This window comes from Myotis daubentonii, chromosome 3, assembly GCF_963259705.1.
Source record: "Myotis daubentonii chromosome 3, mMyoDau2.1, whole genome shotgun sequence".
Taxonomy (NCBI): Eukaryota; Metazoa; Chordata; class Mammalia; order Chiroptera; family Vespertilionidae; genus Myotis; species Myotis daubentonii.
This window is the reverse complement of record NC_081842.1, coordinates 31,121,938-31,265,339: the sequence shown is the minus strand read 5'-3', so window position 1 is coordinate 31,265,339 and position 143,402 is coordinate 31,121,938. Positions and strand designations below refer to the sequence as shown.

Genomic DNA, 143,402 nt, shown 5'->3' with positions numbered 1-143,402 from the left:
GGAAAATGTTGAGAGCATCTAACTCATTTGCTGACTTTTTGAGCTCAAATGGATATGTTCCTCATGTTACAACTTCTCGTTAAGGAGAAAGTTCACTGCAGGAAACAACTGAGGCCCAGCATACGAAAACAGGATTGAGGATCCCGTGGGCAGGTTTGTCATTATGTCCTCCCTGGTAACTCACTGCATAATAAGGGATGCATGACTGTATGAAGATGTGGGGACTAAGTGGTAGGGGTTGTGGGGAAGCCAGGAGGGCATTGCCTGCACCTATGATCCTGCACTGAACACTGGTCTCTGTGCTCTTCCTGTTACCTTGGGATCCCAGACAGACCTTCACGCATATATAGAATTTGGCATGATATTGGGAGCTCTGTGGGTATATATGCAGGACTTCATTAGTTGAGGGACTCTCAACAGTTATTATCTGTCGGTCTTTTCTCTTAGGCTGCTCAGTTTCCCTCGTAATGTCCTCCCACAAACCTTTATTGGGTGGTGGAAGAGGGTGGTTAAGCTTAGTGGCCATTGTGTTCTGAGAGGAATCAAAAGGGGAATGAGAAAGGGTCTCATGGTTCAATATGTAGACTTTACCTAACCTCTCTTCCCAATAAGGTACTCAAAACGTAACCAGATCCTCTATGTTTCAACCTGCCCTGAAAAGAAACTTTCTGTCTTTTGCCAGGATGGGGAAAAGGCAGTCTCCTCTGGCTGCCCTGGCTTGAGGAACGGAATTTAATAGTTTAACTTCTTACAAGTTTTTAACTAATCGTCCTGTTTCCAGCTCCACCCATACTCACCTTCTCCTTCAGAGCTGCCTGGTATAATCATTGGTTCAATTACTGAGCCTTTTGGGGTTCTGAAGTTTGAAAAATTTTCCCCCCAACCTTTGCAGGCATTTTAGTGTAGAGTCCATTTAACTTACCCTCATCCTATAGATTGCAAAATTATGCTGGCACTTATCTAGTTCTTTTTATCCTTACAAATTAACAAAGTGATTTTTAATCCCTTATGTTAGGTTAGGTGGCTCAGGAGGCGGCGCAAGAAATAGAGAGCCCAGTGAATCAGAAAAGAAAGGAAAGGAAAAGGTTTATTTCTGCGTCCCCGGGAGACCCACGTACCCCAAGGACAGGGCACGTGGATTCACGCCAACAGGGAGGGGGGTGCTTTTTTTTATACTGCAGTTGGGTGAGGGGCGGGGACATGAGCTGAGGTATTCAGTTGAGGAAGTTTCAGCTGCAGGGGTCAGCCAGGTATTCAGGAATGAGTCAGTATCTGTGTGGGGGTCATTGTGGATTCAGGGAGAAGCCTGTATCTGTGTCTGGCACGCTGATCTGCCAGAAATGCCAGGGGAAGTCCATTGTCTCATCACATGTATCCGATCCTGGGCTCTCTCCGACCTAACATCCCGGCCTTTTGGTGATAAAGGACGGTGACTCGTTCTAACTGCTTCCAGCTGGCTAAGGGCCACGAGGGGGGCGTTTAAAGGCCAGGGTTAGGCAGAGGCAGATCAGAGGGCAGCCGAGCGTAGGGATGGAGCAGGAGCTGATTCACAGTCACCCGTGACATCTCCGTGATCCGGGAGTGGATGAACTTGAGGAGGCAGGGGGCTAGAAGAAAAAAGACACAGATGAGAATCAGGGGCCCTATCATGGGTAGGACCCAGGTAGCTAAGGGCTTTGGAACCAGCCGGAAGGAGAGTTGTCCTGGAAGTGTCCTGCATGTAGTTCTTCACTCAGCTTAGTCAGGGTCTGTACGTTTACGTTTTGCTCCACTACTCCGGACTCACTGTAGTAACAGCATTCTTCCTGAAGGAATATGCAGGTTCCTCCTTTTTCTGCATCCAGAAGTCTGAGGAGCGCTGGTTCTGTAGGGCTACTTGGGCTACTGATGTCACTTGCTGCTGTAGGGAGGCTAAAAGAGGCAGTAGTAGACTCCAGGGCTAACTGGAGCTTGTCATTAAAGTACTGAGCAGTGACCAGACTGTTCCCGAGGGCCCCCCAGTGAGGCCTACTGAGGCAGCGATACTCACCCCTAACATGACAGGGAGGAAGGCAGCCCGGCGGGTCCAGGGATGGGATGGAGGGAGCAACCAGTGAGCTCCGACTCTCCATACAAGGTTAGTTGGGGAACTACTGTGACCACGAAGCAAGGCCCGGGGTCAGAGGAGTTCATGCAGTTCCTTAAGGTGCCGTTGCACCAAAAGAAGGTACCTGGGCTGGCCTTGGTGAGACTGGCTGCGGTGTGGTATGCAGTCTCTCCCGTGGCAACCCCATAGGTGTTGACATCTTGATTACATCTGTCTGGGTTCTGCTGGTTGTAAGCAAAACAGACATAGGGTCAGCCAGTATTGGACACTGACTGGATGTCGACAGCCATCTGGATCTTTGTCTGACATCCGAACAGAGGGCAGTCCTGATATCCTACCTGCCAGGTGACTTGTTTGCCGTTCTGGTAGTAGGTTTCACGGACCTTGAACCTCCACACATAAGCGGGTGGGGGTGGGTGTAGGTTGCTCAGGGCCGGGAGAAGGAAGGAGAAGGGTAGGGCGGTTAAGGCGGACCTTAGTGGGGCCCAACACCTCACATTTATAGATGTCATGTTGCTCCGGGGTCCTCTTGAGCCTGGAGAGGCGGTGCCAGGACAGGTCATCAAGCTGGGGTCGCCAAGCAGCTTGGCCGCAGTGGGGGCTGTGAGGATTACAGCGTGAAGTCCCGTCCACCTAGGCTCCAAGGCTTGTGGTTGTAGGTTCTTAAGGAGGACCGAGTTACCAGGGTGAAGGGCTGGTCTTGGGAGTCCTGGTCGGTCGGCTCTGGCTTGGGCAGAAACCTGTTCTCGTGTTCTCGGAGCAGCTGCCTGGGTAAAGACAGATATGGGAGATATGTAACCAGGGGAGGGGGATAAGTAAGAAGACGGTGGTTGAGCAAGAAGAGTCAAAAAGGTTCAAGAAAATGGGGCTCCTTGGTGTAGCCGGAGTTTGGTCGGGGCCCTGGTCAGGAGGTCCGGCCAGGAGCTGCGAATTTCTAGAGAGAGTTTACTTAGATGGTTCAATAGGTTGGAATTGAGTGGCTATGATGAGGGTTCGAGCCAGTGACAGAAATCCAGCAGGATGTAGAGGAGGAGGGACTGATGTTTGAGAGTAGAGGGAAAGTTGTGTTGATGAGAGTGGGCATAGGAGTAGGTCCAGGGTTCGTAAATAGAGAGTGACACTAGAGGATTTCCCATCCAGACAGTAGACTTGATGATTCCCTCATCATTCCATGTCCGTTTCACCTGAAAATATGAAAAACCTGAGCAAAATTGGAGGGTCCCTTGCCAGGTAAGAGCCTGTGAGGAATGATGGGTCATCCGGTCCTGGATGGTGCCGCCGAATCTTCTTCGGGGACGGTGGGAGGCCCTCGGTGAGCCTGAGAGAGGTAGGTATTGCAGCAAAAGTGGGAGGAAATGTTAGAATGCGCTGATATCCAAGGGAAAATGGAAGGAGCAGTGGAAGCCAGGGACCTGGAGGCTGGAGAAAAGGTGGGGAGAGGGAAGGAGCAGGTCGCACAGCCTGTTCCCAGGCCTCTAGCCGCTTGGATTTTAAAGTTGCCGCATTTTTTCCTTTGGGAAGGGAGGAGGGGGATGGGGCGAGGTCAGAGCAGTTTTCAGTTCAGAGGAGGGGACAGTCGTGGAGGAGATAAGGAGAAAAGGCATTCACAGTGAAGACTAAGGTAGGCGACGACTGAGCTAGGCAAAGACTGAGCTAGGCTACTGTGGTCTGGGACAACAGGGCCCCATGACGGGACGCATGGCAGTGGAGGATCGGTGTCCCTGTAAAGGGAGGGGGCCAGGAGTGGGAGGAGCAGGGAAGCTGAAGGGCTCAGAGTGAGCTGCAGAGTGGCCACTAGGATGGTGAGGATGTCTCGTCCTAACAGGGGGCATGGGGCATGCTGTCATCAAGGAGGCAGGGAAGGGGTCCGGTGGCCAGAGGGCAGGTGGATTTGCCGTCAATACCCATGTCCGAGATCTTGGAAGGATAAAGGGGCCCTAAAAAGGAGGGCAGGACAGAGAAGGCAGCCCCCGTGTCAACCGGGAAGGTGACCTACTACCTTCATTGTGACCTGAGGCTCAGCGAGGGTGATTGGAGTCATCGAGGCTGGGCTTCTTCAGTCTTCAGCCAGTTCCAACATGGCCAGCGGGTGGGTCCTGGCCTGGAAGGGGGGCCCCCCTATGCTGAGGCGTAGAAGGCCCACCACTTTTCCAGGGCAGTCACTCTTCCAGTGACCATTTTGACCGCATGCCGGGCAGGGCTTGGTCGGAGCTTGGGGCTAGGGGCACTGCATTGCCCAGTGGCCTTCATTTCCACATTTGAAGCATTCTCCGGTGGCGTTCCTTTTGTTGCACCCCCACTGCTCACAGCCCCCTTAGGGCCATGGCGGCTGCCGTCAACCTCAGGGCCACAACTAAGGTGTGTCGGCAGGTCTACCTCCTGTGGAAGGCAGGCCTCCCATTCTGACTGTGCCTGCTCCTCCAGGGCATTAAGAACCTTCAAGGCCATTTTTCACTCGATCTCGGACCTGGGTTTGAGAACTAATAAAGACCTTAAAGGTCGGGTTATAGAGTGGGGGGCATAGATTCAGACTATGCCCTCAGTTCTTGGACGGGGCTATGGCAGGGGTAGAATGGGTGCAGAAATGGAAGAGGCTGTTTTGGAGCTGACGTTCTTAGCATTTGGGAGAAGGAAGCTTCTTGTTAAGAGGGTCTGAAGAGAGCACAGCCTCAACCTCTCGCAAAGGGAACTGGCCGACCACCTGTGAATTAAAGTGCTGGCAGTCATGGGGGCGGAGTTTTGGCAGAGCGCACAGAGGAAGGCGGGCAGTTAGATCTTACAGAGGGCACTGTGTTACTAAGGCAGGCCTGTAAGGGAAGGGGAGAGAGCGGGAGAGGTGGCCTGGGTGGGCCTGGGAGAGGTATCGGCAGTTGAGTTTAAAAGCCGCAACCTCCCAGGGGCAGAACGGAGGAGGAAGGACAGAAGGAAGGTAGAGCATACGGATGCGTGTGTGTATCGCCTGGGAAAGCAGGCAGGGGCGGGGGCGGCAGGGGACTTGAGTTTCCAGCTCCCGCAGTGGCTACAGCGTTAGCGGCTGTGGCAGTGCGCGGACTGACTGACTGCGCTGTGGCAAAATGGGGCACAGTGCGCGCGGCGGCAGCGTGCAGGGGCATGGGGTTGTAAAAGGCAGTTTGAGTTTCCTGCTGCCGTGGGGCTGGCGGGAGAGGGGAGGCGGGGTCAGTGGGAGGTGGAAGAAGGCGTGGCTGGAGGAGGGTCTGGCAGGGAGGAGGAGGAGAGAGGGGAGAGCGGGCGGCTTTCGCCAGGGGAATTTGTGGTGGCCTCTGGTGGAGGGGGTGGGGGAACGCGGAGACGATGGCGGTGCCATCGCCGCGTCCCACACACAACACATGAACCCACCCCCACACTCACGGCACACACCTCGGGCTAAGCTGTGCGTGGCGGCGTGGAAGCGCAGGGACAGCCCGGAGGGAGGAGGACGGGTGGAGCGAGGAGAGATGGCGGAAGGAACTTTGGGGGAGGGACGAGGAACGCAGAGAGATGGATAGAGACTGAGAGAGAGAGACTTGGGAAAATTTCCCAGTTCGCTGGCAGAAATTACTGAGATCTGTGCGACGGTAAAGTCAGGGTCCCGTTTTCATACTGAGGCCATGCTACGTTACAGAAAAAGGACATAGGTCTGGGACAGGCCCAACGTTTAGCCAGATCGGTGAGCCGGCACCCTAGAGGTGTGCTCAGGTCAGGTTTGGAATCTGGGTTCCCCGTGCTCGATACCCGAGGCCTGTAGCGGGGCTAAAGGCTGGCGTCTCAGCAGTTTAACCCATGCTACGGACAGACGGATGGAGGGACTGTGGGCGGGGTAGAGGCGTCCCTGCTACACCCCCCCAGGTCCGGAGGAGCCTTCCTGGAAGGGTCCGGAGAGGCAATCTCTGACGTGGCCACGTTTTACGGACAGAGATGCCAGCGGGCGGGTGGCCACCTGGGACCTGCACGGGGGCGGGGAGGGACTCACCGCTGATGCTGCCAAACTGGGAAAAGTTGCTGAGCTGAAGAGATGAGGTCCTGATGGGTCCAGAGCCATGAGGAGGGAGAGGCGGGCACCCAGAGCCATGGAGGGACGGCCGAATGGAGTGCTCGCGCCACCCGGGTTTCAAGGCACCAAATGTTAGGTTAGGTGGCTCAGGAGGCGGCGCAAGAAATAGAGAGTCCAGTGAATCAGAAAAGAAAGGAAAGACCCCGGGAGACCCATGTATCTGATCCTGAGCTCTCTCTGACCTAACAAGGACCAGCTTCAAGTCCTCTTGAAATGGGGTCCAGCCCCAGCAGGTCTAGGAGTTCCCAAAGGCGTGGACAGAGTCGGCGAAGAAGGAATGACACGGAGACAGCAGCCTTCAGTTGATCAGCAGCCTAGCCAGGTTCTCCTATAGATTATATTATATTATACTAGTGCCCCAGTGCATGGATTTGTGCACATTAAAAGGAAATTAATTAGAAGAAATATTTTAATATCACTATTCATCCTTTCTCTATAATAGAAATGTCAACCAAATTCACGATCGACAATGACAGATTGAAACATACATGTGCTATTGGTGCCAGCGAGAGCTTTATATGTATTGTGCATGTGCGAGTCAACTTAGCCTTTTATACATATAGAATAAACTTGCTTAATTAGACCTGCTTTCTGATTTAGCTAAACTTTTTCCAGCCGGCTGAAGCACCCAAACTTCTCTTTCAGGTAATTGTCAGCAACACAACAGTAAATATCAACACGGAGCAGATTATTATTGTAGATCACACAGGGAGAACAAGGGGTAAAATATTTAACTGCAGCAGAGTTTGACTATATTCTGCGCAGTGAGAAAACCTGAAGTCATTTTCAAGTTTCACCATTTCTTTTTTTTTTTTTTTTGCGCTTCAGTACCACTCTCTAGCTCTTCATTTATGACTAGAGGCCTGGTGCACAAAAATTTGTGCACTCCGGGGGGGAGGGGGTCCCTCAGCCCGGCCTGTGCCCTCTCGCAGTCTGGGGCCCCTTGGGAGATAACGACCTGCTGGCTTAGGCCTGCTCCCGGGTGGCAGAGGGCAGGCCCAATCCCTAGGTGCAGCCCCTGGTTGGGCTCAGAGCAGGGCTGATTGGGGAGTTGGGGCGCCACCCCGTCATGCACAGAGCAGGGCGGATCGGGAGGTTGCGATGCCACCCTCAGTCACGCTCAAGGTAGGGCCGATTGGGGGGTTGGGGCACCGCCCCCTGTCACACTCAAGGCAGGGTCGATGGGGAGGTTGCGGCGCCACCCCCTGTCACGCACAGAGCAGGGCCAATCAGGGGGTTGGGGTGCTGTCCCCTGTCACGCACAGAGCAGGGCCCATCAGGGGGGTTGGGGCTCCGTACCCTGTCACACACACAGCAGGGTCAATCAGGGGATTGGGGAGCTCCCCCCTGTCACACACAGAGTAGGGCCGTTAGGGGAGTTGGGGCGCTGCACCCTGTCACACTCAGGGCAGGGCCGATGGGGAGGTTATGGCTCTACCCCGTCACACACAGAGCAGGGCCCGTGGGGGGGGAGTTGGGGCGCCGCACCCTGTCACACACAGAGCAGGGCTGATCAGGGGGTTGGGGCACTGCACTCTGTCACACACAGAGCCGCAGGGCTATCAGGGGGTTGGAAAGCTCCCCCCTATCAGGCACAGAGCAGGGCTGATAAGGGGGTTGGGGCACCTTCCCCTGTCCCGAACAGAGCAGGGCATATAGGGAGGATATGGCCCCGCCCCGTCACACACAGAGCTGCAGGGTGATCAGGGGGTTTGGGCACTGCCCCCTGTGATGCTGATCCAGGTGCCGGGAGGCCTCGTGGCTCTGCTGATCCGCGAGGCATATTACCCTTTTACTATATAGGATAGAGGCCTGGTGCACGGGTGGGGGCCAGCTGGTTTGCCCTGAAGGGTGTCCTGGATCAGGGTGGGGGTCCCCACCTGGGTGCCTGGCCAGCCTGGGTGAGGGAATGATGGCTGTTTGCAGCTGGTCACACACCTTTCAGGGTGGGGGTCCCTACTGGGGTGCCTGGCCAGTCTGGGTGAGGGGCTGAGGGCTGTTTTCAGGCTGGCGGGTGACTGAAGCTCCCAACTGCTCCTTTTTTTCTTTTTTTAAAATTCTGGGCCAGGATGCGGCCCAGAACATCCCTTTGTGTTCAACATGTCTCTGTGACAGGATGCAGCGCCCCAATCCCCTGATGGGCCCTGCTCTGTAGGTGACAGGGGGTGGCGCCGCAACCCCTCAATTGGCCCTTTAGCTCTGGCTCCAGCTCTGAGGCCTCTGCTGAAAGCATGTATCTGGTTTGTTTGGGTTCTATAATCGAAACACTGTATCAACTCCAGCTCTGAGATCGCGGCTGGCTGAAAGCAGGTTTCTGGGGTTTTGTTTAGCTTCTATATTTGTAAGAATGTTTCAAACTGCAAGCTCAGAGGCTGGCAGCGGCAGGCGGGGAACGTTGGAGTCCTCCGTCACTGAAGCAAGCAAGCCTCATGTTAACTTCAAGCTGCCTGGCTGCCGGCTGCCATCTTGGTTGGCAGTTAATTTGCATATCACCCTGATTAGCCAATGGGAAGGGTAGTGGATGTACAGCTAATTACCATGTTTCTCTTTTATTAGATAGGATTACTGGAAAGATGAAAAGCTCTCCTTCCCTAGCATGACAAACAAAAGCATGACTTTTGATCATAGATTGATCAAAAAGATTTGGGTGCCTGATACCTTTTTTGTCTATTCTAAAAGATCCTTCATCCACGAAATGACTGTGGAGAACACCATGCTGTGCACATACCCTGATGGCAATGCCCTCTTCAGTCTCAGGAGGGGAGAGCTGTCTGTGCCTTGGACTCCCTGTCCCACGACTGTCTACATGATGCCTGTCAAACTCAAAGGCTAACATGGGGCAAATAAACAAGGTTTATGTTTATGTGGGCCACAAAAAAGCAAAAGCTTCAATTTTCATAGAAATGTATGTTTATTTCGATAGAGACATGTTGAACACAAAGGGCTGAAATAAATGAGTAATCATTAACATAAAATAATAGAATATTTTAATAAAAATTAATATTTTTTCTTGAACATTAACTTACCAGATACTGAATAACTGCACAAATTAATAAGCATAACGCAAATGAACCTGTTTTTCTTGTTCTCCGAAAACGAAATATTTCCTGTTGCGCACACCAAACAAGTCAGTACAAGACTAATGACATGGCAATTGGCTGCTAAAATATTCACTGCTAGTATTAGTGGAGAGAAATGGTGCACCTGTGCATAAGGAGCATAAGGGAAATGAACGCAACACGATTATAGTAATTAGTTATTAGCAAAAGTTGTAGTTCAAGATTAATAATTATGTATAACAGGATATTGTAAAAATTAAGTTATAAAATTTTTATTAAAATGTTTCTAATATACCGTTATATTGGCTGGGCTGCAAAAATATTCATTGTGGGCCACATGCGGCCCACGGGCCATGAGTTTGACATGCTTGGTCTACACCAAAGCTGGTCTTACTTTACACTAAACTCAACACTGCTGTCTGTTTAGTGATGCTGGAAATTAGGACACAAGTGAAAGATGTGATTTTTTTCCCCTGGTTTAACTTCCAGATTTTTTGTTTTTGTTGTTTATCCTCACCCAAGGATATTTTTTCCATTGATATTTAGAGAGAGTAGAAGGGAGGGGGGGGGAGAGAGAGAGAGAGAGGAGAGACAGAGAGACAGACAGAGAGAGAGACAAAGAGACAGAGACAGAGAGAAACATAAACACGAGAATGACAGAGACACACGGATTGGTTGCCTCTCCCATGTCCCCCAAGTGGGGCTGGAGATTGAACCTGCAACCCAAGTATGTGCCTTTGATTGGGAATCGAACCCTCAATGCTATGGTGTGAGGGCCATTGCTCTAACCACTGAGAACGCCGGTCAGGGCTAACTTCTAGATTTTAAAGAACGGTTTCCTAGTCTAACTATATCCACTCTGCGCATATGCTGGAGAATGATAGGAAATAAGGTTGGACAAAATAGAGTGGAGATGAATTATGGAAACCCTTAAAGGTCTGGCACACAATTATTTTATTTTATATTTATTATTATTATTTAAATATATTTTATTGATTTTTTTACAGAGAGGGAGGAAGAGGGATAGAGAGTCAGAAACATAGATGAGAGAGAAACATAGATCAGCCGCCTCCTGCACACCCCCCACTGGAGATGTGCCCACAGCCCAGGTACATGCCCTTGACTGGAACTGAACCCGGGACCCCTCAGTCCGCAGGCCGACGTTCTATCCACTGAGCCAAACCGGCTCTGGCTGGCACACAATTTTATAGGTTTGTAAAATTGTTTTTCCTCCTCACCAACTTCACCCCATCTCTGCACCCCACCAAGCAGTCTTGGATTAGCTGAATACTTTTCTTAACTATCTCCTTCATTTTTCATGGGAAGGTCTAGTCATCATTTAAGTTCCTGCTTATTTCCTCACTTCCTTTTCATGTGTTTTTATTCAAAACATTAGTTCTGACACTGTGCTACCACAGTTCTCCATTTTTAATGTTCCATATTTCATTTTAGCCTAATGAATCCTAAGTAGCTTATCATAAGCAATTCTAAAAAATGTTTGGTACTAAATCTAAGCAATTTAATTTTTTCCCTGTCTTAGAAATCTCAGAAAGATCATGAAGGACGCTGAAAAAAATGGCTCTTCCAAAGATACCCATATCCTAGTCCCTGGAATCTATCAAGATTACTGTATATGGCAGAAAAGGGTCTTCGCAGATGTGATTAAGTTAAGCATCTTGAGATAGGGAAATTTTCCTGGATTATCTGGTTGGGACCCTATTGAAATGATAAAGCAAAAGTAGAGGTGATGTGGCCATTAAGACAGAGATTGAGTGATGCAGCCACCAGCCCAGGAATGCTGGCAAGGAATGAATTTTCCCCCTAGAGCAGGGGTGGGCAATGTCCGGCCCCAGGCACATAAGGCCCTGGAAATCATTTGGTCTGGCCCTGCCAAGGCATTAGGGGTGAGTTAATGAAACGTTTGACCAAATATAGCAGACTAATTTGTTTTTTATTTGCAGATTTTTTTTCTTTATTGATTAAGGTATGTCCTTATCCCCCCATTGCCCTCCCACCCCTCCGCTCGTGTTCTCACTCCCCTAATGTCTGTGTCCATTGGTTATGCTTATATGCATGCATACAAGTCCTTTGGTTGATCTTGCCCCCTTACCGCCGCCCCCCACCCCCCACCTCAGGCTAATTATTAAGTTTGTAATTTTGTTTGGCCCATGAATGATGTTATAAATATTCAAATGGCCCTTGGCCGAAAAAAGGTCCCCTCCCTCCCCCCCTGCCCCAGAGCCTCTGACACCTTGCTTTTAGATTTCTGGTCACCAGAACTGTGAGATAATGGTTTCCGTTGTTTTAAGCCACCAAGTTTATGGTAATTTGTTTCAGTGGCCAAAGGAAACTAATATAGATTCTCTTTGTTTATTAAAAATACCTTGTTCACTGAAGTACAAAGGTGCTATTGCCAGACATTTCATGAAGGCTGTCAATGTTTTAAAAAATGCAATGAAAGGAAAGTACTACTTTCAATAGTGCTTTAAATTAGGAGTAAAGTAGGTCTGATAAGTACTGGAGTCAAGCTTCACTAGGACTCAACCGTATTAAGTTAATTATTTCAATGAAAGGATGTTCCTTAAAGAAGTAACTTACTTGATTGTCCACAGCCTGCACATTCCAAAGACTGGGCCCCGCCCTAACCGGTTTGGCTCAGTGGATAGAGCTTCGGTCTGCGGACTGAAAGGTCCCAGGTTCCATTCTGGTCAAGGGCATGTACCTTGGTTGCGGGCACATCTCCATTAGGGAGTGTGCAGGAGGCAGCTGTTGTGCCCAGATTTCAAGATTCCCAAGAACCCACAGGGAGCCAGCGAGTCCGATGCAAAAGCAGAGTCCTTCATTTAGAACTAGTTCGGCTCCCCGACCACACTCACCGATGCAACGGTAGCCCAGTGGCCGAGAGAGAGAAAACTCTGTGTGGAGAGAGATTTTATAGGGGGTTGGGGTAAGGGGAGGAGAAAGGACTGTGGGCCCTGCCGATTGGCCAGGCGTGAGTCGGTGTCTCATTACACAGGATGTGGTCATAGTGATGGCGTGCACTTCCCTTGACTATCATTGGCCAGTCCAGAGAAATCCTGGGCGTGGCCAGCAGCGGCTTGGCTTCCGGGAAGAAGCCTTGCTGAGCACATGGCCAAGGTAAGATGGAGGGCATAGCCCTTACCCTGGGGCAAGGTGGAGGGTGTAGTCCTCGCCCTTTCAGCAGCTGATCAATGTTTCTAACCCTCTATCCCTCTCCCTTCCTCTCTGTAAAAAAATCAATAAAATATATTTTAAAAAAAAAGACTGGGCCCTGGCTCAACACCTGGGAGGTAACCTCTAAGCCCTTGGAACATCCTGTCTGATTAGAGTGTCTTTGTTTAGCGAGGCCTTGGGCTACAGCAGACTGTCTATATCATTTAAGATGGGGCCGGGGGGGGGGGGGGGGGGGTGGTCCTTGACCACGTGTGATGGTACCTCTGGAGGAGCAGGAGACTGGTCCGCCATACCGATACGATGTGCCCAGCCCTCACGGGATTCTTTCGACCCTAAGGTTTGGAACCCTCCCTGGTTGGCAATACTCCCTGGGTGCTGTCGCTCACCACTGCTGGGAGAATGCAGCACTGTCCACATAACTCCACTAGAACAGGACAAGTGAAAACTCCTCCTGGTCTCTCCTAGACCCTGCCCCAGGCCCCTCTTCCATTGTTGATGTTAATCTGTATCCTTTCACTACAGTAAACTGTCGAGTGTTTCCTTCCACATCCCGCGTAGAGTAGGGTTCGGTATCTGAAAGAGGAGCCGCACAACAAATGAGAGAAAAAGACACGAGATAATTTGGAAATGTCGGGGAGCCAGGCGGGCAAGTCCAACTCAAGGAGAGAGAGTCTTCCCCCAATGCTCTGGCCGCTCCAACCTTTTATTTGGTCTGGGGTAGCCCTAGGGTAAGGAGGTTTGTCTGGAGTAGCCCTAGGGTAAGGAGGTTTGTTTGGGGTAGCCCTAGGGTAAGGAGGTTTCAGTGACACACAGATTAGGTCATAACATCACCCTTAGGCAATTTACATGATTAAAGGTGGGGAGGTTGCTTCAGCTATCATTATCTAGATTAACTGGGTGGTACACAGCCCTGACCTTTGCTAGGGCTTTCAAATGTTACTAGCTTTTGGGGGTCTCTGTCTATACTCAGCTAGTGAAGACAGTAAATGGTTTCCGGCAGTAAACGTAACTGTTGAGATAACAGCTTTGAGGAGTTCTTGTGACTCCTTTTTAGCTAATCACTGAACTCGAGAGTGATCTTGGGGAGTCCCAGAACGCAGGAGAACTCAACATTATTGTCTGCACAGCTATTCCAGCCACCAGCAGAGCCAGTCCAAGCCCAGAGCCAGGTCACCTGGTTCCATCTATTGACAAAACTCTATTCTTGACCAAACTCTACTCAGGCTCCTCTGATCTCTCTCCTCCCCCAGACCCTGCCTTTGAGCTTTTTGTGTTTGTATCTGACAAGTCAATTTAGCCAGAATCCCCCATCCTCAGTATCTGATCACCCTGCGTATCCAACCAGGGTCCTCATCCTCGCCCAAGGTGATGTCTGGTCACCCAGGCCTGCCTTCAGCAACAATCCTGTTAGATCCATTCAGCCATGATCTCCCCTGACCCCTGAGGTTTCTTCTGAGTAATTTTTTTTTCTTTTTTTCTTTCTTTCTTTCTTTCTTTCTTTCTTTCTTTCTTTCTTTCTTTCTTTCTTTCTTTCTTTCTTTCTTTCTTTCTTTCTTCCTTCCTTCCTTCCTTCCTTCCTTCTCTTTCTTTCTTTCTTTCTTTCTTTCTTTCTTTCTTTCTTTCTTTCTTTCTTTCTTTCTTTCTTTCTTTCTTTCTTCTTCTTTCTTTCTTTCAGATTATCTTTTGGTTTTTATTTACTTAAAGCTATTTGTCTTTTTTTTTCCTTATTCACAAAAGACTTTATTATCTAGTGATGCATACTGAGAACATACAGAAATCTGCATGCCCACTTCACATACAGTAGAACAATCTTCACTTTACAATAAGCGAGTCTCAACTGTTTTGTGCAATAGACAACACTTTAAAGTCACATTCTTAAAGAAACGCTTCATTTACAGAAGAAATAAAGGTAAAGAAGCAATTACTGCTTTTAAAAAGCAGCTGCTTTGTTCAAGAGTGGAAGGCTTATGCCTGTATTGAAAGACAACATATCACAAATAATGAAACCAATGAACAAATGAAAAGCACTTTTACCATAAAGCAGTACACTTTCAAAATGACATACAAATGGTTAAAAATTTCATTAGGTTGTCTATGTAACTTTTAAATATGAGGACTTTCAGAATTATGCCTCAACATTTGTAATTTAGCAAATGAAAACTATGCATTGTTTCTATCTCACTAGGAACTGCAATTAACAAAATGTATATAAAGTCTATAGCAAGTTGATTTTTAAAAATTAAAGTTAATAAGAAACAGTACACTGAAGGCACTCTCTTCATCAAGCGCATACTCTTCTAATTTTAAATGTGATGACCAGAACAGAAATTGTAACTGTGCCACAGTTGCAATGCCAAAAAATAAAACAAGATCAGGTATCACACATGCAGGGAATTCTGCCACAAAGCTAATATCCCTCATTTGTCAATTGTTCTGCCGGGGTCCAGTCCTAGCAGTCCAGAGGTTCCCAAAGGTGTGGACGGAGTCGGCGAAGAATGTAGGACACGGAGACAGCGTTCAGATGATCAGCATAGTCAGGTTCTCTCTTTATTGTCCTGTTACATCTGTATTTATACCATTTGATCCTATAAGCATGCCTCTATAGTCACATCATGGTATGTTTTGGGTCCTCCTTTGACCTTCTACAGTTCCTTGTTTCATGTCCATAGTTACTTATCTGACCTTTGCCAAAAACCCCATCTCCATCTAGTTCTGTTGATTTTAATACTATCCATTCTATTCCAAAGGTTAGGGCTAGTTATCTCCATTCCAAGGTCACTACTCTACTGTTCTGTTAAGCTACAAGGAAGTAACTAAAGGAGATTATCCTAGTAAAGATTATGTAGCTTAAGTGTGATAGTTCGTAGTTAAGGTGATTAACTGACCGCCTGGCACTTAATTAAGGGGTTTTACTGATTTATTCCCTTCTTAGTCCTGTTAATCCCTAACTCCAGGGAAAAATCCCCACCTGGGGAAACAACCTTTCTCGGGGAGGTGGCCCTGGTTAGAATACATAATACCAAGAAGGGGAGCAAACATATTAAGAACAGTATGCCAGGTCCCTTGAAACATATGCTGTGCAGATGTTTCTTCCCTGCAGCGACTGTGTCAAGCAGCAAGGATGGACCGGCTTCCGGCATTGTTCCAATAAAATAACATCTTAAAACACCAGTGATGTTGATGGTTTAGCTTACCTTCAGTGTACTGAATGTTGTACACAACCTGCTTTAAAAGAGGAGACCATCCCTGCAGGCAGGCTCAAGAAGGAACAGACCCCTTTCGGCAATGACTACACCAAGGGCATGCTGCTGTGGCCTGCACACACACACCTAGGAAAATGTAAATATAAACAGCATTTATTCTGGCCATTTTACCTGAAGACCAAAAATGAAGCCAAGTCTGCTAAAAATAAATCAACCACCCAGCATTACTACTTACTTGATAACAAGATGCTTTTGTCTTTTATGTGAACTGCAACCATATACATTAGCACTATAATTTTGTGCAGTCTTGGCAGTTAAAACAGTTCTACAGTGAAATTTCACATAAGACACAAAACAGATTAACTATCATTTCTAAAAGAAACATCACCCTTGGTGTTAATTCAAATATATCATGCTTCCTCAAATTTGATGGAGAGATATTTATAAGTTTACTTACATTAAAAAACTGCTGTGAAATTTCTTCAGTCTGTATTTAATTACTCAAACCATTGGCGCTTCTTCATCTCATTTAAATTTTTTCCTGGATAAAGACATGCTGCAGGGCCTGGTTGATGCTAATCCGTTCAGCTGGGTCCAACATTAGGATCTGGTCCAACAAGGCCTTTAGCGGGTGTACTTTTCTACGCTGGTCTTCAGGAAGTCGCTGGCATCCAATCAAGTCAGCCAACAGGTCCTTAGTTGGATTAATGGTGCTCATGACGGTAACTTTCTCCTTCTCTGTTACTTTATCAACTTCTATGTACATGAAATTGAGGTTTTGATCAAAATGCTGGTCTTTGAATACACCTTTCCGAATCATCTTATTTGGCATCTTTCCTTTGAGATCCATGGTGAGTTTCAACATATGGTTGTTAGTTTTGCCAGGAAATAAAATGTTTCCAGTATAGAGTTCATATAAGGTACAACCTACAGACCACATATCTATGCTATAGTCATAGCTTTTACCTATAATGATTTCAGGAGCACGATAAAATCGACTGACAAGATAAGGAGTTATGTCATTATCCGCAACATGTGAAGCCGACCCAAAATCACAGAGCTTTAAAATAGTTTTTGATTCGTTAACCAGGATATTGTCTGGCTTGATATCAGCATGTAGGATATTGCATCTTTTAAGGAGTTTCAATGCCAAGAACAACTGCTGACTATAGGACCTTACAGCTGTAATATGAAGACCAACTTCCTTACCATATTTTTTTAACACCTCTCGTAAATTCATGCTGAGAGGCTCAAATACGAGACAGAGATGCTGTTTGTGATAAAAGTGTCTGAAGAGCTGCAAACAATGAAATTTGTCATCAGGATCAGCATCATTAAGTTTTTTTCAAGAATTCGAGTTCTTTTAAACCAGTTTTCTGCATGAGTTCATTGTTTCTGATGATCTTTACAGCCACTTCTTGGTTGGCTCTTGCAATATCTCTGGCTCGTACGACATTACTGAATACACCTCGACCAGTGTAGCCATACACATTATAGCGCTCATCTAACACTTCACCTATGTTCACACGATAATAGCCTTCTGCATCAGTCCAGTTATCCCTGAGGTTAGGATTCTCTTTAAAGTCTTTTCCAATGCCAGCAGCTTGAAGACGAGCACTATCAAAATATGCAGCAAACATATCATCAGATTCTGTAAACATACCAAGTGCCAACAGCTTTTTCTGAGCTGACCCATTATTTGGTTCAACTGTCATTAGATTATGCTTGGCTTTTACTGAGGCCTCAAATGTGTCAACATTTTCCCGTTCATACTCTTTAACATCAGCAGCTACCCTTTCCAAAATGTCATCTGGAGAAGGTGACCGTGTACGAGTACTACTCTGGGGGCTGCTGGGTTCAGATGGCACAGACCTATTGCTATTGTCAGCAAGATATTTATATTTCTGAACAATTGCTTGCCTTTGTATTCTTCTCTGCTCTATTAGGGCCTCTTCTTCTTCTTCTACATCAAAGTCTTCGAGGTTATCTTCAGATGTAGACTCTTGCTCAACTTTCATTCCTTCAGAAAGACTTCCTTTAAATTTATCCTCCTTTACTTTGCTTCTGCTCCTACTTCTACGACCACCATCTGAAGGTGATCGAGACTGCCTTCTCAAACGTGATCTGCTTCTCCGACCTCTGTCCCTTCTCCGAGGGGACCTGCTTCTTCCTCTGGGAGACCTGCTCCGCCTGAGTGGGGAGCGAGACCTCCTTCTAATGGGAGATCTACTTGCTCTTCTTCGGGTTGGAGACCACTTACTTATCGGGGTGGCATCTTTTGGTCTCTCGCGTCTCCTGAGGATATTGTCACGCGGTCGTGTTCTTGGGGAAGACAGTCGTCTCCTTTCTGGTTCTCTTAGTTTTCTTTCCAAGGATCGGCTCTCAGCTCTTCTACTGGGAGACGGATTTTGAGAAGGTGACTTGCTCTGCTTAGACCTTCTATCATTTAAAAGTGGAGATCTACTTCTTCTGGATTTATCCCATTGTTTTGGAGAGAAACTTCTTCTTTTAGGACTACGACCAGGTCTTCTACTGGGTGATCTAGCATCTTTAGAGGGAGATTTAATTGGCTTCTTTTCTTTATCAGTTTCAGACCGTTTTGACTTTCTCTCTTTGGACCGTGACCTTCTGTCTTTGGATTTACCTCTTAAGTCAACTGGCGATCTGGATTTTTTGCCTCGATCACGACTTCTTTCATTTATAACTGGGGATTTTTTTCTATCTTTTGACTTACTTTCATCTTGAATCTTAACCTTGTCATCAGGAGGACATCTGGCCTTCCCAATTTTCTCTTGAGATCGCCTTCTAAGGGTAGGAGATTTTGATTTTCTTGCTTGATCTTGAGACTTACTTCTTTTGGATGGACTTTTAGACTTTTTCCTCTCCTTTGATTTGCTCCTAGTTGTCTTCTCTTTAACACCTCCCTTACTTTTCTTTTTATCAGACCTATGTCTAGTCTGTTCTTTGGATCTGCTTTTACTTCGCCTTTTTGTACTATTTTTATTGTCCATAAGTTCAAGTTTCCCCTTGGTAGTGGAAGATCTAGTACTAGACCTATTTCCATTTCTTGCCTTTTCATGAATTTCCCCCTCTTCTTCAGAGCCAGATTCATAACCTTGTAATATGAGCCCCATCCCTGACCAGACGTTTCCTTCCATGAACTCATTATCAAGTTCAGCTTTAATCAAGGCTCTCTGTTTTTCCAAGTCTTCCAACATCGCTAAATCATCAAGTTTAGTTCTTTTTGCCGGAGGCAAACCTTCTTTGTGAGAAGCATCTACAACCTCTTTTCTTTTGCGTTTCTTATGTTTACGTTTTTTATCCTTGTCTTCTTCTAAGGAATGTTTATGTTTCTTATGTTTACTTTTGTGTTTATGGTTCTTTTTCTTGTGACGACTGTGCTGATTTTGAGATTGGTCTTCTGATACTTCTCCATTTTCTTCGTGTACACTCTTTCCAGAATTATCAGCATCTTCCATCTCCGACTGTTCCTGCAGATGGGGAGGCTTGGTGGAGGCGGCCATCTGGAACTGCCTGACTCCTCGGAGGCGGAGGCGGGAGTGGGGTGGGGTGGGGCGGGGGGGGGGGGGCGGTGGAGGCGAGTGTCAGGGGAGGAAGAGGGAGCAGAGCCGGCGCGCGTGCTAAGCGCGCAGAGCACTGTGGAGCTCTGAGTCCGCGCTAAGAATCCAGATATGTAAGTGCATGGGGAAAGGGCGGGCTAGTGAGCTTGATGATCCAACTTCCCCAGACCTGATGACCCAACTTCCCCGGAGGGGGTGGGGTGCGAGGAGCGGCGGGCGGCTCCTGCTGAGGGTTCGAGGTCGAGTGACAGGCATGCGCTCTCTTGTCTTTCTTTTTTTAAAAAGAAAACAAACAAATATATTTTTATTGATTTCAGAGAGGAAGGGAGAGGGAGAGAGAGAGAAACATCAATGATGAGAGAGAAGCGTTGATCGCCTGCCTCCCGCACGACCCCTACTGGGGATTGAGCTCCCAGCTCAGACCGGGAATGGAATTGTGACCCCCTGGTTCATAGATCAACACTCAACCACGGAGCCAGCGGGGCCGCTGAGTCATTTTCTATCCACTGACTCCCATCCTGCTCCTTGGCTATAAATGGTCACTTTCCTTTGTTATATTGGAGCCGTGCCCCATCCTCTCCCTTATTCAAAAGCCCCATTATTGTAGTCCCCCTCCATAGTCTTCCTCACTGCTCTTTAACAAATGTTGTGAATAATGCTTTCTTTACTACTACCCACCCAGCCTTCTCGGTTGTAAATTTATTCTTGGAGAACCAAGATGGCGGCATAGGTTGACGCCGGAGTTTGCTGCCTTGAACAACTACTTCAGGAGTGAAGCTGAGAGACAGAATGGACATCACCCAGAACCACAGGAACACTGGCTGAGTGGAAGTCCTACAACTAGGAGGAAAGAGAAACGCATACGGACACTCAGAGGAGTCGCAGTACTGAAGTCAAATTCTGAGGTGCGGAGTGCGAGGAGCGGGCTGGCAGCGGAGGGCACGGTTGGCGTTTTCAATCGGGAGGGAGTCCCAGACTCTGAGCTCCAGATAGGGGCGAGTCTTTAGGGACCCAGACTCAAACGGGAGAAGCGGGACTGTCTGGCTTTGGTCAGAGCCAGTGCAGCTTTCTCTCCGAGGTTTGCAGCGGTTGCTGGGACTCAGAGAGGCAGAGCCCCTGGGGACAGGGCTGAGAGCAGCCATAACTGCTCTCTCCGGCCAGCCCTGTTGATCCTGTGAGACCCACCCGCGCCGCCCAAGCCCTGCACAAAGGCATTTGCCGGATAGCCTCAAGTAAAGGCTAGATTAGCACCTCCCTAGAGGACAGAAGTTCTCTCACTGCAGACACAGCTAATTTTCACAGCCACTTGGCCTGGAGGTCAAACCCTCCCTGGTATTAGCTACAACAATCAAGGCTTAACTACAAGACTGCGCACAAAGACCACTAGGGGGTGCACCAAGAAAGCATAACAAAATGCGGAGACAAAGAAACAGGACAAAATTGTCAATGGAAGATATAGAGTTCAGAACCACACTTTTAAGGTCTCTCAAGAACTGTTTAGAAGCCGCCGATAAACTTAATGAGATCTACAAGAAAGCTAATGAGACCCTCGATGTTATGTTGGGGAACCAACTAGAAATTAAGCATACACGGACTGAAATAACGAATATTATACAGACTCCCGACAGCAGACCAGAGGAGCGCAAGAATCAAGTCAATGATTTGAAATGTGAGGAAGCAAAAAACACCCAACCTGAGGGGCGGAATGAAAAACGAATCCAAAAATGGGAGGATACAACTAGGAGGAAAGAGAAACGCATACGGACACTCAGAGGAGGCGCAGTGCTGAAGTCAAATTCTGAGGTGCGGAGTGCGAGGAGCGGGCTGGCGGTGGAGGGCGCGGTTGGCGTTTTCAATCGGGAGGGAGTCCCAGACTCTGAGCTCCAGATAGGGGCGAGTCTTTAGGGACCCAGACTCAAACGGGAGAAGCGGGACTGTCTGGCTTTGGTCAGAGCCAGTGCAGCTTTCTCTCCGAGCTTTGCAGCGGGTGCTGGGACTCAGAGAGGCAGAGCCCCTGGGGACAGGGCTGAGAGCCGCCATAACTCCTCTCTCCGGCCCACCCTGTTGATCCTGTGCGACCCGCCCTGCCCAAGCCCTGCCCAGAGGCATTTGCCAGATAGCCTCAGGCAAAGGCTAGATTAGCACCTCCCTAGAGGACAGAAGTTCTCTCACTGCTGACACAGCTGATTCTCATAGCCACTTGGCCTGGAGGTCAAACCCTCCCTGGAATTAGCTACAACAATCAAGATTTATCTATAAGACTGTGAACAAAGACCACTAGGGGGTGCACCAAGGAAGCATAACAAAATGCAGAGACAAAGAAACAGGACAAAATTGTCAATGGAAGAAATAGAGTTCAGAACCACACTTTTAAGGTCTCTCAAGAACTGTTTAGAAGCTGCCGATAAACTTAATGAGATCTACACGAAAACTAATAAGACCCTCGATCTTATATTGGGGAACCAACTAGAAATTAAGCATACACGGACTGAAATAACGAATATTATACAGACGCCCGACAGCAGACCAGAGGAGCGCAAGAATCAAGTCAATGATTTGAAATGCGAGGAAGCAAAAAACATCCAACCGGAAAAGCAAAATGAAAAAAGAATCCAAAAATGCGAGGATAGTGTAAGGAGCCTCTGGGACAGCTTCAAGCGTACCAACATCAGAATTATAGGGGTGCCAGAAGATGAGAGAGAGCAAGATATTGAAAACCTATTTGAAGAAATAATGACAGAAAACTTCCCCCACCTGGTGAAAGAAATGGACTTACAGGTCCAAGAAGCGCGGAGAACCCCAAACAAAAGGAATCCAAAGAGGACCACACCAAGACACATCATAATTAAAATGCCAAGAGCAAAAGATAAAGAGAGAATCTTAAAAACAGCAAGAGAAAGAAACTCAGTTACCTACAAGGGAATACCCATACGACTGTCAGCTGATTTCTCAACAGAAACTTTGCAGGCCAGAAGGGAGTGGCAAGAAATATTCAAAGTGATGAATACCAAGAACCTACAACCAAGATTACTTTATCCAGCAAAGCTATCATTCAGAATTGAAGGTCAGATAAAGAGCTTCACAGATAAGGAAAAGCTAAAGGAGTTCATCACCACCAAACCAGGATTATATGAAATGCTGAAAGGTATCCTTTAAGAAGAGGAAGAGGAAGAAAAAGGTAAAGATACAAATTATTAACAACAAATATGCATCTATCAACAAGTGAATCTAAGAATCAAGTGAATAAATAATCTGATGAACTGTTGATTATAATAGAATCAGGGACATAGAAAGGGAATGGACTGACTATTCTTGGGGGGGAAAGGGGTGTGGGAGATGTGGGAAGAGACTGGACAAAAATCGTGCACCTATGGATGAGGACAGTGGGTGGGGAGTGAGGGTGGAGGGTGGGGCGGGAACTGGGAGGAGGGGAGTTATGGGGGGGGGAAAAAAAAGGGAACAAATGTAATAATCTGAACAATAAAGATTTAATTTAAAAAAAAAAAACAAAAAAAAACAAAAATGGGAGGATAGTGTAAGGAGCCTCTGGGACAGCTTCAAGCGTACCAACATCAGAATTATAGGGGTGCCAGAAGATGAGAGAGACCAAGATATTGAAAACCTATTTGAAGAAATAATGACAGAAAACTTCCCCCACCTGGTGAAAGAAATGGACTTACAGGTCCAAGAAGCGCGGAGAACCCCAAACAAAAGGAATCCAAAGAGGACCACACCAAGACACATCATAATTAAAATGCCAAGAGCAAAAGACAAAGAGAGAATCTTAAAAGCAGCAAGAGAAAGAAACTCAGTTACCTACAAGGGAATACCCATACGACTGTCAGCTGATTTCTCAACAGAAACTTTGCAGGCCAGAAGGGAGTGGCAAGAAATATTCAAAGTGATGAATACCAAGAACCTACAACCAAGATTACTTTATCCAGCAAAGCTATCATTCAGAATTGAAGGTCAGATAAAGAGCTTCACAGATAAGGAAAAGCTAAAGGAGTTCATCACCACCAAACCAGGATTATATGAAATGCTGAAAGGTATCCTTTAAGAAGAGGAAGAGGAAGAAAAAGGTAAAGATACAAATTATGAACAACAAATATGTATATATCAACAAGTGAATCTAAGAATCAAGTGAATAAATAATCTGATGAACTGTTGATTATAATAGAATCAGGGACATATACAGGGAATGGACTGACTATTCTTGGGGGGGAAAGGGGTGTGGGAGATGCGGGAAGAGACTGGACAAAAATAGTGCACCTATGGATGAGGACAGTAGGTGGGGAGTGAGGGCGGAGGGTGGGGCGGGAACTGGGAGGAGGGGAGTTATGGGGGGGGGGGGAAGAGGAACAAATGTAATAATCTGAACAATAAAGATTTAATTAAAAAAAATTTATTCTTGTGTGCCATGAAGGAGGTAGACTCAAAGACTCCGAGGTCCTTCCCACTTTAAAGTACTAGGGATATGGCAAAACGAGTACGTTTTGTGCCACGGAGTCACTCAGACACTGCCGGGCATGGCATTTTGCTAACTGACTAATAAAAGTAGAAGTCAACCCACTGGAGATAAAATAGTTCCCCTTCTCGGATTAACTGAAGGGCACCGTGGTGGGAGCAGCTGTTGGCTTTGTTTTTTGCAGACTCGTAGGGGGCCTTTTATGCACCTCTGATCTGATGTTGTGGGTACAAAGTTTCTACTTTGAGGTAGGATCGTAGCACCGCAGCCTCTGCCTGATGCCAGGAAAATCTAGCAGAATATAAAATGTGGAAAAACATTCCTCATCAGTATGCAAGCCTTTTGAATTAATAGCACCTGAATTATGCATTGTGCTCATAAATGTATAACTGGAAATGCTCTGGGCTTTCTCCTCTCTTCTGGAAAGAGAATTTCCTCAGGTAAACCTGGTTTGTGAGCAAGACCTTCACCCATAGGTTTTGATTACCACCACCCAGCCTTTGTCACTAGAAACTATTTAAGTTTGGGTCTTCCAAAAGGCAGACCATATTTAAATCTATTTGAAAGTATTCTCACTTTGAAGTGTGTTTCTCTGAAGACTTGGAAGCCAGAACACACAGAGGGAGCTGACCGGGAAATGGTGAGACCAGCAGCAATTAGTCGAGGAGGAATTCACCTGTGAACTCCGTGTCTCAGGCCAATCATCCGCCTTCCTGGGTTTGTTTCCGGCAGCATCATTTGGATAGAAAATGACAATGCCTATTCTGCATCATTCCTGAAATGCACAGGAAACAGCAAGCAGTGAGGGAGATTCAGAGTTGCATGTTGGCCATATGGTTCAATGATCTACAGTTTCCCTTTCCTTCTTCTTTTTCTAGGATGACTGTTTCAGCCATGTGCTTTATGGATTCCAGCAGGGTTCCTCTGGACAGGCAGAATTGTTCCCTTGAATTGGAAAGCTGTAAGTCTTACTTCCTGTCACAGTACACGCCCACGACCTGAGCACACCGTCGCAAACTTGAATGGAAATAGGCATGCTCTTAAGGGTTTAATAAATGTATTTATTCAAAATATGTAGTTGCTTTCTTTTTCCTTTACAAGGATGATGGCAAATTGTCACTTGAAAAGATCCAGGGGAAAAAAAAGTTATGCTTTCATAATAATATATTTTTCGGTTTCCACAATGGTTATAAAGAAACAGCTCCCTATATAGGGGCATTCTTGTGAATGTTATTTGCCAGAAGCTGGTCCATCCTTGCTGCTTGACATAGTCACTGCAGGGAAGAAACATCTGCACAGCATATGTTTCAAGGGACCTGGCGTAAATGGCATGCTGTTCTTAAAATGTTTGCTCCCCTTCTTAGCGCTATGTGTTTTAACCAAGGTCACCTCTCCAAGAAAGGTTGTTTCCCCAGGTGGGGATTTTCCCCTGGAGTTAGGGAGGGAATAAAACCCCTTAACTAAGTGCCAGGCGGGTAATAATTAATCACTTTAACTACGACCAATCACGCTTAAACTACATAATCTTTACTTAAGATAATCTCCTTCAGTTACTTCCTTGTAGCTTAATAGAACAATAGAGTAACACTTGGAATGGAGATAAGAAACGCCCTAACCTTTGGAATAGAATGGATAGGATTAAAATCAACTGGTATATAACACCAGAACTTGGCTGGAGATCCTGGCTAGAGATACTGTCTAGGCTGCTGATCAACTGAACGCTGTCTCCGTGTCATTCCTTCTTCACCGACTCCGTCCACACCTTTGGGGACCCCTGGACCTGCTGGGGTTGGACCTCAACACCCAAGTACCCATCAGTAGACCCTGAACCACACGGAACGTGGAGGGGAAATACATCAACAACAATAGGGGAAGTTTTCCGTCTTTGGATAAGGATTGCTGCACTGGACAACTTCAGAATATTACTCAAAATGTCATCGAAGAGGAGTAAGAATCCCCATGGACTGAAGCAGATTGGCCTTGACCAGATCTGGGATGACCTCAGAGCCGGAATCCAGCAGGTGTACACCAGACAGAGTATGGCAAAATCCAGATACATGGAGCTCTACACTCATGTTTATAGCTATTGCATGAATGTTCACCAGTCAAACCAAACGGGAGGGGCTGGCGTCCCTCCTTCTAAATCGAAAAAGGGGCAAGTGCAATTTGTTGGCTTGGAATTATACAAACGACTTAAAGAATTTTTGAAGAATTACTTGACAAATATTCTTAAGGATGGAGAAGACTTGATGGATGAGAGTGTACTGAAGTTCTACACTCAGCAGTGGGAAGATTACCGGTTTTCCAGCAAAGTTCTGAATGGAATTTGTGCCTACCTCAATAGATATTGGGTTCGCCGTGAATGTGATGAAGGACGAAGAGGAATATATGAAATCTATTCTCTCACATTGGTGACATGGAGAGATTGTCTATTAAGGCCCTTGAACAAACAGGTAACCAATGCTGTTTTAAAACTGATTGAAAAGGAAAGAAATGGTGAAACCATCGATACAAGACTGATTAGTGGAGTTGTACAGTCTTATGTGGAATTGGGGCTGAATGAAGATGATGCATTTGCGAAGGGTCCTACATTAACAGTGTATAAAGAATTCTTTGAGTCTCAGTTCTTGGCTGATACAGAGAAATTTTATGACAGAGAGAGTACTGAATTCTTGCAGCAGAGCCCAGTTACTGAATACATGAAAAAGGCGGAGGCCCGTCTGCTCGAGGAGCAACGGAGAGTGCAGGTCTACCTCCATGGAAGCACTCAGGAGGAGTTAGCGAGGAAGTGCGAGCAGGTGCTTATCGAGAAGCACCTGGAGATTTTTCACACAGAGTTTCAGAACTTGCTGGATGCTGATAAAAACGAAGATTTGGGTCGCATGTATAATCTTGTATCTCGAATCCAGGATGGCCTAGGAGAACTGAAAAAACTTTTGGAGACACATATTCATAATCAGGGTCTTGCAGCAATTGAAAAGTGTGGAGAAGCTGCTTTAAATGATCCCAAAATGTACGTGCAGACAGTGCTGGATGTTCATAAAAAGTACAACGCCCTGGTCATGTCAGCATTCAATAACAACACGGGCTTCGTGGCCGCCCTGGACAAGGCTTGTGGGCGCTTCATAAACAACAATGCTGTCACCAAGATGGCTCAGTCGTCCAGTAAGTCCCCCGAATTGCTGGCTCGATACTGTGACTCCTTGTTGAAGAAGAGTTCCAAGAACCCAGAAGAAGCAAAACTAGAAGATGCACTCAATCAAGTGATGGTTGTCTTCAAGTACATAGAGGACAAGGATGTGTTCCAGAAGTTCTATGCGAAGATGCTGGCCAAAAGACTCGTGCACCAGAGCAGTGCGAGTGATGATGCCGAAGCAAGCATGATCTCCAAACTAAAGCAAGACTGTGGGTTTGAGTACACCTCTAAACTTCAGCGGATGTTTCAGGACATTGGCGTGAGCAAAGATTTAAACGAACAGTTCAAAGAGCACCTGACAAATTCAGAGCCACTGGACTTGGACTTCAGTCTCCAGGTGCTGAGCTCCGTCTCGTGGCCCTTCCAGCAGTCCTGCACGTTCACCTTGCCGTCAGAGCTGGAGCGTAGCTACCAGCGATTCACTGCTTTCTACGCTAGTCGTCATAGCGGCAGGAAGCTGATGTGGTTGTACCAACTCTCCAAAGGAGAGCTGGTCACAAACTGCTTCAAGAACAGACACACTTTGCAGGCATCTACACTCCAGATGGCAATCCTGCTTCAATACAACACAGAAGATGCTTACACGGTGCAGCAGCTGACGGACAGCACTCAAATCAAAATGTCCATTTTGGCACAAGTCCTACAGATTTTATTGAAGTTGAAGTTATTGGTCTTGGAAGATGAAAATGCAAATGTTGATGAGGTGGAATTGAAGCCAGATACCTTAATAAAATTATATCTTGGTTATAAAAATAAGAAATTAAGGGTTAACATCAATGTGCCAATGAAAACCGAACAGAAGCAGGAACAAGAAACTACACACAAAAATATTGAAGGGGACCGGAAACTGCTGATCCAGGCGGCGCTTGTGAGGATCATGAAGATGCGGAAGGTGCTGAAGCACCAGCAGCTGCTTGGGGAGGTGCTCACTCAGCTGTCCTCACGGTTCAAGCCACGGGTCCCGGTCATCAAGAAATGCATTGATATTCTGATCGAGAAAGAATATTTGGAGCGAGTTGATGGTGAAAAGGACACCTACAGTTACTTGGCTTAACCCCTGTAGAGGGTCTGACTGTGCCACCGCGGCCAATGTTCCTGGTGGGCAGGATGACGACCAGTTCCTAGCAGCTACCTGCACCACTGGCCTCCCTTTTTAAGCTGAGACCAAGACTCCCAGCAGCCGGTCTCAGATGTACATCAGAACTGCTCAGGATCGATACATTTCAAGTCTGTAAATATGGACACCGGCGCCATTTAACCTAATTTAAGAACAGAGGGGAATGAACCGTCATGCTGAGGGCTGCATGCTACTGCATCTAGATCAATACATCGGCTACGTGCTAACAGCTGCCTCCGTCTCGGCAGCACTGAGTGTCGGCCACACTTTGAGAGGAGTCTGAATGGACCCGCATGTAATCTGCTCTGAAAACCATTTGTATAGTGTGTTTCATTTTTTAATGTGTGAAATAAAGAAAATTAAAGGATTTCTGTAAAAAAATAAATAAATAAAATCAACTGGTATAGACCTAGCCGGTTTGGCTCAGTGGATAGAGCATCAGCCTGCAGACTGAAGGGTCCCAGGTTCGATTCCAGTCAAGGGCATATACCTTGGTTGTGGGTATATCCCCAGTAGGGGGTGTGCAGGAGGCAGCTGATTGATGTTTCTCTCCCATCAATGTTTCTAACTCTCTCTCCCTCTCCCTTCCTCTCTGTAAAAAATCAATAAAACATTTTTTTAAAAAAAATCAGCTGGTATAAATACAGTTAACATGACAATAAGCACAGAACTTGGCTGGAGATCCTGGCTAGAGAACCTGGCTAGGTTGCTGATCAACTGAACGCCGTCTCCCTGTCATTCCTTCTTCGCCAACTCCGTCCACACCATTGGGAACCCCTGGACCTGCTGGGGTTGGACCCCAACAGTTAGTAATGGAAACTGACAAAAGACAAAGACTTTCCGAATTTGGAAAACTCTGTGCCCTCTCACAGTCTGGGACCCCTCGGGAGATAACGACCTGCTGGCTTAGGCCCGCTCCTGGGTGGCAGAGGGCAGGCCCAATCCTTAGTTGCAGCCCCTGGTCGGGCTCAGAGCAGGGCCGATTGGGGAGTTGGGGCACCATCCCGTCATGCACAGAGCAGGGCGGATCAGGAGGTTGTGGTGCCACCCCTGTCACGCACAGAGCTTGGCCAATTAGGGGGTTGGGGCACTGCCTGCTGTCACTCACAGAGCAGGGCCCATCAGGGGGGTTGGGGCTCCGTACCCTGTCACACACAGAGCAGGGCCGATCAGGGTGTTGGGGACCTCCCCCCTATCAGGCATAGAGCAGGGCCAATCAGGGGGTTGGGGTACCTTCCGCTCTCACGAACAGAGCAGGGTGGATAGCGAGGTTGTGGCCCCGCCCCCTGTCACAGGCAGAGCTGCAGGGTGATCAGGGGGTTTGGGCTGTGCCCCTGGTCACGCTGCTCCAGGGGCCAGGAGGCCTCGAGGCTCCGCTGATCCCGGTGCTGGGAGGCCTTGCTGCTCTGCTGATCCCGGTGCCGGGAGGCATATTACCCTTTTACTATATAGGATAGAGGCCTGGTGCATGGGTGGGAGCTGGCTGGTTTGCCCTGAAGGGTGTCCTGGTTCAGGGTGGGGGTTCCACTTGGGTGCCTGGCCAGCCTGGATGAGGGGATGATGGCTGTTTGCAGCTGGTCACACCCCCTTCAGGGTTGGTGTAGAGGGCTGCCTGGGAGGCACCTAGGCATTTTCTTATAATTATTGTCAGCTGAACTCAGAGCATAGGCAGAGCCACGCCCTGGGAACATGCTTCCCCAATAAGGCTGGACATGTTAATCAGGCAGGGGCAGAACTAGTTATGTAAATCTAGGCCTTTAAAATAAACCTGCTGTGTGGCTCAGGCTGCCTTTGCCACCTCTCCATCAGAGAGGATGGCACCCACCTGGCCCCAGCTTAAAATCCATTTCTGCGTCTTGGTCTTTCTTTAATTTCTTAATCCCCAGCTCCTCCACTCAGCAAATGGACTGTTTCCATGCGGGACATGGAAAAGAGAGAAACAGCCCCCCACAGGTGGGGGTCCCCACTGGGGTGCCTGGCCACCCTGGATGAGGGGATGATGCCTGTTTCCAGCTGGTCACACCCCCTTCAGGGTGGGGGTCCCCACTTGGGGTGCCTGGCCAGTCTGGGTGAGGGGCTGAGGGCCATTTTCAGGCTGGCAGTGACTGAAGCTCCCAACCTCTTCTTTCTTTCTTTCTTTCTTTCTTTCTTTCTTTCTTTCTTTCTTTCTTTCTTTCTTTCTTTCTTTCTTTTTTTATTCTGGGATTTATTTACCTTCTATGGCAGTCACTGGAACTGAGAGCCAGCTTTAGCTCTGAGGCTCGGCTCCAGCTCTGAGACCTCGGCTGCTGAAAGCAGGTCTGGGTTTGTTTGGCTTCTATAATTGAAACACTGTTGCAGCTGCCGGCCGACTGAAAGCAAGTTTCTGGAGCTTGTTTAGATTCTATAATTGCAACATTGTTTCTTAGAGTGCAAGCTCAGAGGCCAGCAGTGGAAGGCGGGGAACCTTGGCTTCCTCCATCACTGGAGCAAGCAAGCCTCCTGTTCGCTTCAGCTGCCTGGCTGCTGGCCACCATCTTGGTTGGCAGTTAATTTGCATATCGCCCTGATTAGCCAATGGGAAGGGTAGTGAAGTTATGGTTAATTACCATGTTTCTCTATTATTAGATAGGACTAGAGGCCTGGTGCATGAAATTTATGCACAGGCACATTTCCTAGGCCTGACCTGAGACGGAAGCATGAGCGTCTGGTGAGGAAAGGCAGATTCCAGCTGACCTCTGCGCCCTGGGCTGCATCTGGGGCCCTGCGTGCCCCCCTCTGCCTGAGTCACGGCACCCGAGTCCCCACGAGAAGATGTGGTGTGCGTGGCTAGACGCTGCGGGTTGGGGCACAGTGTGGGCCTCCGGGCTGCCCAGCAGCTTTGCACAGAAGCCAGAGGGGCAGCACTCTCTCCCAGCCAGCCTCACAGACCGGCTCTTGCACAAATCCATGGGGAGCCCAACTGGCCCGGAAGAGGCTGTGTGGGAGTGGGGCAGGCTCCTCATGGGCACCTGGTACCTGAGTGCGGGGGCTTTCCCGGCACGTGAGCCTGGTGTTCCAGGGGAAGGTTCCAGGAGGAGTGAGAATGAGCTCTGTGGACACCACACATTCTCACTGCACCTCTGTTCTGTCACCTCTGCCCCCAGGTAGCCACCGGGAGGTCGCAGCCCCCTGCCTGGGTGCCATGGGAGGGTTGGTCGCCACCACTCACCCCCAGTTCCCTGTCCCAGCCCAGGGCCCAACCTGGATCTGGTGATCAGAGCCTGCCAGCCACCGGTCGCCTTCTGCAGGGCAATTGGCCCCCGCTTGCACCCGCCTTAGCCTGGCACCATCTGCTTGCCTGCTCCACCATCCTGTCACAGCCCCACTCTCATCGGGGTTTGTCGGGGCCGGCAGCGCCTCCACTGTTCCCTATTGCCAGCGCTGTGTCACCGACGCCTGCCATATTTCACGCTGCCCCCTGGTGGTCATCACACATTATAGCGCGTGGTCAAACTCCCAATAGAGGGGGAAATTTGCATATTAGGCTTTTATCATATAGGATAAAACTAAAGAGGTCTAGAGACCGGGGTCAGGTCAGTGGACTGTGAAGCACTGCTGTGATGTCACTCGGTGCACACAGCCATGGTGGCATTCTAAGTCATCATGTGGGCATAAGAAAAACCTCCACACTATGGTAGCCATGAGGGCCTAATTTTTGGAGATTTTTTATATTTGTAGCTGTGGGTATTGGCAACCATGTTTTGGTGCCTAACATATACATGGCATTGGGCCAGGCACTGAGGACACAGAGACCTCATAAGAGCTTATTCTAAGAATATTATATTCTTGTTTCAGATGCCTACAATGAAGGGGATCTCATGCTTTACCGGAGAAGTGGAAACAGGTGCTTAAATACTGATGAGCATATTTCCCTTTCTTGTTCTTCACTGAGGAGTTCAGTGCATCCAGTGGATTTGCCTTCTACAGCAGCACAGGTAAAGTCTTTTATGTGGACAATTCATAAACACTAGTGAGTTACAGTGCACCCACTGTCCACAGAGCAACATGTGAAGAGACCTGAATCCAAACAAGGGTCCCATTTGGCCAATAATATCTTTTTACAGGTGGCCAGCTCCACCTCTGGTACATCATACCTTTCTTCATGTAGCCACTTCTAACAGAAGCCTTGCTTCCATTCTTGGCCCCTGCAGAATGCTCTCAATGCAGCAGAGTGATCTTTTGAAAACATAAAGCTCACAATTCTTGCCCTAGCTGGTTTGGCTCAGTGGATAGCGCATCGGCCTGCTGACTGAAGGGTCCTGAGTTCAATTCCAGTCAAGAGCACATGCCTGGGTTGTGGGCTTGATCCCCAGTAGGGGGAGTGCAGGAGGCAGCCTATCAATGATTCTCTCTCATCATTGATGTTTCTATCTCTCTCTCCCTCTCTCTTCCTCTCTGAAATCAATAAAAATATATTTAGAAAAGAAATCACAATTCTTTCCTAGCTCAAAACCACCCTGTGCTTTTCCATCACACATCAAAATTCAGGCTTCTCAGCAGGACCAGCTGTCTCTGACCTTGCCCACTACCCCTAACCCTTCACCACATCCTACTCTCCCCATACTGGCCTTCTTGGACAGAGGTTATCAAGTTGTTATCTAAAAACCTGCCTCATTAAGAGAGAAACAAAAATTTACATCACAGAGGAGCTCAAGGACTTTCTGGGATCAACAGCTATTCAGTTATTTAGGTCCTGAAGAAGTGCTCTGCTTTACTCCAGTACTAGTTTCCCGGTGCATGAAATTTGTGAAGGACTTGTATGCATGCATATAAGCATAACCAATGGACATAAGACACTGGGGGATAGGGGAGGCCAGGGGATTGTCAAGGGCGGGGGGGAAAAAAGGAGACACATGTAATACTTATTGTAATACTTTAAGCAATAAAAAAAGAAAAGAAAAAGAAATGATGGAAAAACCAAGGCACATTTAGTCCTAAAGGAAGAAAATTTGAGGGGACCTGACGGTTGTCCAACACTGCAGGGCTAACACAAGGAAGGAGCTGGAGTTTCAGGCCGGCCAAGACAGGCAATGGAGGAATCCCCAGGAGGTAGATCAGGGTCTCAAAGGAAGGGCATCCTTCTGCTGAGAGCTGCTTCACCCTCTTGGGGCGACCTGTAAGGGCGCTGCAGGCAGACCCGGGCTGCTCACCATGGAGAAGCTGTGAAAGGGAGCCTTCGCTGATCATTGATCTGGAGGTTGAATCCTCAAGGAGACCTCCAGGTCCCTTGTAACTCTGAGATTTTACACCACTCATCTCATCTCTATAATCCATTTCAACTTTGGACTAAAAAGAAAAGCATGTACTATTAGCCTTGGGTGTCTCCCCTACCTTTTCTTTCTCCTATTTTTTTTTATAAAATATATTTTATTGATTGTTTTACAGACAGGAAGGGAGAGGGATAGAGAGTTAGAAACATTGATAAGAGAGAAACATTGATCAGCTGCCTCCTGCACACCCCCTCCTGGGGATGTGCCTGCAACCAAGGTACATGCCCTTGACCGGAATCGAACCTGGGACCCTTGAGTCCATAGGCCGATGCTCTATCCACTGAGCCAAACCGGTTAGGGCTCCCCTACCTCTTCTTACAGAAGTCATTATCTTCTCTTAGCTTCATCATAATTATGTATTAAGTGCCCTTGTAGGTAGTACTGTGACATGTGCTATTCAAAGACAAAAGTGTTCTGTGATTAAACATCTCTCAGTTGGATTAGAAATTATCCAGGTATATTTTGCACATGGAAAGTGCTCAGTTAAATCATTGTTGACTGCAGAATGAATGAGAAATGAACAACTAAATAGTATTAAACAGCAAGAAGATTATTCACTAATAGTCTTCTGTTCAAGCCAATGATCCATCGTTCCTCACATTTAATTAGAGAAAGTCTGCAGGAAGAGCTGGGACCCCCGTGAAGTAAAGAGCAGGAATTTGACCAAAAAATATATTTTTTGGGGTAGGAATGTGGAAAGAGAAAAAAAAATCCATTTTCAAGTTGTACTTGGGATGCACAGAGAGGAAATTTGTTACTAAAGTAATTTCAGATGCCCTAAATAAAATAGCTAGCTAGCAACAAAGCATTACTAATGATCAATCTTGTCATTACCGGTCTGGAACTACCGCCTTGTGTTACTGGAAGTGGGAAACAGCCATGACAGAAAGTATTCTTGTATTTTGGCAATTAGAGTGATTTTGTTTTTCAGAAGCGGTAATACACACAGGTCATCTGGCCAGGCTGCGGAAGCTCGACCTGAGCTATAATGACAGCATCTGCGATGCAGGATGGGCCATCTCCTGCCAAAACGTGTGGCTCCTCAGAGAGTTAACGGAGCTGGATATTAGCCTTCGGCCATCAACTTTTCGGGATTGTGGACCATGGTTTAGACACTTGTTATGTGCCGTGACCAGACTTCCGGCGATCACTGAAATAGGAATGAAGAGATGGATCCTCCCACCTTCACTGGAGGAAGAGCTACAACGCTTGGACCAAGATTGCAGCAGCAGCATTCACTTTGACCATGGCGGGTGTCAGTAAGCTGGTTTCCCAAGGTCATGTATATGATTCCATGTATATAACATTCTTGAAATAACAAAATTATAGAGACAGAGAACAGCTCAGGGATTGAGAAAGGGGTAGGTGGTAGATGTGACTAAAAGGAATAACGCAGTAAAGACCTGTGGTGATGGAACAATTTTGTATCTTGATTGTGGTGGTGGCTACATGAAGCTACATGAGACAAAACTGCATTGAAAAAAAAACCTGCATTGACCCCCCCCTCCCCACACACACACACACACAAATGAGTGTATGTGTAACTGATGGAGTCTGAATAAGTTCTCCTGATGGTACCAATGTAGATTTTCTGGTTTTGTTATTGTACTCTAGCTTTGCAAGATGTCAACACTAAGGGAGGGTAAAGGGTACATGGGCCTCTCTGTACATTTCTTTGGAACTTCCTATCCTATATAATAAAAGCCTAACATGCTAAGTGTCCAGTCGTCTGGTCGTCCATTCAACCAATCAAAGTGTAATATGCTAATGATATGCTAAGGCCGCTCAACTGCTCGCTATGACGTGCACTGACCACCAGGGGGTAGACATTCCAACCGGTAAGTTAGCTTGCTGCTGGGGTCCAGCCGATCGGAACTGAGTGAGATAGGCTAGACACACCCTGGAGCTCTCCTGTGGTCCCTCCCTGGCTGGCCAACCTCCCATGTCTCTCCCTGGCACCGATCGGGCACCAGTGGGGTCCCTTGGCCTGTCCTGTGCCCTCTCACAATCCGGACTGAGGGACTTCTCCATCTCCCCCCCCCCCCCCAGTGCATGAATTTCGTGCACCGGGCCTCTAGTGAATATATAATTATTTCAAAACTAAAAGTTTGTTACAGAATACTATAACGAACCTCCATGTAACTATCAGATATTTCTGCAGTTATCAGCTTACGTCCAATCTTGTTTCATTTGGACCCCCCACACTTGCCTGATATTATTCTGAAGTAATTCACGGGCTTCATATCATTTTCTCATAAATATTTCAGTAAAAGTAAGAATATTTACTTTAACACATAACCATAATTTAATGAATAATTTTAGTGTGGTGGGCATCTAATTCCTATATATTTTTGCCTTCTTAATCCATCAGGGTTCATTACCTCAAGTCATTAATATACAAAATTATTTCTTCTTTTCCTTTGCAGGTTTTTCTTTTCCACCCTTCTTCCCTGACTTAGATTTTAGAGAATTCTTTCCTTTCTTTCGCACTTTTAACATTTCACTAAATTTCCCAAGTCCTTTCCGTACCATCATTCCACGCCACCAGGACTGAATCTGAAAACAGATAAACCCAAACAGTATTAGCTGGTATCACTGGGAATGGTTACAACTCTTTGTTCTGACATGTGGTTTTAAAAATGTGGAGAATGCAATGTGATGAGAACTCTAAACCTTATTTTCTCTCTTTCTCAATTGGCCAGTAGTCATCCAGGTATTTTTTTAAAGTATTGAGTGCTTTTATGCACCAAGCCCTGTTCCAAACCTTCGGGAAACAGCAGTTAACAATGCCTGGCACATAGTAGAAGCTCAATAAATACTATTATCCCTGACTTTGTGGAGCTCACATTCCAGTGAAGGGAAGAGACAATAAACAATAAACACATAAATGTATAATTAGATGGTGTTCAGTGCCCTGGAGATGGCAGTGCACAGTAAGGGGAAGAGGGCGTGCCTTTACCCTGCCTTCCTTCTTATTACTAGTCTTCCTATGCCCCTGCCCACCTACAGCCAGCCCACCCTTGTTGCCTCACTCAATCCTATTCCCTCGCACCTACTCAGAAACATCCCACCTCTAGAACTAAGTAGACTCTTTGAACCTTTAGCAGCCAGAGCCAGAACTGTGAGAAAACACATTTCTATTATCTAAGCGTCCTAGTCTATGGTCTGTTGTTATGGTAACCTGAGGCAGTCATTTTTCCAATGAAGCCTACCTGTTGAGTTCAAGTTCTGACCATCTCATTTAAATTGAAATTCCACAGCGCACACACACACACACACACACACACACAACTTCTGGTCATCTCAGTTCCCCTTAGCTTGAACTTTTTTTCCAATACCACTTATCACTTTCTAACACAGTATATAATTTTACGTTACCTATTCATGTTTTTATTCCCATCACACTAGACTTTAAGCAATATGAGGACATATTGTGTTTTGTTCAAACGGGTGTATTTCCAGTGCCTAGAACAATGCCTGGCACAGAGTAGAAGCTCAATAAATATTTGCTGGAGGAATGAAGAAGTTAGGTGGGGGTATGCTGTTTTATATAAGGTAGACTAAGGGCAGGTATGACGAAATTTGAGCAGCGACTCAACTAAGTGGAGGCAGAGTTTTGCCCATACCAGGGGAATGATCTCTGGGCAGAAAGAGCCAGTGTGAAGATCCTGAGGCAGGAGCACGCCTGGGCCTTAGAAACCTACCGAGGATCCCGTTTGTGACTCAAGTGAAGCAGAAAAGGGAAAGATGAGATGGGGAGGGAAAGCAGCAGATCGGTTAGGGTGGTGATTTTCCAGGGGACAGTACTGCCCTCTAGAGGCATTCTGAAAATGTGCAGGGCTTTTTGTTGTCAAGGTCTTCACTTGTGTGACATGCACCCTGGTCCACAAAGACTTTCCAAGGGTGAGCAAGCTTGGACAGTTTGGAAGCAATCCAGCTCCAAACTTCCACGCGTACCCTTTTCTAAAATGTGTCTGCCTAGGAACACAGCTGCCCCTCTGGCACACCTCTCACCCACCTGAGTCTGACTAGGGTGTGTTGCCCTGGACTTCAAAAACCTCTGGGACACCAAAATAAAAGGGGGGGGGGGGAGGACAATTCAAAGTAATATCACTGATGTTGGCTCTAAGGACAGGTAACCAATCCTTTTGCCTTCCAACTCTTCGCCTTCAAGAAAATTGAAGGTAGAACAGTTGATTTGTCTGCTAAGAGCCTGCTATCTGATTTGGGGTATAAACCTGGGAGAAGTTTCAGAGATGTTTAAGGCATTGCCATTTAAAACAAAATGTGGCAAAGAAGAAAACTTCTTATCACCTAATTTATGGGGACAGTGTTTCTCGGCACTTCATTTGTAAAATGAAAAATAGGCATAGAACTGATGCCAAGCCCCATCTCATTCTAGCCATAAGTACTATTGATGCAAGGATACATAAACCATGTGGAAAAGTTTCTCTCATTTGTGTATGTATTTACCCAAAATCTTATAGGTCAAATAATTAAACACCAAAATTCATAATAGATGCTATGTTGTTATGGTCAATTTTATACTACCAATAATTATAATATGACTAATAAAATGTAATAATTCTAGAACATTATAAAACCCTATAGTTACAGAAAAAAATAATTTTAATTTGCATAAATATTTTTGTTACCCATAAGTATGAAAGGTGATCTATAAATGACTTTAAATTATATATATATAAAATATATAACTAAATAAAACTAAAAAAATGATATGTACAGGGTGTTCCCCCAAAATGTATACACACTTTAATAGCTGATAATGCAATTTTGAAAATGAAATGTATTTTAATAAACACTGCCTTTATAATTATTCAAAGTATGTGGATACATTTTTTGGGACACACTATATATATCACATAAAATATTAAGATCAATTCTACAGGGAAAATGGTATGAAAATAGATGTTCAAGAAGAAAAGGATATAACAAAATGTCTGCCTGTAAAATAAGAACTTGTTCAAGTATCTTGTAAATTGATGTTGACTGACATATCAAATCAAAATAATATTTAGATTCCATTGGGTACATTTAAAATATTGATCTAAGAGCTCTATTTTAAAATGTTTGATATTTAAAATTCACTGTAAAGTAAAAGCTTTGCAATGATTTAAACCTAGTGACAAAAAAGTTTAAATACCAATTTTGAAAATGTGCAAGAGGGTATATGGTTTTTCAAAATGCTCTTAGGAAGACTCCAAAAAGTATTTTTATTCTTCCAAAGTAGTCATTTCTGAATACATACATATTAAAACAAATATTTTAACATAAATAACTGTCCTTATCTTTCCTTTTATGTTGTAGCTCAGGCATTACTTTGATTTATTAAAAGTATGTAGTTTTGGTAGGTAATATTATCTATGAGTTTAATTTCAGGGAAATGAAAATGGTCGATTTCAGCAGAGGAGAGCTGATCAACCTATATTTTGACAGCGTCAGTGTGACTGCTGAATGAAAGGTATATTTTCGGGGAGCAGGTTGGAAGTAGGAGTGTGAGAAGATGGGGGCTTGGAACAGTTGAATGGAGAACACTGAATACTGACTGAAGTGAACACATTCCTGCTCTGTCTGGGGTATCCTTATGTCTGTCTCCATGAGCTTCATGGGCAAGACAGGCCTCTTAGTTCTTTGATCTTAGTTCAGTGATGGCAAACCTATGACACATGTGTCAGAGGTGGCATGCGAACTCATTTTTTTTGGTTGATTTTTCTTTGTTAAATTGCATTTAAATATATAAAATAAATATAAAAAATATAAGTCTTTGTTTAACTATGGTTGTAAATATCAAAAAATTTCTATACGTGACACGGCACCAGAGTTAAGTTAGGGTTTTTCAAAATGCTGACATGCCAAGCTCAAAAGGTTCGCCATCACTGTCTAGTTCTAGTTAGTGGCAGAGAAGAACTCTGGTCACTAGACCTCTGCACCATAAATGCTTTCATTTCTAATTTTTCAGCCTTATCTTACTGACTTTGTTACTATCAGCTTTCCATACCAGTGAATGCTCTAAGAATTTTAGATTGTTTTAAGAGTTGAAATTTTGGTTTCTTTTGCCTGATTGTTGGCTTCTTACCTGACAAGGAGACGAGGAACAAAAATGCTAGGATGATGTTCAAAATTCTCTCGCTTGGCCCTGGGTAAGTAAATAAGAGTCTCTACTCTCAAGGACAAGGTACCGATGTGTAAAGAGCAGCCCCATTGGATAATCTAATGTGTTTAACACTAACCCCTCTCCAAAGCAACTAGGAGTCTATTACCCAGAAACTTTGCTGATTTACCTTTGTCGCTATTATTTTCATATGTCTTTTATTCATAAGGTATGTGAAGATAGCCTCTTTGCCTTCAGTGTACACTTCTTTTGGGGGATCTTCCATAGGATTGTCCATCAGCGTCAGAACATCGAGATTCACTAGACTATCTAAATTCTCTGGAAGTTGGGTGAGCAAGTTTTTCTCAAGCAGTAATTCTCTCAAAGCTGAAACAATATTTTAAAATGATGAATTTATCTTAAAAACAGGCAAGAATTAAAACGTGAATTCTTTAGTCCAGTCATTTTGAAAGGTTTGTTTTCTACTGTGCCATGTCACAAAAAACATCAGATTTGATGAGGCAACCTGAAGTTCTCTTCTTTAAAACAACTCAGAGTTGTTGGACTTTGTGTAAATAAGTATTGGAGACAAGAAACATTAATAAACACTAAAAGATTTTGAGAATATTTCATTCCTCCAGAGACCAAGGACCGAATAAAAATGTACAGTCAGGAGCATTACTAAAGAGTACTGGATCCAGGGGTGGGCACACTTTTTGACTCGAGGGCCACAATGGGTTCTTAAACTGGACCGGAGGGCCGGAACAAAAGCATGGATGGAGTGTTTGTGTGAACTAATATAAATTCAAAGTAAACATCATTACATAAAAGGGTACAGTCTTTTTTTTTTTTAGTTTTATTCATTTCAAACGGGCCGGATCCGGCCCGCGGGCCGTAGTTTGCCCACGGCTGGGATAGCCTCTAACCTTTGAATGTCTTGTGGTTAGGTAACAGCTTGCACTCATATTTCTTCATCCTCCTTTCACTAAAGAATAGGCATAGTTTGAAAACATATCTATAAACCTGAAGATTCAGTACACTATGGGGAAATTTTTTTTTAATCTGGCCCCAGTAGGACCTCAGCAAAAAGCTTAAGTAAATGGATATGTTTGAGCGTTTAAATATGAATCATATATGACTTTTCATGTCAATCATGTAGCTTCAAAAGCCTCCCTCCCCCTGCCCCTTGCTGATTTCACCATTGTGAGTCAGTATTTTCTTTTTCTTCAAGTGACTTAGTGACCTAATATGAATTTACTACAGGGCCCCCAACTCCCAATTCCAACATGTAGTAGGGATTCAGTACATTTTTGTTGATGGTGTAATGACTAATTATCTTAGTAGTTGCTACTTGCTTTTCAAATTCCCAATAAATAATCTGCCTTTGGGAGGCTCTGAGCTGTACTAGTCAGAGACCTGACCTTCCCAGGGAACCCTGCAAGGAGGTAATGAGGTAGGGCCAAGCTCTCTAAACACGGAGGTTGGTCTTTAGAAAAGCAAAGAAGCTTTTATCAAGGGAAATGCTGGTCTCAAATTCTACTAGGCCAGCGGCTCTCAACCTGTGGGTCACAACCCCTTTAAAGGGGTCAAACGACCCTTTCACAGGGGTTGCCTAAGACCATTGGAAAACACATATATAATTACATATTTTTTTGTGATTAATCACTATGCTTTAACTATATTCAATCTGTAACAATGAAAATACATCCTGCATATCAGATATTTACATTACGATTCATAACAGTAGCAAAATTACAGTTATGAAGTAGCAATGAAAATAATTTTATGGTTGGGGTCACCACAACTTGAGGAACTGCATTAAAGGGTCGCGGCATTAGGAAGGTTGAGAACCACTGTACTAGGCTATGGGCCTACTAAGATTCCCCACCTTGTGCTTGGCAGATGGCATCTGGAAGCTGCTTAAGCAGATTGTGGCGGCAATCAAGAACTTCCAGGTTAGGCATTGATCCCAAGGCCACTGGCAAGTACTCCAGATGGTTGTTTTCTATATGCAGCTCCTTAAGACTCTGAAATAAGATCATAGTATACCACAATGATCCTTACACTGAAAAATGAGTTACAGCAACTAGAATCATCTGCGAGTTCCCATGCTACTTCAGTGAGGGTTATTATGCATTGGCATAAAGGGGGAAACATTTAAAGGGCCATCATCAAGAAGTTATTTTTCAGTTAAACTATTAGAAACGGTTCGCATTTATGTAGGGAAAATAGAACATGGGAATCTAGTATTTCTGTTTTACAAGAACTTTATGAAAAAGTAATTTGGATCATTTAACTACACACATCATTTGCTCCCTTTCAATAGCTAATTATCGGTGGCAGTTGCCTCAGAAGTATAATTTCCCCAAATATCAACCCAACATTGCCCAAGTGGAATTAGCCAAGTATACAGATAATAAGTTAACTACGTTCAAATTCACTGGGCAAACACTTGTTTGTATCTCACCCTAAGATTTTGAAGAGTGTGACATGATGTACAAGGAGCAAAATGATAGAGTTCTATGAACACAGCATAAAAGAATGGAGAATTCGGAATAGAAGCCCTGTGTCATAGGTGAGTATCTGCTATACATACCATTGACCATTGCTCAGTGCCATGACCAGGGATAATGTAGTGGCCCACACCTACTTTATCAGTATTAAAAAAGTGCAGGACCAGGAGCATGAAAATATAACAGTTCCTTAAAGTCTGCATATAGATAAAGACACACTGGTATGGCTACCAGTTAGTGAAGTGAACGTGTTGCTCTGCTAGGATTTATCACAGTGCCGTGGACCCATCCTCAGTGAACCTGGTGCAACAGTAAAATAGACCACGATTTACATTCCACCATGGAGAGTGGGAGGTCTATTGCCCCACCCAAACGGCAGCTCCCAGCATTCACCTGTATGATACTTTAACTTCAAAATAGTACAACTTTCAAGGGTAAGTTATGAAAAGTAGAAACAAAATGTAGAGCAGCATGGCTCAATTTTTGCAAATAAAACTTTCCAAAACACATAGTGGAAAGGAGTATGGCATGACATACCCACTAGCAATCACAATAACTTGTTTTGGGTATAAATCTGTGGGTTGATCAGGAAGACAGTGGAAGGCTCAAAGCATAATGATGACTGTTGTTAGGCGCTGGAAATCTGGTGTGGTTGATTCCACACGCAGCCTGTGGGAACAGGGCATGTTTCCCCAATATCAGCCAACTTAAGGAATTGGTAAGTGCGTACCTCTTTGCCTGCTCATTGGGGGTCTTACCTGTAGTTTCCCAATGTCCTCTGGCACAAAGGTGAGCTTGGCTCCCTGATCTTGCCCAATGTATAATTTCTCTAAGGACTCTAAAGAAAAGATTTCTTCTGGAAATGACATGAACTGATTCCCACTTAGTCCAAGTATCTTCAGTTTTGAAAGTGCACCGAAGTCTGAAGGTAACTAGAAGTATTCCAAAAAGATGTTTCAAGTCAATATTTTCTTTTAAATCCTCACATGAGGATATGTTTATTGATTTTAGAGAGGGGGGAGAGAGAGAGAAAGAGAGAGAGAGAGAGAGAAAGAGAGAGAGAAATTGATGTGAGAAACAACATCGGTCAGGTGCCTCCCCCCATGCCCCAATCAGGATGGAACCCACAACCTAGGTATGTACCCTGACCAGGAATCAAACCTGCAAACTTAATTGAGATTAAATCCTAGATTCTCTTCCTAAATCTTAAAGTTACTATCAAAACACTTACTTGCTGACAGGCAGTTTTAAAAGTCTATGGCAATTAGGAAAACAAAAGACCTACCCAAGGTTTTGAAAATTGAATAAAATATATATTTTTTAATAAACTCACACCTTGCCTGGCCCATGTACCACAATGGTTGAGCCTCGACCTATGAACCAGGAAGTCTACGATAGATTCCCTGTCAGGGCAGATGCCCTGATTGTAGGCTCAATCTCCAATAGGGGGCGTGTAGGAGGCAGCCAATCAATGATTCTCTCTCATCATTGCTGTATCTATGACTCTCTCCCTCTCCCTTCCTTTCTGAAATCAATAAAAATATATATTTTTTCAAAACCCACACCTTTTAGGCCTAGGATTTTTATAATGTCTGGGGAACACATGAGACTGGTGTCGACGGCCAAGAAAGACAGACCTATTATTTGGTTAGGTGTTGAATTCCAAGTATCCCTTTTTCTCCCTCTAGAGTTGTCTTTTGCTTTTCAAATAAATCTTTTTTATTTTAAATATTAAACAAAAGAAACAAATACAAGTATACCCAAATCTTTTGTTAATAAACACAATAAAATACTGCAATTAAAGTTGAGTTTCTCTACAATACCTTCATTTGCTTGACTACCTCCCTCTTCCCAGAAACAACCATTGTTAGGAATGTAGTTTTTTCCAGTCCATATTTTTTATACTCTTATGACATATATAAATATCCATAAAATTTGTTGTGTGTATATGTATTTTTGTGTGATTAAAAATTTTTATAAGTGGCATCATTGGGTTCTGCAATTCGGTGCTTTACTTTTTAACAAACATTAACATTTTGGGATTTCTCCACATTGGTACCTATAGCTCCCATTCACTTAAATTATTGCATAGCATTCCATTTTACAAATACACCACAATTTACTTGCTCATTCCTCTATTAGCTGACATTTAGATTGTCTTCCATTACTTCATGATTACCAACAATGCTATGATGAACATTTCTGAACAGGCCACCCTGTACACATGGGAAAGTTTCTCTAAAGCTGTTTTTGCAGTTTCCCATGAATGGAATATTAAGATCTAAGGTTGTATGTGTCAGAAAAATCTGTTTAAGGAAATCCTGTTAGGAGGTGGTCTTTATTAAGAATACTAGAGGCCCGGTGCATGAAATTTGTGTGTGTGTGGGGGGGTGTCCCTTAGCCCAGCCTACGCCCTCTCACAGTCCAGGAGCCCTTGGGGGATGTCCGCCTGCCGGCTTAGGCCAGCCTAAGCTGGCAGGCGGACATCCCTCTCGCAATCCGGGACCCCCTTTCTCCTTACTGCCCACCTGATTGCTGCTCCTTACTGCTCAGCTTGCCGCACCTTAGCACTGCTGTAGAGGTGGGAGAGGCTCCTGCTACCGCCACTGCATTCACCAGCTGTGAGCCTGGCTTCTGGCTCCCCACAGGGGGAGCACACTGACCACCAGGGGGCAGCTCCTGCATCGAGCATCTGCCTCTGCCGTAATGGTGGCGTAGGCTTTTATTATATAGATAGACCCCGGAGTCCAGCAGCTCTGGGTGGGAATCCTGCCTTCATCACTTATAGTAGGCATGTGGCCTTGACAAGTTAGTTATGCACCCTGCACCTCATTTTCCTCATATGCCATTGAGGATAATATTACCTACATCAAAAATACTTGTCAGTCCCTAGCCGGTTTGGCTCAGTGGATAGAGCATGGGCCTGTGGACTGAAGGATCCCGGGTTTTATTCTGGTCAAGGGCACATGCCCTGGTTTCGGGCTCTATCCCCAGTTGTGGACATGCAGGAGGCAGCCAATCGATTATTCTCTCTTATCATTGATGTTTCTGTCTCTCCCTCTCCTTTCCTCTCTGAAATCAATAAAAATGTATTTTTAAAAAGATACTTGAGAGGATTAAATGAGATAATCCTTGCAAAAAACAAACAAACACTTTGCCCAGTGCCTAACATACATATTGTAAATAAACGGTAGCTACTAATTGTGATCAATGTTGTTCTTGGAGGGGAAGGGAGGGGAGGGGAGGGGAGGGGAGGGGAGGGGAGGGGAGGGGAGGGGAGGGGAAGGGAGGGGAGGGGAGGGGAAGGGAGGGGAGGGGAGGGGAAGGGAGGGGAGGGGAGGGGAGGGGGGGGGAGTCATAAAAGTGATCGCCGTGTTGGCTATATTTGTTAACCCTGGATGTTTGCCCATAAAGTCAGTTAGAATGTGCTGATGTTTAGACACAGAACCGCACCAACTTCGGGCAGGGAGGGCCCGGGGTGAGGGCTTAGGCCCTAGTGCCAGCCGGGAAAGGGATCCGTACCTTCCCTATCTTATTATCATCCAGCGCCAGGATCTCCAGGTTCTTCAGCGAACAGATCTGCACGGGGAAGCCTTGCATGTGGTTCTGACTGAGGTCCAGGAAGCGCAGGTTGACCAGGCGCCGGAAGGAGCGGCGCAGCGAGCGCAGGCCGGTGTTGCACAGGTAGAGCAGGTGCAGCGAGGTCCACTTGCAGACCAGGCGCGGCACCTTCTCCAGCGGGTTCCCGCTCAGCCCCACCTCCGCCATCTCCGAGAGGCTCCCCAGGCTGCGCGGGAGGGAGTGGAGGCGGTTGTAGGAAAGATCCAGCACCGACAGCTGGTCGCACTGGCACAGGGACTCGGGCAGCCCCTGCAGGCTGTTGTGAGCCACGTAGAACTTCTGCAGCCTGATGAGCTTCCCGATCTCCTCCGGGAGCGCCGTCAGCCTGTTCTCATCCAGGTCAATGATCACCAGGTTGCGGAGGACGCAGAGCTCCGGCGGGAAAACCTCAAATTGGTTTTGCTTCAGGTAGAGCTCCCTCAGTTTGGTCTGGTTCACAATTTCCTTGGGCAGAGACTTCAGGCGGTTTCCCGACAGGCCGAGCAGCTCGAGGTGGTGGAGGTGTTTGCAGATTTCGGTGGGGATCTCCCCGACCTGGGTGCGGTAGAGGCGGAGCTGGCGCAGGGAGCGGATGCTGCTGAGGACCCGGATCCAGGAGGGGAGGATGGGGTTGTCGCTCAGGTCCAGGCCCTCCAGGCGGCTCAGCTTTCCCAGCTGCAGGCACAGCTTGCTCAGCCTGTTATTGTTCAGGTAGAGGACTTTGATGTTCGTTAGGTACTGAATATCCTGGGGGATCTCCTCGATGTGGTTATTTTCCAGGTGCACCTCTTCTAATTCTCTTAGTTCTAGGATCCCCGGCGGGATCGTAGCCAAGTTCTGATTAGCGGCATCGAGGAAAAATGTTCTCCCGGATGTGCCGTGGGTCATGTTTTGATGTGCGTTAGAGGAACGTTCTACTGCTGGTGTGATGCCATTTGGTATTATTTCGACGGGCCATTCAAATATTCAAAATCTGAGATATTGTGAAAAGGAGAAAAAAAAATCAGAGTTTACCTGCCACCAGGGTTGGTATCCTGAAAGAGAGATAAAATCAAAATTTTAGTTGATTGAATTTAGCGCTTGACATTGCGCCACAACATAAAATAAAGGTTTTTGTGATTTGTGTTGGGAGAAGAATTAAAGTGTAGACTCCTCTTACTCCTAACAGATTAACTAATATTTTTAAAAATAGTCTAAATTCAGTTTTTTGAAAAAAATGCTCATCTTGATTCTATTTCCAGGTAGGCTGAAGAAAGTTGCAAAAGATCATTGGTCCTACAATAAACACTGAGAGAACACTAGAAAAAATTTAATATTTTAAAACATTTTATTTTTCCTTAAAACTACTAGAGAGTTGTGGGTGCACAGGTCAAGAGAATTAAATTTGAGAGATGGACTAGTCCTCCCTGAATAAGTAGAGCCAGTGGGCGCTTTTATGCCTGTGGCATTTTCAAGTTTGGAGACTGACAAGGGGAGAACAAGCCACCCACTAGGCCAGCCCTAGGCAAACTACGGCCCCTGGGCCGGATCCGGCCCGTTTGAAATGAATAAAACTATTGAAAAAAAAGACCGTACCTTTTTATGTAATGATGTTTACTTTGACAGGCGGGGATACTAACGAGGAACTGCACATAATGATGTTTACTTTGAATTTATATTAGTTCACACAAACACTCCATCCATGCTTTTGTTCAGGCCCTCCGGTCCAGTTTAAGAACCCATTGAGTCAAAAAGTTTGCCCACCCCTGCACTAGGCAAAGGGCCTCCTGGGGTAAAGGGAAACCAGCCAAACTTTTTGTTGTTGTTACTCTTCACCCAAGGACATTTTCCCATTGATTTTTAAAGAGTGGAACGGAGAGGGAGAGACAGAGAAAGAGAAACATCGATGTGAGAAAGACACATCTATTTTTCTTTTTAAATATTTTTTATTTTTTATTGATTTCAGAGAGGAAGCTATAGAAGCATCAATGATGAGAAAGAATTACTGATTGGCTGCCTCCTGCACGCCCCCTACTGAGGATCAAGCCCATAACCTGGGCATGTGCCCTTGATGAGAATCGAACCCAGGACCTTTCAGTTCACAGGCTGACACTTTATCCACTGAGCCAAACCAGTTAGGGCGACATCTATTGGTTGCCTCCTGCACACACCCCCACCAGGGTCAGGGATGGAGCCTGCAACGGAGGTACGTGCTCTTGACTGGAATCGAAACCGGGACCCTTCAGCCTGAGGACCCATGCTCTTATCCAGTGAGCCAAACCAGCTAGGGCTTGACTGAAAACTCTTATCTGCATTTTAATGGGCTTTGATGTGCACAGGCAAATGGACCCCATAGTGCAGTAATACCAGGACACTTATGTGCTCTAGGATTTACTTAAATTAACCTATTTAATCCTCACTAGAACCCTAACAAGGAGGCACCATTATAGTTCCTGTTTTACAGATAAACTAAGTAACTAAAAGAGCTCTTCTCAGGATAGAATAGGACGTGGGAGCAGAACCAGAGAAGTTGACTCAACCTCACATAGGTTTTTAGCATCATTTATTCACAGGTTGCCTGGTTTTTATAAGAATAATTCTTGGGCGTGAGGTTTCAGGCTTGATTTTTCTTTCTCAGCCTTCCAAGTCCTCTGGGGGAAATGTGTGTGGACTAGCCATCCTGATTAGAGTGAACACAGTGTGTCTGGGCTTCCAGACACATAAAAGAACTTATTTCTCCTAACCTTCATCTTGCTCCATGATGAATCCTGACTAGAATGTCTGAATGTGTGTGTATAAATATTATCTCACCTTAAGCAGATATCACATATGTGTCTGGAACCAATTTGATGGCCCTCTGAAAGCTATATATATTATCATTAGTGGATTTAATAAAAGAAGTTTGTGGGGAACACTTTGTAAAGTATTGTCTAACCATTATGCTATACCCTAAAACTAATACAAAATAATATTTAAAATAAATAAGTAAATAAATAAATACTGGTTGTAAAGCCTGGGTTTGCAACAGCTTTGTTAGCAATTCAGCCACAGTAAATGAGAATGGGGGAAGATTGATTCCTTATTGGCTATTTTTCCCCCTAGAAATTGCTACCTGAACATGGTCAAATTAACTTATTACAATCCAATGTTACTGTGGTGTTTCTAAGTGGAATAACTTGTTGCATCGTCATTTTAAAGAGCCAAGGTTGGACAATTTAATAATTAGCCCTTCTTGATGTAACTTTAATGTCCAAGAAAACCATTTAGGAAAATGACCAGCCCTCTCAAATTTACATCAAGTGTTGAGTCTTATGTTTCATGTGTAATTACACACAAACTGGATGGATAAAATTAGGGCCCTGAGGTTAATATGGTCAGTGACTAACTGTCTCTGATTACATTTCTAGTTAAAATCATTTCAAGATTTTGCTTATAACTTCACCTGGGAGCTCTTTTTCCTTTAATACAGACAAGCTAAAAGTAGCCTTAATTACCTAGGACTAGAAAATCATGTAACAGTAACACTACCCTTTGCTTTGATGAAAATTTCTTGGAAGCTATAAAATCCCTTGAAAAAATTTTGTCTCCTTTCAGCTAATACTGAACTGAAAGTTCCATATAGATTTCAGACGTCAGTGGAAAACTTTTTACAAGCAAGCAACTTGAAGGTGTGCTTCCATCCCCACTGTCATCAAATTATTTATCTGACATAGCTTCTCACACTTGCTTTCTTTAAAGACTCAAAAGTTGCATCTTACCCATTTTACAAAAGTGTTTCACCCTCAGTCCCTTCCCGCTACCATCAAACTATCGATCTAGTAACTCATTGAGCAAGCCTTTCTTTTTCTTCTGGTTTTAAATTTGGGTTTTTCAAAATGTTATTTGTATCATGAGCAGGAAAGTTTGGGGCACTATTTCACTATGAATCACTGACATATTTTCTCATCGCATCAGAAAATAAGAATGTACACTTTTCATGCAACATACTCTTTTATCCATGGGCCAAAATCATTTTAAAATAACAAAACACTCATTTTCCATCTGCATATTCAGTACCTAAACATTCATGCATGAACAACACCGGGAGTCAGTATTTCAGATACTTGTCAGAAAATCAAACCAAGCATTTATTCTGTTCCAGCGCTTGCTGGCACCTTGGTTAGGCCATCTGTTAGCTGTGAAAATAGCTAATGAATATGTTAAAGATTCCCCCAGATCCTTTGAGTTCAATCTCCATATTATCAGGAAACACCGTGCCTAGACCCTATTACCATAATTAAATACCATGCCATTGGCTTTCTAAGTAGAATTACAATAAAAGAAACAATCATTTGAAAAAATATTTCTGAATCGTCTACAAAATTATAGTCCAAGACATGTGCATTAAATTACTTATATAAAGATATACCTACTAAATTTTCCTACTATAGGGTACCAGAGACACGTAAATGCTGCCTTTTACTGAAGCCAGGGGACTCCATACCCTCATATATTCTCTTTGGTTCTGCCGTCTAGAAATCTCAGATTCGAGTTAGACTTATACTCTGGGTTCTTAACGCAGAAGTACCCAATGAATCCACTTAGGTTTCCTTCAAACTAGCTCAGCAACATCTCCCCCACCTCCCTACCCCTCAGTGCTTCTCAAGGGGAGGACTTCATCTCCCCCTCCCACCCAACTACATCCCTCCTTTATCTGGAAATCATTTCATGAGGAGTCATGAGAAATATACTGATGGAACTAGGTTGTATATGTGATCAGTGTCTTTTCGACCATCTGTTTAGTATGCATTTTGACACTGCAAGCTGTATTTTTGTGTAAATACTGTTTTTGTTTTGCTGAGGCAGCTAGCTAAGGAGAATAGTGCTGTAAGTTGTTTAGTTAAAACAGCTCTTTTCTGTTTATTCTGTTCTGACCCTGTTTATCAGTTACTCTCTAAAACAAGAATCTGATTCTGCATTTCTTGCTTCCTTGGAAGACCATCCCTCTCTCCCCAATGGAGCAGCAATTAATTAATCCTCCACCTCTCTTTCCGTTCCTGTATCTTCTTAGCTCAAAACACTTTAAGGGAGGCATAGGGGAAGGCAGGTGCTGAACCTGCACTCATACTTTGGTATTTCAAGCCACCTGTCAACTTTGTTGGTAGCACATAGGGTAAGTGAACACATAATTGTCTGTTTTCTATCATCATCATGGTTAACCTGAAGAAATGGTATTTCAGGTGATGTTTCAATTCTGTGGGCAACAGGGTTTCAAGAGACCCCTGCCTTGTCCGGCACAACAATTTCTTGGCAGCAGAGCACTGTTTGGACTTGCCTGGTGGGACAGCATGGGGGAGAGAGGATTCAGGCATTTTGTTTTTCACCTTTGAACTGTGCTTATAAACAGCCTGGTTTCACTTGGAGGGTCTCTGTCTGGCTCCAGGGTCTTGGTCAGGGCCTTGGACTTCCTTCTGAGTCCATAGCAACCCCAAACAGAAGGCCACCCCTTCTCTCCTTCCTCTTCTCCCTCGATATTCAAGTACTAAATTCTGATTATGTCACCCTGTAACTATTTCTGGGTTTTGTCCCTTTCTCCTCATCCCCCCAAGTCCAGTCTCAGCTGAGGCCTTATTATTTCTCCTGGGTCACTGCAGCTGCTTCAGACCTCATTTTTCCTGCCATGTGTCAAATCCATTCGCCAACAGCTGTGCTTCTGAGGGTGCACAGGACTCCACCCGGATCAGTTCTGCCTGCCCCCTTACTCTCGGTGCTCTTCTAGGCAACCCCATGTACCTGCGCTCCTCCAGCACACACCAAGCAGTTCCGCCCTCTAGCAGGTTCACTCCACCAGGCAGGACATCACCTCCTCCAGGAAGCCCTCCCTGATTCTCCCCAACTCTCAAAGATGGATCTGCAATGCCCCTTTATGCTCGCTTAGCTTCGCGCCCTCTCCGTGCTGCTGCTACCAGCTCCTTCTGCACGTGGCCTCCGCAGGTGTGTGCACACTTCAGGGAGGCGACTGTGTCATAATCATCTTTGTAGTCCCGGCCCAGCCCAGCAGCAGTGCCTCCTAAACCTGGAAAACTGGTCCCTGCAAAGTTGCTGGGAACCCAGCCTCGGTGTGACATTAACCCCTGGGAGGAGAAGGGCGTGATCTGGACCCAGATATGGTGACCATGGAGCCTGCACAGCATGGGCAGCCACTGCCTGTGCAGCCAGGCCTCCCGGCCCACGTGAGTAATGGTGGGGGATCCCAGGCGCGGGGCGCTCGGGGTCCTGCGGCTTCTCCCTGCACGCGCTCCCGATCCCGGCACCACGCAGCACGCCGTGACCAGGGCGCATGCGTGCGGTCGTCATGACAACGTCGCGGCTACAGCCCGCCGCGAGAGAGGAGCATGGAGCCGGGCTCGCAGAAGGCCCCCTGGCCCAGGAACCCCTACCCAGCTCCGCCCCCCACTCAGATCGCTAATCCTACTTGGGACCGGGCCCAGGCCTTCGGTAGCAATAAGAAATAGGGTGTCCTTTGTCGCCCGAAACGCGCAAAAAGCGTGGGAGCCCGGACTGCGGGGTGGCACCCCTGATTACACCGAGCAGGCTCCGCGGTGGGGGTGGGGAAGGGGGGTGAGGGGGTATGGAAGGGGAGTGTGGAAGGGGGTTGAGGGGGGGAAGGGGGTGTGGGGGTGTGGAAGGGGTATGGGGGGTGTGGAAGGGCGCGGGGGGGGGGGCGGCGTAGCGGGAGCGTGCCCCGGTAGCCCCAGCGGTGGCGGGAGCTTTGGGGCACCACCAAACGCGGGCGGGAGGGGACCCCAAGTCCTGCGGCCGGTCTGCCCTTTGCACGATAGGTTGTCCTGAAGGCAGGTGTTCCTGTCGGTCTGAGGCTTTGCTTTTACGGTCTCTGGGAGGGTGACTGGGTGCTCTTCTCGGGCCCCTTTTTGTGGGAGCTCCAAGGCAGGGAGCGTGAAGAGCTTCATTCTATGATTGTGGCCTCAACGCAGTGTTAGGAAGAAGCAATAGAGCTGTGTTCCAAGATGCCATCAACTCCCACGGAGTATGGTGAGGGTATCCCTTGCAGCTTAAGGGACTTGGTGATAAATCAGATCCCTTTTGAATGTAGATTCTCGGTTAAAACTGTCTTTATATGAAGCCATTATAAGAAACCTAGGGTTGCCTTAACCCACTGTCGCAGGGTGGAAAAGAAACTTTGGAATCAGTTTGATTCTGTACTCTGCCCTTATTAACTGCATGAGTTTTGGACAAAATATTTAATTTCTCTGGCATTATTTCCTCAGCTACCAGGCCAGCTACATATGGAGGTAAATTCTCCTTTTATGTCACTTCCAAGTTAGTGTCTGCCCACCCTCAGTGGGTGCTTCTGTGGACCTTGTTCTCCAAACAGCATTTTTATTCTCTCTGGTTCCTAACTTCGGTTTCTCTCCTCTTTTTCTGTTAATTCTGTCTCCTTTTCTTCCCCACCTGACTCTGTACATACACATTCATATCTTTGGAAGAAGTGCAATTTGCGGAGAAGGAGGGACTCGGGGGTAATTAACATGTGATGAAGGGTAATGATAATGCATTTATTTCTCAAAAGCTCCAGGACCTATTGACAGCCTCTGGCAACTTTATACTTATCTATGTATGGAAAATTCACAGAAAGTTAATGATTTTATATTGCAAAAACTCAAAGGAGTGGATGAAGAAATCAAAAAGGGGTAAGGAAGAAAAATACTTGATTATATCAATAATATTCTGTGATATTCATCTGTGTGAAAATCCTGGAATACTGAGTGATTTCAAAGCCATTTGCAAGTGCTTGGTAAAATGGGCATGTCTTTTGATTCAGAGTAGCTGATTATCACTGTTAGTAGATCTTGAGGTAGAGAAGTAGTTGATGGTCACTGTGAGTAGGTCTTGAGGTAGAGAAGTAGTTGATTGTCACTGTTAGTAGGTCTTGAGGTAGAGAAGTAGCTGATGGTCACTGTGAGTAGGTCTTGAGGTAGAGAAGTAGTTGATTGTCACTGTGAGTAGGTCTTGAGGTAGAGAAGTAGTTGATTGTCACTGTTAGTGGTCTTGGAGACAGTGGAGTATACTGGGAAGAGCACTAGACCAGCAATCTCCAACTCTGGGTTTCCAGGTTTGTCCTTAACTCCTATTTGCTGGTCGTTATACAAATCATTGAGTCTTCAATGTCATTACATACCAAGTGGGGATACTTTTGTGTGTGAGAGAGAGAAAAATTAGGTTATATAGTATTTGTTAATGTGCTTAGCAAAATCTGTGGAATATTTAGTAGTTTTAAGTGACTTGATGTAAATCTATATTGCTGTACATATTTGGTTCTGATAAATGCTATCCATGAAGTTACTATTTACACATGAAGACTAAAATCCTTTTATTTCGTTACTGACTTTATTTGTATTTTAACAGATCGGGAGGAATCACATTAAACCTCGCTGGTAACAATCACTCAATGCCAGTGGAAAGACTAACAAATGAAGATTTTTTAATTCTTTCTAAAATTTTAGAGAAGAATCCATATATTAATGGTATGGTCCATACCTATACTAATACAAGGGTAATATGCTAATTAGACCGGGTGGACGGCCATCTTCCGGACATCTGACTTTCTTCTGGACAAAGCCATGGTGGTAGGGGCCAAGGCAGAGGCAGTTAGGGGCAATCAGGCCAGCAGGGGAGAGCAGTTAAGGGTGAGATCAGGCTGGCAGGGGGGTAGGGGTGATCAGGCCGGCAGGGGAGGGCAGTTGGGGGCATTAGGCAGGCAGGCAGGTGAGTGATGAGGAGCCAGTGGTCCTGGATTGCAAGGGGGATGTCTGACTGCCGGTTTAGGCCCAATTCCTCAGGGCCTAAACCAGCAGTTGGACATCCCCCAAGGGGTCCCAGATTGGAGAGGGTGCAGGCTGGGCTGAGGGACACCCCCGCCCCGTGCACAAATTTTGTGCACCGGGCCTCTGGTATTAATATAATTATGGCCTCCTTAAGAATCTTTGCCCCTGCTTTTTAAAAATTTTTAAACAAAAACAAAAATTTTTAAGCAAATTTTCAAGACAGAGCTTTATTTTTTAAAATATATTTTTATTGATTTAAGAGAGAAAGGGATAAGGAAACAGAGAAACATCAGTGATAAGGGAGAATCATTGATTGGCTGCCTCCTGTACTCTCCCTACTGGGGATCGAGCCAGCAACCGAGGACATGTGCTTGACCAGAATTGAACCTCGGACCCTTCTGTCCACAAGCCAACTCTCTATCCACTGAGCCAAACCAGTTAGGTTGCCCGTGCTTTTATTTTCCTGCTTTTAAGAATCCATTATAAGGAACATCAGCTTCTATTCCTCTGTGTTCTTCAGGTTTGGATGTTAGATATAACCTCATAAGTGATGCTGGTTTATACTATGCTGCAAAACTGCTTCAGGTATTATTCTACTACAAAATGTTTTGTCTTTTTTTTTCTTTCAGGGGTCAGTTAAGAACCACTCCTTTCTTTGGAATGTGCAGGGTTTGAGCATGCTAAGTTAACCCTTTATTGCAGATTCACTTTGGAGACACCCAAACTGAAATTCTGCATTATGGTTGCATTTTATGTAAGAAAGACAGTGTGATCCACTAATCAGAGAGGTTGTACTTAAAGAAAAGGCCTTGTTTTAGCCTCAGAAGACCAGCAAAGAGACGTTTGTCTGTATTGTCAGTGAAAATAAACTGTTTAAAGCTGTATATATCTTTTTTTAATTTCTTCCTTATATTGGCTTTTTAATTTTGTAACTACTTATCCCAACCTCATCTTCTAAAAGCACTTTTAATGAGTTTAAAATGATCTTAAAATTCTCATACCCATGAAATGGTGCACAATGTAAATGCAGAGGTGAAGATTAAAAAAATGAAGAAACCATGTTATTCTCAGCAATCACAAATAAAAATGCAACAAAATCTTCAAGGCATTCTTAGTTCCACTTTAGCGAAACCTCTAAGTCTAATGGCACACCCACAAAATGCTAGTTCTGCAAAATGTCAAGTCCTGACGGTGATATATTTACAACACTTAAAATATATTGAAAATCCATTTGTGCATTTGGTTTCAGTAGAGCTGGTAACTGGAGCTGCTGAGTCATCTTTTACAAACTTGTACACTACGGTTAAATATACAAAGCACATTCATACTTTGAATCATTGGTCAAAACTGAAGATAGTCCTTTTCTTTCATCTATGTTGCAATTATATTTATGTTTAAATAAGAATAGTGATTTTTTCCCCCCTTAATCGTAGTTTCTTTTGCTAGACTTTCAGATTTTCTGGTTTATAAAGATTTTCTGTTTCATAAACACTGTTACTTAAATAAAGCAGCTCACACATTATTGATTTTTAATAATACATGTTTAACCGTTTCTTTTCTCTCCTTATTATAGAAACAACACAGTCTCATTTACTTAAATCTTATGTTTAATGATATTGGGCCCAAAGGTGGAGAGCTGATTGCTAAAGCACTACTTGTAAGTATTTATGTACCTAACATTGCATTTGGGAATTTTAACTTCTGATATCTTAGAACTAACAGAATCAAATGTGAATGTGAATTTATATTATTTTAATATTGTGGGAATGTATATTTTTATTACACTTCAATTTATTAAAATATGAACATTATCTGAGCACTTTTGAACTCATTTTTAAAGGAAGCTTAAAATATAGTTCACATACATAAAATTTACCCTTTTAAAGTGTTCAGTTTAGTGTTTTTTTAAATACAGTCACAGAGTTGGGCAACCATCACCATAATTAGTGCTTGCCGAGCATTGTCATCCCCCAAAAGAAGGCCTGTACCCATTAGTAACCCCTCTCTGTGCTTCTCTCCCACTCACCGGCCACTACCCCTCTTTCCATCTATACCAATAGATTGCCTGTTCTGGACATTTCATGTATACGAATCATTCAATTTGTGGCCTTTTGTGATTGGCGTAATGTTTTCAAGGTTCATCCTTTTTATTGCCAAAGAATATTTCATTGTATCGGCATATCACATTTTGTTCATCCAGCTGTTAATGAACATTTGGGTATCCACTTTTTGTCTCTAATGAATAATGTTACTATGACTATTTACACGTTTTTGTGAGCACATAGGTTTTTATTTTTCATGGCTATATACCTAGGAGTGGAATTTGTGGGTCATTTGGTAACTGTTTAATATTTTGAGGAACTGCTAAACCTTTTTCCAAAATGATTTGTCCCTTTTTACAATCTCACTAACAATAAATGAGTTTTCCAATTTTTCATGGCCTCACCAGCATTTGGTACTATTTTTTTTTTTTTTTAGCCATCCTAGTGAGTATGAAGAAGTTTTGTGGTTGTTTTGATTTACATTTCTCTAGTAAGTAGTGATGTGGAACATCTTTACATGTGCTTTTTAGCCATTTACATATATTCTTTGGAGAAATATCTTTAAATTCTTTGCTCATTTTAAAACTGAATTATTTGTCCTTTTGAATTATAAGTTTTTTTATATTCTGGATAAAGTCCTTTATCAAATGTGTATTTTGCAACTATTTTCTCATTCTGCAGGCTTCCTTAATTTTACTTCCTTAATGATGTCCTTTGAAACACAACATTTTTAAATTTTAATAAAGTTAAGTTTATCTATTTTTTCTCTTGTTGTTTGTGCTTTTGGTATTATAGTCACGAAGATTTACAATTATTTTCTTCTAACAGTTTTATGATTTAGCTCTTTGATCCATTTTGAGTTAATTTTTGTATATGATTTGAGCTAGAAGCCTAACTTCATTCTTTTACCTGTGGGTGTATCCAGTTGTCCCAATGCCATTTGTTAAGACTATTCTTCCTCCTTTTAATTGTCTTGACACCCTTGTGGATAATCAGTTGACTATAAATGTGAGGGTTTATTTCTGTGCTCTCCGTTCTATTCTTTTAATCTATATATGCCTGTCTTTGTGCCAGTCCCACACTATCACAGCTACTGTAGTGTTGTAGTAAGTTTTTTTTTTTTTAAATTAAATCTTTATTGTTCAGATTATTACATTTGTTCCTCTTTTTTTTTCCCCCCATAACTCCCCTCCTCCCAGTTCCCGCCCCACCCTCCGCCCTCACTCCCCACCCACTGTCCTCATCCATAGGTGCACAATTTTTGTCCAGTCTCTTCCCACATCTCCCACACCCCTTTCCCCCCCAAGAATAGTCAGTCCATTCCCTTTCTATGTCCCTGATTCAATTATAATCAACAGTTCATTCTGTTCATCAGATTATTTATTCACTTGATTCTTAGATTCACTTGTTGATAGATGCATATTTGTTGTTCATAATTTGTATCTTTACCTTTTTCTTCCTCTTCCTCTTCTTAAAGGATACCTTTCAGCATTTCATATAATCCTGGTTTGGTGGTGATGAACTCCTTTAGCTTTTCCTTATCTGTGAAGCTCTTTATCTGACCTTCAATTCTGAATGATAGCTTTGCTGGATAAAGTAATCTTGGTTGTAGGTTCTTGGTATTCATCACTTTGAATATTTCTTGCCACTCCCTTCTGGCCTGCAAAGTTTCTGTTGAGAAATCAGCTGACAGTCGTATGGGTATCCCCTTGTAGGTAACTGAGTTTCTTTCTCTTGCTGCTTTTAAGATTCTTTCTTTATCTTTTGCTCTTGGCATTTTAATTATGATGTGTCTTGGTGTGGTCCTCTTTGGATTCCTTTTGTTTGGGGTTCTCTGCGCTTCTTGGACCTGTAAGTCCATTTCTTTCACCAGGTGGGGGAAGTTTTCTGTCATTATTTCTTCAAATAGGTTTTCAATATCTTGCTCTCTCTCATCTTCTGGCACCCCTATAATTCTGATGTTGGTACGCTTGAAGCTGTCCCAGAGGCTCCTTACACTATCCTCGCATTTTTGGATTCTTTTTTCATTTTGCTTTTCCGGTTGGGTGTTTTTTGCTTCCTCGCATTTCAAATCATTGACTTGATTCTTGCGCTCCTCTGGTCTGCTGTCGGGCGTCTGTATAATATTCGTTATTTCAGTCCGTGTGTACTTAATTTCTAGTTGGTTCCCCAATATAAGATCGAGGGTCTTATTAGTTTTCGTGTAGATCTCATTAAGTTTATCGGCAGCTTCTAAACAGTTCTTGAGAGACCTTAAAAGTGTGGTTCTGAACTCTATATCTTCCATTGACAATTTTGTCCTGTTTCTTTGTCTCCGCATTTTGTTATGCTTCCTTGGTGTACCCCCTAGTGGTCTTTGTTCGAAGACTTATAGTTAAGCCTTGATTGTTGTAGGTAACACTTGGGGGGGATTTGACCTCCAGGCCAACTGGCTGTGAGAATCCTGTAGTAAGTTTTGAAGTCAAGAAGTGTGAGTCCTTTGTTCTTTTTTCAAGATCATGCAGCTCTTCTGGGTTCCTTGTATTTCCATATGAATTTTAAGATCAGTTCATCAATTTCTGCAAGAAAAGCACCTGGGATTTTGAGAGGAATTGTTTTAAATCTTACAATCAGCTTGGGGAGTATTGCCATCGTAATGATATTAAGTCTTCTGGTCCCTGAATATGGAGAGTTTCTGTTTATTTGGGTCTTTAATTTCTTTCAGTGATGCTTTATAGTTTCCAATGTGCAAGTCTTGACCTTCTTTTGTTAAATGTACTCCTAATGTTTTATACTTTTTGATATTATTGTAACTGGAATTTTCTTAATTTAATTTTTTGATTTGTCATTGCTCATGTATAAAAATACAATCGATTTTTTACACTGAGTGGCCAGATTATTGTGACCATCTGACGTTTGTAGGCAAATTAGTCATACACTGCATCATATGGAATATGGAAGCTGAAGACCTATTCAAACACCTTTGCTATCTGCAGTTACCAAGATAACACGTCTCCAATTCGCACAGGAACACAAGGATTGGACAGTCGAGCATTGGAAAAAGTCATGTGGTCCAATGAATCATGTTTCCAATTCCATCATGCAGATGGCAGAATGAGAATTTGGCAGAAACAGCATAAAAGCATGCACCCCACATGCATGAGTACAACCCTTCAAGCTGGTGGGGGTAGTGTTATGGTTTGGGGCATGTTTTCCTGGCATGATTTGGGCCCTTTAATTCATGTGGAATAACGCCTGAATAGCACAACATACCTAAGTATCGTTGCTGATCAAGTTCATCCTATCATGTTGATGGCGTATCCCAATGGAGATGGCTTCTTCCAACAAGACAATGGCCATGCCATGGTGCTCGTATTGTGCAGGAGTGGTTTCAAGAACATGAGGGAGACTTTATCTTGCTTAGGTGGCCCCCACAATCACCAGATCTCAATCCAATTGAGCATTTGTGGGACGAAGTTAAAAGAGCCATCAGGCAGCTGGTTCCACAACCACCAAATCTCACAGAACTGGACAGTGCTATTCATCAGGCATGGTGTCAGATTCCTCACATCACCTTTCAACATCTTGTGGAGTCAATGCCAAGAAGAATTGCCGCAGTATTGAAGGCAAAAGGTGGCCCAACGAAGTACTGATGGGGTGGTCATAATAATCTGGCCACTCAGTGTATATATTGACCTTGTGTCCTGCAGTCTTGCTGAAGTTTATTAGTTCTAACAGATTTTTCCTTTTTGTGTGGCTTCCTTAAGATTTTCTACATATAAGATAATTTCATATGCAAACAGAGATAGTTTTACTTCTTTTCCAATTTGGATGCCTTTTTAGTTTCTTCTTGCCTGATGGCCCTGTGTAGAACCTTCAGTACAATCTATATATATAAAACCCTAAGCGACCGTTCGACCGTTCAACTGGTCATTATGATGAACACTGACCACCAGGGGGCAGATGTTCAACACAGGAGCTGCCCCCAATGGTCAGTGAGCTCCCACAGAGGGAGCTCCGCTCAACTGATCACCTCTCTCACCTCTGTGGCAGCGCTACTGTAGTGGGCAGGATGAGCGGGAGTGGCGCAGTAACCGCCGGAGCTTGGGCCTCCCCACCGCCTGCTGCTTCCACAATGCTGCATATCTCAGGGGATGTCGGACTACAGGTTTCGGCCTGATCCCGGCAGTCCCACATCCCCCGAGGGGTCCCGGATTGCGAGAGGGCACAGGCCAGGCTGAGGGACCCCACTGGTGCATGAATCCATGCACTGGGCCTCGAGTGTTAAATAAAGGTGGTGAGTTTGAATTAGTTTTAAAGACAATTATTTGCACTTACATGTCCTAATATTCATTAGGACAATGAAATGTCTGTAACTTTCTTTGTGAAAGTTATCCAAAAAGTAGACTGAGAGAAGGAATTAAACTTTGAGAATGTCTGAGAACTAGATCTTTAAAAGTGAACTGATTGCTTAATGGGCACCGGGTTTCCTTTGGGGGTGACTGACGAAAATGTTTTGCAACCAGCTAGCGGTGATGACTGTGAATATACTAAAAATCAGTGAATTGTACACTTTTAAATGGTTAATTTTGTGTTATGTAAATTTCACCTCAATAAAAAAAAATGGTATAATGTTGTTAGAAGATAAATTTATAGATTTTCCAAGGAAAAGAAAGTTTATTAAAAGTCTGCTTTATTTAGTGGTTATTGTTTAGCATCTGTTTCCTGGGTATTCTTTCTACTGAGCTACTATTAAACTACATTTTATCTATTATGGGAAATTGAATGTCACCCTTAAAGACTATCCAATTCTATCCCATGAATAATTGATGAGCCTGCAAATAGTAAAATAGTCACCTAACTCATATACTCTGAATTTCTGTGGATTAAAAACTTAACCAAGTTTTGACTGTTTCCCTTTTCAGAAAAATACAACTCTGAAATACCTAAGAATGACTGGAAACAAAGTTGAAAATAAAGGTGGAATGTGTTTTGCTGCAATGCTACAAATTAATTCATCCTTAGAGAAGTTAGATCTGGGTGACACTGATCTGGTGAGTAAATTGGTTATGAGAAAATCACCCCGATAATGGATCCTTTTCCCTGGAAACCAGCATAGAGAGCAGCTAAATGACAGCATTATGAATGGTTAGACTTGCCCCTAATGTCAATATCAGAGAAAAGGCTGCTTTAAGAAAAAAAAACCAAAAACAGAAAACCTAGGCATAATAGTGCTTACTTAATAAATCAGATTGTTGTAAATGACATTACAGAAAAATTTCCAGTATAATAAAAATCTTCTTAAATTTCCATCTAAAACCTTAACCTGTGTGGGATTTTAAAAGAAAAAGACTGTATTCATTTTAATTAAACAAATACTACTTTATTAGTATGATACAAATTTTTTACTTTTGAAAACATTTTGAAGTGAATAGTTGTAGCCTAAAAACCTAAAATGAACCCTAGCCGGTTTGGCTCGATGGATAGAGTGTTGGCCTGCAGACTGAAGGGTCCCAGGTTTGATTCCGGTCAAGGGCACATGCCGGGGTTGCGGGCACGATCCCCAGTGGGGGGTGTGCAGGAGGCAGCCAATCAGTGATTCTCTCTCATCATTGATGTTGCTAACTCTCTCTCCCTCTTCCTTCCTCTCTAAAATCAATAAAAATATATATATTTTTAAAAAGACCTAAAATGATGCCAAAAACTGCTCTGGGCTTTCCACTGGCCTGATGATGAGGTGTGTGGGTTTTGCATGTCTTCAAATTCCAGACTTCATTTTCTCAACATGCTTTCAGACCTGGAGGCCTAATGTTGGGAACCTGTTGTACAGATTAATGAAAATTACTGGGACACAAAAACAATAAGATGGCCCAGGAGGCTCCTAGGACTAATAGGTTCTGGAGCTTTAAAAAGTAGTAGATGCCAGTCTGGCTCTGGGAGAAGCATTAATTCAATTTATACCCTCTACACGTAACAGTCACAATCCTAGCTTCCAAGGATACAAGCGTGCATCGAATGTGGTCTCTGCCTTCTTTCATAAAGCCTATATTTAGTTGGGAAAATATCAATAAACAAATAGAGAAAGGTGCTATGAAGATGGCCAAGTACTGTTTATAATGGGGAGGAGGTAATTCGCATGATAGACGGTTGCCTAAGACCTGAGGAAGTAACATTTAGGAGTCAGGAAAGACGAGGAAAAACTGCCTCGGAGAGGTCTATGGCAGAACATTCCAGGCGAGGGGTCCAATATAGAGACTCTGCTAGCACTTCTCCATGTGTGGTGGAGGCAGTATTACTGCTACAGGTTGAGGTAATTTTAATCCTTATGTACATGTTCTGCAGATGCTTTCTATTTATTTCAAGGGATTATGGTTTTCCATTTACAGTAGTGATACAAAGGTGTGTTTTTTGAGTATATTTTTATTGATATCATTGAGGAAGGGAGAGGGAGAGAGTTAGAAACATCAATGATGAGAGAAAATCATTAATTGGCTCACGCCACAAGCCAGGCTGGCGGGGATTGAGCCCACAACCTAGGCATGTGCTCTGACCAGGAATTGAACTGTGAACTCCTGGTTTATAGGTGGACACTCAACCACTGAGCCAGCTCAGCTGGGAGTGATTCAGAGTTTTAAAATAAAGTGAAAGAGTTGATTTCATGGAAAAATGTTAGGTAAATAGTAAAACTGCCCAGCCAGAATGGCTCAGTTGGTTGAGCGTCATTCTATGCACCAAAAGGTTGCAGTTTGATTCCAGGTCAGGGCACATACCTGAGTTTTGGGTTCGGTCCCCGGTTGGGGGAGTATGGAAGACAACTAATTGATGTTTCTTTCTCTTCCTTCCTCTCTCTAAGCATGTCCTTGGGTGAGGATAAGAAATAATACTAAAACTGATGTTCAGATTGATGGTAAAATCATGAGGGAGAAACCTGAATAATGAAATATGAATTCTGGCAGGTTTTAAGAACTGAAAAGACAGTGGCTGGACAGGAGTTTAAAGAGTGCCTCACAGTGAAGGTGGAGAGGTTTATAGGGGCCAGTTTCAACAAAGGTTGTGTGGGTTGTAAATGTGGGTCATGGGAAGCAGGGGAGATTTTATTATAAACTAGAGGCCGGTGCACAAAAATTTGTGCACTCGGGGGGTCCCTCAGCCTGGCCTGTCCCCTCTCGCAGTCTGGAACCCCTCGGGGGATGTCCACCTGTTGGCTTAGGCCTGCTCCCCAGGGGATCAGGTCTAAACTGGCAGTCAGCCCAGGAGCCCTCAGGGGATGTCCACTTGCCAGCAGGGAGCAGACCTAAGCTGCAGTCAGACATCCTTAGCGCTGCTGAGGAGGCAGAAGAGGCTCCCACCACCACCGCTGTACTGGCAGCCGTCAGCCTGGCTTGTGGCTGAGCAGAGCCCCCACTGTGGGAGCACACTGACCACCAGGGGGCAGCTCCTGCATTGAGCATCTGCCCCCTGGTAGTCAGTGTGTGTCATAGTGACCAGTCATTCCCAGTTGTTCTGCTGTTAGGGTCAATTTGCATATTACCCTTTTATTATATAGGATGCCAGTCATGGAAAGGCCTTAAGTTGAGGGGTGACATGATCTGATTGGTGCTTTCAAAAGATCATTCTGGTTTCTCTGTGAAGAATGAGAGGGTGGCAAGAGGAAACCCAGTGACCACATAGGAAGTTATTGCAGTTGTCCACGTGGGCGATCGAAGAGGACAAAGATGGGGGTAGGGTGGTGGCCACAGAGGTTCCCTAATCTGAGACATTTTTTAGAGGTAGAATCTGTAAGACTTACTGATTAACTGGATGGGAGGGTAAGAGGACTGGTGGAGTGAAAGGAAGCACAGATTTTATGGCAAAATAGCTGGGTGTGTGTGGCGGTACCATCACTGAGATGGGGAGGATTAGACCGACCCAATAAGGTAGAGAGGGAGGCCTGTGGGAGCGGTGGAAATGTGATGAGTAACCCTTTCCTGCCACGTACACTTAAAGTATGACTATAAAAGAATGCTGGCACAGGATAGGTATTCTCAGTCATACAGAGCCCTAGCCGGGATTCACATGTGTATCTGAGGGCTTAGGAGCAAACCTAGAGGCAAACACCCTAGCCGATTCTCGGAGACTGAAACTCCCCATGCATGTTATCAATAGGTGTCAGGGCAGGGAAAAAAGAGCATAACAGTTCATTTCTGAATTTGGTCAATCTATAATTCAAGGAGTAGGAAATACTTAAACATTTTTAAGCCACACAATTTTCATTTATCAGATTACCAATCTTGAAATATTTATTTATAGGGAGGTTAATTTATATATTTTGTCAGTTTCCTTAAAGAATTTATCTGTTTTTAGGGAATGCAAAGTGTGATAGCATTTGCTACAGTCCTAACTCAGAACCAGACAATTAAAGCAATAAACCTAAACCGACCTATACTGTATGGTGAGCAGGTATGTATCCCAAGTAACAGTAATTAATATTACCACATGTGAATGAAATGAAGGTACTGCTTACTGAATGTTATGTCAAGGTTCACAAATGCATTGTATTTCTAGAATGTAAACTATTTATAAAAAAAATCTTTTAAAGGAAAATTATTACTTCTTGATATGAGTCTTAAAGCTAAATATGTTTTAAATGTTGCTTATTTAGGCAGCAAACATATAATTTTTTTTTCTTCTCATAAACTCAAATTCTCAGTGAGTAAACCTGTGAGGGGCAAAGTAGTTACAATGAAAGAATAAAAGATGAAAGTTTTAAAGGCTGGACTATAAGGTGGGTGAGAACTGTTTTACTGTTTGTTTTTGTTATATTGCGGTGACTGAACCATTACATCTTTAAAGTCATGAGTAATCATGGCAGAATGCGTGTGCATAGCAGTCTGGGAAGTCTGGACTTGCTCCTGTAGGTAAGCCGCATGCTGGAGACACACAATGTGGTCCTACTGTCAAGGCTTCTTGCCCCTTAACATTCTTTTAGGTGGTTTTTCTTTCTTGTCAGTTGTAAAAAAAGTAGTGAACAAGAACTCATGTTATTATTGGTCTAAACAAAAACAGAATATCTACTAAAAAAATTTTCAAAGTACTTTGTCTAGTCTTTAAATTATCTATGTCATTGTTCCCCATTAGTATGAGTCATTGAGAATTAACTATATTTTAAATATATATATATATATTTTTTTATTGATTTCAAAGAGAAAGGGAGAGGGAGGGATAGAAACATCAATGATTAGAGAAAATCATTGATCAGCTGCCTCCAGCATGCCCTACACTGGGGATCAAGCCCTCAACTTGGGCATGTGCCTTGACTGGGAACTGAACTGCGACCTCCTGGTTCATAGGTTGACACTCAACCACTGAGCCACGCCGGCCGGGTGAGAATTAACTATATTCTTAAAATATTTTTAATATTCGTGTTTTTGCATACTTTGCATAGATCTCTCCCTTTGAATCATTTCTGCACTTTCCTGTATCAAAATTTTTGGAATTTTACATGTTAATTGCTTCACGTACATAAATCTAATCTGTTCAACAAACACAGAATCCTCAAATACAAGCACCCTTCTTTAAAAGACCAGCAAAGTATCTGACTCAAAGTAAGCATTCAGTGAGCTGCTTCACTGGCGATTCATTCATTCATTATAAACATTTGCCAGGCTGGTGTCCTCAGTGGTTGAGCATCGACCTATGAACCAGATGGAGGTCACAGTTCGATTCCCAGTTGGATCACATGCCTGAGTTACGGGATCCATCCCCAGTAGGGGGCATGCAGGAGGCAGCTCATCAATTATTCTCTCATCATTGATGTTTCTATTTCCCTCTCCCTCTCTGAAATCAATACAAATATATTTTAAAGTCACCTTTAAAAATAAACATTTGAATGTAACCATAAACCAGACACAACGCTGGATGCTAGAATAAGAAGTCAGACATACACTCAGCCCTTGTCTTCAGGGAGCTTTCGTCTACATGGGATGAGATCAACAAGTTTGGAGGGTGTTATGGTTAGGGGACCTTGGGAGCATGTGGAAGGGCAGCAAAACCAATACAGAGGGACGAGAGGTAGCTGGGAAGGTTCTCTGATTCAGGGCATGACACATCTGAAGGCTAAACATTTTCTGGATTAAAGGTCCCAAGGAAATAAACGTTAAACTCTATGAAATCATATTATCTTGAGTGGCCTCATTACTCCCCAATCCACCCCAAAAGAGTAATTAAAAGCCCAGGCCCTTATTCTCAGTCTGGAGCTTCTGGGCAGTCAGCTACACTCTGCTTTCTCTTCCTCTCTCACTGAGCACTGCTCTCCTCTTAAATGGCTTGTGGGCCTCACACGTTGCAGTTCCAAAATGTCAACCTGCAAACTGATTTCACTTAAGGATTTTACTGTTCACTATCTGGGGAGCTTAGACAAATATCTATGCCAGGTGCCACCCTAGGCAAATTAAGTCACAAACTTAGTAAATGGGGCTAAAAAACAAACAAACAACCTTTACTATTTCTGACATTACTCCTCTCTTTGAAACTCCTTGACCTAAAAATGCAATCAAGATGTCCAACACAAATGTGTTTTTATATGTCCTCCATTCCAGGCAGCACACACAGCAACACTGGACTCCCTAGGGCAGCGGTCGCCAACCTGTGGTCCGAAAGGTTGGCAACTGCTGCCCTGGGGGGTCAGTTTGCATTTCTTAGGATGGTAACTACAGCTTCCCCTTGGGTATATCTTTTCATTGTCAAAACAATAATATAAGCATACCAGACACAGGATTACAGAATATTGAAGGAATAAATGCTTTGCAGTTTTCTCTAGAACTTACTTTGTGCAGGTACTTTATTTAATTTTGGTGGGAAGTATAATATCACCCATTTAACAGAAAAGGAAACAGACTCAGATGAAATAATTTGCCGTCATATAGCTAGTAAAAGGTAAAGCTAGCATTTGGAAATTTTATTATAAAGCTCATGTGCTATTGCTGTGTGGTTCCATTTAACTTTTAAAGTTTTTCTTAATGCACATTTACATAATTAAAGCATAGTTATCATATTTGTGGTCAGCATTTTTAGTGACTATAAAACTTACTAAAATACAACAATCATTCAAGAGGACCAGAAAATACTTGGGTCCATTCATTTTAAGATACATTTTGATTCTGTTAAAAATTTGAAATGCTTGGTATTCAAATCCTCATTGAAGTATACCTTTTGCCTGGGAGCAGCTATATTTTGGAATTAAAAAAAAGTCTTCCAGCTCTAACCAGTTTGGCTCAGTGGATAGAGTGTCGGCCTGCGGACTGAAGGGTCCCAGGTTCGATTCCGGTCAAGGGCTGTACTGTGGTTGCGGGCACATCTCCAGTGGGGTGTGTGCAGGAGGCAGCTGATCGATGTTTCTCTCTAATCGATGTTTCAAACTCTCTGTCCCTCTCCCTTTCTCTCTGTAAAAAATAAATAAAATATATTAAAAAAAAAAAAAAAGTCTTCCAGCCTGGCCAATGTGGTTGAGCCTTGACCTATGAACCAAGAGGTCACAGTTTGATTCCCGGTCAGGGCACATGCCCAGGTTGCAGGCTCTGTCCCCAGTGGGGGATGTGCAGGGGTAGCTGGTAGCTGATCAATAATTCTCTCCCATCGTTGATGTTTCTCTCTCTCTCTCTCTCTCTCTTTCTCTCTCTCCCCCTCCCTCCCTCTTTCCCTCCCTCCCCCTTTCCCTTCCTCTCTGAAATCAATAAAAATACATTTTTAAAAAACTCTTCCAGTGACAAGAAAACAAGATTAAGATATATGGTATTTAGACATTTGGGATGATTATAAAAGGGAGGAATCGGATATATCAGTCGGTTAAAATGGGTGTATTTTTAAAATAGAGTGGAGACTAAGAAATGTCTTTATATCTTGTCTACTATTAAGAGGCGATCAAGAACAAAGTTTAGGAATATATGGAGGGTCAGGAACAGTTTAGAAACTTGAGTGGATGGCAGTAAGGGAGTTAATATGCTCACTACATCATAAGACCAGTTGGTTTGATTTTTTTCCTTCTGGAATGATTCTTTTTCTTAGTGATTATTATGTTTTTTTTAACTAGCCTCTTTTACATCATTTAGTTATTGCATTTTGCAAGTGCCTGCTACCTGTTTCTAAGACAGTAAAGATATCATTTGTGGCAGAGAAAGTAAAAAGGATCATTTATGGCAAAAAAAAAAAAAAAGATCATTTTTAGTATATGTTCGTAACAAACATCCACTGCTTCAAAATTATACTTTAGAAAAATAGATTTTATCTATTTTTTAGGAAGAGTCCACAGTTCATCTAGGCCACATGTTAAAGGAAAATCACAGTCTTATTACACTACACATGAGTAAGCATAATGTGAAAAATTCTGGCCTAAAACAGTTATGTGATGCACTTTATCTGAACAGAAGCCTGCGCTACCTTGATGTCAGCTGGTAGGTGATAATTTATACAGTAAGTAATTCAAGTCATGGGCATAATCTATGTCAACATTCATAGTATATAGTATATTTTGTTAGACACTAATTCCAAAGATTAGAAAACATAACCACTGTTGTCAACTTTTTATTCTAAGCCTTAGAATTTATTTAGTTTATGCTGATATTAATCACCTAATAATTTAAGTGAGCAACTTAATTATGAAAATCAGAATGGAAGCAACATTTTATGGCAAATTTTCATTTAATTTTGGAAATTGAGTAAAATAAATATTTAGAGAAATAGAAAGTAGTGTTTATCACTCTGTAAGTTTTTAACTATGTTCTATGAATAAAATAATATTTCAGCCCTAGCCGGTTTGGCTCAGTGGATAGAGCATCGGCCTGCGGACTGAAGGGTCATGGGTTTGATTTCAGTTAAGGGCACATGCCTGGGTTATGGGCTCAACTCCCAGTAGGGGGCATGCAGGGGGCAGCCGATCAATAATTCTCTCTCATCATTGATGTATCTATCTCTCCCTCTCCCTTCCTCTCTGAAATCAATAGAAATATATTTTAAAAAATAATACTTCATATTTTCAAATATCTCTCTATATAAAAGGCTAATATGCTAAGTGTCTGACTGTCCAACCGGTGGCTACGATGTGCACTGACCACCAGGGGGCAGACACTCAACGCAAGACATTTACAGAGAAATGGCACTGTGGACACCAGAGCAACAGCCCACCAAATCGCAGCCAACACTGCCGAGACCCCATGGCGCAAAATGCAGCCCCCAGCCCAGCCCAGCCCAGCCCAGCCTGGAAATGGCTATGGGCGCCGGGTAATGATGTCACATAACAACACCTGGCTTCCTCTCCCTAGCGACAGGCCATTTAACAATAAACAGCACTAGGAGAAACTAAGATGGTGGCATAGATAAACACCGGGAAATTGCCGCCTCCCACAACAATTGAAAAATACCGCAAAGGACAGAGCGGACATCATCCAGAACAACAGGAAGGCTGGCTGAGTGTAAATTCTACAACTAGAAGGAAAGAAAAGCACACTGAGAGCCAGAGAAGCTGCGGAGGTGAAGTGCAGAGGTACGGCGGCTCGCGCGCGCACAGAAAGCAGGTGGCACCTGAGGACGCGGCTGTCTTTTTGAATCACAAGCTCCCGACTGCTCTGAACTCCGGTTCCAGGAAGTCTCTGGGGACCCAGGACTCATACGGGGAGAAGCTGGATGGTCGGGCAGCGGGTGAACTTGAGGGAGGCTTTCCCTCAGAGGTGCTTGCAGTAATTATCGGGTCACTGAGACGCGGGACTCCTTAGGGCTGGGCGGAGAATCACCATAGCTGCTTCCTCCGCCCTTTGATTCCCTGAGACCGTGCCCCACCCAGGCTGCGGCAGAGGCTTTTGCATGTGAATGTACCTAACTACAGCCCAGCCAGGCAGACCCGGAACTTCCAAGAGAAGGCCCAAGGCCCCGCAGCGGCTTGCATTGCTTCACAGCTGAGCCTCTTTGTGGCTCCTGCTGTGTGGCCTCGGGCAGAGGCTGATTTAGCACCTCCTTAGATCCAGGAGCCACTGCACCCAGTGGTCAGAGGGGGACCATCCAGATTGCAACTCCTCAGATCCATAAGGGACACACTCAGGGAGCAGACTCAGTAAGCACCAAAGCCCCACTGAAGCAAGTCTTGCCCCTGAAGGGTGTCTTCAGCACAGAAGTTCTCCCACTTCAGACACAGCTGATTCTCACAGACAATTGGCCTGGAGGTCAATTCCTCCCAGTGATCCTACAACAACCAAGGCACCAAGAGTGCACCAAGAGTGTCCACCTCAGGTAACTGGGGAGGCTGAGCCACTGGGCCCTACAGGACACCTGGCGCGCAGAGCCACTCTATCAACACGGAAGCAGCCAAAATGCGGAGACAAAGAAACAGGTCACAAATGGCAGAAATGGAGGAAAGCAAACGACTGGATATAGAGTTCAAGGCCACGTTTATAAGGTTTTTCAAGAATTTTATGGAAACCGCCGATAAATTTAATGAATCCCTCAATAAGTATAGTGAGACCATGGAGGACATGAAAAAGGACCAACTAGAAATTAAGCATACACTGACTGAAATAAAGAATAATTTACAGAGATCCAACAGCAGACAAGAGGATCCCAAGAATCAAGTCAAAGATCTGAAATACAAAGAAACAAAAAATACCCAACTGAAAAAGAAAAAAGAAAAGAGATTCCAAAAATATGAAGATAGTGTAAGGAGCCTCTGGGACAACTTCAAGCGTACCAACATCAGAATTATAGGGGTACCAGAAGGAGAGAGAGGGCAAGATATTGAAAACCTTTTTGAAGAAATAATGACAGAAAACTTCCCCTACCTGGTGAAAGAAATGGACTTACAAGTCCAGGAAGCGCAGAGAACCCCAAACAAAAGGAATCCAAAGAGGACCACACCAAGACACATCATAATTAAAATGCCAAGAGCAAAAGATAAAGAGAGAATCTTAAAAGCAGCAAGAGAAAGACAGTCAGTTACCTACAAGGGAGTACCCATACGACTGTCAGCTGATTTCTCAACAGAAACCATGCAGGCCAGAAGGGAGTGGCAAGAAATATTCAAAGTGATGAATAGCAAGAACCTGCAACCAAGATTACTTTATCCAGCAAAGCTATCATTCAGAATAGAAGGTCAGATAAAGAGCTTCACGGATAAGAAAAAGCTAAAGGAGTTCATCACCACCAAACCAGTATTATATGAAATGCTGAAAGGTATTCTTTAAGAAGAGGAAGAAGAAAAAGGAACTCTTACCATTTGCCACAGCATGGATGGAACTGGAGAGCGGATAAATACCACAGGATCTCACTCATTTTTGGAATATAACGAACAACATAAACTGATGAACAAGGGCTGATCCAGAGATGGAGAGGCATTGATTGGACTGTTGGGCCTTGGAGGGAAGGTAGGGGAGGGTAGGGGTAAGGGGGAAAGATCAACCAAAGGACTTATATGCAAGCATATAGGCCTAACCAATGGACACGGACAATGGGGGGGTGAGGGCATGAGCGGGAGGGGGGGGGGTAGAGGGTAACGTGGGAACAAGGACACATATGTAATATCTTCATCAATAAAAAATATATTAAAAAAAAAAAACAATAAACAGCACTATGGATCTGGTGCCCACAAACCAACACTCGGCTTCCCCGAAGTAGGACACAGGCCCCACAACCACCCCGGAGTGACACCCCATCAAATCGTAGCAAACGCTGCTGAGACCCCATGGCACAAATGCAGCCCACAGCCCAGCCCAGCCCAGAAATGGTTGCTGTGGGCACCAGGTAATGACATCATGTAGCATCGCCCGGCTTCCTCTTCCTAGTGACTAGCCTCCTTGGAGTTTCTTCACCCCAGGAACACAATTTGCTTTATAGCCAGGTGCAGACATTTTACACTTTAACCAAATGTCTGTGAAGCGTTTTCCCGTGCCTCATCTCATTTGATCCTCACAGAAGTCCTGGAGCAGGCAGATAGGAGACTCGGTAGAATCCTATTTTCTTTTCATTAGCCAGAAAACGGAGATTTAGAAAGTTTAGAAACTTGACTGAAAAGAAGAAATGATGGAACTTGAAAATGACTTCAGGTTTTCTCACTGCACAGAATATAGTCAAACACTGCTGCCGTTAAATATTTTACCCTTCGTTCTCCCTGCATGATCTACAATAATAATGTGTTTCGTGTTGATATTTACTGCTGTGTTGCTGACAATTACCTGAAAGAGAAGTTGGGGTGCTTCACTGGGTTGGGAAAAGTTCAGCTCCATTCGAAAGCAGGTCTAATTAAGCAAGTTTATTCTATACTTGAGGCCCAGTGCATGAAATTCGTTCACTTGTGGGGAGGGGGTTCCTCAGCCTGGATTGCAAGAGGGCACAGGCCAGGCCAAGGGACCCCACCAGTGCATGATCGGGGCCGGAGAGGAATGCGGGAGGGCTCCAGGGTGTGTCTGGTCCATCTTGCTCAGTCCTGATCAGCCGGACCCCAGTAGCAAGCTAATCTACTGGTCAGAGCGTCTGCCCCCTGGTGGTCAGTGCACATCATAGTGAGCGGTTGAGTGGCCTTAGCATATCATTAGCATATTATGCTTTGATTGGTTGAACAGACGACCGATGACTGGACACTTAGCATATCAGGCTTTTATTATATAGGATATATAAAAGGCTAAGTTGACTCATGCATGTGTGATACATATAAAGCTCTTGCTAGGGCCAATTGCACACGTGTGTTTTTATCTGTCATTGTATATCGTGAATTTGGTTGACACTTCTATTATAAAGAGTGAATAGTGATATTAAAATATTTCTTCTAATTAATGTCAATGTGCACAAATTCGTGCACCAGGCCACTCACTAGTAACTACATATTTTTCCTTTCCCAGCAATAAAATAACTCATGATGGAATGGTGTTTTTGGCTGATGTACTGAAAAGCAACACTACCCTGGAAGTAATAGATCTTTCTTTTAACAGAATAGAAAATGCAGGAGCAAATAGTCTCAGTGAAACTCTTGCTTCACACAACAGGAGCCTTAAAGCGTTAGTATGGTTTGTATTTTATAACAGAAAACTTAAATGTAACATCAAACCACTTAACTCTTAAGATTCATGATACTAATTTCCTAAACTGTCATAATATTAAGTGTGCAGTAAACATTTCAATTTCTAATTTTCAAAAGTACTTTTAAAAATTAGATTGTTTTATTCTAGTTATGATTGCTTAAAATGAATAAGAATATTCTTATTGCTTACATTATTTAACCTGAATTCTAAAATGAAGAATGAGTCAAAGAAAGTATTACTGCCCTTGCTGGTGTTGCTCAGTGGTTAGTGTGTCAGACTGGTCACCAAAGGATTTCAGATTCAATCCCTGCCCCGGTGAGGGCGAGTGCAGTATGGGAGACAACCAATCAGTGTGTCTTTCTTACATCAGTGTCTCTCTCCCTTTCTCCCTCCCTCCATTTGCACTCTCTCTAAAAGGGGAAAAAAATGGAAAAAAATATTCTCAGGTGAGAATAGAAAAAAAGAAAGTATTACTTGGATGACTTTTATCTTCAAAGATATATCTGTAATCCACCCCCAAACATTTACTGAATAATATAAAACGATTTCCACAATGTAGGCTACTCTACTAGATGCATGAAGCATACAAGCAGAAAACTAAGTTTCTTGGATCTGAGGAAATACATAGTATTTTGACTACTACAGTAAACATATTTAAGAATAATGCTGAGACTACAAAATAACCTGTTTGTAATAAATATTGCTAACTTAGGCATTCTCTTTTTTGTGGAAATACCAGTTTCCAGGTTATTTTTGTTTTTTCACAGGTTGTCAATAGTCAGCAACAACATACAGGGAGAAGGACTGGTTGCACTTTCAGAGTCAATGAAAACAAATCCCACGCTCTCTAATATCTACATTTGGGGAAACAACTTTGATGAGGCTACATGTGTGGTAAGTTTTTTCTTACTGAAGGTATTTTCTAGGGTCTTCTCTATGACATCAGATATTATTTACTTACTAGTAGCCCATTGTGCGATATCACATGCAGTAGGCCGCCCGCCGCTTCCCCAGGAGCCGGCGGGAACCGCAGCGCGGTGCCAGGAGCGGTGCCGCTGCCACGGGAGCCCTGCAGCTTCTGCGGGAGGTGGAAGCAAACCGCCCCCGGTGCCCATGGGAGCAGGAGGGAGCCGTGCTACTTCTGCAGAAGGTGGGCCCGCCCTCTCCTCTCCAGGCCTGCGCTTGGCCACGGAGGCTATGGGCCAGCCCTCCTGTCCCCGTCCGCTCCAGCACTGGGGGGCCGCCCGAGCCGGGTCGCAGCAGCTTGCAAGCCCCGTCTGTCTCCATCTCTGTCTTTGCTCTGGGCCTCCTCACCTGCGTGCGCAACCTCCTCCTGTCTGGTCGTGACCCATTATGGTGTCCTGGCCTAATTTGCGTATTTCCTTTTTTTTTAATATATATATATATATAGAGAGAGAGAGAATTTTTTACATTGTTTACAAGAGCATTAGGAATGATTACAAAGTAGAGTGAGGCGCTACAAGTTTTGATAAATTTTAACATTAAGTCCTAAAAATTAGCTACTGGAAAGTTTGATTGAAATAGCAAGATATCAAGTGCTACATCCTATATAATAAAAGCCTAGGTGACGTCATGCAACATCATCACAAGATGGCCGCCCTCATGTCATCACAAGATGGTCACCACGAGGTGGTCACCACAAGATGGCCAGCAGGGGACAGCAGATGTGGACGATCAGGCCGGCAGAGTAGCTGTTAGGCGTCCATCAGGCTGGCAGGGGAGTGGTTAGGGGTGGATCAGACTGGCAGGCAAGCGGTGAGGAGCCAGCAGTCCCTGATTGTGAGAGGGATGTCTGACTAGTATCGGGCCTAAACCAGCGTCAGACATCCTCCAAGGGGTCCCAAATTGGAGAGGGTGCAGGCTGGGCTGAGGGATACTAAAAAACCCCCCTCTTGTGCATGAATTTTATGTACCGGGCCTCTAGTATGAATATAAAGATCACATACTAGAAGCTAAGTTGAGTTTACAACTAATAATGACAAGCTAAAGCAGAATGAAGCTAGACTTGAAAATCTTTTACTGTCTAAATTTTGCCTTTCTCTATAATTGCAGCCTTACTGATAAACCAGTTTAACACGCTTGTATAACACCCTTACACAGATACCAATGATCCATAAGCAATATGCAAAGTAATTTCTACAATGAAGATATAATTAGGCAGCCAGCCAGGCCAGCATCTAATAATATGGGGATTATCTCTCTTAGCCTAAATCTGTAGATTAGTTTCAGCAAGTTCATGAACTCCATATAGTTATAAGATAAAATCTATGCTTAATTTTTCTGAGAAATGGATCCCTGGTTATCATCAGATCTTTAAGGACATATACAATAGCCTTCCTCCTTCATTTAAGAACCTCTGTGGGACTTGACATTTTTGACCATGGGACTTTTCAGCCCACAAAAGTGGTGTACAGAGAATTGGTAACTCTAGGAGTTATAATTTTAATTTCATTGTGTGAAATGAAATGAATAAAAACCTCATTATAATACCTAGAAAGTATAAAAATTCAGCAATGTTATTCAGAATATTTTATTATAAACTGCAAATTAGCACAGCCAATTTAAGTACTGTAAAATGAATAAACTATTTTCTTAATGATATAGTTTTTCTTTTCTTAAAAATATTAGGCATATTCAAACTTAATTGAAATGGGCCGTTTAAGACCAGACGATACCGATGTGCAGCCGTATGAGGTGGATGGACGTGTGTATCTTTCAGAAGTCTCCAATGGCCTTAAAAGGCACTACTACTGGACACCAACTTATGGAGAAGCTTTCAGCCACTCATCTAATGCCGGTTTCAGTCTCGTACCAGTAGGCCAACAGCTATGACAAACAGCTCTAAAATAATTTTCACACATTTGACTTATTATATTCACAGAGATGAACATTTTATTGCCCATTTCATAAATTAGGACAAATTACTTTTATCAAATATGTAAAAGATATGGCTATATTAAACTATCCATATGAAAAAACTGAGTAGTGCAATTTTTAAAAGGAAATTTTACAAAATAGACTATAATTTTTATACCCTAGAGAAAGAAATCAAGGAACTTTTTGTAAAGAAAATATAACCAAGTAGTAAAATAGCATACAACAAAAGGTCATTATAGGTATGCTAACTCTGGGTTGTCATGAAGTGGTAAAAAGGTTTCAGGTGGCAGATTCTCAGGGGATTCCAAGGGGTTTAGGAGTGGAAAAGCATTTTATATGTCTTATTTGGGTATTACAGATGAGTGTTGATACAATCTCACAGATACAGGCAAATAGGTATAAATATACACATATACAAATACATATAAAAGTATACTTTCCAAACACGCCAGTGCTACCAGTGAGCTTTTTAAGACAGCTCTCTTTTGGAGTTCTATCTTTCTCTCTTTAAGATAATTCTCTTTTAACATAGTTCTCTCTTTTGCCAGTAACATTTTAATGATTTGATGGCAAATAATGACTGTTGACTGTAGTGGATCTTGTTTTCAAATTAAGATTACTATGAAGAGGCAATTGACACTAGGATCCTTCAATTAGAGACCTATATTCACAAACTTTTGAATCCATACAAACCAAAAAGAGGCTGCTTAATTTGAATGATTTATCACTGCTCAAGCCAGGCAAAGTGAGAAAAAAGTATGTGAACAGATTTTAAAAGGTACTTTAAATTAAGCTGACGTTCTGCAGTCTAAAAGAAAGTCAGTCTATCTCTAAATGTTGAGAATGGGTTAGAATAAAAGGTAGTGGTCAACTTTACAGTTGGCCCAAGTATTGACGTTCCCTTAAAGTATTGTGAATTCCTCAAATCACAGCTGTACTCTAAATAAATATTTAACATTATTCTTCAACTTAAAATAAAAAATTATATATTTCTTTTAAATGGACGTATAGCCATCATACAGAAAAGTACAAAAATCTTGAGTGAATAGCTAGATGATCACAAAGTTACCCACCTATGTTAACTATGACACAGATAAAGACAGTAAATCACAAGCTTCCCCCAAGTGCCTCCAAACCTCTTCCAATAGACAACCACTATGCTGACTTCTAACACCAGAGTAATTTTGCCTGCTTAATAATTTTAAATAAATGGCATCAAACAGTGTATACGTTTTGTATCTGACTTCTTTTGCTCAACATTCTATTAGTGTGATTCATTTATGTTCTTTAATGTAGCATTAGCCCATCTTTTATTGCATTGAAATATTCTAGAATATGCTGGGCAGTAGACGAGTCTACAGCATTCTGGAAAGACAGCCTCTAAGGCTAGGACACAGTCAAGTAACCCTTAGCAATAATGCTTTTCCAGGCCTCTTTCTGTTCTTGTGTGCTATCGAGATGTCCCACTAAGTTCCTAAATTCTCCCAAGAGGAGACTCAGAAGGTAGCTGATGGGGAAGCAAGTACGTTTACCTGGAGCCCGCAGTGAGGTAACCTGCAACCGGACTGGTTGAGAGTTGCAGAAGTCTCAGAGTTCTCCATACCTAAGAAAACCTAGGTGAGGTCAGTGCAGCCAAGAACTACTGAGGGCTCTGACCAGGCTCGTCGGAAAAACCTGATCACACAATTTACCAGCTGTTGCTCAGGGCACCAGAGGCCAGCAAGATGCCCAGAGAATGGAAGAGCTGAAGACACTGACTTCCTTGATGCCACTCATATAAAGCTCCCTCCTCCATATATGTGGATCCCATTTAAGAGAAAGAGCAGAAATAAGACCGCAATATTCCAAGAGTTTAAGCATTAACTCAAGATATTATAAACTATATAGCCCCTTTATATAAGGCTAGATTTTAAAGTGGTTAGGACTAAAAATTATTTTTTTTCTAGACTTCCCACTGGTGGGAGCTCAAGAGGAAGGATATGAGAGTTCTATAGGAAAACTCCACTTCCTCTGCACATGTGAACTGTCATGAGTAAATCTGCAACCATATATGTGTCTGAAGTTTCCTTCCATTTTCCTCCTAGCAATCTTTGAAGATCCAGCTCAGAAACAGCCTTGTATTACAGTGCTGTGAATTATATTATGCTCATTTTACAATGTTTAAAATTTGGGGGGGAAAAATGAACAAAGTGATTTATACTTTTTTAGATATTTGGTAAAATAATTATCTTGTTTGTGCCACACACTCTGCTTTTCAAACTAAATAGTATTCATTATGTCTTATCTACTACTCAAACTACATCCACCTGGTTTCTACTCCAATTACCCAACCCAATGTTGTTTTTGACTGGCATCCTATTTAATTTCTCTTTACCATGTGACCAGCTTGAACCATCACTTTTTTCTTGTTACTACTTTCCATCTCCTTTTGTCTTTGGCAAATTCTTGAAATGCATTTTCCCAATATTTTGTCCTCATCTTTTGTTCTTCTGTACCAACTCCCAGGGCTGCCTTAATCACTTCTATCACAATAATTAGTCGTATGCTGCAAGATCTGTCTCTCTAGTTTCATCTCTACTGGGTTTCAGGCCCCATTTCCAACTACTGCTGGTTTCCCATGGATATCTCACCTCCAGTCATATTCAGTAAATCCACAATAAGAGTTTTTTCTTTCATGTATGTTCTTGGCATCACCACCCCAGTCACTAAGGATCAAAACTTAGGTGTCTTAAGCTGTCTATCTGCAAGGAACAGAAACTGACTCAAGCCTGTTTAAGAAAAAGCGGAATTATGCCCGACTGGGGCAGCTCACTGGTTCCACATCAACCTATGAACCATGAGGTCACACGGTTCCATTCCCTATCACGGCACATGCCCAGGCTGTAAGCTCGATCCCCAGAAGGAAGTATGCAGGAGGCAGCCAATCAATGCTTCTCTATCATTGATGTTTCTCTCTCTCTTTCCCTCTCTCTGAAATCAATAAAAAATGTACTTAAAACTTTCAAATAAAAGAACAAGGGGATTTACTTACTATAAGTATGTATCAGGCAAAACTCACTGGAATCCAAAGACAAGGAAATGAAGCATGGTTGTATCCCAGGAATGGACCTGAAAAGTTAGAAACCCGGGCAACTCCTCAGTTGGTTCTGCAAACCTATTTCATCCCCTTGCTTTTGCTCTACAAATCAGCTTTTTCTGCTTCTTCAGTTTCTTTTGGCTTGCTTCACCATGGGCCAGTTATAAATGATATTTTATTTACATGTATACGTAATGGTCTCAGAATTTCATAGTTCAAATTTATGAGAAAGAACCTAACTAGCCTGCCCAGCCAATGGTTGAGCATTGGCCTATGAACCAGGAGGCCACAGTTCAATTGCCGGTCAGCACATTATGCTTGGGTTTAGGGCTTAATCCCCAGTAGGGGACGTGCAGCAGGCAGCCAATCAATGATACTGTCTCATTATTGACATTTCTACCTCTCTCTCCCTTGCCCTTCCTGTCTGAAATCAATAAAAATATATTGAACCTAAGTAGCCCGGCTGGTGTGACTCAGTGGTTGAGCACTGACCCATGAACTAAGAGGTCCTCCAGTTTGATTCCCAGTCAGGGAACATGCCTGGGTTGTGGGCTTGATCCTCGCTGTGTGTGGGGAGGGGGCGGAAGAACACACAGGAGGCAGCCAACCGATGTCTTTCTCATCAATATTTGTCTATTCCTCTCCCTTCTCCCTCTAAAATAAATAAAGACACATATTTTTTAAAAGAACCTCACTAGCTCAGTCTGGCCTAAGAATTGTTTCTCACTGGTAAGGTATTCAGGCAGCTGTGGTCTTGGTATGGAATCATGTGTTACAAATGTGGCTTCAGCAGTCAACTGCGGTTTTCGTGAGAAGGTGGGTTATGAACCAGGCTACCCAATCCCATTCCTTCTGCATAGGCTAAGGGTAGGGGACTACTGCAAGTAAAATGGTATAGGTGCAGCTACGCCTACCCAGTTTCGCTCAGTGGTCAGAGGACTGGTCCGCAGACTGAAGGGTCTTGGGTTTGATTCTAGTTAAGCACATGGACTTTGGTTGCAGGCTGGATCCCGGGCCTCGGTTGGGGTGCATGCGGGAGGCAACCAATCAATGTTTCTCTCTCTGTCTCTCCCCCCCCCCCAACCCCCTTCCATTGTCTCTAAATATCAATGGAAAAAATATCCTAGGATGAGGATTAATAACAAAAAAGATGGTATAACCAGAAAAGATGGTATAGGTACAGAGCTGGACATGTGGAACTTCTCATTCCCATTTCCCACTTTCTCTCCATTCTGCCTATCTCAGTCAGCTGTGTGCAAAGGGCTCCCATCAGCCATCTCTTGTTTTCAGAACTAGGGGGGCAACAGCCCTTTCTTTGTCCATTCAACTCCCTCTGACTGCTCAACATTTCCTTTCTTGCCTTCCTCCCCTGCAATACCCGACATTCTAACTTATTTTATTGCTAGTTACATTCAGGCTTGTCTTTCCCATTTGACTGAAAACTTAAAGGTGGAATTTATCTTATTTATCTTTGTAGCTTTATGATTTTGATATCATTGTAATTAGCTAGTTATTAGTAGAAAAAGAACAAAAGGGAGGCCAGATATTATAGGCATGTCACCTGGGTAGCTTCACCAGGAAACTACAATTTCTTGAAACTACAGTTTCAAGCTCTTGGCTATCTGGTTCCTTTGGTTTTGCACCTGCCTGTATTCCCTCCATAGACACATGGCCCACGGCCATGCTGACCCCACATAAAATAGACTGATAGACTGCACCTGGGAATACAAACTAAACTAGCCTGATGCAAGATTGGACGATGCCCTAATACGGAACAGAGACTCTGGATACTGATTTTTATGTTAGCCATACTGAAGCCACAGCTGTACTTCTTCCTTGAAGGGACATAGGGAAATGGGATCTTAGAAACTCAGGGGTGTAATTCCACAGAAATACAGCTTTCTACAATATTTCATCCTCCCATGTAAGTCTCAGGATATCACAAGAATTCCATTCCCATGAGCAACAGATGGGGATGAGGAACTCTCCCCACTGGTAACAATTTCATTCATTTTCCAGCATTTGAAATACTAGCCAAATATTTTAATCCAAATATCTGTTCACAACCATGGTGTTTTAGTCCATTCTTCTTGAAATTGAATATCCCATTTCTGTATGATAATTTATATGATAATTATTTAATTCCTTAAACAAATATACCAAATCTCTCTTGAATGAAAGGGGGGAGGGACTGCGGAGACAGACAGAAGAGTAAACCATATTATTGTCTCAAGAAATTAATGCTCCACCCGGTCAGTGTGGCTCAATGGTTGAGCATCAACCTATGAACCAGGTCACAGTTTGATTCCCACTCGGGGCACATGCCCGGGCTTTGGGTTCAATCCCCGGTTGGGGGATGGGGGGAGTGTGCAGGGGGCAATTAATCGATGATTCTCATCACTGATGTTTCTCTCTCTCCCTCTTCCTTCCTCTCTGAAATATATAAAAATATTTTTAAAAAAGAAATTAATACTACAATAAGTAAATGTCAATATAGTTCATAAATGAGTAAAAATGTAGAATTTACAGGTTATTGCATTAAAATATAATTTCTTTTTACTTGGTGGTATTTCTAGCTAAGTTCTACAGACTCAAAATCTCTGAGTAAAAGATGGAAAGTTCTATGAAGAGCTTCATTTATAAATGCTTCCAAAAGGATGGACATTAAAAATATTTAGGATAATAGTTCTCAATGTGTAGAATACATTAAGATGAACTGTGAGGCTTTGCCAGCACAGGTATGTTCCAAAGATTGTTTGATTCAGTAGGAGTAAGGGGGGGTGGGATGGGACTTGACTATCATTATTCTATAAATGTTTATGATATGCATCAAATATTAGAGCTATTATTTTTGGATATTTAAAAACATGAATACATGTATACTGTCTTTATATGAGCACATTTCAACTACTCATTTGCACAATTTCTGTAGAATTAAAACATACAGAAAAGTGGTAAACTATCATTGCATTAGAACTGATAGAACCCTTTTTGAAAAAAATAAAACAATTTTCTTTAATTTGTCTATCAAAATCCTCCTATGAAATTAAACATAAAACAAGTATTATTTAAAAACAGCAAAAAGTCCTTTACATATAATCTATGGTTTCTTTTTAAAAAGTCTAACCTCTAACAATACAGTAGGAAAAGTCTCATATAAACAAAACAAAACTTAAAAAATAATGTTTCCCAATAAGATCTTCAGCATCCTAAACACTTTTTAAAAAACTTAGTAATAATTAAATAATTAAGAACAGATTTTTCTCAAAACAATGCATTATGATAGACATATTTAAAGATGAACTTAATTAAAATGACACATTTGATTATCAGAATGATAACAAATACAACTAAAATATATGTATATTATGAGAAAGAATAGGATGGCATTATGAGAAGAATGACAAGACAGGAAATTCAGTTTTCAATCTTTCTTTACCTGTCATTCTGGAAGAGCATCAAGCCAATCCAATTTAAAAAAGCAGATGTGATTTAAAAAAAGCACAGTACATCAACTATAACCATAGTATTCCAATCCAGTAATACTAAAAATAATAAATCTGAAGGCTAATCTATGCAAAGGCAAAGCGCTAATGATTATATTAGAGGAAATTTGGTAACTACTGCCCTCCTAGAATTATGACATCATTGTAGTGTTTTAAAAAAGAAACTTTGTTCATTAGATGCTTGAATTAATGAAGAGATGAATTAAATATAACCTCTCCATTTCAGCAGACTTCTTAAAGAGGCTGAGTCTTTTAATTTTCTTTAAAATCTTCACATTCCAATAAATTCCTATTGAATTTAAGCCAGAATAGATTAGTTGAACATTTTATAACTCTATAAATTGTATTTAAGCCCAGCATATTAAGTCAATACACATGCATAGCTAGATTTCTTAAATAATTAAATACTATGTTTGATGGAAATATAAGGCATATTTCAAACTCAATTCAATTAAGTCAATCTTATTGGTGGTAATTTACTGTAAAAATGCTGAGTGTGCTGTGAAATGGTGACGATTTTTACAGTTCACAAGAATTAAGTAGTTTTATTACGTACTCTAGTTGGTTACTATGACCAAGACCCCAGAGAAAATACAATCAAAGAAATCAATACCAATAGAAAACACATTAACTTTATTATAGATGTAGTTTAAAACCAAAACAAGCCACAACTAATGTATGGCAGAAATAAAATATAATTTCACCAAGGTGTTCGATGAGCGGTATAGGAACTGACTCTGAAAATGATAATGTTCAAAGATCAGGCAGTAAAATAAATCAATACTAGTGTGTGGGAAAAGTAGAATGGGGAAGAGTGGTAGCAAATATCAGAATAATACTGATTTTCTATATTCATTAGGAAGGAAAAGGGTGACTGTGAAGCTACAAACCACCACCAAATGTTGTGGTTTATTATAAAATTTTCAAACTCAAAACTTATAGAACACTCAAATATAAAATGTTTAATAAACTGGCTTTCTGATAATTCAAGTGTTTACTAGTACTTATAACTGAAGTTAAATTTCTTAAATCTATGTAATATAATGTATCAAATTCAGAAACCAAGTGATTTACAGTATGCATTAAGTTTATATTTAGAAAATTCTTTTTAGAATTTTCTATTTTAAAAGTGCACAACAGGTATAAGAGAAACTTATTCAAAATTTTAAAAACTCAGTATATTTTCCTCATCTTCAATAATCTAGAAACCTATTAAAACATAACCTGAATCAAATTTTGAAACTGTCTTGTAACAAAGTAAAAATACCAAATAGCTATTTAAATTTATTTTGAAAATATAATGTCAGATAACTCAAATCAAAGGTACTGACCATTGGTTTTCTCCAGAATACTGAGTTCTAAAATAAACAAGAATTTATATACAGTTTTTCCAGATTTTAAGAGAAATACTTTTTGTTTCATTAAAAAAGTTATCTCCAATGGAATATATTAATAGAGATATAGCACAATTCTTATTCAGTATCTAAATTTTCTTAGGCAGAAATATGAAATTTTATTTTTTCCCTCATAGTTTATGTAGTGGCCTATGGAGCTTAGTAACAGCAATACTCTTATGCTGATACCATCATGGATTTTACTTTAATTTTGAGGGGAAGAAAAATTTTAAGTCCCACAGGTCAAAACTGAATCATATAAACTGACAGATTCCACTTCAATAAATGAAAGGCAAGTCTAAAATGCAAAATAAAAATGGAATTTAGGCAGCTCTAAAAGATAAGGAAACTCAACCACCCAAAATAGTGCTACTGACATAAAAGCCAAAACTCAAAACAAGCATTGCAGTTATGAGATATAGCATCAGGTGCCTTTACTTCAGTGAATGAATAATGGCCACAACTCAAATGAATAATTTAAGATGAATATACGCACCTTACCAGAGATGTTTATGTTTACTACCAGAGATGTTTTAGCAATTCCATAATCCTCACAAAGTCAGTATAACTGTTGTAAAAAAATCAATTGTGGTTCTGAATACCCATTCACAGTTGACCTCAACAATGTGTCTGATGTCAGAGACTGATTATCTGTGACAGGCAGAAGCATGTGGTGGTCCTCAGTCCCAAGTGGAAGGGCTAGTGGCAAAGTCATATCAGAAGGTTTCACATCCAAAGTTTCTGATAAAGGGCTTTTTTGTATGGAATCTTGTTCACTTAAGGGATGATCCTCTATAGTAGTATCTAGAATTTTATCTGCCCCTGAAATGGAAGAGGAAAAAAATTATACTATCTTTAAAGACAAAACAAAACCCTTACCATTCCCAGAACTTCCAACCACCACACCTTTACTCAGGCTACTTCTCTTCTGTTGAATAGCCCTCGTTATCTATACAAGTTCAACATGGGCTTTTGAGACTAGGTTCAAACAACTCCACGATAAAAATGAACTGAATTGCCCTAGCCGGTTTGGCTCAGTGGATAGAGAGAGCATAGGCCTGTGGAGTGAAAGGTCTGGGTTCTATTCTGGCAAGGGCACATGCCAGGGTTGTGGGCTCGATCCCCGGGGGGGGGGGGGGGGGGGGGCATGCAGGAGGCAGCCGATCAATGATTCTCTCTCATTGTTGATGTTTCTATCCTTTCCTCTCTAAAATCAATAAAGAAATACGTTTTTTTAAAAAATTAATAAAAATGGACTTAATTATTCTAGTCCTGGATGAGTTGCTTATCTATTTTACCACTCATTTGTGTTTCATATTAATGCCTTGTGACATGTTATCCTTTATAATAAAAGGGTAATATGCAAATTGACTGAACGGCAGAACAAGGGGGCGGGGCAGACGCTCAACGCAGGAGCTGCCCCCTGGTGGTCAGTGCGATCCCACAGGGGGAGTGCTGCTCAGCCACAAGCTGAACATTCCCCAGTTGGACATCCCCCAAGGGTTCTGGACTGCTAAAGGGCAAGGGCGCAGGCCAGGCTGAGGGCCCAGGCCTCTAGTTCCTCTTATCACTATGTAACACTCAACTTAGGTATGCTTTGAATCCTCAATTAGACTAACGTACCTAATAGAGCTATACACATAATAAATACTCTATTTGTTCACTGACTGTATTAACAAGCTGTTCATACTAGTCTGTAAATTCAAGTTCAGAGATAAGGCACTTTCATATATTTTCAGAGGTGAGAAATTCTGCTCTACTCAAGTAAATTGTTATCATACTGACTGAAGATACAATTTGCCTTCAAATTTTCCACCAGCTTTACCATGCTCCTGACAATCCAAAGTATTGACATGATTACAATCTCACTATTATTAGACAAAACTGTGCATTTGCTTGTATAAAAATGTAACTCAATAACTCAGTTCTTACAGACTACTCTTCAGTTCAACCAAGAATATAGCTTCTACTTTCCTGTCCCAGTGTCTCTCCACAATGCTGTCTGGAATGAATGCTTCCTTTCCCATTTCCATCCTCTTAACTCTTCTCTGTCCTGCAAGTTCCCCAGGATTAGGTTTTTCCAATACCTCAGAAGTAATTAATCTCTTCCTCAGCACTTAGTGTCTCTATTATAGCCTACATTTTGTCTTGTAATCATATTTATTTAGATTTCTGGTCTCCCATACCAGGTTGCAAGTTCTTTGAAGATTAGACTACGCTTTGTTCAACTTCATAAATCCTGAAGTTATGTGTACGTTAAAAGTACTTAATAAATTTTTGTGGAATTAATGGCTCAATGCAGTCTTCAGATGTTACTAATTAAATCCTTATGTTTATGTTTCCTATCAAAGACTCACTAGCATTTCTATACACCAAAGAAGCCTGGTGTTTTGTTTTGTTTCTAATCACAACAGAAGAAAATGGTAAGCACAGTGAAACTTTTTCAAGGAATTCATTTTAAGCAATACATTTAAAATGTTGCCCTAACCAGTTTGGCTCAGTGGATAGAGCGTCGGCCTGCGGACAGAAAGGTCCCAGGTTAGATTCCCGTCACGGGCATGTACCTTGGCTGCGGGCACATCCCCAGTAGAGGGTGTGCAGGAAGCAGCTGATTGATGTTTCTCTCTCATCGATGTTTCTAACTCTCTATCCCACTCCCTTCCTCTCTGTAAAAAAATCAATAAAATATATTTAAAAAATAATAATAATAATAAAAAAATAAAATGTTGTACTCTGGCTCTCTTATTTTTATATATTATAGTAGTCTGGGGCTTTCCATTTCCTTATTTCCATATACATACATATATATCTGGATTTGTGTTCATGATGGCCCTCTCTTCATATAACTACAGTAAACTCTAGCCAACCCAGACTCTAGTAAACGGAATAGTGATACATCATTTACTTATATATGCCTTCTTTTTGAAACTGTTCATAAATCAGATTTTTGAATGGAGAAAATAGTTAAATATTATTTATTAGAAGATCAATATGAAAAGAACTTCAGAGTGAACTTATGTACAAATTATAAAACTACTTTCCTCATATGTATCTAGTTTAAAAAATCTAAATTGTTATAATCAATATGAGAGCACCAAATTTTTAAAACATGAGCCTTTACCAGAATGAACTTTTGTTTTGTGCTTCTTTAAATTTTTAATATCCGTGTAAGAATTTCCACATAATTCGCAGATAAATGGTCTTTCTCCTGAAAAATAAGTTAAAAGCTTAAGACCTCAATATTTTAGAAGCTAAGCTAAGACAAAAATATTAATGCTCATGAAAACAAGGCAAACATTACTACACTGTTTAAATTTAGTTTCAAATTACCATTTTAATCACGTGGTCTAATATAGTGAAATAAAAACTTTTATACACATAGGCACGCCTTTACTTTATGTAGTTTTCCCCATTTTAGGGAAAACTGAGCATTTTCATTAACAGAAATTTTAAACTAAAACAAAAACAAAAAACTTACTCTTTTATTTCTATCAGACATTTAGTGAGTGCAATTAAATACCAGACCTTGGCTAAGAAATAGAGTGGGGGGGAAAGCATAATTATGGTTTCTGTTCTCAAATTAGAAAATCCTTTACAAATTAGAAAATCCTTTTAAAAACCTGACAGAATAAAATGCTATAAAATTGTAATTCTCTTGAAATAAGAACTGTCTGATGCTTTAAGTTGACAACAAATTTATTAAATGTTTCCTAAGAGTTCACATTATTCTAAACAGAAATTATGAGGGGTAATTAAAAAAAAAAAGTCAGAACAGCACATTTTCAAAGTGGCCTTTTCCTTTAATACTTTTTCTACATTTAATATTTTCTTCATACAACTTACAATAACAACTTACTACCTTTTACAATAAACATGCCAATATTAAAATTTATTCCTAAAACTTGCTGAACAATGTTTAATAAGAAAATGTTATCTTATTATTGATTCCTTTTCATTTATTGGTATATCTGTGCAATTAAATCCAAATCATTAAAAAACTATTATCTGACATACCTCTTAGAAAATCTACACAATTCTCAACCAAATTATTTCACACTCCAAAAAACTAAAAAAGTAAGCAAATGAAAAGGTGATATTTATGCATTAAAATATTATTGAAAAGTACAACTATATATTATATAGTCCATAATGGCTTAAAAGTCAATGTTTACATAAAAAGAAATTAGAGAGAACAAAAAATAATACATTCTCCCTAAACACAGACCTGTATGGGATCGAAAGTGTTTGTTGAGCTCTCCTGAGGAAATAAAACTTTTCCCACAAATACCACATATGTATGGTTTTTCACCTAGATGGAAAATAAAAGATAGCGAAGTGGTGTACTATACCAATATAATATATATTAATTACAATAATCTAAAGTAAGCTGTTTTAAAATATTAAAATTAAAACCTCTTTATAATGTATTTTAGAGGTATTTTCACTGTGATCCAACTGAAATGAATATTAGTAATTATGTTATACTGTTCATGTAACCTGATGCTTTTGATCTAATAAAACTTTATTTCTGCAAATGTCCTTCTAGTAGCTAGAATCAGGCAAGAAATTTGATTTTGATATGATTAAAAACATGTCAATTCATCAATCCATATTTCAGTTCTTGCTATGTACTACATTATTAGAGCATCGGCCTGTGGACTGGAGGGTCCCAGGTTTGATTCCGGTCAGGGGCATGTACTTTCGTTGCGAGCACATCCCCAGTAGGTGTGCAGGAGGCAGCTGATCGATGTTTCTCTCTCATCGATGTTTCTAATTCTCTATTCCTCTTTCTCCCTTCCTCTCTGTAAAAAAATCAATAAAAAATATTTTTAAAGAGGAATAAAATTTAGAAAAAAATCTGCTAAAAATATAGCCTATAAAAATGAAAACCTTTGAATAAGATTTGTTTCAAAACTGATACTTCACATTTAAAGTATCTGTTTAATTTGCAAATATTAGAATGTCTGTATAAGAAAAGTCCTAAGAAGTTATAAAAATCAATATTCTACCCAAACCCACCACTACCCGCTAATTTCACTCTATTGGTTTATCCAAGGGAAATGAAACTTCAAGAGGCTAAGAAGTTTTTCTAAGGTCACAAAATATGTCTCAATTCAAGTTTATATATTGTCAAAATTATCTGATTTTAATGTATATGTTATATGATAAAAATGTCACCATTTATTATTCTAGAAAGTGTTTTTATAACTAATAATTATCGAAAAATCATAAGCATAAAAAGCTTCAAAAAGCACAAACACAACAGATATATAACTACAAAGTCTAATCTACTTTTTGTAAAGGCTCAGCTTTCCCTTTTCTTTTATTTACAACTTTCATTATTTTAAACAGGCTCTCCACATCAAATTCTTACCTGTATGTTTTCGAGAATGAGTGATAAGAGAACTAGAGACAGCAAATGCCTTCCCACAAGTATCACACACATAAGGCTTTTCTCCAGTATGCCTACGAACATGATAGGTCAATGTGCTCGCTTGGGCAAATCTCTGTCCACACCTATCACAGACATATGGCTTCTCTCCACTATGCTTCCTATTAGTAAATAAATATAAAGTTATATGCTAATAAGTAAAACAATGTGGAGCATTTTTCATATAGTATTTTAGTTCATTTCATCTTAACAGACCAATTACATGAACTTTAAACCAATAGGTTTAATGGTTTGGTTATTATCAAAATACCAGTTGAGACAGGTCAACAAGTTTTGCCATAATCTTTATATGGTTGTCAAGTGCGCCGCTAATTCTGCAGGCAATTATTTTTCCTTGTCCATTCACTCACTCTTCAAAACTCTTTCCTCAAACCTTCAGCACCTCCTCACCATCCTTACCCTTAGCTGATTTCTCTGCTTCCTATTCCATCGAGAAAAATTTAAGCAATCATAAAATTTCCACTATCACATCTCTCTACCTACAGAGATCTGTGCCTATATAGTTTGCTTTCCTTCTTATTAACTCTGAGGGTGATGGTTCATCTGAATCCAACTACATGCATTTGTATAGTTAAGATACTATCCCCCTGCATTTTCCTTCATGTTACATCATCCATTTTTCCTACCCCATCGGACTGTAGCATATAAATATACTGATGTCTCCCATCTTAAAAAAGACCCTCGACCTTACTTGCTCCTCCACTTCTCTCCCACATATCAAAAACTTGAGTCTCCAACTGTTCTTTCATTTCTTCCCTACTGATCTCTTCTCTATTGGCCTCTACTAACACATTGCTTTCGTCTTAAGCACTGACTGCTGACCTCTCACTTTCCTAAGTCCAAGCCATTTCTGTCTTCATCTCCCTATGATCACAATATGACAGCCAATCACTCCCCTCTGGAATAATTTTCTTCACCTGGATTCTGGGGCAACCCACTCTTCTGGTTTTTCTCTTATATTGGCTGGTCCCTCCTAGTCGCCTTTGCTAGTTCTTGTCCATCTCCCAGAACTCCTAGTGTGTCTCACAACGTCAGTCCTTTGATCCCTTTTCTATCCATATTCATTCTCTTGGTGACTTCATTCAGTGTTATGGTTTTAAATACTATCTGTATGTTGATGACTCTCAAATTTATATCTTTAAATCAAACCCTGAATTCCAGACTTAGATAACCAACTGTATTGTATAGCTCCATTCAGATGTCTAATCACCATCTAAAATTTAACATGTTCAGAATTCTACTCTAACAACTCCTGTACTCCTGCTTAAAATCCTCTATCCACAAATTTTCTCTATTTCAGGTAATGGGAATTCCATCTTTTCAGGTGGTCAGGCTCAAAACGTCAACATCATCTTTGATCTTTCTTCCTTCTTTCTTCTCTCCCCTTCTCCCAACTCCCCTCCTTCCTTTCATGCCCCACATCCAATCTGCAGCAAATTCTGTTTGTCTCACATTTATAAATATATCCAGAATCTGACCACTGCTACCTCTAGCTGACCAGCATCATTCTCACTTGGGTTTTACCTAGAGCTTCCTAACTGGTAAATTTGCTTCTACTCTTGCAATCCTATAATCTTTTCCAAATATAGCAGCCAGAATGATCCTCTTAAACAGTGAGCAACATCACATCACTTACTTCTCAATCTCAAGAATAAAAGCTTTATAATGGCCTATAAAACTGTACACCATCTGGACACCTTAATGCCATTCTGATCTTATTTCCCTCCAGTCACCACAGTTTCCTTGTGATTCCTTGACTGTGCTAAGGATACTGTACAGTGGAGCCACATTTACAAGTTAACTGTACTGAATTCTAATACAGCAGTCAATTCATAAGACTATGGTGAATGACAGACTCAAAGATCAAATGTTTTTTGGTTTTGTTTTTTACCTTGCATGAATCTTGAGATTGCTAGAAGTTGCAAATTGTAAATTGCATACATCACATTTATAGGGTTTTTCCTCACCATGATGCATGCGACTATGGAAGACTAGCTGGCATTTCTGAGCAAATCCTTTATCACACAATTCACATTTGTATGGCTTCTCACCTAAAAGAAGAAATAAATAATATCTATATTTAGAAAGAAATACTCTGTTTTAGTTGCTTAAATCATAAACTTTCAAGAGTCCAACAGAACTAGTTTCAGTATTCAGAAAATGTTAAATTGCTAGAAGTAAAAAAACAAATAGGATCTCTTCTCCCAGATTTATTGAAATCAACAGTAGAGTTAAAAGAGATTAGTGTTTCTTAATTCATAATAGTGAAAGGTGATCAATAAGAGAAATACACATTGCATCTGAAAAACTACAAATCTAAGTGTACCAATAAAGGAAAATGTAGATGCTGAGGAAGAAATATTGTGTAATGCTAATAAACGTTCAGAAGTTGACAAAGTCTAGGAAGCAGGTGGTGAGATGTGTTAGCAAAATCTGAAAATTGGCCTGAGTTGTAATTACTTTTTTCTCTTTATCAGTTTTAAAATCTTTGTGTTAATACTTAGTAAGCTAAACCCAAATTTATGCTTATTTTAACTCTGAGGGAAAATAGTATAAAGAGCTCATGTATTAAGACTAGAGTATCAGTTACAGTAAAATAAATAGCCATTAAATACTTGCTCACAATTACAAAGAAATTTTCAACACTTTAACATCCTAAATACTTTTATGAATTGAATACAAGTATATATCAAATTTTAATCACAAATAGTCAACACTGTATATTAATGCCTTCTCTTTTAAAAGTTTTATTTCAGCTACAGTATTCAAACAATTATATCTCCCATAAATCATTCTTACCTGTATGAGTTCTTACATGTGTTTTCAGCTGGTTACACTGGGTAAATGCCTTTCCACACAAGTGGCAAACATAAGGTTTGACTCCTTTATGTATTCTCATGTGCCTTCTCAAGCTGCTGGCTTCTGAAAACACTTTCCCACATGTGTTACACATTGGCTTGGCCTTGGAATACCTCTGATCCAGCTCTTCCCCAGAGCTCTCCAGCTCATAAGAGTTCTTGACACTGGCTATATTGGACATAGAGTGTTCTTTCAGAGCACAGTTTGGCTGTGATTTTCCACGTTTCCGTTTCACTGTAACAGTTTGCACAATATCTTGGGCTGGAAAAGTATTTTCCACAACTGATGTCAACTCAAGTTCTGAATTATCATTTCTCTGTGCAACCTGTTCAATTACAGGTGTGGACAGTTTATTTGCATCTAGGAATAATTCAACAGATGTATTCTCTAAAATGCTGCTGGGATATTGCACTGTTTTACTCTGCCCTGTTTTCTGGGAGTTGAAGGCCTTCTTCTTCTTTTTAGTTTGAGATGACTTCTTTGCTAAAGCCCCTTGTTTAGGATTTGCCTGAACTAAATCTGTAGACACTTCCGATTTCTCCCGACTGTTATAATCTCGTAGAGTAAGAAGACAAGTCTGTTGATTCAATTCAATGTTTCCAGTAATACTAGATATCTCTGTAGAAGAGGGATTAGCAATAAAAGCAAAATCTTCCATCTTTATTTTACATTTAGTGACCACCTCTTCCACTTTGAGATAGTCAGCAGCCTGATGAATTTCTTTAACATTCCAACTGTAAGGAAACAAGGCTAAATGACAACATTCTGATCAAAGAAAAACTTTTTTTAAAAGAAAAACTGTTTTTGAAACAGAGTTGTGCATATATTTCAATGTCTTTTAAAGACCTAATGAGGCAGAATATGAGAAAGGCATAACTAAGAATAAATCTACAAAATTCATTCATTCACTCAGAGTAATGTTTAGGCAAAATATCCAGCTTTACAGAACTGAAAAAGATGAAAAATAATGGTTATTCATAGCTATGTATGTACCACTGCAGAAAAATAAGATGCCTACCTGTTTTAGAAATGTTTTCATTGATTTTAGAAAGAGAGAAGGGAGAGGGAGCTAAAGAAACATCAACTGGCTGCCTCCTGTACACCCCTTAGTGGGGACGGAGCCTGCAACCTTGGAATCAAACCATGACCTCGGTGCATAGGATGACAATCAACCAACTGAGCCACACCAGCAAGGGCAAAATTTTACCTATTTTAAAAAACACCTGGATCGATGAAACCAAGATGGCGGCATAGGTAAACATCGGAGTTAGCTGCCTCGAACAACCACTTCAAAAATACAACTAAAAGACGGAATGGACATCGCCCAGAACCACAGGAAGACTGGCTGAGGGGAAATTTCAACTAGAAGGAAAGAGAAACGCATACGGACACTCAGAGGAAGTGCAGTGCAGAAAATACAAAGGTGCGGAGGTACGTGCGGAGCGGGCTGGTAGCTAAGGGCGCGGTTGTCGTTTTCAATCGGGAGGGAGTCTCAGATTCTGAGCTCCAGTTCTGGGCGAGTATCTAGGGACCCAGACTCAAACGGGAGAAGCGGGACTGTCTGGCATCGGTCGGAACGCGAGGGCAGCTTTCTCTCCGAGGTACTTGCAACGGTTGCTGGGACTCTGAGAGGCAGAGCCTCTGGGGACAGGACTGAGAGCAGCCATAACTGCTCCCTGCACCCGCTCTATTGATCCCGTGTGACCCGACCCGCCCAAGCCCTGCGCAGAGCCATTTGCCAGATAGCCTCAGGCAAACGCTAGATTAGCACCTCCCTAGAGGACAGAAGTTTTCCCACTGAAGACACAGCTGATTCTCACAGCCAGTTGGCCTGGAGCTCAAATCCCCCTAGTATTAACTACAACAATCAAGGCTTAACTACAACAAGACTGCGCACAAAGACCACTAGGGGGTGCACCAAGAAAGCATAAAAAATGCAGAGACAAAGAAACAGGACAAAACTGTCAATGGAGGATACTGAGTTCAGAACCACACTTTTAAGGTCTCTCAAGAACTGTCTAGAAGCCGCCGATAAAGTTATTGAGATCTACAAGAAATCTAATGAGACCCTCGATGTTATGATAAAGAACCAACTAGAAATAGAGCATACACAGACTCAAATAACGAATATTATACAGACTCCCAACAGCAGACCAGAGGAGCGCAAGAATCAAGGCAAAGATTTGAAATGCGAAGAAGCAAAAAACACCCAACTGGTAAAGCAAAATGAAAAAAGAATCCAAAAATACGAAGATAGTGTAAGGAGCCTCTGGGACAGCTTCAAGCGTACCAACATCAGAATTATAGGGGTGCCAGAGGATGAGAGAGACCAAGATATTGAAAACCTATTTGAAGAAATAATGACAGAAAACTTCCCCTACCTGGTGAAAGAAATAGACTTACAGGTCCAGGAAGCACGGAGAACCCCAAACAAAAGTAATCCAAAGAGGACCACACCAAGACACATCATAATTAAAATGCTAAGAGCAAAAGACAAAGAGAGAATCTTAAAAGCAGCAAGAGAAAGAAACTCAGTTACCTACAAGAGAGTACCCATATGACTGTCAGCTGATTTCTCAACAGAAACTTTGCAGGCCAGAAGGGAGTGGCAAGAAATATTCAAAGTGATGAATACCAAGAACCTACAACCAAGATTACTTTATCCAGCAAAGCTATCATTCAGAATTGAAGGTCAGATAAAGAGCTTCACAGATAAGGAAAAGCTAAAGGAGTTCATCACCACCAAACCAGGATTATATGAAATGCTGAAAGGTATCCTTTAAGAAGAGGAAGAAGAAAAAGGTAAAGATACTAATTATGAACAACAAATATGCATCTATCAACAAGTGAATCTAAGAATCAAGTGAATAAATAATCTGATGAACAGAATGAACTGGTGATTATAATAGAATCAAGGACATAGAAAGGGAATGGACTCACTATTCTTGGGGGGGAAAGGGGTGTGGGAGATGTGGGAAGAGACTGGACAAAAATTGTGCACCTATGGATGAGGACAGTGGGGGGGGTAAGGGCAGAGGGTGGGGCGGGAACTGGGAGGAGGGGAGCTATGGGGGGAAAAAAAGAGGAACAAATGTAATAATCTGAACAATAAAGATTTAATAAAAAAAAAATGAGGCATCTACAAAAAAAAACACAAAAAAACAAAACACCTGGAACATAAAAGTAGCAGTTGGTAACTTCCTCCTCTCATTTATCCTGAGCCCTTTTCAGATAGCAACCAACTTCCCTGGCTTGAAAATAGGAAGAGTCTTTAAAAAATTGTTTTCTATTAATCTTCCTCTGCTCTTCTCCTTCTGTGAGGGACTTTAATGGTACTTTCCAAATTTTCCTATGCATGTGAACCACCAAGGGATCATTCAGATTCAGTATGTCTGTGGTGGGGCCTGAGTGTCTGCATTTCCTTTTTTTTTTTTTTTTTTTTAAGAGAGACGCATTGATTGGTTGTCTCCCGAACACAGCGGAGCAGAGGATCAAACCTGCAACCAAGGTAGCACGCATCCTTGACCGGAAATTGAACCCACGACCCTTTGGTAAGTGAGCTGATGCTCTAACCACTGAAGTAACTGGCCAGAGCATGAGTGTCTGCATTTCCAACACTCTCTGGTGATGCCAATGCTGATGGTCCATCCATCACACTTGGGTAAACACATTTTAGAATGTGCTCCCCTTGTAAACTGTCTACTTGTGTGTGTATGTGTGAGAGAGAGAGAAAGAGAGAAAGAGAGAGAGATATCAACCCAAGTTAGCTAGCAAGTTTGTCATATTAGAATTATCTAGAAAAACTTAAGTCACCTTGTTCATCATTCCAGTCAATTTTTACTCAGCACCACCATGTGTGGTACTAAGAGGGATATGAAGAAATAGTCCCTGCCCTCCAGAAGTGTACAACGTAGTGAAAGGTCTGATTACTCTAGCACTGGCTCTGAAATTACTAGCTGAATTAATTACGATAAGTTAGTATCTTTGGGTGCCTCAATTTTCTCAGCTGTAAAATCAGAGTTGAGTTGGTATTAACACTGAAAATTATTTGAGGACATGGACACACACATACACACACGTCCTTCAAGTAACCTTTCTACTTGCCTTTTCCCCAAATATTATTTAATTATACAAGAAAAAATAACTTTTTCCTATTTATTATGTGTGAGCCAGAAAAGGGTTTTAGTTATAGCTAATAATATAAATATAACACTATTAATACATCTTTCTCAGTTCACTGAAAGTATACATACTACAGTATCTACAAATCTCTATTCATTTTCTCATAGTCTAATTAAACATGCTTTGCCCTTCAAGTGCCACCTCTATGTTTCCTCTTTAAATTGAGCACTGCAATAGCTTTAAAAATTGTCTTTTATTATACACACATTCATTTTCAGCTAATTATAAACTAGATTTATTGGCTAGTTTGGAAACCTAGTCAACAGTTTAAGGAACATTTTATTCTCTAAGAAAATCCATCCCAAGTTCCTAAACATACTACAAATATACTTTTGGAACATAATCTGTTTGCATATTAAGTCTTTCCCCTTAATAAGAAAGCTTAGTCTTTTCTTATGGCCCTTGGCTATAATTTTGGAATATATATATATATATATATATCTCACACACACACACACACACATATATATATATATATATATATATATATATATATAATCAATAATCTTTGGAATCAAGTTAATACTCTATTTGCAATGATAAAGCACAAATGCCCCAGATATAAATATAATCATTGTCTTTTATATAAAACTAGGGGCCCGGTGCACGAAATTCGTGCACTGGGTGTGTGTGTGTGGGGGGGGGGGGGAGTGTCCCTCAGCCCAGCCTGCCCCCTCTCACATACTGGGAGCCCTCAGGCGTTGACCCCCATCACCCTCCAATTGCAGGATCGGCCCCTTGCCCAGGCCTGACACCTCTGGCCGAGGCGTCCGGCCCGGGCAGCGGGGACCCACAGCTGCAGCGGCCCTGCGATCGTGGGCTCCGCTTTAGGCCCAGGCAAGGGACCCCTAGCTCCTGGGACTGCCAGCTTCGACCGTGCCCAGCTCATTGCTGGCTCCACCCCTACTTCCTGCTATCACTGGCCAGGGTGGAAAAGGCGCCTGATTCTCCGCCTTTGCCCTGCCCCCCAGCTCTTAGCTCCCCCCTGGGTTTCCGATCACTGTCAGTGGCAGGGGGCTTCTTCCTGCTTTCCCTTTCGCCTCCCTGCATTGTGCCTACATATGCAAATTAACCGCCATCTTGTTGGCAGTTAACTGCCAATCTTAGTTGGCAGTTAACTGCCAATCTTAGTTGGCAGTTAATTTGCATATAGCCCTGATTAGCCAATGAAAAGGGTAGCTCGTACGCCAATTACCATTTTTCTCTTTTATTAGTGTTGATGTTTTTCCATGTATATAGTATTTTCATTTTCTAAAAACATTATGTTTCTCCTTAAGTATTTTTACTGATTTTGGTACATAATCTATTATTACAATAAATGGGAGACACCATTAGAATGAAAGCCAAATTTACTTTATCATTTTTCATACTTTGGTCTCATATTATAATTATGTTTAGTGCTCCATAAAATGAACCATCAAACAGATAACAAGGTCAGGTAATCTTTAAGACCAATATGAACTAGCATTGTGTCACTCATTAAAACTTAATTCATACAAATTATGTATCTATTTCATAGGTAGTCTATAATCTCATTACAGTTAAAAGAACCAATCAACAGTTTTTATGTCAATAATTGATATGCTTTTGTTTCCAAGCATGAAGTTACAGTGCTTGAAAATCTGCTTTCACCTTTTGAACTGTCATTGAAAGTCATTTAATTACATATAGCAAGTATCTGGCTAAATGCTTTAGATGAATAATTCATTTAATCCTCAGGACATGCCTATGAAATCCTATATAGTAAAAGGGTAATATGCAAATAGACCAAACTGCAGAAGGAAAGAACAACCAATCAAAGTGTTATATGCCAATGATATGCTAAGGTTGCTCAACCGCTCACTATGACATGCACTGACCACCAGGGGCAGACAGTCAACTGGTAGACCAGTCATTATGATGTACACTAACCACCAGGGGGCAGATGCTCCAACTGGCAGGTTAGATTAGATTGCTGCTGGGGTCTGGCTGATTAGGCCAGACACGCCCTGGAGCCCTAACACAGTCCCTCCACGGCCCAATCGTGCACCAGTGGGGTCTCTCAGGTGTTCTGCAACCTCTTGCAATCAAGGACCCCTCAGGGGGTGTCGGGGAGCCGGTTTCAGCCCGATCCTGCAGGCCACTCCCCTTGGGAGGGCGCCAGATGCAGGGCTCATGGCTGGCGAGCGCTGAGCCTGTGGCAGGCACAGAGGGGCCGGGATAAGCGGGAGCGGCAGGTAGGAAATGCAGGTAGGAACTGCAGGCGGCGTGGGACTGCAGATTTCGGCCTGATCCTTGTAGGCCACCAAGAGGGTCCCACCCGTGCATGAATTTGTGCACTGGTCCTCTAGTCTATTATAATATCCATTTTACATACAAATGAAGGGTCAAAGGTCCAAGGAAATTAAATAATTTTTCCAAGATAAGTGTTAGAACTAAAATTTGACCAAGGTAATCTGGCTCCTGAGTTCACTTAATTCTCTGCTACTCTGTTTTCTCTCTTTCTTTGTGTTTAATGTTATTTTCTTTCTTAATTTATTTTTTAAATTAATAACTAGCATTCTAGATCTTAATTTAAAGGAGGGAGGGGGAGAGGGAGAGGGGGAGAAGAGGAGAGAGAGAGGAAGAGATCAGACAGACAGACATCAGTCAACTCCCGAAACCTGGGTATGTGCCCTGACCAGTACTTGAACCTGCCACCTCTTGGCATATAGGCTGATGCTCCAACTAACAGATCCACACTGGTCAGTGCTATTTATTCTGTTTTTTTAATCACTAAGTTAAACAGACTTTCTATTTTTGGTAAAGTCATCTCTTACATTATGGCTGGGCGCAAACAATTAGCTCCTCGGGAAAGATATGTACCAAAAGGATTGACTGAATATCTGGCTTTTGTTTATGAAAACGCAAAGTCAGATGCTCTTCAGTGTGTTCAGACCAACTCGATATTTTCCTGGCAAAGTTCACTGAGAAAGGGACAACACTAAATTGAAGAGCAACCAAAATGTACTGGTTTCGTGGTTATTTTATATTAAATATTCTGAATTTTTAATCAGAGGCACTTCTATAGTCAACTACTCAATAAATTTAAATAATTTATCATCAGATTAATGTATTACACAGCTGTTCCGTTATTCAACTCATACGGAACTGACTCAATGAATACACCATTTAAAAAATAATTCCAAAACGGTATGAATGTTTCTTTTTCAAAAGTATTAACGAACACCATGGTTCTAGCTTTTTAAAGAGATGCATTTCCATGATAAGGTGCAATATAAAAGAGAGGGAAGAATTTTGTTTAATGTGCATATGCTTCTATCTACAAAATCATCTGGAAAAGAAAAAATATTTTTCAAAATGTTAATGGTTATCAATAGGTGGCAGGATTTCAGGTATTCCATTTTTTTTCTTGTAATTTTTCTCCAAGAAATGTAGAATTAAAGTGGGAGAGGAAGGTAGAGCAGAGAAAACCAAGGAAACTAATGTTCACTGGGAGAAAGGCCTTCAAGTAAATCCTTAATCTTCGCAGTAATATCAAGGTAATTATTACCATTCTCATTTTTAGAGATGGGAAAACTGAGGCCCAGACAGGTTGCATCTTGCTCAAAGAGACATAGTGACTGACAGGCAAGATCTAATTCTAAAGCCCATAATCTTTCTATGTGAGAGATGGAGGAAAGACAAGAGTAATCTGGATTCTCCTTCTTTTAACACTAGATTGCCCAAGGATGTCATTTTGACTGCTTTTTAATTTCAATTAGAAAAACAATTATGTATATAAGGACACAATGTCTTAGAATTTTGTGACTCTTTGTACAACATATAAATGCGTTTATTAATAATTGTAGTTACCTCCCCCTCCTTCATTTCTGGTATATATATATATGTGTGTTATACCTATATTGCCCAAAAGCAGTCATTTTGACTGCTTGGGGAAATTATGACTCTTATTATTGAATTGAGTAAATTTCTTATATGACCAGTTCCGCTCTGTATTGAAATAACAGTTTTCATTTTTTTTTGATTACTGTCAGATGATAACATACAAGTACATGATAAATTGTCAATACTTGATAAGTTGCAGTTGCTCAATAAGCTAAACTAGTACTTGTTATTCGAATCTTTATGCAGTGATACTTGTTCTAATAAGTTGTTTATTTTATTTCTTTTGCGCCCTAAATTCATGAAAGAAATGTCGAATAGAAGTGAGTTATTGGAAAAGCTAAGGAACATAAGTGAAGAGTGCTCCGATATTATTCTTTCACAATGCAGTCATTTTGACTGCTTTTGGGCAATATAGGTATATACTAAGTTTCAGTCTTTCTAGTGTTAATCGGCTCCACCTTTTCCCCCACAAACTAACTGATATTAAGCTAATTGTACAGATCATTATCTGTCGTAGACATATAGTGCCTTCATTAAGTCCTCAGTACCATTCTCCTGTTAGTGCAGTGACAGCATTAAGCATATCAGTTAGACCTAACTGAAACATTAGTATTGATAACTTTACAAAGATAACACGGGTCACTGCCATTGAAGTTATTTTCCTGAATCAAGATCAGGAAGAGATCCTGCACACTGCTATTTATAGCTGGAAATGGGAGCAACTATTAAATGAACACAGAGGTTCTTCCTTCTTTCTCCAATCTATACTCCTTCACCTCAAACAACTTAAGAGGCAGGGGAAAGTGAGGGAGAGAGAAGACCAGAGGAACATAAAGACCAAAGAGCAGGGGGAAACTAGAATTCACTTGGAATTCACTGTGTTTAATCTTCAAATCTACATATCTGAAATCACCAGCTTTGTTTTAGTAAGTAAATCAAATATGTCAGAAACAAGGCTTTTAATCACATTCACATCTGTGCTAAAAAAAGGGGGTCTGTTCATCAAAATCAGTGCTACTGACTTCTTTAAAAAACAAACAGAAAACAACAACATTGTGCACATCAATATTTGAAGACTCCAAGTTCAGGGACTGAATGTAACAAATACAAATCTACTTTTGTTCTTAAGACTACCCATTCGCTTTTATAAGTGAAGAAAAAAAGAAAGGTGTACTTTACCTGTCAAGGTTTAAAGTTCCTGTGTATATAAACTCCAACAGTTTCTTAAATCCATCTGCCTTCACCTGACTCTGATCAAGAAAGACATTGTTCTCGGAAGTGCTTCTGTAGATGGCACCGAAATACTCACTGAACGAGGCCAGCACATTCCTGTGAGCTTTAAACTGGAATTCCCCAATCACGACGGTGCAGTCGCAGAGGAAACCTGCCTCCCGCTGTTTGTTCAGCCTCTCCAAAAGGTGCTCACAGTGGTGCGAATACTGCATTTTGAGACCGGAGTGGAACTTTATTTACCCTTGTTCTAAAAGACAGAAAGAAATGGCAAGTCAGTAATCCTAAGTTTTCCTCAAACGTGTCACCCAAGCAATTGGTAAGGGGAGAAGGGACGTAGGACCTAACATGAACGGGAATAAAGTCAGTTCTCATTTTCTCCTCTCCCTCCGCCTCCCCGCCCCCCAAACCAGAAAATTCTTATCAAACAGATACGGTCAAAATGCTCAGGGGTGAGTCCTTTCCACCTCTGTTCCACCTTGGCCAGCTAACACCGTCCTTTGAACACGTCAATAAATGACAATGGTTGGAAAAGCTACCACGAGCTGAAAAAGCAGCACCACAAACTTCTCGCCTTCGGCCCAACCGGTTTGGCTCAGTGGATGGAGCATCGGCCTGCAGGCTCAAGGGTCCCGGGTTCGATTCCGGTCAAGCCCACGTACCTTGGTTGGGGGCACATCCCAGTGGGGGGTGCGCAGGAGGCAGCTGATCGATGTTTCTGACTCTGTCCCTCTCCCTTCCTCTCTGTAAAAAAAATCAATAAAATATATTTAAAAAAACAAAAAACAAAACTTCTCGCCTTTGCACCAGCGGAACCTTCAAACTTTTAAGTTCGGGAGGCGGACCTATGTTAAGAAAAAAAAAAAAACAACTAACCAGTGAGACATGGGACAGAAGCGGAGAAGACCGGTAGGAGTCCCTTGTAACTGCTCCCACACCCCGAAGCCCGTTAGCCTCCGCGGTGCACACAGCGGCTCCGAGACGCGAGCCCGGTGCCCCGGGGGCGGAGAACGCGCGGGACCGAGAGTTGTCACAGGTTGGGTCCCGATCCGGGGAGAGGCCACGCCCCCTCCCTTCGCCCTGCTCCGCTCCAGGTGGCTTCCAGAGCGAGCCCGTCTCTCCCGGCGTCTGCCGCCCTGCCCTCTGCCCAGCTCCCACTCCCCCAAACTCCCACAGCAGAGGTGGAAGCCAAGGCCAACGGCGGGCTGCCCCGACCAAGCTTCCCACGTTAATGACTTCGTCCCGACTTGAGCTCGAACCCCAAGGTGCCTGCTCCCCCTCCTTCCCCACCAAGCGGCCCAGGGACTGGAAAGAGCGGGCATAGTGGGCTGGGGTGAAGACAGAACTCACCTAGAGCCACCCAGCCGGGGACACTGTTTCTTCACTCTCTCCCCGCCATCTTGGGAGGACGTCACCGCGCCAGCTCCGCCTTTCCCTTCTTCCTCCACGACGACGTCACATCCGGGTCCGGGAGCCCCTTGGCAACCCCGGAGGCTTTAGGACCGTGGAGGTCCCACACCAGCCGGGGCTGAACTGGGCGGTCCACCTCCCGCTTCACACCGACACCTTACATGCCAGGGGCCCCCTCCCCAAAATAGCGAGCATCAAAGACAGGAGACCCCAGGGGTCGCTCGGAGCGCCCCGCCTGCGTCCTCATTCTCAGAGCCTGGTCGGCCAACAGTCCGGGTCTCGCGCTCGGGCCGCATTCGGGCCGCGGCCGGGCAGAGCCGCTCCGCAGGCCGCTTTCCTGCAGCCAGAGTGCGCATTGCATGCTGGGGCTTGTAGTTGCTTGTCTTCTCCCATCATCCTTTCCTTCCTCGGGAAAAACTGCTTTGTGTACTGGGCTCTCGGCCGTGGGGAGTATTTTTTGAGCTGAGACCGATGACCCCTTTGCCGTGTACATACCCGAAAGCTCTTGGGACCTCCTGGGTTTTGTTTGCATCAGCCAACTGTAGCCCACTTTCCACGACGGCCTTACCAGGCACAGAAGTCTGACGCGCGAAAGCCGAGCAAGGATGTGGGGCGCACTGGGCATGCGCAGCATTGGAGGAAGGTGGGCGTTATACCGGAAAAGGTTCCGAGCCTGGGCTAAAAATATTTTAATGCAATTATTTACGTCGCATTCAGATTTTTGTATGGTGAAGGAAAGGCATGCCAGTTTGCATAATATACAAGGAGCGCTGAAACATTAAGATAAATCATGTTGTGTTGGGGTGGATTCTTTCCTAGTACCCGCAGACATCCTAAGTCTCAGGAAACCAAAACTTCCACATTTTTTATTGTTAAAAGTTGTGTCAGGACCATAGGAAATTTACTCGCAACTTTATTTTTAAAGGGCAGTCTCAACTGAACTAATTCGTTGCTTCCCTCTTTAGTTTCCCAACCAGATTCTGTTTACTGTTTTTATAACGTCTGTCTACTCAATAAGAAGTCTGTGCATAAAAACACAGCCGTTATGTTTATAAAGAAAAATGTTGAGGCTGTTTTTTTCTTGATTGTGTTACTAAACTCAAGGGTTTCGCTGCTTGGGGTGCTGTATTAAAAAAACAAGAGGTGATTGTGGCAAGGTAGTTTTATTTACTTGCAGCAAGTAAAGGCGGTGGGGATTCATGGCCAAAGCTGTCTCCCAGAAGAGAGGCTTAGCCATTGCTATTTGGTCAGGTACACAACTGATTTCTTCCTTACAGTTGGCTACATTTATCTAATCTAGTTCCTGCCGACCTCATCCTGTTTACAGTTGGTATGTAAAATACTGTGCTACATTTTAACATTTAGCAAGAGTAACGTTTACTAAGAATGACCCAGACCTTGAGACCCTTGTCCTAACAATTTTATCTTTCTGAGTATACTTTTTTCTTATTTCACTTTTTTGTCGGAACACTTTTTGATGATTTATTAATTCAGAAATATTTATGAGTCTCTCCTTGGTGCCAAGCATGACACTAGTATAAAGAATAAGAATAAAGCATGGTCTCTGGGGGAAATTAATGGAAAACCCAATGACATAATAGAGTGTTCAGGAGGTCACAGGGCTAAGAGTTTTCACACTGATTTCCCTGCTAGGCTGTACATTACATTATTTTCCCAGTATCAATCAGGTTGTGAGTTGAAGTAAAAAAAACAAAAACAAACAAAAACCTTAATAAATAAAAATTAAAAAAATAAGAAAAATTAAGTCTGGAACCCTTCTTGCACATGGCACGCCATGAATAAAAACATTTGGTAAACAAATGAAATAATACCCAAACCGAAAGTTGAATTTCCGAAGGGTGTACAAGTTGCTGTTTTTAAAGAAAAAACAGGCTAAAAAGAGTTGTTTCCGCCCGGTTTCGAACCGGGGACCTTTCGCGTGTTAGGCGAACGTGATAACCACTACACTACGGAAACCGGGGTGACGGGAGGGCTTCAGAAAATCCTAGATATAGACATTCTAATTTGTGGGTTGCTTACCCTTAAAGTTAACTAAGTAAGATTAATGTACTTTCTAATTGAAAGAAGAAAGTAAAACCAGAAAGAGGAAAATATGTTGAACAATGCTATAATTTAAAAATTAGAATTTGGTGCACTTTTTTCTAAAGCTCTCTCTCCCCCGCGGTACCTGCTAGTTGCCCTTCTCTTGGGTGCACTTTCTTCTATGAGAAAGAAGTGTTTATTATGCACTTCTCCCAGCGTGGCGTTGCTGAGAGTGCCAGGCGTGTTTGGGGGGCTTAGCTGGAAGGGCGCGTCCACGCGGATCCCAGAGTCCCCGATCCCGCAGCGGCGCCCCACACCAAACCCCAACGCAGGGATTTAGCCGGAGAGAAAGCAACTCTTCCAAGCCCCTAGTGGAGGGACGCGCAATAGCGTTTGAATTTCCTCCCTTGCTTCCGTACACCACAGCTTTTACTAGTAAATTGCGTACTTACAGGTGTGCAAAATTGGGGGTGGGACTCAGATACCCAGATGCACTTTTTTGGCACGAAAGGTACTTAAATGCTTCTAAGCTCGAGTGAGCTTCATATGACTGAAGGTCTATCACTTTTCCTGCAAAGAGACAGACACACCCTTAGGCCTAAAAATCCAGACTTTTTCAGAATAAGAATGACTAGTAGCTTCCATATTACCCGGGGAGATAACCTGATGAGATTGTGAGATTCTACCATTTTGGTTTTTGAGTGCATTGTTCTTACAAACCACACAAAAGAAACACAACCATTGCCCAGTATATAGAAACAATAATAAACGTTTTTATTTTTTAAATTTTATTTTATTGTTTAAAGGATTACAAATAGTAGTACATATGTCTCCTTAACCCCTCCCTCCCCCCCCCCCCCCCCCATTGACCTTACCCCGGCCTCCCCTACTCCCCGGCACATGCAATAATAAAAGTTTTTAAAACCCACTTAGGTTTTTTTCCTTTTCTCTTTTGCTCAATTCCTCCACCCCTTCCCCGGCTCCCTCCTGACAGCTGTCAGACTGCTCCTGTATGAATGAGTCTGTCTCTATTTTGCTTGTTAGTTCTTTCTGTTCATTAGATTCCACATGAGTGAGATTGTATGTTAAAACCCACTTTAAATTTTTATTGACTTGAGAGAGGGGAAGGGGTCATAGATTTGTTGTTCCATTTACTTATGCATTTATTGGTTGATTCTTGTACTCGTATATGTCGGGACCTGGAATCGAACCCGCTACCTTGGAGTATCGGTTGGACACTATAACCAACTGAAAGCTACCCAGCCAGGGCTTGCTTTAAATCTTAGCATTTTTCCTCTTCCTCTTTTCAGAAGTTGTCTGGGTTTCAAAAGCAGGGACCCTGCCGCCCCCCCCCGCCCCCGCCCCCCTGCTGGGACGACCTTCCCCTGTCTAATCTCTCCACCTTTCCCCATAGCTTTCCCCAAGCCCCTGGACAGACACTTACTAACTAGAATTCAATGGTCTGGAGAAAGAAAACGTTTTCTAGCTATTCGAGGTATTCGAGAAAACCACTTGTGAGGGGTTAGTATTTTGGGGGAGGAAAATGGGGTTTTCCTGATCATGGTGTTCCGGGATTCCAGGGGTGAGGGAGAGAAGCCGCGGCGACAGCGGTAACTTGGAGCTCTCTGCGCGTCCGGAGAGTCTGTGGGTCCGGGATGTGCCTGCTCAGACGCTGCGGGACCTTGCGGGGGCTTTTGTGACGCGGCGTTCCAGGCCCTCCGCTCGCACGCAACACTGGCAGCTGGGAGGGAGGGCAGGGGCTGCGCCCCGCACCTGGCGTCCTCCTGGCCCCGGGCCGCAGCCAGGAGACCCGAGGCGGTGGCGGCGCGGGCAGCATGAGCAGCTACCAGCTACCGGTGGTGATCGACAACGGCTCGGGAGTGATCAAGGCGGGCCTGGCTGGGTCCCGGGAGCCGCAGCTGATGTACCCCAACATTATCGGCCGTGTCAAAGGCCAGAGCTGGGCCCAGGGCGTGCAGGAGCTGTGCGTGGGCGACCAGGCGCAGACCCAGAGATGCTCGCTGTTCATCAGGTACCGCCTTCTCCCGGCGGGCAGGACCCGCGGGGAGGGGGGGGAGGGAGAGCCCAGATGAGGTGCTCAGAGGGTGGGTGAGAGAAAAGGTGAGGAAGCCGGGAGAGCCGCAGCTCGCTGGCCTTATTGGAAATGCATGGGCCACAGCCCTCCCAGGATACGAAGCATCTAATGAGTGAATATTACTTGCTCTCTGGATCTGTACAAATGTACGCAAACATATAAATTTAAGTTGCACTCGAATCCAGACGACTCCTTCACCCTTACCTCCTCCACCCCCACGCCTCCCCACCTCCCAACACTCCCCTACCCTCAACTCCCTGTCCTCCTCCCAACACACCATCTCCAAAAAAACAAAACAATAAATAAATTTAAGCTGCACTCATAAAATGCAAGTTCACTTAAGCATGTTACTTAATTCATGGTACCTTTGTCAGTTGGGTGGTTGTTTCAAATTAATTGGTAATAAAATTGTACTGTTATGTGAACATCCCCTTGCCCCCAACTTTTGTAACTCACAAGGGGGTTTTCCCAAGCGGATGTGGGGAATGGAAAGCAACAGAAATTGCAGAGGAAAGTAGTTGTTCTCCTTTTGCTGGTAGTTACCTTCTCTGAGAAACCCTGGCAGTCACTGGCCATAAAGGGATCCTAGTGATAAATACGGGAATTAACCCAGGTTGGAAGGGTAGGCACTGCCATTGATGCTATTGCTCTTTCTACAGCTACCCAGTGGAGCGTGGTCTCATTACTTCCTGGGGGGACATGGAGATCATGTGGAAGCATATCTACGACCAGAGCCTGAAGCTAAAGCCCTGCGATCACCCGGTTTTGATTACTGAGCCAGCACTGAACCCACTCGCCAACCGGCAACAGATCACTGAAATCGTTTTTGAGCATCTGGGGGTTCCTGCCTTCTATATGTCCATCCAGGGGGTGCTGGCTCTCTTTGCTGCTGGCTTCACCACTGGCTTTGTGATGAACTCAGGGGCTGGGGTGACTCAGTGTGTGCCCATTTTTGAAGGTTACTGTTTGCCTCATGGTGTCCAGCAGCTGCATCTGGCTGGCTTTGACCTCACCAGCTACCTCATGAGTCTGTTGAAGGACCATGGCATCATACTGCTCAGTGCTACCGACAGAAGGATTGTCACAGAAATTAAGGAAACCTCTTGTTACGTGGCCATGAACTATGAAGAGGAAATGGCCAAGAAATGTAGTAGTATGGAGAAAGTTTACCAGCTACCTGACGGGAAGGTGATCAAGCTCTACGACCAGCTCTTTAAATGTCCAGAGGCCCTCTTTTGTCCCTCTCTCATGAACCTCGAGACGATGGGCATTGATAAGATGTGCTTCAGCAGCATAATGAAATGCGATAAAGATCTGAGGAATTCCCTTTTCTCCAATATTATCCTTGCTGGGGGATCAACCTTGTTCCCCAACTTAGACAAGCGGCTCATTAAAGATATAGCAAATATGGCGCCTCCCAATACCCCTGTGCAGGTCAGAGCTCCCCCAGAACGGAAAATATCTGTGTGGATGGGAGGCTCTATTCTTGCATCCCTGTCTGCCTTCCAAGATGTGTGGATCACTGCTGCAGAGTTTAAAGAAGTAGGTCCCAACATAGTACACCAAAGATGCTTCTGAATATGAGTAAAATGCTTACAAGAAACTGTTTCAAGTGTGTGGGACAGAAAACTTTGGATATGATGTTTCTGGGAGAACAGAAAATATTTCAATTATCGGAATGTCCATGTCTCTGTTGCATTTCTGTAATGGGGGAGAATAATGGTGAAGCAGTAAAACAACATGTTTATTGAGTAGGACGAAATTAAATGCTACAGGCAACATTATTTTTGACTTTGGAGATCTTACATTTCCCCTGGAGAGAGAACGACTTTGTGGTGCAACATGTTATGTGCCAAATGAGTGATGTAGATTTAAGTTCGATGAAGTTTAAGGAAAGAAAGTTTGCTATGAGGAAAGATTTCATAGTAAAAGATTTCATAGCGAAAGTATGCCATCATAGATGGAATGGCATTAGGATGGGAAGGGGGAGAGGGACAGAGGGCAGATATCCAGAAAAGCATAATGGAAATGAACAAGGGGCTAGAGATGAAAACGAACTAAGCATATTCAAGGCATGTTCAGTGAATGGTTTTGTTAAAATGAAGAAAAAACTCATGGAGCAGACTAAGAGCAACACTAGGAAGGTAAATTAAGGCCAGAGGCTGGAAGGCTTTGTGTTAAATGTCATATAAGCAAAGGGGAACAATTAAAGATTTAAAAGCAGAAGACATAAGAGAATTGAGATGAATGGGCAATAATTTGGAGGATAAATTGGGGAGGCTCTGGAGATTTGATGATCAGTTAAAAACTAGACATAATATAGTTGAGTCTTGGTCCAGCTGGTGTGGCTCATTAGTTTAGTGTCGACCTATGAACCAGGAGGTCACATTTTGATTCCTGGTCAGGGCACATGCCTGGGTTGTGGGCTGTATCCTTGGTAGGGGGCATAGCCGATCAATGATTCTCTCTCAACATTGATGTTTCTATCTCTCCCTCTCCCTCACCCTCTCCCTACCTCTATGAAATAAATAAAAACATTTTTTTTAAATAGTTAAGTCTTGTATTCAAGATTATAGGCAATAGGACTTAAAAACAAATTATGAAAAACAGACAAGTCTTGGTGCCTAATTACATAGGTGTGAAGGGGGAAATAAAGGGTCCGAAATGACCTATGTATCAGAAAGAATGATGGCAGTATTGACATAACTCGAAGTATGTATAGTATCCACTCTATGCAAGTCACTACACTAAATCAGGAGTCAGATCCCGCCCCAAGGAAGCCAGCAGTCTAGTATAAGGAGCATCCATACCTTAATTATCATAATGCAAGGTAGAAAGTGATTTGGTATCCAAAGTGAAGTCTAAAATGCTCTGAGGTTTAATAGGAGGGAAAATATCTTAATGATTCAAGGAAGACTTTCTGGAAGATTTGGCTCTGGGACTGGGCTTGAGGACAGCTGGAATTTACTTCCCTTTGAATTCAGGGGCAGCATATGTGGGTTGAGGCCTACGCCCTGCCACCTACCAGCTGTGCTGTTTAAGCAAATTGTTTAAACACCTTGAAGATCAAGTTCCACATCCATAAGGTGAGGTTGCTAATCCCAATCTGTCTCACAGGGTCATTGTGAGGTTCAAATGAAATAATGTCCCCAAAGGAACTTTTTGCTCATAGAATTAGAATGTATAGGTCTAGTTCAGATGCTACTTCCTCCATGGAGTCTAAATTGACTGTGTCCTCCAGCATATCATATCACACACACGTCTATTGACCATTTTATTCATAGAGGCCCAGTGCATGGATTTATGCACCTGTAGGGTCCCTCGGCCTGGCCTGTGGGGATCGGGCTGAAACTGGCTCTCCAACATCCCCCAAGGGGTCCCAGAGTTTGAGAGGGTGCAGGCCAGGCCTGAGGATCCCACTGGTGCACAATCAGGGCCGGGGAGGGACCCAGGGAGGGCTCCAGGGCGTGTCCGGTCCATCTCACCCAGTCCCAATCGGCTGGACCCCAGCAGCAAGCTAACCTACTGGTCAGAGCATCTGCCCTCTGGTGGTCAGTGCTCATCATAGCGACTGGTCAAATTGTCGAATGAACAGTCAGACACTTAGCATATTAGGCTTTTATTATATAGGATTTTTTTTTTTTAGCATATTAGGCTTTTATTATATAGGATTCTTTTTTTTAAAAAATATATTTTATTGATTTCTTTCCAGAGAGGAAGGGAGAGAGATAGAGAGTTAGAAACATCGATGAGAGAGAAACATCGATCAGCTGCCTCCTGCACATCTCCTACTGGGGATATGCCCGCAACCCAGGTACATGCCCTTGACCGGAATTGAACCTGGGACCTTTCAGTCCGCAGGCCGACGCTCTATCCACTGAGCCAAACCGGTTTCGGCTATATAGGATTCTTATCCTTTGGTTTACTTGTCTTTCTTCCACACTTTAGAATTCTTAAAGTGCTTTCTTTTTCCTAAAGAAAATAGGGCTAATTATACATTTACCTAATTTAAACATCAATATCCCAGAGAGACAACGATTATTCCCATTTTACAAATTAAGAAATTGAGATTTAAACAGGTTAAGAGATTTAAGTTTAAAGTGATCCTGAAATAACTTGCCAGGTTAGGTGGGCACATCGTCCTTATCCTGGTATTAATGTAAAAACATTCAAACCTATAAAGAATTTTTGTGAGTTTATTTGAGCCAAACTGTCAACAATTGCTGGGAAGCAGCACCTCAACAGATCGAGGTAATGCTCTGGAGAATGGCAGGTTTTTCTCTATTTTTATGCATTACAATCAAAGGAGGGATGTAGGTGGGTTACATGAAATCCATCGGTAATAGACTAGAGAGGCAGGAGAAAGCAAAGCAGGGCAGGGGAACCTCTGGGATTGGATAAAATGTAAAACGATAGACACACTTAGGTGGGTGCAGGAACAATCTATATACATAAAAGGCTATTATGCTAAGTGTCCCTCTGGCTGTTTAACTGGTTGCTATGATGAGCATGATGCTCACTGACCACCAGGGGACAGACGCTCAATGCAGGAGCTGCCGTGAGACACACTGGCCATTTACAAAGAACCAGCACCACAGACCTGGTGCTGACAAAGCAACACCTGGCTTCCCCCAAGTGGGACACAGGGCCCACCACCACCTCAGAGCGACACCCCACCAAATCCCAGCCAATGCTGCCAAGACCCCAAGGCACAAAATGAGGCCCACAGCCCAGCCCAGCCTGGAAATGGTGGCTATGGGTGCTCGGTAATGACGTCACGTAGCAATACCTGGCTTCCTCTCCCTAGCGATGACTAGCCTCCTTGGAGTTTCTTCAGCCCAGGAACCTGACCTGCTTTATAGCCAGGTGGACACATTTTACACTTTAACCAAATGTCTGTGAAGCGTTTTCCCGTGCCTCATCTCATTTGATCCTCACAGAAGTCCTGGAGTGGGTAGATAGGAGACTTGGTACAATTCTATTTTCTTTTCATTAGCCAGAAAAACAGAGATTTAGAAAGTTTAGAAACTTGACCCAACTGAAAAGAAATAAAAAATGGTGGACCTTGAAAATGACTTCAGGTTTTCTCACTGGGCAGAATATAATCAAACACTGCTACCGTTAAATATTTTACCCTTTGTTCTCCCTGCGTGATCTACAATAATAATGTGTTTCATGTTGATATTTACTGCTGTGTTGCTGACAATTACCTGAAAGAGAAGTTGGGGTGCTTCACTGGGCTGGAAAAGTTTAGCTACATCAGAAAGCAGGTCTAATTAAGCAAGTTTATTCTATATATATAAAAGGCTAAGTTGACTCGTGCATTGCATGATACATATAAAGCTTTCGCTGGTGTCAATTGCACATGCACCGGGCTGCTAGTTAACATGATAACAATAAAGGAATTTATGGTATCTGTCTTGGAGCCCAGGCACATTAGGTTGTGCCCCAAGGTGTCCGGAAAAAGGGAAGTTACAAGTTACCCTGACATTTCAAGGATATGTTATAATATATGCAAAAAGACAGATAGGCTCAGTTAAGGTAAAGGTTGACCTTGCCAGTGAAGATACTGCCCTAGGACGAAACTGCCCACCATAACTGCTTTTAGTTAAAGTTTAATTTCAGACCAGTGTTTGTGGTTACTTTAGGTCTCTGAGTTTGCAAGTCTGCCATGCAGGCCTTCCCTGAGCTTGCCAGGTTAGCATGTGGCCCCTTTCGTCCACACTGGTCTCCTAGGTAGTTAATCCAATAGCCAGCTTGGAATATTTTGTAGAATATTCAGCCTCTAACATGAGGTCATAAATGATCCTTATCAGGTAACCTAGGAATAGGGAATAAAATGTGAAAACTCCATTTATATTTTCCCTGCCCTTACAATCATTTGGAACCGACACACCTAACATTTTACTTTTTTCTCAGATTGAGGTACTGGTAGCAACTCCATGGAGTTCATCCAGTGAACACGAGTTCAATTAAGATCAGCTAGTTACAATAAAATAAATAAATAAATTTATTTTAAAAAGTCAGTTACATGTAAAACATTATTATATTGGACATTATAAAACTCTTGCTGCTATTTGTGGTGGATTTTTCTTTTCAACTTAATCACAACACAACATTAAAAAGCAAAACCAGCCCTGCTCAGTGGATAGACAGAGCATCCACTGAAGGGTCTCAGATTACATTCCAGTAAAGGGCAGGTGCCTGGAGTTGCAGGCTCCATCCCCAGTAGGGGGGGGGAAGCGGAGGGGGAGGGGGGGCAGCCGATGGGTGGTTCTCTCTCATCATTGATATTTCTCTCTCTCTCCCTTCCTCTCTGAAATCAATAAAAATACATACGTTTTTTATAAAAAAGCAAAACCAATGTTGAAAGCCCTTCCTAACAAATGGTAGATTCAGTAAGAATCACTGTTCTTGTCTCCTGCCTTCAACTTTTTCTGTGAGTTCTGATTTTTTTTTTTAAGTCCTCACCAGAGCATACTTTTCCATCTATTTTTCAGGGCAGGGAGAAAGAAAGCGGGGAGACAGAAACTTCAAAGTGAAGTTGCCTACCATACGCTCCCCACACGGGGGGTGGGGGTGGGGGTGGAGGAGAGATCGTACCTGCACCCCAGGTCACCGGGAATCGAACCCATGACCCTCAGGACTCTAATCACTGAGCAATGCAGGCTAGGTCAGCTCTGATTTGTTTTTTTTTAAGCTAAGTTAATGCACTGCGCCTGGTCCGCAGCTGGCTGAAAACGGCACTCTGACGCACAAACTATTTTTTACCTTTAAAGCAAATCTCACCCTAAAAGGGTGTGGGGGAGGGGCTGCGACTGACCTCACGGCCGGAAATACAACTTTAGGGGGAAAAAAGTTTTGCGAGGCCGGGTCTCGCGACAGCTGTGGCGGCGGGCCTCGGCCAATCGGCGCGGGCGTAGGCGGCGGGCCTCGGCCAATCGGCGCGGGCGTAGGCGGCGGGCCTCGGCCAATCGGCGCGGGCGTAGGCCGCTGCTTTATAAGGCGCGGCGGCCAGGCGCGCGGCGGGTTGCGGAGGGTGGCCCGGGCCGGGTGATGGCCGCAGCTCATCTAACCCTATTTGGGTTGGGCGTAGGCGCGGTGCTTTTGTTCCCCGCGCGCTGTTTTTCTCGCTGGCTTTCAGCGGGCGGAAAAGCCTCGGCCTACTGCCGTCCACCATCCAGTTCAGAGAAAATAAAAAAATGCCAGCGGCTGGTTATCACCCCTCCCGGGAGCCTGCGCTGCTCGCCCGCTTAGCCCCCGCGCCCCGCCTGGAGGCCGCGGTCGGCCTGGGGCTTCTCCGGAGGTGCCCGCTGCCGCCGCGAAGAGTTGGGCTCTGTCAGCCGCGGTGTCCCGGGGGCCAAGGGCTAGGCTCTTCACGCAGGGAGAGTAACGGAGCGGGTCCCCGCGCGGTGCACCTCCCTGAGCTGTGGGACTTGCATCGGGGGCTGGGCTCCGACACGTGCAGCCTGCTGCGGGGTGGTGGCGCGGCTGCGCTCCCGCTGCAAGGGAGGCTTTGCTGGAGCGCGTCTGGCTCCCTCCGCCGTCCATGGCGCCTGGGGCCTGCAGACCTGCTGGTTGGACCTGGATGCTGGGTGAAGGACACGTGGAGGCACCCCCCAAAGTGGCCCAAATGAATGGGCTTGAGCTGAGTAGCCAGCTAGCCTGTGGGGGGCGTTTTTTTTTTCCTCCTAATCCCCCTCTTGGTTTTGTTGCTCTTGATCATTGTAGCAGATGCTGTTGAGGTTTTTGCTGCTCCCAAAGTAGGTCTTGACCAGTCCCCTCAATTGGTTGTGGAAGAGCAGTGATTTTTTGGGGGTGTGTGTGTATGAAATTATTAAACTTTTCGTAAATATTTGTTAACTAGGAGAGCTAGTTCTGTTCTCAAAACAATGAAAACGATGTTCCTAATGGTGGTTGTTTTTCATCTTTGCCTCTGCTTTTGGATGCAAAATATTAGGTGGTGTCAGAAAATAAGTTTACAAGAAAATATATAGCCCCATTCCCCCAAAGAATTGGGTTTGGTGTCCTTTCAAAAAATAAGCCGGTGGCCCTCTAGGTTAAATGAAACAACCCACCGGCCATTCTGCTCACTCATCCCCCAAACCTCGCTCTAGGCCAGTGGTTTTCAACCTTGGCTGCACATTAGAATCACCTGGGAATCTTTTTAAAATCCTGATTTCTGGGCCTCATCCTCCGGAAATTCTGTTTCTTTGTGACCAATGTTGTGACCCCCACCCCATAACAAAGACACAATTTCCGGAGGATGAGGCCCAGAAATCAGGATTTTAAAAAGATTCCCAGGTGATTCTAATGTTCAGCCAAGGTTGAGAACCACTGCTCTAGGCTTTCATCCCAGGTTCCGGCCTTCACGTCCTCAAGGCAGCTATTCTGGAGGTAGTTGCTGAGAGAGAGCAGCCAGTGGCCTGTATTATAAAAGGCAGATAACCCAGCCTGAATCCTGAGCTGACGGTCCAAAGGGCTAGTCAGGAGGGCCATGTCAGTAAGTTTATCAAATAGATCCCTAAGTGTTGTCTAATACAGTTGTGCGGTTAAGAAATGCTGGAATGCACTGTTGCTGGTAATGTTCTCTAAGTAAGGAGGGAAAAGAATTTTCCTCAGCAAGGTTTTGTGGAAATAACTCAGGATAAGTAATTAGATCAAGCTCTAGTTCTGATTTTGTAGATTTTTAAAGTATTTTTATTGATTTCAGAGAGGAAGAGAGAGAGAAACGTCAGTGATGAGAGTGAATCATTGATCAGCTGCCTCCTGCACGCCCCTTACTGGAGATTGAGACCACAACCTGGGCTTGTGCCCTAGACCAGAATCAAACCCAGGACCCTTCAGTCACTGAGCCAAACCGTGAGGGCTGATAGATTCTTGAAAGTAACTCAGCCAGCTTCACTAAGCTTTTTCTTAGGATGATCTTTTAAGCCTTAAAATTTAAGGTCTCTTGAAGACTGCCAGGGTTCCCTGAACTACAGATAAGGAGATGTCTTTTGTTCCTGCTCCATCTAGTGGTGCTTTCCCTTCTTCGCATTTACAAAGTCCGTGGTGATGGGCCTGAGGCAAAGGGCGGCCATCTACTGGCAATACTTTTCTCTTTATCATTTAAAAAAGGAAAACACTGATTTAAGAAAATACAATTCAAAAATGACCCCACAGCTGTTTCTAGTTCTTACATTTGAAACCCACCCTGTCTTGTATACATTACAAGGGAAAATTCTTGGTGGACACGAGCAGAGCAAGGATGACCAGGCACAGAAGGTCACCAGGGTGGAAAGCCCCAGGTGCCCAGCAAAGGACAATTGCAGGGTGGACCTCACCCCCAGAGTGACTTTTCCTCCTCTAGCTTATTGCTGGTCATGAGGGTTGGACCCCCTGACCTTTCCTTCCTAGAAATAACATCTGTGCCTCAGTTGTATTTCAGCTCCAGGTTCAGATAAACAACAAAACCAGCAGCAGCTGATGACTGACGTCAGGACCAGCTGCATTGAATAATGATCCCCTTCCCTGCGCCGGCCAACCAACCAGTGGAGAACACAACCCTGAAAGGACACACTTGGCCAACTGCTCAATATTCTGAGTTTTCCCTGGGACCTCCCCTGAAATCCCTAACCTGAAAACCCTTAGGACAGAGGACCCTGGGTGCTCCCCCTCCTCGGAGCACCCTGGCATCTTTCCCACCCGCTTCCCTGCCCCAGGCACCTTCCCATTTGCTTCCTCACTCCCAAGCTCCAAGGGCCCTTCCTTTATCTCCATACCTTGTTTCATAAGCCCATTTTTTCCAGGAGTTACTTCTCTCTCTGTGATTTATCAAATATAAATGGTCTCTTACAGTTTGGGTCTTGGCTCTGAATTGTTTCTTAGCCCAGAACCAAGGACTGAAGTTGCTGGACCCAGGTTTGGTCTGACCCCACGGGTCAGACACCTGGTGCCGTTCTTGCCACCTGCAACAGTATTATAAACATTTAGTATATTTTTTTCTGTTCTGGCAAAATGATTCCCTTAAGTTACATACTTTTGGAGTAAGAAAGGGCCATCAAGTCACCGAATGAGATCATTTACATGACAGCCTTTTGCAGATTGACAAACGTGATTTTTAAAAAAATTTTTATTTCAGAGAGGAAGGGAGAAGGAGAGAAAGACAGAAACATCAGTGATGAGAGGAAATCATGGATCGGCTGCCTTCTGCAGGCCCCCACTGAGGACCGAGCCAGCAACCCGGGCATATGCCCTGGACTGGAATCGAACCTGGGACCCTTCAGTCCATAGGCCGATGCTCTATCCACTCACCCGAACCAACTAGGGCCAAATGTGACTTCTTATTGCTGCAATTTTTAAATTCTAGCAGATGAAGAGACTGCTGCTTAGAGGGGTTTAAATTACTTAAGTTAATTATTTGCAGAAATGAGACCAGCAGCAAGGCCTTCCAACTTTAAGTCCAGTGTTCTGTTTACTATGTGGCACCTTCATGCTGCTTTGGTTTGCCTGGGGTAGATAACTAACATTAACTCCACCATCACTTTCTGGTTTAAAATAACATCCTTAATGGTTTCTTGCCCATGAGCCTAGTTTCAATCTTCCACACCTCCCACCTCCCTCCACACCCTTCTTTGGTGCGATTTTGTGCTGGAAGGTCCAATGTATACACTTTATTTTATATATATATTTATTTATTTGAATCATTAAGAGTGAACTGATCTCCCAAAACACTAACTCATGCCTGTACAAAGCTTATCTAACACAAGCATTTTCTCTGTAGGATGCATCAGCCTTCAACACTGTGTTTGGGGGCCATTTTAAACAGCAAAACCAACAAAAAGCACACACACATGAAGTGTCACTAAATACACTGAAAAAAGGGCACTTGTTTACAGTGTTGTTTTTGGAACAAGAGGGTAGAATGTCACCTCGTTTAACCTTAGCTGGGAATCTTTGTATTAGGTGACTCAAATTTTTCACTGCTCTGGACGCACACACAAAAGAATGATTGAAAACATTGCAGATACTGATTTTGGGGTTACAAATAAGTTTTAGTGAGTAGATGAATTCACAAATATGGAATCCATGAATATTAAGGATCTGTTCTTCAAGGTCTATGCGACATCTGTGCCTGAAAGAGTCTGTAGGTGTCCACATGGTCCCTGAAGTACTTGGGCTTCATTCATGCAAAAGGATGTAATCAAAATATCCTATGCTAGAGGTGCAATGCACAAAATTCGTGCAAGAGTAGGCCTTCCTTCCCCTGGCTGCTGGCACCAGCTTCCTCCCGGCTGTTGGCACTGGCTTCCCTCTGGCTGCCAGCAGGCACCCAGGACTCGAGCTTCCCTTGTAGCTCCAGCTTCATCTGGAAGGTCATCCAGAAGGACATCTGGTATAATTAGCATATTGTTATTATTATATTATTATTATAGATAATAAAAGCCTAATATGCAAATTGTCCCCTCGACCAGGAATTTGACTGGGAGTTTGACCACTCGCTATGACATGCGCTGACCACCAGGAGGCAGTGCTGGCAGTGGAGGCACTGCTGGCCCCGATGGGCCCTGACGAGAGCGGGACTGCGGCAGGATGGTGGAGCAGGTGAGCGGGAGGTGCCCCCCAGCTCCCAGGTGCTGAGGGAGCTGGGTGGGGGACTCAGCCCCGACTAATCGCCCCACAGATGGCAACCAGTGGCCTGCAGGCTCTGATCGCCCCATCGGGGCCAGGCCCCAGGCTGGGATGGGGAACTGGGGCTGGGTGGCGGTGACCAACCTCCTGCGGCCCCCCGAGTAGGGGGCTGTGACCTCTCACCAACTATCTGGGGGTGGGGGTGACGGGGATGGTGGGTAGTGAGAATGCAGGGTGTCTGCTGAGCTCGCTCTCACTCCCCCTGCTATCCTCCCCTGGGATGCCAGGGCTTGCCCTTTGATCGCTGGCCAGGTCTAGCAACCACACCCTGCACAAATTTCGTGCACTGGGCCTCTAGTATTAAAAATAAAAAATAAAGTGCTGGGTTCCCGACTCTCAATATGACATGAGCTTTTTAATTCAGCTTGTCCTGCTTCTGCAGTAAAAAATTCCAGATTAGCCTGGCTTTAGACTTCAGAGGCAAATACATGGCACAAGCATACCCTTATGCCCACATGCACCCCCACCCACATAGTGTAGAGGAAGAGGGGTTTTAAGCTGAAACGAGATCTAGATCATCAAAGGTAATTGTCATTCTTTCCCCATTTATTCTTTTAAGGCAGTAATGTGTGATGTAAGTAAAAGCAGCAAAATTATACAAGACTTGGGCCAGAATTTGTAAATTTAAAGGTCTGCAATAGACATGAAGGAAACAAAGGAGTGAATCATTCCAAGAATCCAGAAATAGAGACTATGGAGATGGTGGGAAGATGAGGGAAACAGCCTTGTGGGAATGGAGACCCCAAATTGCCAATACTTCAGTGGAGGACACAAAGAAAATTTTAGATTTTTAGACTGATTTTCTAAAGTTTATTTTCTTTTTAAAGATATTTTTTTATTGATTTCAGAGAGGAACAGAGAGGGTGAGAGAGATAGAAACATCAATGAGAGAGAATCATTGATCAGCTATTTCCTGCATGCCCCCTACTGAGGATTGAGCCTGCAACCTGGGCATGTGGACCTTGGCTGGAATTGAACTCAGGACCCTTTAGTCTGCAGGCTGACACTCTATCCACTGAGCCAAACCAGCTAGAGCTAAAATTTATTTTCTTTTCTTTTTTTTTTTTTTTAATTAAATCTTTATTGTTCATATTATTACATTTGTTCCTTTTTTTCCCCCCCCATAACTCCCCTCCTCCCAGTTCCCGCCCTACCCTCCGCCCTCACTCCCCACCCACTGTCCTCATCCATAGGTGCACGATTTTTGTCCAGTCTCTTCCCACATCTCCCACACCCCTTTCCCCCCCAAGAATAGTCAGTCCATTCCCTTTCTATGTCCCTGATTCTATTATAATCAACAGTTTATTCTGTTCATCAGATTATTTATTCACTTGATTCTTAGATTCACTTGTTGATAGATGCATATTTGTTGTTCATAATTTGTATCTTTACCTTTTTCTTCCTCTTCCTCTTCTTAAAGGATACCTTTCAGCATTTCATATAATCCTGGTTTGGTGGTGATGAACTCCTTTAGCTTTTCCTTATCTGTGAAGCTCTTTATCTGACCTTCAATTCTGAATGATAGCTTTGCTGGATAAAGTAATCTTGGTTGTAGGTTCTTGGTATTCATCACTTTGAATATTTCTTGCCACTCCCTTCTGGCCTGCAAAGTTTCTGTTGAGAAATCAGCTGACAGTCGTATGGGTATTCCCTTGTAGGTAACTGAGTTTCTTTCTCTTGCTGTTTTTAAGATTCTCTCTTTATCTTTTGCTCTTGGCATTTTAATTATGATGTGTCTTGGTGTGGTCCTCTTTGGATTCCTTTTGTTTGGGGTTCTCCGCGCTTCTTGGACCTGTAAGTCCATTTCTTTCACCAGGTGGGGGAAGTTTTCTGTCATTATTTCTTCAAATAGGTTTTCAATATCTTGCTCTCTCTCATCTTCTGGCACCCCTATAATTCTGATGTTGGTACGCTTGAAGCTGTCCCAGAGGCTCCTTACACTATCCTCGCATTTTTGGATTCTTTTTTCATTTTGCTTTTCCGGTTGGATGTTTTTTGCTTCCTCGCATTTCAAATCATTGACTTGATTCTTGTGCTCCTCTGGTCTGCTGTCGGGCGTCTGTATAATATTCGTTATTTTAGTCCGTGTGTGCTTAATTTCTAGTTGGTTCCCCAATATAAGATCGAGGGTCTTATTAGTTTTCGTGTAGAGCTCATTAAGTTTATCGGCAGCTTCTAAACAGTTCTTGAGAGACCTTAAAAGTGTGGTTCTGAACTCTATTTCTTCCATTGACAATTTTGTCCTGTTTCTTTGTCTCCGCATTTTGTTATGCTTCCTTGGTGCACCCCCTAGTGGTCTTTGTTCGCAGTCTTATAGATAAATCTTGATTGCTGTAGCTAATTCCAGGGAGGGTTTGACCTCCAGGCCAAGTGGCTATGAGATTCAGCTGTGTCAGCGGTGAGAGAACTTCTGTCCTCTAGGGAGGTGCTAATCTAGCCTTTGCCTGAGGCTATCCGGCAAATGCCTCTGTGCAGGGCTTGGGCGGGGCGGGTTGCACAGGATCAACAGGGTGGGCCAGAGAGAGCAGTTATGGCGGCTCTCAGTCCTGTCCCAAGGGGCTCTGCCTCTCTGAGTCCCAGCACCCGCTGCAAAGCTCGGAGAGAAAGCTGCACTCGCTCTGACCGAAGCCAGACAGTCCCGCTTCTTCCGCCTGAGTCTGGGTCCCTAAAGACTCGCCTGGATCTGGAGCTCAGAGTCTGCGACTCCCTCCCGATTGAAAACAACAACCGCGCCCTCCGCCGCCAGCCCGCTCCGCGCACTCCGCACCTCAGAATTTGACTTCAGCACTGCGCCTCCTCTGAGTGTCCGTATGCGTTTCTCTTTCCTCCTAGTTGTAGGACTTCCACTCAGCCAGCGCCCCTGTGGTTCTGGGTGATGTCCCTTCCGTTTTTTGGTTTCACTTTTGAAGTAGTTGTTCAAAGCAGCAAACTCCGGCGTTAACCTATGCCGCCATCTTGGTTCTCCCTAAAATTTATTTTCAATTAGCAATAATCACTCCTTGGAGAAATCTCAATAGCTACAATACTGCCACTGGGAAAAGTTAAACACTGATTTTAAAATATCTATTTTTTATTGATTTTAGAGAGGGAGGAGGAGGAGGGAGGGAGGGAGGGAGGGAGAGAGAGAGAGAGAGAGAGAGAGAGAGAGAGAGAGAGAGAAACAATGATGAGAGATAATTATTGATTGGCTGCCTCCTGCACACCCCACACTGGGGATCAAGTCCTCAATCCAGGTATGTGCTCTGATTGGGAATTGAACTGTGACCTCCTGGTTCATAAGTTGATAGTCAACCACTGAGCCATGCCCGCCAGGCACACTAATTTTTAAAATGTTGGTAGTTTGTATAATAAAGAATTTGACTGGCCTTTGTTCCTGAGTCCTGGGAAGTAGCCCCTAGTCTACTCCCTTGGGATTTCCCAAGTGGTAGGAGTGCCTTTCGTGTTCATGGTGAGCCCCTCGGACTATACCTAATAGTTTATGAGACCACTCAATGGAGCTGGTTATTCCAGAAAGACCAAACATGGAATTGTCAGTCTGACCTCCTGGAGGGGAAGGGGCCTAAGACTGAGTGAGTGATTCAACCAATCATGCCAGTGTAATGAAGCCCTAATAAGAATTCTAGACACAGCAAAGCTTGGATGAGCTTCCCTGGTTGGCAATACTCTACTGTTACATATCAATTCATTGGGGGGATAATGTGTCCCTGAGGATGCAAGAGAGGACAGTGGAAGCTTCGTATTTGAGACCTTCCCAGAGCTCACCCTATGCATCTCATTATGGCTGGTTCTGATATCAATCCTTTTTCTATAATAAAACTGTAATCCTCAGTATTACACTTTCCCGAATTATTTGAGTAATTCTAGCAAATTATCAAACCTGAGAGGGCCCTGGCCGAGTAGTTCAGTTAGTTAGAGCATCAACCAGATATGTCAAGGTAGCAGGTTTGATTCCTGGTCAGGGCACATACAAAAATCATTGGCCTCTGCCGCATGGCTCAGTGGTTGAGCGTTGGCCTATGAACCAGGAAGTCATGGTTGCAGGCTTGATCCCTAGTGTGGGGCATGCAAGAGGCAGCTGATCAATGATTCTCTCTCATCATTGATGTTCCTATCTCTCTCTCCCTTTCCCTTCCTTTCTGAAATCAATAAAAATATATGATTTTCTCTTAAAAAAAGAATCAACCAATGAATGCATAAATAAGTGGAACAACAAATCAATGTTTCTCTCTTCCTCTCTCTCTCTCTAAAAAAACCAATCAATCATAATCATAATAATAATAATAATAATAAAACACCTGAGGGGGTAGTGGAAACCTCTGAATTTGTATCCAGCTAGTCAGAAGCAAAGGTGGCCTGTGGGTCCCTGAACTTGTAACTGAACTTGTCTGAAATAAGGGCAGTCTTGTGAAGGATTGTGCTTTTAACCTGTGAAGTTTGGCCTACCTGTGTTTGTTGGTGTCACAATCAAAAACCTTTTGAGATAAAATCTGGCCCATTATAGGCTGCTAATTTATGACTTATGGCCCAGGCAAATTCAATGATACCAGAAGCCAGGAACACCTTCCCAGAAGTGTGGGAGTTTGGGCCATCCCACCAGTTCAAGATAATTGTACTTGAGAAGAGGCTATACTGTTGGAATCTTTTATAGGCCCCTGGGAGCATCACTAAAGGCAGACATTTCAAAATTAAACTTTAATAATATTCTGAAATAGTAGTGCTACTCCTTCCCCACACATAGGACCTAGGAACTTTGTCCCAGTGGTTCTGCCTGAGGGATAAGCCTGTCCCTCAGTGTCCATTCTATCAGATCCTGGTGGGCCTGTAAGGAGGCTCCTACCATCACTTAGTGGCACTGAGACCATGACCCCACTGGCCTTCCTCTATCCTGGTTTAGTCTTCCCTCCTAGAAAATCATCAGAGTGTGCAATGTTTTCATTTGTGTTGCCTCCATTTTCAGTTCTTCCTTGAGAGAAAAAGGGAAACAGGAAGGAATGGGAATGAGAGTATCCCTGCGGGCAAACCCTTTTAGCCTATGTTCTGACCTAGCGGGGGATCTAGTGTAAGCCACCCAGCTTCAAATTCCACATCTGTCAAATGGATATCCTAAGACTTACCTAGAAGGGTGTTATTAGAGAGAAGACAGGTAGGTCTTATTCTCTTACTATGCAAGGAAGGCTTTTACAGCACTCTGATGGGAGTATTGTGGCTGCTCCAGAGTTTTAATGTGTGTGGGGTCTACTGTACAGGTAAGGGATATGTGGACTTTGTGGTGGCCATCTTGTGACCACATGGGGGCGGTGATCTTGTGCAAGGGTGTGATGGTCAATTTGCATATTACGTCTTTATTATATAGGACTACTTATGACCTTGATTCACATCTGCAATAAGAAATGTTGTTCTAGATCAGTGATGGCGAACCTTTTGAGCTCGGCTTGTCAGCATTTTGAAAAACCCTAACTTAACTCTGGTACCGTGTCACATATAGAAATTTTTTGATATTTGCAACCATAGTAAAACAAAGACTTATATTTTTGATATTTATTTTATATATTTAAATGCCATTTAACAAAAGAAAAATCAACCAAAAAAATGAGTTCGCGTGTCACCTCTGACACGCATGTCATGGGTTTGCCATCATTCTTCTAGATGATGTTTGCTAGTTTGTATTTTGTCTTGAGAGCTGTCGATGTTTACTTTAGTGAATATATATATCTATCTCTCTCTATATCTCTCTCTCTCTCTATATATATATATACTTATCCTCACCCAAGGATATGCTTATTGATTTTAGAGAAAGGGGAAGGGGGAAAGCGAGAGAGAGAGAGAGAGAGAGAGAGAGGAACATTGATGTGAAAAAGAACATCGATTGGTTGCCTTCTGTTCATGCCCCAACTTGGTATCGAACCTGCAACCTAGGTATGTGTCCTGACTGGGAATTGAACCTGAAACCTTTAGGTATATGGGACAACGCTCCAACCAACTGAGCCACCCAGCCAAAGCTACTTTGGTGATACTAATATGTGTACCATGGCTGTCTATATCAAAAATGTTAAAATGCATATTATAGCTATTAAAAACAATTTTAGGAAAACCCGTCAGAAAAAAATACCTCAATGACGAAATTAAAATATTGAATTTTTATATCAATTTTTAAATGAGGTAATTATAGTTAAAATAGAAAACATCATTTATACATATCATTTGCAGAAAATAGTTGTATTTACCTCACAACCATTTTTTTTTTTAGAATGCAATAGCTTACTAATGTAAATCAAATGACTTATTTTCAACCTTAGAAGAAAAACTCAATTAAAGCAGCAATTGAACTGTAATGGCACCGAGGAGTTCACCTTGACCTCATATGCCAAATGATAATCATCTTTCAAGTGTACAAACAAGGAAGCATAGTTATCAAAGACTGAGAGAAATACATTTGTTCAAAGACCATTTACTGTTTTAACAAGAGGTGAAAGCTTGCCGGCAATGTATAAACACCTAACATGGTGCTACTCACAGACTTAACATGTTCAAAGACTTGGGATGGGGGGGCAATTTAAAAATATCTTTGAAGTTGTGGGTATTCATCATCATATCTAATAATGCTTACTTTCTAGAGTCCCTCTTCAAGGAGGGCAAAGCAATTTATCTGACTTATTTTCATGACATCCTTGTGAGATAAGGCAACTACCATTATCTCCCTTTTGCAAATGGAGAAACTGAAACACTGGGAGGTAAAATCACTTGAACAAGGTCAGTAGCAGGCCCAAGAATTTAAACACACACATTAAGGCTTTTAACTTCCATTTTAGTTTAACTGCAGAAAACTAAACAAACAAAGTATTTAAAAAAATAAAGAATCTCAGACTTTTTCTTTTTCCTTTTAAGTTAAAGAATAATTAATGGTCAATCAGGTTTTCCTTGTCTGCCTTGGTAACTGCCTAAAATCAGGCTTTTCACAATAACTAAAATCTTATTACACTGAAATGAAAGAAATGTTTGCAAAGCTGTGATATTCACTTAACAAACACTAAATGTCTAGTCTGTAATGTGCATTGCTTAGGATGTTAAGACTTCAGAGGTGAAAAACATACTTCCGATGGATTCCTTAAAGTTCTTCCTGGAGAGAAGGATTATATAAATAAACGATATATTGCAGCTCAGTGCGATTTAAGTTTAACTGAATTCTTTATTTTATCCTCCAAATCTATTTCTTCCTTACTTTTCCCATCTCTAGAAATGTCACTGCCATACACCCAATTGCTCAAACCAGTAATCTGGGCATCGTTCTTGACTCACTCTCCCCTCCCCACTCCCTATCGTCTGGTCTATCCTGAAAAATACCCTGAAACCTTTTAGTCTAATTCATCTCCATTGCCAACACCCTAATCCAGCTCACTATCTCTTGCAAAGACCTTCTGACTAGTCTCTCTTCTTATTTTGTCCCCTACTCACCACCAAGTCATTCTCACAGCGCAGCCTGAGTGATCCCGTTAAAATGCAAACTGACCAGTGTCTCTTCTCTGTATAACCCTTCCACGGTTTCACGTTGCACTTCGAATAAAATATCAAGGTTTTGTCAAAGTTTTGTCTGAAAAAAAACACAAAGTTTTGTCTGAGCTGGTCCCTGCCTACCTCTCCAACCTCATGTTAACCCCCTTCTCTGGCATCGTGTTCCAGCCACATGGCCTCCTTTCACTTCCCAGGACTTGCCAGCTCTTTCCCACCATAGGATCCTCTGCTTAAATTGCTCTGTCCTGGCACTTGAGGTCATGGCACCTTCTCATTCTCATCTCAACTTAAATACCGCCTGCTCAAAAGCTTCTCTGACCCCCTTTGAAAATAGGTTCCCCTCCTATTACGCTATTGTGTTGGTTACCTTTATACCGTGTTTTCCTGATTTGTAATCAGTTATTTCTCATATTGCCTGCCTTCTTCACTGGGCTGTAAGGATAGGGACAGGGACCAAATCACGTACCTTGCTGATATATCTCTGGTGCCTAGTACATAATAGGTGCTCAATAATTGTTTGTTGAATAAATGAATGAGTGCTGCTGGGACAGAGAACAAACTACCTAATTGTAACTGCTGTTTCACCAGCACAGAGGCAAACTGCTAAGTAGACATCTGCCAAGTAACAGTCCTTTCTCATTTTTTCAGTTATAAAATTAATGTAACCGTATCACAGAATAAGTGGAGAAGTTGAAAACAAACACATTTCAGTAAAACTCAAATATCGTTTGGTATATTTCTTTTTACATGTATATTTTACATAATTATGTCTGATATGTACATTTTGCATAACTATTTTTTCAAGTTGTTTTTTCCACTTAGTAGTAAATAATAAGCATTATTTTGTGATATTACAGAACCTTCAGACCATTATTTAATATTATTGCCTAATGTTCCATTGAATCAACATAACACTTTGCCTACTGATGGATACTTAGGTTGTTTTCAATTTTTACCTGGTGATTATGAATAATTATTATGCACAACATTTACCATAATTTAATTACTTGACTTAATTAGTAAGAGTTCATGACTAGCACGAGGGGTAGTACAGTCATTCATCAATGTCTTTGAGGGATTGGTTCCTTGGGGATATGGTAACCTTCAGATACCAAAACCCTGAGATGCTCAAGTCCCTTATATAAAACTAGAGGCCCGGTGCACAAATTCGTGCATGGGTGGGGCTGATTGGGCCACTGGCGGGGGTGAGGGGCTGTGGGCAGTTGGCTGCTGGCCCTGTCTCTGATGTGTGTGGGGGGGCAATCAGGGGCGGGGCCAGCCAGGGGGAGGGGCCATGGGAGGTTGCGGGGGCCCAATCGGGCTGGTTGGCCTCCCCAGTGTGTGTCATAGCCACCAGTCATTCTGTCCGTTCTGTCCATTCTGTCATTCTGGTCACTTGGCTTTTATATATATAGATGGTGTAGTATTTACATATAACCTGTATTTGCATATAAGCTACAGCAGGGTATGCCTATACATCACTTCATTTCTGTGGATTCAGCGTAGTGGTTGGCATGTAGCAAATTCAAGTTTTGTATTTTGAAACTTTCTGGAATTTGTTTTGAATATCTATTTTAAATTTTATCTTTATTCTTGAATATTTTTAAAAAGTGCACCAGAGGATATTTTCCCCCCCATTGATTTTTAGAGAGAATGGGAGGGAGAGAGGAGGGGGAGAGAGAGAGAAAGAAAAAGAGAAAGAGAAAAACATCGATGTGAGAGAGACACATGGATTAGCTGCCTCCCACCCTTGCTCCACCAGGGCTGGGGATTGAATTTGCAACCAAGGTAGTGCCCTTGACCAGTAATCGAACTCGAGACCCTTCAGTCTGCAGATGACGCTCTAAGAAAAACTGTCCAGGGCTTGAATATATATTTTATCTGGGGGTCAGTTGAATCTACGCATGTGAAACCCATAGATACAGAGGGCCAACTGTAGTTGGTTTGAATAATTATCTAGACTTGTATCAACCTATTTTGGGTCATCAACCTATTTTGCATTCTCTTCTAAAATTTCCCCAAATAGAATTTTTTATTTTGATCACCACATACATCTATGTATCTAAAGCACTAGGTCTGGCTATAGCTGCAGACCTTGTAGATTGAATCACTGAATCTTTCCCAGAGTCTTCCTAAAATGAACGACATTGTATCTTTTCTGCCTTATCTTTCCTCATTCTCTCTCCTACCTTGCTTTCACTGCCAATCAGTTTTAACAAAGCAGGAGGTAAAGATGGCAGGGAGGGAGGGAGGGAGGGTGAGTGAGTGAGTTCAGGAGAAGAAGGAGGAGGAGGAGGAGGGGAAAGGGAGAGAGAAATAATGTCTAAAAACACTGAGTCTATTTCTCATCTTTGTGGTTCTATATTACAGGGGCCAAGGAAATCAATACAGAGGCTGGATATGGACATGTTGGTGCCTCTGCTACATCACACCCTTCTACATTCAGTTGCAGCTGTGCGCTGTAGGTGGGATGGATTGACCTTTGCCAATATCCAGGATGGTTTATCTCCCTTGCCATCGTGACCTGTTCTGCGGTCATTCAATTGAAACAAGTCTAGCACTTCAGGTTCATGGTTGAGTGAAGGTAAGGGTCTCTCTCCTTGAATAGGACTGAAGAAGCCAATGTTGCTACTATAATAAGCTAAAAAGGAAGCCAGTCTGAGGACAGTGTCAACACATAAAGAAAGGCAGAATCCAGAGAAACAAAGAGGGGTGTAGCCCTCAATAGACCATAACTCAAAAGCTTTCTCTACTCTGAACTTTTTAGTACATGAACTGATAAAGTACCTTGATTGTTTAAGCCAATTGGAGATGGGGTTTTTGTTGTCTCCACTCAAAAGTACCTTAGCTGATGCAGGAGGTTTGGCATGATGGCAATATGTTTGCTATCTTGCCAAGTAATCGCACTGTGACTCTGTCCCAGAAGAGGGGTGAAGGTGGCTTCTGTCCTAGAAGGAAATGTTCTCTGCAACACAGGAGGCCTGCCTCAGAGACTTCTGGGATCTACTCTCCTCCCACTTTGTATTCCCAGGCCCTGGGCACAAGGATAGGTGGCATTGCCATTTCTAAAATTAGGACTTGCACCTTTCAGATAGTCACAAGTCAGTTTTCTCCTATTAGAGATGTTTGGTAACTGCAAACACCATGGATATAGTTAGTGGTTATTTATAATATCAAATAGGAGAGGTACAGAAGCTGAGACTCTGAGGCAGAACCAATCTTGACAACAGCATTGTGCTTTTCCAGGATATAAGCCCAAAGGCTAGGAAGTTGGAACCATTTCCTTGGAATGTTTATCTTTAGAGGTGAAAGACTTCTCTTCTGTGTGTTTGTGTCCATGTATAGCTTTTCAACAATGAGGCATACAATAATGCAACTGCAGTTCTCCTACCTTCTCTGTCTCCCACTCCCAGTTTTTCCCCTTTTCCTGGCACTAGCTCTTACCTTACTTGTTTGGTTGTTTATTTCAGAGAGATTTTTTTTCTTCTTTAAATATTATTTTATTATTTCAAAGAGGAAGGGAGAGAGAGATAAAAGTATCAATGATGAGAGGGAATCATTGATTGACTGCCTCTTGCATGCCCCTTACTGGGGATCAAGTCCTCAACCCTAGCATGTGCCCTTGACCGGAATCGAACCCCAGACCCTTCAGTCTGCAGGCTGACGCCCTATCCATTGAGTCAAACCGGCTAGGGCTATTTCAGAGAGATTTCTACGAATGATGTTATACTGAAGTGAGAAATCTCTCTAGTTTAATTTTTGTCCTAAAGTTAATGTTTAAAAAAGTTAATACTTTTGGATGTTGGATGACTGTCCAACATGTATTCCTGTTATGGAATAAGTCTTCCTTTGGTATTCATTGCAACTACTCGGTTCTGGCAAAAAATAGCACTGTTGATGGTAATGCTGCTGAATCCTTCCTTCCATATTAACAGGCCCCCCTTCCTATCAGTAAGAAGGTGTTCCGATGGAGGCTAAAAAAAAATTAATGCTTTTACTGCTACCTCTTAAGCTCTTGCTGGGTTGATAATTAAGTTAACAGAGACAGATTAACAGGAGAAAATCAATTTTTTAAAAAAATATATATATTTATTTATTTTTAAATTAAATCTTTATTGTTTAGATTATTACAGTTGTTCCTCTTTTTTCCCCCAATAACTCCCTTCCTCCCAGTTCCCACTCCACCCTCCGCCCTCACTCCTCACCCACTGTCCTCATCCATAGGTGCACGATTTTTGTCCAGTCTCTTCCCACATCTCCCACACCCCTTTCCCCCCAAGAAGAGTCAGTCCATTCCCTTTCTATGTTCCTGATTCTATTATAATCACCAGTTCATTCTGTTCATCAGATTATTTATTCACTTGTCGATAGATGCATATTTGTTGTTCATAATTTGTATCTTTACCTTTTTCTTCTTCTTCCTCTTCTTAAAGGATACCTTTCAGCATTTCATATAATACTGGTTTGGTGGTGATGAACTCCTTTAGCTTTTCCTTATCTGTGAAGCTCTTTATCTGACCTTCAATTCTGAATGATAGCTTTGTTGGATAAAGTAATCTTGGTTGTAGGTTCTTGGTATTCATCACTTTGAATATTTCTTGCCACTCCCTTCTGGCCTGCAAAGTTTCTGTTGAGAAATCAGCTGACAGTCGTTTGGGTATTCCCTTGTAGGTAACTGAGTTGCTTTCTCTTGCTGCTTTTAAGATTCTCCCTTTGTCTTTTGCTCTTGGCATTTTAATTATGATGTGTCTTGGTGTGGTCCTCTTTGGATTCCTTTTGTTTGGGGTTCTCTGCGCTTCCTGGACCTGTAAGTCTATTTCTTTGACCAGGTAGGGGAAGTTTTCTGTCATGATTTCTTCAAATAGGTTTTCAATATCTTGCTCTCTCTCATCTTCTGGCACCCCTATAATTCTGATGTTGGTACGCTTGAAGCTGTCCCAGAGGCTCCTTACACTATCTTCGTATTTTTGAATTCTTTTTTCTTTTTTTTTTTTTTTTTTTAATTTTTATTTATTTATTTTTTTATTTTTTTTATTTATTTTTTTATTTTATTTTATTTTTTTTTAATTAAATCTTTATTGTTCAGATTATTACATTTGTTCCTTTTTTTTCCCCCCATAACTCCCCTCCTCCCAGTTCCCGCCCCACCCTCCGCCCTCACTCCCCACCCACTGTCCTCATCCATAGGTGCACGATTTTTGTCCAGTCTCTTCCCACATCTCCCACACCCCTTTCCCCCCCAAGAATAGTCAGTCCATTCCCTTTCTATGTCCCTGATTCTATTATAATCAACAGTTCATTATGTTCATCAGATTATTTATTCACTTGATTCTTAGATTCACTTGTTGATAGATGCATATTTGTTGTTCATAATTTGTATCTTTACCTTTTTCTTCCTCTTCCTCTTCCTCTTCTTAAAGGATACCTTTCAGCATTTCATATAATCCTGGTTTGGTGGTGATGAACTCCTTTAGCTTTTCCTTATCTGTGAAGCTCTTTATCAGACCTTCAATTCTGAATGATAGCTTTGCTGGATAAAGTAATCTTGGTTGTAGGTTCTTGGTATTCATCACTTTGAATATTTCTTGCCACTCCCTTCTGGCCTGCAAAGTTTCTGTTGAGAAATCAGCTGACAGTCGTATGGGTATTCCCTTGTAGGTAACTGAGTTTCTTTCTCTTGCTGTTTTTAAGATTCTCTCTTTATCTTTTGCTCTTGGCATTTTAATTATGATGTGTCTTGGTGTGGTCCTCTTTGGATTCCTTTTGTTTGGGGTTCTCCGCGCTTCTTGGACCTGTAAGTCCATTTCTTTCACCAGGTGGGGGAAGTTTTCTGTCATTATTTCTTCAAATAGGTTTTCAATATCTTGCTCTCTCTCATCTTCTGGCACCCCTATAATTCTGATGTTGGTACGCTTGAAGCTGTCCCAGAGGCTCCTTACACTATCCTCGCATTTTTGGATTCTTTTTTCATTTTGCTTTTCCGGTTGGATGTTTTTTGCTTCCTCGCATTTCAAATCATTGACTTGATTCTTGCGCTCCTCTGGTCTGCTGTCGGGCGTCTGTATAATATTCGTTATTTCAGTCCGTGTGTGCTTAATTTCTAGTTGGTTCCCCAATATAAGATCAAGGGTCTTATTAGTTTTCGTGTAGAGCTCATTAAGTTTATCGGCAGCTTCTAAACAGTTCTTGAGAGACCTTAAAAGTGTGGTTCTGAACTCTATTTCTTCCATTGACAATTTTGTCCTGTTTCTTTGTCTTCGCATTTTGTTATGCTTCCTTGGTGCACCCCCTAGTGGTCTTTGTTCGCAGTCTTATAGATAAATCTTGATTGTTGTAGCTAATTCCAGGGAGGGTTTGACCTCCAGGCCAAGTGGCTATGAGAATCAGCTGTGTCAGCAGTGAGAGAACTTCTGTCCTCTAGGGAGGTGCTAATCTAGCCTTTGCCTGAGGCTATCCGGCAAATGCCTCTGTGCAGGGCTTGGGCGGGGCGGGTCTCACAGGATCAACAGGGTGGGCCGGAGAGAGCAGTTATGGCGGCTCTCAGTCCTGTCCCCAGCGGCTCTGCCTCTCTGAGTCCGAGCACCCCCTGCAAAGCTGGGAGAGAAAGCTGCACTCGCTCTGACTGAAGCCAGACAGTCCCGCTTCTCCCGTTTGAGTCTGGGTCCCTAAAGACTCGCCCGGATCTGGTGCTCAGAGTCTGCGACTCCCTCCCGATTGAAAACAGCAACCGCGCCCTCCGCCGCCAGCCCGCTCCGCGCACTCCGCACCTCAGAATTTGACTTCTGCACTGCGCCTCCTCTGAGTGTCCGTATGCATTTCTCTTTCCTCCTAGTTGTAGGACTTCCACTCAGCCAGCGTTCCTGTGGTTCTGGGTGATGTCCCTTCCGTTTTTTGGTTTCACTTTTGAAGTAGTTGTTCAAAGCAGCAAACTCCGGCGTTAACCTATGCCGCCATCTTGGTTGTCCCTGAATTCTTTTTTCATTTTGCTTTTCCGGTTGGGTGTTTTTTGCTTCTTCGCATTTCAAATTTTGCCTTGATTCTTGCGCTCCTCTAGTCTGCTGTTGGGAGTCTGTATAATATTCTTTATTTCAGTCAGTGTATGCTTAATTTCTAGTTGGTTCTTTATCACAACATCGAGGGTCTCATTAGATTTCTTGAGGATCTCACTATATTTATCGGCGGTCTCACCAGTCTTTTCGAGGGCCTTACTAAGTTTATTGGCGGCTTCTAGACAGTTCTTGAGAGACCTTAAAAGTGTGGTTTTGAACTCTATATCCTCCATTTCTGTCCTTTGTGTCCTGTTTCTTTGTCTCTGCATTTTTTATGCTTTCTTGGTGCACCCCCTTGTGGTCTTTGTGCGCAGTCTTGTTGTAGTTAAGCCTTGATTGTTGTAGGTAATACTGGGGGGGATTTGACTTCCAGGCCAACTGGCTGTGAGAATCAGCTGTGTCTGCAGTGGGAGGGAAAATCAAATTTTAATACATTTTCATGTGCATGAAAATTCCCAAAGACAATGAGGCAATATTGGGTGTATATGATATTTTGGACAAAGGGGGGAAAAGTGGGTATTGTGAGTCTTAGATTTCCGAAGTGAGAATGGGGTATTTATAGGTAGTTGAGGGAGAGTGGAACACACATGACAGGCAAATTCTTGCTAGGCAACCCAGCATCATGAAACAGGGATTTTTGTGCTAACAGGCCCCTGCCTAAAGCCTCTCTTTTACCATAGTTGATTTAAATTAAGCTAAGGCAACATCCTAAAATTCTCTTCCTGGAGTAGGCCTTTCCATCTGAACCTCTTAGGTAGGAATGGCGAGGGTTGAAGGTTCTTTCTGAGTCTTAATAAAAAAGCTGAAATTCAATATTCCAACGGCAGCTTCAGGGTGGCAAAACTTTGGTCCCCTTAACTCCTTCACCAGGAAGATGGTTTTTACCAGTTTGTTAATTTTCTCTACTAGTGCAAGATTGGAATGAAAACAGTTACACAGAGAGCAAATGAGAGGAATACAGGAAATGCTTTGAATTCACCAGTTTTCTACTTTGCTCCATGTCTTTCTTCATTCTTGCCTTTCCCCAGCATTACCTCTGACCTTACTTGGTTGTTAGATCGTTGTTTCAGAGATTCAGATGCTGGTATTTAATAGGGCCACAAAGGCCCAATTTTTTTTATTATCAATTTCACACTATTTATACTGTGTATCCCAAAGCTGTTCTGCAGGATGTTTGTTTATTTTTTCATCTGCTTACTCATGTATTCATTCATCCAATAAATATTCATTGAGTATAACAGTATGTGGCAATTGAGTATAACAGTATGTGGCAATTGAGTATAATATAATGGCAATTATGCTGGGTGCTAGGAATGCCAGGCACTGGATGCCCAAACCTCAGGGTCTCTGTCAGTAAACAAGAAAGTGACATGCGAGCTAGCAAATATATAATTACAGTCAAGGTAAGAAATGTCCAGCCCAGCTGGTGTGGCTCAGTGGTTGAGTGTCAACCTATGAACAGGAGGTTACAGTTCTATTCCTGGTCAGGGCACATCCCCGGGTCGCAGGCTCCATCCCCAGTGTGGGGTGTGCAGGAGGCAGCCAATCAATGATTCTCTCTCATCATTGATATTTCTATCGCTCCCTCCCTCTCCCTTCCTCTTTGAAATCAATAAAAAAAATATTTTTTAAAAAGTAAGAACTGTCCAAACCTATAGAGAATTTTATGAGTTTATTTGAGCCAAACTGACAACATGTGCCAGGGAACAAGATCTCAAATGCTCCTCAGAGTAACAGTTCTGTAGTTTCTTTTAAGCATTTGAAATTAAGGAGGGAACATAAAGAAGATGACAGGAAGGTGGGAGAAAGCAAGGCGGGGATTGGATTACAGAACAGTTCTCAAGATTATGTGTTCTCTTGAAGGTGGTTGGAAGTTGGGGTAGGCATTTTGAAGGTGTGTTAACCTAGATGCACAGGAACAATGGACAGGGATTGCTTAAGACAAAGATAAACTTCTCACTAAAAAGTTATATGGCTGGGGTGTGACTGGCCACCATGACCTGCCCAGTTAGAAATTTGTGATTTGTTACAGCACCTCATTTTTGTCCACATTAGAGTGTAAAGGAAGTGAAGAGAGTATTAGCTACAGTGTAATGAGTAGGGGAGAAGGATTTAGGTAGTAGATAGAGGAGAGAAGTATATATATATATATATTTGGATTCAACTTTTTAAATAGTTCTATGATAGAGATTTTATGAAATGGATGTGAGAGAGGGGGAAGGTGGAATTGAGCATGATTCCTAAGTTTCTGATTTGAGCAAATGGGATGAATGTAGATGGGATTTAATAATGTGAGGAAGAACAGATTTTATAGAAAAATCAATGATTTGGTGTTTTTATGTTGAGTGAGTTTCAAAACATCCAAGTGGCAATATTGATGGAGTTGCCATAAGTCTCAGTTTATATATAGGATGGGCCCTGTTTGTATCTATCACTTCAGTATAATCGTTAATTATGTTCTCTTTCATTCTCAAAAATCCTAGTTTCACAATACATTGCATGGTCCTCCTGTGTATTGGTTAGACTAGTTTTGGTGGATTGGGGAAGTGTGATATTATTTATAACAAGAATAGATATTTGGTGTTCCTCCCTGTTTCTGGCACAGAGCTCCTAAAACCCTTAGAATTTCCTAAGTGATAAAAGTGATAAACATGTCTTGATATTCATAACAACCCCCTTTGAGCCACACATCAGTTTCTATTAATAAGGGGACTCCAGAAAGCACCCAAGAATGGGGGCTGGTTTAGGGGTTTGGGACTTTTATCCCCATCCACCCCCATATGAAGTTAGAACCCAAGTCATGTATGTACAAGGAGTCCTTCATTCTTCTAATATTCAAATAATCCTCTGCTGAATATTTTAAAAGTGATCATCTTATTTTACTAGTAAAAAATAGTGTATTGTAGCCACTATTACCTGAATTTTACATAGGATAAAACTGAGTGTGTGCAAGGTCTGTGATCTCCTCCCTCAAGCACTGCTGTCTCTGAACTTCCAATCTACCCTTACTCAGCTTTTCTCCTTTCCACTCTTTAGTGAGTGGAATGAAGGGGATAAAAGATAGACATCTTTCCACTGCACTGAAATTTTGAATATTAGCTTGAGTGTCTGACCTGATTCTTCCTTGGGGGTCCTCCCACAGCCTTGATGATAGTGCTTGTATATTCTTAATATAGAAACCAACTCTTGGGTTCCAACAATTATGATTGTAGTAATGGGAGACTGACTGTACATGTGAAATCTGGACTTAAGCCAGAGAAGTCAGATGTATTGTCCTTGAAAGTAGAAAGAACACTAAATTGAGAGATAAGCTATCTGGGAATAAATTTTGCCATGTAGTTTCTCAGTGACCTTGGGAAATTCACTTAAACTTGAGCCTGTTTCCTCATCTCAAAATGAGGTTATTAATATCTGCTTTTTCTAACTCACGAGGATTTATAAGGATTAGCTTAGACAAGCCATGTGAAAGTGCACTGCTATGCAAATTTAAGTGTACAACTTCCTTCCTTAAAAGTCTGAGCCACCTCTCCATGTCCTGAGAATGAGAATACAGAAGATTCATCTAAACCCATGAAAGTGGCCTGATCCTGATGCTAGAGAGAAATATTGGGCAAGGTATAAAATACAAAGAAGGAGCTGAAGAAGAATTTCAATCAGTTGGAATTCAACGAGCTGAAGCCTTTAATTAATCAGGATTAGTTTTAAAATGTTCTGATTCTAAACCTCAGTCTAAAAGAAATTTCCTGGATTTATCCTGGGATTAGCACATTGTTCACCCATCTACATTTCATGGCCACAAGGGGTAAGTGTGAAGATGATGGCAGAAGGAAATATGGAATGGATGGAGTCCTCTATGACATTGTTGTGCTGCTATTTTGACTTGCTCTGGAATCTCCTCTTACAATCAGTTATGAGGTTATAACTTTCTTCATTGTTTGAGGCTTCTTCACTTGGTTTAACTGTTATTTGCAAACAAAAACATCCTAATATATTCACCTCTACTAATCTTACATAAGGTAGTTTCAACCCTTTATTCTCATCAAAGATAGGCAAGATTTTGATCTCTTCCTGGTTAGAACTAATGCCCAAAGGCACAGGGCACACAGCAGAAAACAAATAAAAAACAAAAGTTTATGTTCTAGAGTCAGAAATAGATTCATTCCACTTCCTTCATCTATTCTGATGCACTCCTGATAGTTGAATATGGTTGCCTGGTCTTGGGTATGTTTCTGCCTTTTATTGCCTCTGCTGGCCTCCTTGAACTTGACCATACATCGTCTAAACCTCTGCTTTCATTTGACCTTTCCTGCTTACCTAGACTTTCATCTAGAGCTGGCTTCTCTTAAAACACCTGTAATGCCATCCCACCCAACACGATACAACATTATTATTATTAGTTTTTACCAGCAAGGGCAGCTTTTTCTTTTTTTTTTTAGAATAGTTTATTGATTTTTAGAGAGAGAAAAACATCTATGTGAGAGTGTAACATTGGTCAACTGCCTCCTGCACCATAACACAGGCATGTGCCCTGACCAGAATTGAACCGGTAACTTTTTGGTGCATGGGACAATCCCCAACCAACCGAGCCACACCAGTGAGGGGGTTAAACCATTATTTTAGAGCTTAAAACCACATATGAGCATGAGTCATAATATTTGCTGACTTGATCATACAAATGTCTTATCTTTCCTCTGCTTCCACCCTAAATCTCTCATAACACCTGTAGCTTGGAACACCACAAGCAGGCAGAACTGTGCTAGACTGAGAGTCTTTTTGTCAAATCACACATCCCTCTCCCCTTTTTGTTTCTGTGTGAGCTTTAGGACTGGCTTATTCTAGATTTTCCTTCAGCTGCTCAGTTATAAACCTTCATTGATTCCTCCAGTATACTCCCTGCCCATCTTAACCTAAGTATAAACTGTCTCATCATTTACATTCTCAGTTCTATTCAACCCAGCTTCTCTTTTCCTTACTCGATAACTATAATTACACATCTCATACCTAGGAATAATTAGACATTTCATACCTAGGGGTCCTACCTGTCCTGTGTTCAAGAAAAGCAAGAAATTATCATTCTGGTGCTATTCGGATGCCATTGACAGATTACAGAAATTTACACGTGAGGAAAAATGACATATAAGTAAGTAAAGCAGGGTTAATTAATTCACCAAGTCTCACAGTTTATGATGGCGGAGCCAGATTCAAACCCAAGTCTACTTATCTCCAAAGCCTGGGCTGCTAATCACCATGCTTCTTACTTTCAAAACAGGAATAAAATCTGACTTAACTTGAAATATAAGCCTTATTCAATTTCTAAACATACCCGAAACTAAACATACACTTACCATATGGCTCAGCAATCATACTCCTGGACATTTATCCCAGAGAAATGAAGCTTACGTTTTTACAACAACCTGTACATAAGTGTGCCACGCAACTTCACTTTTATTTAAAAAAAAATCTCACCCGAGGATATGTTTTTCATTGATTTTTAGAAAGAGGAAGGGAGAGAGAGAAACATTGATGTGAGAGAGAAAATCTATTGGCTGCCTCCCATATGTGCCCTGACAGGGAATCAAACCCAACCCTTTAAAATATATATATAATTGATTTCAGAGAGAAAGGGGGAGGGAGAGAGATAGAAACATCTATGATGAGAGAGAATCATTGATCAGCTGCCTCCTGCATGCCCCCTACTGGGGGTCAAGCCTGCAATCCAGGAATGTTCCCTGACTGGAAATAGAAATGTGACCTTGTGGTTCATAGGTTGATGCTCAACCACTGAGCCTCACTGGCTAGTCCCCACAGCCCTTTTTGGTATATGGGACCATGCTCTAACCAACTGACCCACCCAGCCAGAGCAGCGGCTTTATTTTTAATAGCCAAAACCTCCAAACAACCAAAATGTCCTTCAATGGGTGAATGGGTAAACAAACTGTGGTACACTCATATCATGGAATATTACTCAGTAATAAAAAGGAACGAACGATTGATACATGTAACAACTTGGATGCATCTCAGGCATTATGCTTAGTGAAACAAGCCAAGTTTCCCAAGGTCCTATACTGTATGATTCCATTTACATAACATTCTCTAAATGACAAAATTATGGAGGTGAAGAACAGATTAGTGGCTCCCAGGAATAGGAATAGTGAAGAGAAGGGGAGGGTAGATGTATCTATAAAGCATGAGGGAGATCTTTGTTCCCATGTCTAGATTGCCTTAGTGGCTACACAAATCACATTTAATAAAATGGTAGTGAACCATACACACATATTGTATCAATGTCATTTTTTTGGTTTTGGTGTTGTGTTATAGCTGTGTAAGATAATTCCATTAGGGAAAACTGGGTGAGGGGTAAATGGAACACCTATCTGTATTATATTTACAACTTGTGCATCTGTAATCATTTCATCAGATTTGTATGAAACCACAAAAGACCCTGACTGGCCAAATCAATCCTAAGGGGAAAAAAAGAACAAAGCCAGAATACCTGACTTTAAATTATACTACAGAGCTATGATAATCAAAACAGCATGGTATTGGCAGAAAAACAGACACACAGACCAATGGAACAGAATTCAGCAACAAAATCACATGTATGTGGGCAAATAATTTTTGACAAAGGAGCCAAAAACACACAATGGGGAAAAGAAAGCTTCTTTAGTAAATGGTGCTGGGAAAATTAGAAAGCCACATGCAAAAGAATGAAACTAGATTACAGTTTATCCCCATGTACAAAAATTAATTCCAAATGGATCAAAGACCTGCCAGGGGTCTTTCCCGGCATCTGGAAGGGTTCAGGAATCTGGAGAAGACACTGCGTAAATTAATAAAGAGACTAGGAATATAATGTGAATTTATAATCCCTGGGGGAGCCAGAGGAAGTTTAGCTGTAGTAGCTAAATTCTCCCTATCTCGGGACCCAGGGCTCTTTTTATTCCCACATTTTGCCCTATAGCAAAGTAGATGTACATATCAAAGGTAAGGTTTAGTATACAGTAGGCATTGTCAGTTTTGGGGGGACTGCCTTCAGCTGTTCAGGTGTTTGGCCAGCAGGAGGCAATAACATGTAGATTAAAGTGCCCTCAGCTGTCTGGCAGTAAACAATCATTTATGTAAATTCAGGTTTGGGGAAATGCTTTTGGCCATTCCATCAGGCAATAATATGTATCTTCAGCCCTTGCTGAAGGCTCAAGGTCCACCAACATTTTGTTGAACTTCTAGCATTTATGACCTGCTGGAATTAGCCTCCAGGAAAGACCTAAATATAAGATCTGAAATAATAATTTACATAGAAGAAAACATAGGTACTAAACTTATGGACCTTGGTCATAGAGAACATTTTATTAATTTGACCCCAAAGGCAAGGGAAGTAAAGGCAAAGATAAACGAATGGGACTATATCAAACTAAAAAAGCTTCTGCAGAGCAAAAGAAACTGACAACAAAATAGGCAGCCGAGATAATGGGAGATGATATTTGCAAACGACAGCTCTGACAAAGGATTAATATCCAAAATATATACAGAACTCATAAAATGCAACACCAAACCAACAAGTAAAAAATGGGTAGAGGACCCAAACAGACAACACTCCCAAGAAGACATACAAATGTCTAACAGATAAATAAAAAGGTATTCAACTGCACTAGCCATTAGGGAAATGCAAATCAAAACTACAATAAGATACCACCTCACGCTGCAGTGTTTAAGGCAGTGGTTCTCAACCTGTGGGTTGCGACCCTTTTGGGGGTCGAACGACCCTTTCACAAGGGTCGCCTAAGACCATCGGAAAACACATATATAATTACATATTATTTTTGTGATTAATCACTATGCTTTAATTATGTTCAGTTTGTAACAATGAAATTGGGGGTCACTACAACATGAGGAACTGTATTAAAGGGCCGCAGTGTCAGGAAGGTTGAGAACCACTGGTTTAAGGTCTCTTTCCTTTCTCTTCGTAAGTGTTCACTTTGGGGCTTGCTCGGCACCATCCACACATCACACCTCACATCCATGTCTCTGGGCTGCAAGAGAGCTGCTGACAGAGTTACATACATATTCTTTAAAGGGACAAATGCCTTTTTTATGTGCAAAACAACTGATTTCGGCCACCGAATCACTTCCTCCAGCTCAGCACCAGCCACCAGGATAAAGACAGGCCATTCTTCACGTTGATGGATCTGGAGGCACAAAACTCTGTCTCCCCTTCCTAGCAGGAGAGTTTTAAAGTGGCTGGACTCTCTGACTCAAATGCACAGCTCTGTGATAGCTTTTTGCCCTACATGGACTTTCTCTAAATTTGAGCTTACCTATGTCCTATTAGAGGCCCAAAGAAGGTTAACTACACTGTTTTTTTTTTCTTTTTAATATATTTTATTGATTTTTTACAGAGAGGAAGGGAGAGAGATAGTTAGAAACATCGATGAGAGAGAAACATCGATCAGCTGCCTCCTGCACATCTCCCACCGGGGATGTGCCCGCAACCCAGGTACATGCCCTTGACCGGAATCGAACCTGGAACCCTTCAGTCCGCAAGCCGACGCTTTCGCCACTGAGCCAAACCGGTTTCGGCTACACTGTTTTTTTGAAAGAAAATTTATTTATAACTAAATCTAAAATTAAAACTGACTTTGTTTTATGCATTTCTAGTGGATTTGTGAGAAAGCAAAGAAAATAAATTAATCTATAGCTTAAGTTTAATTTTGAAATGACATTAAGATAATTATAAAGGGATAATTTATATTTCTTCTTCATTGTAGTATCTAAAATGGTGGGCCAAAAGGTAACTGATAAAACAATGATTTGGTTTCAACCTTGAATCAAAAGTAAGAATAATTACACATAGCAATTTTTCTGATTTTAGGGAAGAAAATTTCCTGATTTGTTATATTTTCTATTCTCTTTAGTTAAGAAACCATTGTATGGATACTAAATATCTGTATAAGTGAGGAGAAACTGACTACTTTCATAAAGCCATTTTTTTTCCATTTTGAATTTATGATCTGTCAAAACCTTAAGAAAGCTGAAAACTTTTGCTTTAACCATTTTCTTTTTTCTCAACAGTAGATGGCAATATCTGTTCATCTGTAGCAAAAATCTCAATCACAGTAATAACTATAGACTTAGGTTTTTTTCTCCCACCCTGTAGAGTGAAATCAGTCTATTTAAAATTGTAAAATTGAAGACAGAAACAGTTGGCATATCAGTACAACCTTACTTTTAAAATCTTGGTGGACAGGGTACAACAGTACATGCGCAGATGAAAACTGCCGTCTCTCATTGTGGGCAGAAGGGCTGGCGGCTCTAGAAAAAGCTGCTGGCTGCCGTGAACAAAGAGAACTTAGAGGTAGGCAGTCTCAGGTAAGAATGAGAGGTTAAGCTAACAATTTTTAGCTAATTCTGTTAAAATGTATGCTCAGATCTTTTACATATCCAGAGAGATTTGTTGTTTTTTTGCTTTTTTTTTTTTAATTCCAAGGTGTGTTTTGCTTAGAAATTTTAAACTTCACACACTTTTATTTTTGAGAAATAAAACAAGAAAGAAAGAAAACAATGCCAGTTTTGCACCCAAGGCTCTAGTTTACTGTTTCCTTCTCAAGGAGGGAAAGGGATGGGGTCTAGACTCAGATTTGGATCCTTCTGCTCCCCTCAACCAGAGCAGTTACACTTCTTATAAAGAGGATGCCTAGTGTCTGTTTGAAGAAACAGCCCCAAGCTTTCAAAAATGTCAAAAATCACAGCTGATAGTCTAAAAAAGTAGTTGCTCTACAGGCGAAACAGCTTTATTTCGGTGATAAACCAATAAATGAGCTTTATTTTTTGA

General features: G+C 42.7%; 7 protein-coding genes and 1 non-coding gene across 16 annotated transcripts; 3 read left to right on the top strand and 5 right to left on the bottom strand.

Moving 5' to 3' along the window:
• Positions 1–1,120: 1,120 nt before the first annotated feature.
• Positions 1,121–4,091, bottom strand: LOC132229576 (uncharacterized). The gene is made up of 3 exons (XM_059686149.1): positions 4,086–4,091; positions 2,425–2,853; positions 1,121–2,310 (listed from the first exon to the last, which is right to left on the bottom strand). Exons 1-3 carry the CDS (start codon positions 4,089–4,091, stop codon positions 2,032–2,034), a joined length of 714 nt encoding a protein of 237 aa, XP_059542132.1. The 3' UTR covers positions 1,121–2,031.
• Positions 4,092–15,835: 11,744 nt separating this feature from the next.
• Positions 15,836–24,679, bottom strand: LOC132229575 (serine/threonine-protein kinase PRP4 homolog). Its single transcript, XM_059686148.1, is given in 3 exon segments — positions 15,836–16,939; positions 16,941–19,135; positions 24,616–24,679. Coding segments are annotated over 3 exon segments (3,075 nt in total). The 3' UTR covers positions 15,836–16,123.
• An 801-nt stretch (positions 24,680–25,480) lies between these two features.
• On the top strand, positions 25,481–28,383 carry LOC132230090 (cullin-1-like). The gene has a single exon (XM_059686995.1). It carries the CDS (start codon positions 25,575–25,577, stop codon positions 27,891–27,893), a length of 2,319 nt encoding a protein of 772 aa, XP_059542978.1. The 5' UTR covers positions 25,481–25,574; the 3' UTR covers positions 27,894–28,383.
• A 6,900-nt stretch (positions 28,384–35,283) lies between these two features.
• On the bottom strand, positions 35,284–46,360 carry LRRIQ4 (leucine rich repeats and IQ motif containing 4). The gene is made up of 5 exons (XM_059686990.1): positions 45,395–46,360; positions 42,631–42,804; positions 41,248–41,386; positions 39,550–39,746; positions 35,284–35,803 (listed from the first exon to the last, which is right to left on the bottom strand). The coding sequence occupies exons 1-5, from the start codon at positions 46,358–46,360 to the stop codon at positions 35,651–35,653; spliced, it is 1,629 nt and encodes a 542-aa protein (XP_059542973.1). The 3' UTR covers positions 35,284–35,650.
• Positions 46,361–52,183: 5,823 nt separating this feature from the next.
• Positions 52,184–76,307, top strand: LRRC34 (leucine rich repeat containing 34). Of its 2 annotated transcripts, XM_059686991.1 has the most exons (10): positions 52,185–53,142; positions 53,858–53,976; positions 54,797–54,861; positions 55,850–55,933; positions 61,223–61,351; positions 64,641–64,736; positions 68,571–68,725; positions 73,151–73,306; positions 74,098–74,224; positions 75,980–76,307. In XM_059686991.1, the coding sequence occupies exons 1-10, from the start codon at positions 53,069–53,071 to the stop codon at positions 76,181–76,183; spliced, it is 1,209 nt and encodes a 402-aa protein (XP_059542974.1). In that variant the 5' UTR covers positions 52,185–53,068; the 3' UTR covers positions 76,184–76,307. The 2 variants fall into 2 exon arrangements, with proteins under 2 accessions (XP_059542975.1, XP_059542974.1); XM_059686992.1 differs by lacking the exon at positions 73,151–73,306 and having other exon boundaries at positions 52,184–53,142.
• Positions 76,308–76,954: 647 nt separating this feature from the next.
• On the bottom strand, positions 76,955–103,767 carry MYNN (myoneurin). Of its 8 annotated transcripts, XR_009451809.1 has the most exons (10): positions 103,145–103,764; positions 101,744–102,044; positions 92,456–93,249; positions 91,548–91,707; positions 89,579–89,757; positions 88,430–88,513; positions 87,326–87,412; positions 84,701–85,026; positions 80,219–81,737; positions 76,955–79,336 (listed from the first exon to the last, which is right to left on the bottom strand). XR_009451809.1 is itself a non-coding variant. In XM_059686985.1 (8 exons), exons 2-8 carry the CDS (start codon positions 102,007–102,009, stop codon positions 84,764–84,766), a joined length of 1,833 nt encoding a protein of 610 aa, XP_059542968.1. In that variant the 5' UTR covers positions 102,010–102,038; positions 103,145–103,766; the 3' UTR covers positions 83,421–84,763. The 8 variants fall into 8 exon arrangements, 6 of the variants coding, with proteins under 6 accessions (XP_059542968.1, XP_059542965.1, XP_059542970.1 ...); XR_009451808.1 differs by having other exon boundaries at positions 76,955–81,737; XM_059686985.1 differs by lacking the exons at positions 76,955–79,336; positions 80,219–81,737 and having other exon boundaries at positions 83,421–85,026; positions 101,744–102,038; positions 103,145–103,766.
• Positions 103,768–105,108: 1,341 nt separating this feature from the next.
• Positions 105,109–105,181, bottom strand: TRNAV-AAC (transfer RNA valine (anticodon AAC)). Its single transcript has one exon. It is a non-coding gene; the product is annotated as a tRNA-Val (tRNA).
• A 1,857-nt stretch (positions 105,182–107,038) lies between these two features.
• ACTRT3 (actin related protein T3) lies at positions 107,039–109,842 on the top strand. The gene is made up of 2 exons (XM_059686993.1): positions 107,039–107,279; positions 108,002–109,842. The coding sequence occupies exons 1-2, from the start codon at positions 107,083–107,085 to the stop codon at positions 108,918–108,920; spliced, it is 1,116 nt and encodes a 371-aa protein (XP_059542976.1). The 5' UTR covers positions 107,039–107,082; the 3' UTR covers positions 108,921–109,842.
• The last annotated feature ends 33,560 nt before the right edge of the window (positions 109,843–143,402 follow it).

Excerpts from the sequence above, each read along its gene's own strand:
- LRRIQ4 (XM_059686990.1), bottom strand. The coding sequence starts at position 46,360 with ATGACCCACGGCACATCCGGGAGAACATTTTTCCTCGATGCCGCTAAT. Across the intron at positions 42,805-45,394 it reads ATGATAATAAGATAGGGAAG|TTACCTTCAGACTTCGGTGC; the intron begins GTACGGATCCCT and ends GAATACTTCTAG. Across the intron at positions 35,804-39,549 it reads TGAAAATAATAGCGACAAAG|ATTCAGTCCTGGTGGCGTGG; the intron begins GTAAATCAGCAA and ends ATCTGTTTTCAG.
- ACTRT3 (XM_059686993.1), top strand. The coding sequence starts at position 107,083 with ATGAGCAGCTACCAGCTACCGGTGGTGATCGACAACGGCTCGGGAGTG. Across the intron at positions 107,280-108,001 it reads AGATGCTCGCTGTTCATCAG|CTACCCAGTGGAGCGTGGTC; the intron begins GTACCGCCTTCT and ends CTCTTTCTACAG.
- LOC132229576 (XM_059686149.1), bottom strand. Across the intron at positions 2,311-2,424 it reads GCAAACAAGTCACCTGGCAG|CAGAACCCAGACAGATGTAA; the intron begins GTAGGATATCAG and ends GCTTACAACCAG.
- LOC132230090 (XM_059686995.1), top strand. The coding sequence starts at position 25,575 with ATGTCATCGAAGAGGAGTAAGAATCCCCATGGACTGAAGCAGATTGGC.
- MYNN (XM_059686985.1), bottom strand. The coding sequence starts at position 102,009 with ATGCAGTATTCGCACCACTGTGAGCACCTTTTGGAGAGGCTGAACAAA. Across the intron at positions 88,514-89,578 it reads TCATTCTCGAAAACATACAG|GTGAAAAACCATACATATGT; the intron begins GTAAGAATTTGA and ends TTTTCCATCTAG. Across the intron at positions 87,413-88,429 it reads ACACTTTCGATCCCATACAG|GAGAAAGACCATTTATCTGC; the intron begins GTCTGTGTTTAG and ends CTTATTTTTCAG.
- LRRC34 (XM_059686991.1), top strand. The coding sequence starts at position 53,069 with ATGGAAAATTCACAGAAAGTTAATGATTTTATATTGCAAAAACTCAAA. Across the intron at positions 53,143-53,857 it reads GATGAAGAAATCAAAAAGGG|ATCGGGAGGAATCACATTAA; the intron begins GTAAGGAAGAAA and ends GTATTTTAACAG. Across the intron at positions 53,977-54,796 it reads GAAGAATCCATATATTAATG|GTTTGGATGTTAGATATAAC; the intron begins GTATGGTCCATA and ends TGTGTTCTTCAG.